The 109,458-nt window shown below is 44.7% G+C and overlaps 4 protein-coding genes and 1 long non-coding RNA gene across 6 annotated transcripts; 3 read left to right on the top strand and 2 right to left on the bottom strand.

Moving 5' to 3' along the window:
- The first annotated feature begins 2,171 nt into the window (after positions 1-2,171).
- Positions 2,172-20,733, top strand: P3H3 (prolyl 3-hydroxylase 3). Its single transcript, XM_075842338.1, has 15 exons — positions 2,172-2,575; positions 4,626-4,778; positions 4,873-5,050; positions 5,255-5,386; positions 9,421-9,554; positions 10,458-10,547; positions 12,613-12,665; positions 13,198-13,229; positions 13,515-13,639; positions 15,434-15,529; positions 15,864-16,011; positions 16,335-16,452; positions 17,125-17,200; positions 18,818-18,958; positions 19,785-20,733. The coding sequence occupies exons 1-15, from the start codon at positions 2,216-2,218 to the stop codon at positions 19,968-19,970; spliced, it is 2,022 nt and encodes a 673-aa protein (XP_075698453.1). The 5' UTR covers positions 2,172-2,215; the 3' UTR covers positions 19,971-20,733.
- Positions 20,734-28,556: 7,823 nt separating this feature from the next.
- On the bottom strand, positions 28,557-34,850 carry LOC142664103 (uncharacterized). The gene is made up of 3 exons (XR_012851192.1): positions 34,702-34,850; positions 31,815-31,990; positions 28,557-28,681 (listed from the first exon to the last, which is right to left on the bottom strand). It is a non-coding gene; the product is annotated as an uncharacterized LOC142664103 (long non-coding RNA).
- Positions 34,851-44,418: 9,568 nt separating this feature from the next.
- Positions 44,419-66,327, top strand: GNB3 (G protein subunit beta 3). Its single transcript, XM_075842337.1, has 10 exons — positions 44,419-44,772; positions 55,561-55,627; positions 57,015-57,053; positions 57,136-57,242; positions 57,752-57,815; positions 58,944-59,106; positions 60,923-60,989; positions 61,764-61,965; positions 62,046-62,262; positions 65,733-66,327. Exons 2-10 carry the CDS (start codon positions 55,571-55,573, stop codon positions 65,837-65,839), a joined length of 1,023 nt encoding a protein of 340 aa, XP_075698452.1. The 5' UTR covers positions 44,419-44,772; positions 55,561-55,570; the 3' UTR covers positions 65,840-66,327.
- Positions 66,328-74,636: 8,309 nt separating this feature from the next.
- Positions 74,637-80,207, bottom strand: CDCA3 (cell division cycle associated 3). Its single transcript, XM_075842336.1, has 6 exons — positions 80,082-80,207; positions 78,747-78,901; positions 78,529-78,658; positions 77,570-77,821; positions 77,315-77,433; positions 74,637-74,934 (listed from the first exon to the last, which is right to left on the bottom strand). The coding sequence occupies exons 2-6, from the start codon at positions 78,867-78,869 to the stop codon at positions 74,815-74,817; spliced, it is 744 nt and encodes a 247-aa protein (XP_075698451.1). The 5' UTR covers positions 78,870-78,901; positions 80,082-80,207; the 3' UTR covers positions 74,637-74,814.
- A 5,843-nt stretch (positions 80,208-86,050) lies between these two features.
- On the top strand, positions 86,051-107,430 carry USP5 (ubiquitin specific peptidase 5). 2 transcript variants are annotated; one of them, XM_075842951.1, is made up of 20 exons: positions 86,051-86,226; positions 88,018-88,143; positions 91,077-91,143; positions 91,299-91,432; positions 91,581-91,726; positions 92,902-93,086; positions 93,811-93,905; positions 93,986-94,179; positions 94,656-94,727; positions 94,969-95,044; positions 96,266-96,391; positions 96,479-96,632; positions 96,723-96,897; positions 97,542-97,630; positions 98,711-98,902; positions 99,995-100,138; positions 102,705-102,850; positions 103,033-103,189; positions 103,799-103,883; positions 106,956-107,430. In XM_075842951.1, exons 1-20 carry the CDS (start codon positions 86,119-86,121, stop codon positions 107,047-107,049), a joined length of 2,565 nt encoding a protein of 854 aa, XP_075699066.1. In that variant the 5' UTR covers positions 86,051-86,118; the 3' UTR covers positions 107,050-107,430. The 2 variants fall into 2 exon arrangements, with proteins under 2 accessions (XP_075699066.1, XP_075699067.1); XM_075842952.1 differs by having other exon boundaries at positions 86,052-86,226; positions 98,711-98,833.
- Positions 107,431-109,458: the final 2,028 nt, after the last annotated feature.

Genomic DNA, 109,458 nt, shown 5'->3' with positions numbered 1-109,458 from the left:
ACAGCAGTCTCCACATATTTGTTACATTGTATACAGCAGTCTCCCCATATTTGTTACATTGTATACAGCAGTCTCCTCATATTTGTTACATTGTATACAGCAGTCTCCTCATATTTGTTACATTGTATACAGCAGTCTCCACATATTTGTTACATTGTATACAGCAGTCTCCACATATTTGTTACATTGTATACAGCAGTCTCCCCATATTTGTTACATTGTATACAGCAGTCTCCTCATATTTGTTACATTGTATACAGCAGTCTCCTCATATTTGTTACATTGTATACAGCAGTCTCCACATATTTGTTACATTGTATACAGCAGTCTCCCCATATTTGTTACATTGTGTACAGCAGTCTCCCCATATTTGTTACATTGTGTACAGCAGTCTCCTCATATTTGTTACATTGTATACAGCAGTCTCCCCATATTTGTTACATTGTATACCGCAGTCTCCTCATATTTGTTACATTGTATACAGCAGTCTCCTCATATTTGTTACATTGTATACAGCAGTCTCCACATATTTGTTACATTGTATACAGCAGTCTCCACATATTTGTTACATTGTATACAGCAGTCTCCCCATATTTGTTACATTGTATACAGCAGTCTCCTCATATTTGTTACATTGTATACAGCAGTCGCCTCATATTTGTTACATTGTATACAGCAGTCTCCCCATATTTGTTACATTGTATACAGCAGTCTCCTCATATTTGTTACATTGTATACAGCAGTCTCCACATATTTGTTACATTGTATACAGCAGTCTCCTCATATTTGTTACATTGTATGCAGCAGTCTCCCCATATTTGTTACATTGTATACAGCAATCTCCACATATTTGTTACATTGTATACAGCAGTCTCCACATATTTGTTACATTGTATACAGCAGTCTCCCCATATTTGTTACATTGTATACAGCAGTCTCCTCATATTTGTTACATTGTATACAGCAGTCGCCTCATATTTGTTACATTGTATACAGCAGTCTCCCCATATTTGTTACATTGTATGCAGCAGTCTCCTCATATTTGTTACATTGTATACAGCAGTCTCCCCATATTTGTTACATTGTATACAGCAGTCTCCTCATATTTGTTACATTGTATACAGCAGTCTCCCCATATTTGTTACATTGTATGCAGCAGTCTCCCCATATTTGTTACATTGTATACAGCAGTCTCCTCATATTTGTTACATTGTATACAGCAGTCTCCTCATATTTGTTACATTGTATACAGCAGTCTCCCCATATTTGTTACATTGTATACAGCAGTCTCCTCATATTTGTTACATTGTATACAGCAGTCTCCCCATATTTGTTACATTGTATGCAGCAGTCTCCTCATATTTGTTACATTGTATACAGCAGTCTCCCCATATTTGTTACATTGTATACAGCAGTCTCCTCATATTTGTTACATTGTATACAGCAGTCTCCCCATATTTGTTACATTGTATGCAGCAGTCTCCCCATATTTGTTACATTGTATACAGCAGTCTCCTCATATTTGTTACATTGTATACAGCAGTCTCCTCATATTTGTTACATTGTATACAGCAGTCTCCCCATATTTGTTACATTGTATACAGCAGTCTCCTCATATTTGTTACATTGTATACAGCAGTCTCCCCATATTTGTTACATTGTATGCAGCAGTCTCCCCATATTTGTTACATTGTATACAGCAGTCTCCTCATATTTGTTACATTGTATACAGCAGTCTCCTCATATTTGTTACATTGTATGCAGCAGTCTCCCCATATTTGTTACATTGTATACAGCAGTCTCCTCATATTTGTTACATTGTATACAGCAGTCTCCTCATATTTGTTACATTGTATACAGCAGTCTCCCCATATTTGTTACATTGTATGCAGCAGTCTCCTCATATTTGTTACATTGTATACAGCAGTCTCCTCCATTGCTGTGATTTGTTACATTGTTTACTTCAGTCTCCTATGATTTGTTACATTGTTTACTTCAGTCTCCTATGATTTGTTACATTGTTTACTTCAGTCTCCTATGATTTGTTACATTGTTGCGGATTTCTTCTACACAGGAGCTCTGCCTGTTTCCCCAATAATCGTCCACGTTGACGGAGTTACCTGCCCCCCTCCCTCTCTCCTCCCCCTCCTCCTCTGGTTGGGAATGTCATATTTGGCAGGCCCTCTTCTCCCTGGTTCCCCGGCAGCCCCCCAGCATGCAGGCCCCTCTCCTGCTCCTGAGCCTGGGGTTGGTTTGGACTCTGCAGCCCCCCGATGAGCTGCTCTGGGATGGGGTGTCTCTCTTTTCCCAGGGAGAATGGTCGGATGCCCGGGATAAACTTTGGGGGGCGCTGCGGAGCCTCCAGGAGGTGCGGGGAGTCCGGCTGAGATGCGGAGAGGAGTGTGGGCTCCAGGGGGCCCGGCTGGAGGAGGCCGTGATGGAGAGAGCCGAGTGTCTGCTGAGCTGCGAGCGTCTGCAGCTGGGGGAACCCTCCCTGTACCGGCTGACCCAGGACACCGAGAAGACCTTCCACAAGGGGGCGCCCTACAACTACCTGCAAGTGGCACATTACAGGGTATGGCGGGCGATATGCTGCATACAGTTATAGGGGCAATAGTCTGCAGAACAGACGGGCTGTCATGGTATATTGGTCTAGGTGGAATGTTAGCGGTGCAATAGTCTGCAGGACAGGGCTTTACACTGTACTACAAGGTGTTGGGGGAGAGGGTAGTCTCCTTGGTGCAATAGTCTGCAGTCCAGAACTGGGTACTTTATATCTACCTACAAGTAGCACAAGATTGTTTTCCATGCAGTGCTGTGTAGATAGTTGTCAAAGATGCAGGGATAAGATGCAATGTTCTGCAGGTAACAAGAGATGTGATAGTCTGCAGAGTTGTACACCACATTAGCAGGGCTGTGTAGGGATGAGATGCAATGTTCTCCAGTGACTTCCAGACTTTCAAAGGTAACCGCTCAAGAGATGTGATAGTCTGCAGAATGTACACTAAAGGTGGGGGCAGATTACTTCGTATGTATGCGATGCTCTGCAGAGGGTCAGGGATGCTTGGTTTGCATCAAAGTGGTGGATTATGGGGTATGAAGGAGGATAGCTATTATAGCCTAGATGCCATTAAAGAGTCATGGATGATAGAATGTAATAGTCTGCAGCAAGATGAAGGGTACAGAACACAGTAATTCTTCAGTCTTCTTGGGGGGTGGGGGGGGGTGGTATTTGGGAAACTATACAGGAAAGAGTATCTAAGGGGTTAACTACCCAGGATGCATTGCTGTCACGTAGAGGATTGCACACGTGGATGTGTGTATATGGGGGGGATGGGGCTCCACTGTGTTTGGGGACATTGTAACTTTTTATTAGTAAACCGGAAATAAAATAGAAGTGCAAAATATTCAAAAATAAACTAAAGTGGGAAAAGCGCCCCCAAGGCTGTAGTGTCCCGGCACAGCTCAGCGTCTGGTGTCATCAGCTTTCCGGGTCTTCATTCGTGATTCTCTTCTGTAAAAATTTCAATCAGCCGTTTTGTCGTTATATCTGTTTCTGGGAAAGCTGGGTCATAACCAACATGGCTGTCATTCCAGCTCCCACAGGGGGGGGGGGGGTCACCCAACAGTCTGAGGACTGAGCGGCGAAATGTGGCAAAAGAAGATTGATCGCTGTTTAAGAAGTTTTACTTTTCTGGAGTTTGGGAAATCTGGGTGAAATGACGTGTGGGAGCTGCAGCGGAGAGATTTTTTTTTTTTTTTTGAATCATTTAGTTTTTTTTAACATTTTTAACAGACTTGTTGACCATCAAAATATACTGGTAGGTTTATTTGCCTCATTGATATTAGCCCTAGTGTATATGAGATAGGGATTTTAGAATGTAAGCTCCTGGGGACAAGGACTGATGTGAGTGATGACCATCTATATGCAAATAAATGAAGATTTGCTGTGAGGTTGAAAGAAAGGCATCAAATTATTAGTAGTGGGATTATGGGTCATACATAACCTGTTACCCCTCACCCAGGTTCCATGTAATTTTCTGTTGCTTAAGGCTCTAGTAGTTTGGAGATTACATTGGCTTCGGCCTCTGGTGGTTTGGAGGGATCGTTGGCTTCAGGTTCTGGTGGCAAGGAGGGATCGTTGGCTTTGGTGGCATGGAGGGATCGTTGGCTCTAGTGGCAAGGAGGGATCGTTGGCTCTAGTGGCAAGGAGGGATCGTTGGCTCTAGTGGCAAGGAGGGATCGTTGGCTCTAGTGGCAAGGATGGATCGTTGGCTCTAGTGGCAAGGAGGGATCGTTGGCTCTAGTGGCAAGGATGGATCGTTGGCTCTAGTGGCAAGGATGGATCGTTGGCTCTAGTGGCAAGGAGGGATCGTTGGCTCTAGTGGCAAGGATGGATCGTTGGCTCTAGTGGCAAGGAGGGATCGTTGGCTTCAGACTGGTGGGAAAGGAGGGATCATTGGCTCTAGTGGCATGGAGGGATCGTTGGCTTCAGGTTTTGGTGGCATGGAGGGATTGTTGGCTCTGGTGGCATGGAGGGATCGTTGGCTTTAGGCTCTGCTGGGATGGAGGTTTAGGTTTTGGTGGGATTGAAATGTCAGTCTTTTTTTAATTTCTTTTCCTAGCTTGATGAGTTGGATGAAGCCGCAGCAGCTGCGTACACTTTCTATGTGAGGAACCCCCATCATGAGCAGATTCAAGGTGATATGACCCGCTATCGCACCATGAAAGGGGTTCAAGAACAGAGCTTCCGAGACCTGGAGGAGCCCCCCTACAAGGTAACACCGCCAATAATACAATTCATAGAACATTACTCCTCTATATTGCTATTCATTGCTTCCTAGCTGATCACTATGGTGTCCTTTGTCCCAGGCTCTGTTTGCCCAGGCGGTGTCTCTACTACCCCAGGAGCGGCCTACCACCGCGGTCCTGAGGCTGGAGGAGTCGCTGAGCTCCTGTCTGTCTACAATCTATAATTGCCGGACCCTCTGTGAGGGAACACGAGAGCGTGAGAATGATACATACCGAGACTTCACCGAGGTCATTGCAGGTATCTGTAGACATCTCCTCTACTGGTCCACAACCTATAGTCTTGTAGTAAACCAATCCTCTCCTCGTCACTTGTAGTGATGTTCACTAGTCAGATGACCCTAAAATATGGTTGTTGGGGTCATCCTGTTCAAAGGTGAACCCCATGTAGCTCTCCCTTAAAGGACAACTCCAGTTTTTACAACATTTCATTGTCTTCTTTCAGAATATTACACGCAGGTTTTGCAATGTAAGCAGCGGTGCGTCCTAGAGGTATCATCAACGCCAGGACAAAAGCGCGCACCGCAGGATATCCTCATATCTCATCTACAGTTGCTTCAGCAAGGATATTCTCAACGTAAGTCCTCTTCCCCAAAATAATAAGTGATACATTATCTTAAGCGTAAAGAGTTGTCCATTAAGTACACTTTTTTTTTATTTGTTTTTGTTTTGTTCAATAAATTATTTCTTTTTTAAAGTAACAATTTTAAAACATCTAGAAAAAAAAACAGTAAGGCCCAGTTCACACAGAGTTTTTTGACGCCGAAACCACGTCGGAAAACACGGAAAAAAACCAGCCAAAAATGCTTCCCATTGAGTTCAATGGGAGGCAGAGGCATCCCCCCCCAGCAGAAAAATCGTCTCGCGGGAAAAAGAAGCGACATGCCCTATCTTCGGGTGTTTACGTCTCTTACCTCCCATTGACATCAATGGGAGGCAGAGAAGGCGTATTTTGCTGCGTTTTTGCCCATCGGCGCTCAATGGCCATGGGCGAAAAACGCGGCGTGCAGGCAGATCAAAATCTGCCTCAAAATTCCAAACGGTCTCCGTGTGAACATACCCTAAGAAATCCAATGGGTCTCCATGTGTACAATCCTACTGATGCCATACAGCTTTCCATCAGGGGAGCCATCAACGGAATCCAAACGGAAACCATAGGTTTTCTGTTTGCATCACTATTGATTTAAATGGCGACGGATCCGGTGCAAATGGTTTCCATTTGTCACCGTTGTGTAAGGGCTCCGTCGTTTCGACAGAATCAATACCGTAGTCGACTGCGCTATTCAGTCCGTCAAAACGACGGAAGCCTTACACAACGGTGACAAACGGAAACCATTTGCACCGGATCCGTCTCCATTAAAATCAACGGTGATGCAAACGGAAACCTATGGTTTCAGTCAGGATTCCGTTCATGGGTTTCCCTGGTGGAAAGCTCCGACGGAGCCCATGAACCGAGTCTCGACGCAGATGTGAACGAAGCCTAAGGCAGACTTGGGGAAGATATTAAAGCCCAAAATTTGTGAAATTAGTTGAAATACCTGGTTCCACAAAAGGACCACATAGGGACAGGAACACCACATGTGCAGCAAAGTCCCTATATGTCCACAGCCTCTCCAACAAGTGGGCTGATAGTTGGGAATTACACGGGATTATCTGGTAGGAGTCCAATACCGCCGTAGCTGTATCTTTCTGTTCTGTCCTGCGTGTTTTATGCAATGCGATAATTTAATCGACCAGTATAAAGCAGCTTCCCCTTCCTCTATAGAAAATGTAGACTGAAGTTCCTCTTCCCACTTAGGGTATGTTCACACGGCCTATTTTCGGGCAGTAAACGCCCAAAAAATCGGAAGCAGAACGCCTCCAAACATCTGCCCATTTCAATGGGAAAACGGCGTTCTGTTCTGACGGAGCGTTTTTCGCTGCGTTTTTTACACGTAAAAAAACGTCCGCGAAAAAGAAGTGCAGGACACTTCTTGGGTCGTTTTTGGAGCCGTTTTCCATAGACTATTGGAAAAAACTCCAAAAATCGCGAGTGGCACGAAAAACGGCTGAAAATCAGGAGCGGTTTTCTCTTGAAAACAGCTCCGTATTTTGAGACGTTTTCGAGTTTGTGTGTGAACATACTCTAACAATGTACTATGTCTGTCGATGATGAAAAATGTTGAATTTACAAAAACTGGTAAAACCTAGTTCGGTAGAGAGAAATTCTCATGCAAAGTATCGAACGTCACTAGGATATTATTATTATACAGTTGGGCTAGAGTGGTAATACCTCTTGTGATCCATTCTCCAAGGCGTAGGTCAGGTATATGGTATTCCATAGCAAGCAAGGGAATATGAGAAATCAATGGGTTGCCGATCTTCTTTTTCGGAATCGTGGCCCTCCATATAGAACTAGCAGCTTGCATAGCCGATAGCGGCAACTGGAAGCTAAATGGTTTTAAAAATCGAGCCGCTAAATAAGATTTAAGAGAGCGAACCCTTTAACAAAGGATTCTTCTATACTCCACCTTTTGTTGTTGGACAAGTCCTGTAGGGACTATCTGAGCACCGTGTATCACGCAGACATGTGGCTCAGCTGTTGAGTAATTCTGAATTTAGCTTTATGTGTGAATAGAGAAGAAGATGCCAAAGCTTACCCAGACACCCTGATGAGTTTGCTGGAGCTATGTAGCTATTAGGGTTACATCATTCAAAGTCTGATGTGTAGCCTTGGATTTAAAGTGAATTTCCACCCTTGAGCGCCATTTTCTTAATGTAAATAGATTCAATATTCTGTGCTGATTATATTATTAATATATCTTTATAGCGATCCAGATTTCTGATACAGAGCCCTAAATCTTCTGCAGAGGCAGAGTTAAAGAGGCTCTGTCACCAGATTTTGCAACCCCTATCTGCTATTGCAGCAGATCGGCGCTGCAATGTAGATTACAGTAACGTTTTTATTTTTAAAAAACGAGCATTTTTGGCCAAGTTATGACCATTTTTGTATTTATGCAAATGAGGCTTGCAAAAGTACAACTGGGCGTGTTTAAAGTAAAAGTCCAAGTGGGCGTGTATTATGTGCGTACATCGGGGCGTGTTTACTACTTTTACTAGCTGGGCGTTCTGACGAGAAGTATCATCCACTTCTCTTCAGAACGCCCAGCTTCTGCCAGATCACGCTGTGACGTCACTCACTTCCTGCACCAGGTCCTGCATCGTGTCGGCCACATCGGCACCAGAGGCTACAGTTCATTCTGCAGCAGCATCAGCGTTTGCAGGTAAGTCGATGTAGCTACTTACCTGCAAACGCCGATGCTGCTGCAGAATCATCTGTAGCCTCTGGTGCCGATGTGTCCTCGCTCGTCTGACACGATGCAGGACCTGTGAGTGACGTCACAGCGTGATCTGGCAGAAGCTGGGCGTTGTGAAGAGAAGTGGATGATACTTCTCGTCAGAACGCCCAGCTAGTAAAAGTAGTAAACACGCCCCGATGTACGCACATAATACACGCCCACTTGGACTTTTACTTTAAACACGCCCACTTGGACTTTTGCAAGCTTAATTTGCATAAATACAAAAATGGTCATAACTTGGCCAAAAATGCTCGTTTTTTAAAAATAAAAACGTTACTGTTATCTACATTGCAGCGCCGATCTGCTGCAATAGCAGATAGGGGTTGCAAAATCTGGTGACAGAGCCTCTTTAAATAACATTCTGACTACCTGCAGCCACCACTAGAGGGAGCTTAACTCTTCACTTTTTATTATTGAGTTCAATGTATACAGTAAGCTCCCTCTAGTGGTGAATTCTGGCAGCCAGAATTGCATCTAATTCTATGCAGAGGGTTTGGAGCGTTAACTGCTAGAAAACTATATTGTGAAATTAATCAGCACAAAATGTTGGACCCAAATAAGACGGAGTATTAAAGAGGTATTCCTGGACTTAAAATTGGCTAGTTTAAAAAAAAAATAATCTATTTTAAAACATCCTGTTAGGGAATTCTGAGATAATAGAGGGGGGTCCTCTGACCAAGAGATGAGGATCCTGAACAGAGTGGAGAGCGGTTATAAAGAGTGTCTTTCTCTCTGGAGGACCTGTCCTGTATTCCACAGACAACACATTGATATGAATGGGCACTGTGTAATTCTTCATTTTTCCTGTGGTGGTGCTGCAGGGAAAATGAACGCTTACTGCCCGGTTTATCCGCAGATTACAGCTGATCGCTGGGAGTCCCAACTGGGTGATCTGCTTATTCTCAAAGGGTTCTTCTAACAAGTCGTGATTGTCCAAAGCGGAGAGCCCCTTTAAATATTAATGAATTATTATCCGTATAGGTCATCAATATTTGATCAGTGGGGGTCTGACTTTCAGGACCTTCACCAATCCGTATGAAGGAGCCGTGACGACACATCCCCTTCACTGTTTACATAGGCACGGTATTAACAATGAAGGGGACGCGGCACTCATTCATTTTGAGTCTCTTCTGGGAGGGGGGTATTACATTGGTCATATTTAATTTTCAATGACCATATTGTAAACCTTTCCTGGTCATCTGATGCTCACACAGGTGCAGGGCTTGTTACAGTATCGTTATCCGCGCTCTCTCTTGTACTTCTGTCTTTGCAGTTGGAGACTGGGGGTCCGCTGCACAGATCGCACGGTCGTTACTACTTTTCCATCCACATAATGAGACTTTACTACAGAGTCTACGCGGATATGAGAAGAAACTGCAAAGCAGAAATGAGATCAGACCACGAGAGGTAAGAACTGTCCGCATTCAAGAGATTTGATTTGAGTTTACAGTGCTGTGAAAAAGTATGTGCCCCCTCCCAAAAGTCCCCCCCCCCCCTACTACTGCATGTTTGTCGCATTTATATGGTTTAGTGATAGGTTTTTAGTTGCTACTAGGTTTATTTAAAGGAACAGCGACACCCATGTGAAAAAGTAAGTGCCCCCTTAACATAACTGTTTGTGTCTCCAATCTGCAAGTCTCCAGCTGTTGCAAAACTACATCTCCCAGCATGCCCTGTGTTGCAACTTTGGGCCAACAGCACTTAGAGCTTCAAGTATCCAAACCATCTCCGAGAATAAATGACTATACTCATAGCAACCAATCAGATTGCAACTTCCACTTGCCAAATTGCACTGGAAAAATTAAATGTGTACCCTGATTGGTTGTTATAGAGTTTTCTAATTGGTATTAATTCAAGTTTATAAAGGCTCCTCCCTTTTTTAGGCCCCTCCCCTCGGTTTATTTACAGCAGCTACCTGATGATCTACTTTTTTCCTACTGATGGTTTAGTTGCTTCTATACTTGTGATGGAAATCCGCTCTCCATTCGCTGACTTCCTGAAGGGCCTTTGCTTATATACAGCAGCCAATTTAAAAAAGCAGAACTGCAGTGTAAAGAATGGGGGTCACTGATCACAGTTGTGCGTTGATGCTTTAACCATTAATTACTTATTTTAAATCAATTTCAAAATCTATTCTTCTATCAATGTATCCAGAATTGTATCTGCTATCTGTAAATAATGGAAAGTTCCATTCATTTTGTCAAGTTTTTATTCATTCACCCTTCTTTGGGGCTTATGATAATGTTCGGTAGTTATGGGGCATATGAAAAAAGAATGGGTAAATGGTAAAAATTATGATTTGTGTCGCAGAACATCGCTTCGTATGTGCGCCAGACACTGTCGGAGAAGAAGATCTTGTATTACGTCATGAAGAACCTGGGCATCGATTTTCAGGATCCGGTCAGTCACAATTCTGTATTGTCTGATCTACTCATGAGATTATTTTTTTAAAGGAACAACTGTCCATATACCCTACTAAAGCATTGGAGCGCTCTGACGAACCCGTCTCCTCCATGAATTAAATTTGAATGCCCAGGATGTAATGCTACATCTCCCCTGCAGTGGGCGCTGCAGTGAAAATCTATGCTTAGTCGCAGCTATCCCAGCGATAACAGCTGATCGCCACAATGTTTTTTTTAAATTTCTTTTAACAGGTGTTGTATTAGTGTACCCCTTTAAAGGGACACTTCCATCAGAAACAGGTAGGGTTAAAACTTCTGAATATCAGTTTACCACCTGTTGCAAAGGAAACGTTTATCTGCAATGTAATATTACTAGGTGGAGGATTAGAATGACATGACATTGTTCTCTTCATAGGCCTAGACAGACAGGGGCACTGAGCTATAACCCAGCTTTCCCAGACTCAGAACATATCATCACTGAGCTATAACCCAGCTTTCCCAGTCTCAGAACGTATCATCACTGAGCTATAACCCAGCTTTCCCAGTCTCAGAACGTATCATCACTGAGCTATAACCCAGCTTTCCCAGTCTCAGAACATATCATCACTGAGCTACAACCCAGCTTTCCCAGTCTCAGAACATATCATCACTGCGCTATAACCCAGCTTTCCCAGTCTCAGAACATATCATCACTGCGCTATAACCCAGCTTTCCCAGTCTCAGAACATATCATCACTGCGCTATAACCCAGCTTTCCCAGTCTCAGAACGTATCATCACTGAGCTATAACCCAGCTTTCCCAGTCTCAGAACGTATTATCACTGAGCTATAACCCAGCTTTCCCGGTCTCCACAGCAGTCTCCTTCAGGGCTTCTTACATAATGCTACAAGTTGGACAGTTCCTGGGGGCGGTGTGGTGCTCTTATGGAGTTCCCCACTCCCCTAACTTCTCCCCAGTTTAAAGGGGTATTCCCAGAATCAACAATTTTCACCCATCCACAAGTGTAGGGATCTGAGCAACTGACGAGGGCCAACCAAATTGTGATGATAGACGACTGGGAAAGATCTCTAAAACGTCCGTGGGGTGTTCCCGGTATGCAGTGGTTATTACCTAAAGTGTTCCAAGGAAGGACAACCGGTGTACCGGCGACTGGGTTACTGACGCCCAAGGCTCGTTGATGCGCGGGGAGTAAAGGCGAGCCCGTCTGGTCTGATCTTACAGAAGAGATACTGTAGCACAAATTGCTGATAAAGTTACTGCTGAATATGATACTCTGCGTGTTCGGACACCTTTCTATCGCAGCTTGCTGTATATGGGGCTGTGTGGCCGCAGACCGGTCAGACCGCCCATGCTGACCCCGTCCACCGTCTAAAGTGCCTACAATGGAAATGTGAGCATCAAAACTGGAGCATGGAGCAATAGAAGACGGCGCCTGGTCTGATGAATCACGTTTTCTTTTACATCGTGTGGACGGCCGGGTGCGTGTGCGTCACTTACCTGGGGAAGAGATGGCACCAGGATGCATTATGGGAAGAAGACAAGCCGGCTGGGAATCCATGTGTCCTGACATTCATGTGGATGTGACACGTACCACCGAACTAAACATTGCTGCAGACAAGTACCCCCGTCATGGCAGCGGTATTACCTAATGACAGTGCCCTCTTTCAGCAGGATAATGCCCCCGCCACACTGCAAAAATTATTCAGGAATGGACCAAGGTAATGACTTGTCTCCAAGTTCCCCAGATCTCAATCGGATCGATCATCTGTGGGATGTGCTGGAAAAACAAGTCTGATCCATGGAGGCCGCACCTCACAACAGGATCTGCCTCTAACATCTTGGTGGTAGAAACCACAGGAACCTTCAGAGGTCTTGTGAAGTCCATGCCTTGACTGGTTTAGAGCTGTTTTGGCGGCACGAGGGCGACCTACATAATATTAGGCCGGTGGTTTTAATGTTATGGCTAATCTGTATGAATATAGCGTGTATGCTGGCGCCATTTTCTACTCCAGATCTAATTGTCTAAAGCCGTTTTTATAAATATGCCTCTCTGTCTTTTAAGGATCTCTGGACTCCAGAGGAAATGATTCCAGCGAGTCTAAGAGAGAGAATCAGGTGAGTTCACCCCTATGGCTCATCAGCCAATACGTCCAATCGGATCATTTCTATCTATCTAGCTTAGGCCTTGTTCACACTGAGTTTTTTTGCAGGCAGAAAAAAATCATCTGTCTCAAAATTCCTTCAGGAATTTTTTACGCCATTTTTCGCCCACGGCCACCGAAGCTAATGCAACGACTGCAGGCAAAAAAACGCAATGAAAAATGCTCCGAAATGAGCACCGCCGTTTTTTTCTGCCTCCCATTGATTCAGAAGAGGTGAGAGGCGGAAACCGTGGGAAGAAAGGACATGTCGCTTTTTTCCCCCCTCGAGCAGCCAAAAGCCGCCTGGGGAAAAAAACACCCTTGCCTCACATTCAAATCAATGGGAGGCGATTTTGGCCGTTTTTTGGCGCTGATTCCCATGCGGTTTCAGCGCCAAAATCTGCGTTAAAAAAAATTCTGTGTGAACAGACCCTTATCATTTTTTATTTATTTATTTTCCTTTTTTACTAACCTGTGTCTGTTCCTTGTTTGCTTCTTGAAACTAGGGCTGAGAGAGCTGACGCGGAGGAGGCCGGCGGTGAGTATGTGCGCACGCGAGGTGTATTGTGCCTCAGTGTGATGTGGTGATAGGTCTCTGAGCGGAGGCGTACACAAATCTACGTCCGCGGGGGAGGATCACATCCATTAGGACCTGCGTCATGTGACTACATGGCTGTGTACGGATGCCGCACATTTAGCGGAGAAGTCTGCGGCCGTACTCCTATGTTATGGTTCTGAAGGACCCCTGAATCCCCTCCCCCCCTGGTGTCCTAATCTGATTACAGACTTCTACAATATTCCTATGTCACGTCATACTCTGCAGGACAACTTCCATACGAGGAGGTGATGGTCACACTGACCCCAAGACAAATGAATGGCACGTCCAGAGTCACCCTGGATGGGGTCCTTACCGACGAGGAGTGTGAGGCGATACTCGGGTTTGTGCAGGTGAGTGGAGCAGCTGAGATACATTAGATAGATAAGGCCAGATTACAGGAGGGCACATGTGCCATGGGGCCTCCGCCACCTTTGGGACCTAGGGGGCTTCCACCATTCAGACCCTTTGATGGCCGTTAGGCGATCCTATCCAGCCAGGGGAAACGCTGTCTTCATAACTCCCATTGACTATAGTAAAGAAGCCTATGTGGCTGCAATAGGGGGCCCCTACCAAGTTTTTTGCCCACTCATTTTAATTCGGCCCAATAAGCCTCTGCAGCTAGTCAGTAGGGACCTCGAGACTGTCCTCTTTAGGATGGCTGATTGAAAACAGCATCAAGTAAATATTGGGGTACAGCTCCCAAATAATTAGCCATGCAGCAGCCAGATGCACAGCTTCGTATAGCGTCCAGGTAAATTTAGACACTATAAAACTATTAATATTGAATACAGCATTTACATAAATCTGGGCAGTCTATAACGTTTCTAGGCCCCCTGACCATACAAAATGTTGTCTCCCTGGCGGCCTATCGGGAGGACGAGGCAATATTAACTTATTTGGTAACTTGGGGTACTGATGGAGTTAATACCAACATGCCTGGTGATCAAACATAGTGGAGGGGCTAATCCTAGCTTCCCTGGTGGTCTAAGGTGGTGAATGGTAACATCCCTGGTGGTCTAAGGTGGTGAATGGTAACATCCCTGATGGTCTAAGGTGGTGAATGGTAACATCCCTGGTGGTCTAAGGTGGTGAATGATAACATCCCTGATGGTCTAAGGTGGTGAATGGTAACATCCCTGATGGTCTAAGGTGGTGAATGGTAACATCCCTGGTGGTCTAAGGTGGTGAATGGTAACATCCCTGGTGGTCTACGGTGGTGAATGGTAACATCCCTGGTGGTCTAAGGTGGTGAATGGTAACATCCCTGGTGGTCTAAGGTGGTGAATGGTAAGATCCCTGATGGTCTAAGGTGGTGAATGGTAACATCCCTGATGGTCTAAGGTGGTGAATGGTAACATCCCTGGTGGTCTACGGTGGTGAATGGTAACATCCCTGGTGGTCTAAGGTGGTGAATGGTAACATCCCTGGTGGTCTAGGGTAGTGAAGGGGTTTATGGTAACATTCCTGGGGTTTAGGGCAGTGAAGGGGCTGCATACTTGGCTATTTAGGTCAGTGTTGTGGTTGACCCCTTCCCGGCGTAAACAATTTTCAGATTTTCATTTTCGTTTTTTCCTCCCCACCTTTCAAAAGTCATAACTTTTTTTCATTTTTCCGTCGATCTAGTCCTATGAGGGCTTGATTTTTGCAGGACGAGTTGTAGTTTTTCGTAGAGAAAATTATTGTGCCATATAATGTACCAGGATAAGGGAAAAAAAAATATTTGTGGGGTAGAAAATGGGGAAAAAAACTGCGATTCCTCCATTGTTTTTTGCGCTTCGTTTTTACAGAATTCACTGTTCAATTAAAACAACATGGCTGCCCAGGGAAGTGCGGGAAATCCCCATTCACAGAAGCCCAATCTCAGTCATTACCTTTCACGCGGTTCGTATTCTCCTGGTAAGGTAGTTGCAATTATCGCAGAGATGGTATAAGCTTCATGGGGGACTGGTCCTAGTACTTAGCTGCCAAAGTGGTAAATTAAAACCGCGATCTTAAAAATGTCTGCGATAATTGCAACTACCTTACCAGGAGAATACTAGCCTTGTGGAAGGTAATGTCTGAGAAACTGATTATAATGTATACCAAGGACACCCAACTGTATCTGGGGTTACACTACTATCTGCATATCTTTTGTATGCCCCCAGGAAGCCGAAGCCTCAGGTGAAGCGTTAAAAAGAAGACGATCGCCTCACACCCCTCATGAACGTATTCAAGGCCTGACCGTCCTGCAAGCTCTTCAGGTATTGCCTAAGTGACACATAAAGGGTCATCAAGATGGGGAGTAGGGAAGTAAGATGGAGTCTCTGTTATTAAGGCCGTAATCCAGCCTCCATACCATATAGGACTACAACAAAATGGCTGCCACAGCCAATCCGCTCAGACAGTAAACCTTGAATTGTGTCGTCTCTGGGCCGGTTTGGCCCTTGGCAGAGGTTGCTGGAGGCAATGCACTCCCTGGCACGTCGTCCGTTCTGACTTTTAACATACTGTAGATGGTGTGTGTAGTAATTTCTTCATTCATTTCTCTATCGGTATGGTTGATTGGTCTGATTTTATAATTTTTCCTTTTTACAGATGGCCTCATCTGGATTGGTGGACGGCATCCGCGCTCAGTTTCTGTATCATGCCACGGAGCGCGCTCGTGTTCTGACGCAGTCTTACTTTGAGATAGAGAGTCTACATTTCTCGTATTCTCAACTTGTGTGCCGGTCGGCCATTGAGGGTAACTGAGTGTCGATTTGTATTTTGATTTCTATATCTTCTTGTTGCTCTTCCTGTATTGTTCTATAGCCGGCTATACGAGGCCGATTTCCCGACAATTGGGTTACATGGTAAAAGGGAATACCCGATCCAGACCGCCAACAGTGCAGATGGGGTGTGAGGATAGATATATGTGCATTTTTTTTGTTTTTTTTTTAAGACCTCTGGTCTGAGTATCCATGGGTGCACTGGGAACTACATTGAGGCACGAGGTACAATCGCCTCTTTGAGACTCCTGGCTTATTTCTCCTTTAATTCTTCTCCTCTTTTCACTATGGGTATCAGGAGAACAGGAGGGGCGCTCCGATCTCAGTCATCACGTCCATGCAGATAATTGTATCTTGGACCCTGAGGAGAAGGAGTGCTGGCGAGAGCCCCCTGCATACATCCACCGAGACTATAGGTAGGTGGACGTTACATGCTGCCAGACTAAGAACATGTAGGCTCAGCTTGAGAGTGGCCGAGGCAGACTAAATTAATGAAAATACTTTTAGTGTATATTAAAAACATGAAAACCATTTTTTAATCTCTTATTTCTATGCTGAGATATGATCGATTGAAGTTACAGGCCCCAAAGCTTGAGGCTGCACAACTGAGAGATTAGAATAAAATACAATGTTCACACATATACACACATAACTTCTATTATTGCCAGGTAGACTGTAGATCTTGATATGAAATATAATTTAGATCTACACAAAGTTTCCATGACTATACTGCACCTCAATAGAAGGGACATGTTGTAGTCAGATTCTCAGTAGTGCAGTCTCAGGCTTTGGATGAAAACTGCACTGATACGATCATTTGAAGTTACAAGCCCAAAGCCTGAGGCTGCACTACTGAGAGATTCTGTTGACCTGTCCTCTGATTTGCCAGGCGCAATGTTGTCATGGAGACATTGTATAGATCCAAATCAACATCAAAATCCTCCTTGGCTTGGATCGGTGGAGGGCACAGACCCCCATTGATGACCTCTTTTGAGATGTCATTGATGTTTTATGGGGAACCTTCTCTTTAATGTTTTCGAATTCTACATGTGATGTATCCATAACCTGTCTGATTTATTCTGCCTTAGTGGGATGCTTTATCTGAATGATGACTTTCTAGGGGGCGAATTGTTCTTCACAGAAATGGATGGGACAACCGTCACGGTGAGTGTGACTTCCGACTCGTCGTTCATGGGATCCGGTATAGACTAATAACCAGAGTAATAATGACATGTCTAGAACATGTTGTGTATGAATGTTTTTATGCTTTGGAATATACTGACCTTTTGTAGGAAAAGCAGGGTGAAGGGTGCAGTACCTCTGATTGCCTGTAGGTGATGCTGCTGATTTATCTACTAAAGGATCGTAGATCACAATAACTTAAACCCAAATAAAGTGAATAATCCAAAAACTGCTAAATATATAAATCATGATAACATTTAATTTTATTGTAAATTGCAGAAAAATTGATTTGAAATAATAGATTCATCCGAATAGTGCATATCGTGTTATAATTGCGTTCAATGTACAATATAAACATGCCGATGGGCTACAGAAATATTGCTGTGTATTATATGAGAGATTTGCCAATATATATATACATATATATATATATACACCAATGAAAATTTCCACTCATTCCACGTAAAAACAAGCTCACATAACTACGGAATAAAATAAAGTTATGGCTCTCACAATATGGCTACAAAACTTTTTAATATGGTTTTATTGTTCAAAAGTAGTAAAACATAAAAAAAATATATATACATTTAATATCGCCGTAATCGCGCTAACCCAGAGAATAAAGTTAACGTGTCATTTATAATGCACGATGGACGCCATAAAAACAATGGGGAATGTAATAACGTTTCAACGCCGGTTTTCTGGCATCGAAATGTAGCAAATTACCTCACAAATTGCAACTTTTGGGCCGTTTCCCCAGCTCTTGCCGGTTTTCATAAAAAAGGGCAGAGCTTAACAAAAGGGGGTGTGGCCACCCTGACGCATTTCCTATAATTTGCACCAGAAACTGGCATAAATTGCAGCAGGAATCTGCGCCAGCTATCGGTTAGCGTAGATTTCATTCCGTGGCACACAGATGGCCCAAAATGCAGCATATTTATTAGGAGGCTCATGCCTCTTAATAAAGATCAAGCTCGAGTAAGATGCGACAAATTTATTAAGGCTGGGTTCACACGACCATGTTACGTCCGTAATGTACGCAACGTATTTCGGCCGGAAGACCCGGACCGAACACACTGCAGGGGGCCGGGCTCCTAGCATCATAGTTATGTACGACGCTAGGAGTCCCTGCCTCTGCGTGGAACTGCTGTCCAGTACTGAAAACATGATTACAGTACAGGACAGTTGTCCTGCAGAGAGGCAGGGACTCCTAGCGTCGTACATAACTATGATGCTAGGAGCCCGGCCCCCTGCATTGTGTTCGGTCCGGGTCTTCCGGCCGAAATACGTTCCGTACATTACGGACGTAATATGGTCGTGTGAACCCAGCCTAAGACTGGTGCCGTTTTATACAGCTCCCCATATGTGCTTTTGAAAAATACAACCCATCTCGCAAAAAACAAGCCCTCCTACAGCTAGGTGAACAGAAAATAAAAAAAATGTATGGCTCTCGGAACGCGGGAATAAAAAATAAAAAAATGTAAAAAAAAAAATCCACGTTCTGAATGCTTGAACTGGCTGTGACGCCATGGGGGTTAAGGAAAAATATAAAAAGTATGTAAATTATAGAAATTAAAAATGTCACTTGATTTTGAGCAGGCAGAGGTCCGCCCCCGCTGTGGCCGATTGGTTCTGTTCAGCTCCGGGGGTGAGAATGCCCACGGGGTTCGTGCGGTGACACAGGGCAGAAGATGTGCGATCGCATTGTGGTTCACGGGATCAGCGGAACATGCTGAACAGGTAACGCCAGTATTAAGTAAATGTCAGAGCCGGACCTGTATCCCTGCATTGTAAACACCCACGTGTCTTGTATTCAGACGATTATTTCTACATATTCAAGGAAGTTCTCTTCCCCCTGGGTTATGCTCCTATCATATTATACTACTTCTTATCATTTCCTTTTCTTGTGTCTTGTTTTGTCACCCAGCTTTTCTCGAGTCCGGAATGGTATCCATGGTTCTTGGGCCAATTATTGATGGTGCAGCGTCGACAAATATTAAGCATTCTAAAAATGAGAGCAGGGAAGACATTATTTGTGTCTTCTGTGCATTTCTCTATATACAGATTAGAGTGCACCTGACCATTAATATGATCAGTGATCCTTATGTAGAGGAAAGCAAGGAAGACACAAGTCTGTCTTCCGAGCCCTTCCATTCAACCCATGATGTCATACTCTCCTGATGACATCATGTTTCTATAGCAAACACAGAGACAATTGTTCACCGTTCAGCAACAACCCACTCATACTGTGATATGGGGGCTGAATTATTTCATTTTACCAGAATCGGGGGGGGGGGGTGACCTATATTCGAGTGTTGGGGGCAGGACCCTATACAGAGCTGTCTGCCATCGAATTTCTAGGAATATATTCATGTCCCTGCTATAAGGGAGATTGGACATGAAATTGGATGTGCCTATATGTCTTGTAGTTATGAAAGGGTTAATGGACTACAGGCTGCTTTGCAATGTCCACCATATGGCAAATATAAATGCCGCCACTAAATATGAGGTCCCTCTCAATATGGCGTTGTGTACAAATGTGTGTTTTTGGTTCCCCCCCTCAAAGGAAAGATTTCAAGCAAAGCACATAGTGACGGGCGAGGTCAGTAAAAAAGAGGAAACCGAAAAAAAGCCTGCCAGGACCGGGAGGGAGACCTCTAGGACCGAGACCTCCGGAAATGAAGGGATTGAGAAACCATCCGGACGACAGCAGAGGAGGAGGATCGCCAGGAAAATCAAAGATGAACTTTAGAGACTGTGGAGAAGACTGAGCATAATGCAGTCCTACTAGATGGAAAGGAAGGGGTTAATGAACTGACCCTGCAGATCACCCCCAACCATTTTGGATTATGCAGGTCTGGGGTAGAGGGTGTCTAAAGGTATCCAGCGCGGCAAGAGTAAGCTGGACTTGAGGCCTGGGAAGGACAAAGGGTTAACGGGTTGGTGGCTGTGAACATTACAGAGAACGTACGGCATAATAGGGCAGCGCTCCGCGTGTCACGTGACAGAACGTAAAAGGGTTTTTCCAGATTTATATAAATGAAGTTTAATAATTGCATATGTTCTGCAACTTTAAATTCCTCATCTTCAAGATTGCTGCTTGCTGTCAGTGAATGGGAACATTCAGGTTTACATCGGTCTATCCCGTACACGCCTAATAATTCTCACCGCTGAGGATTTGTTACGGTATCACGTCCAGATACATTTAATCTGTCCTGATACATTGTAACAAACAACCAGAAAATAGAAGCAATTTGTGCTTCGCTCCCAGGGGATTGTTTTATATTGGATACAATTGTAACAAATCCTCAGCTGTGGGATTTAGTATTAGGTCTGAACAGGGAAGACTAGCAAGTACCCTCTCAAATCTAACTTTTAGATGGAGGGGACCACACAGGGTGTATACCACCAATAATAACACATTAAATAATAGGAAGAGGGGATAGCGAGTGGTACCGTGAACAAAATAATAAACTTTGGACAATCAGAATTTTTAATTAAATTAAAGTGTCAATGTTGGTCTACGTAATTCTATGTGCAAAGGACCCCAATTACTGCACTGTATGGGGAACCAAATTAGCCCTAATAGGAAATGACCATCCAACGGTGCAAGCAAACAGTGGTAGTGAATATTGAAAACGCCGGACACAATTGTTGCAAAATATGGCAAATTCAATATTTTAAATAAGATGAGAAGTGCACGGAACGGCAAATATGATCGCCAGGAATAATGTCACCTATGACTAGATTACCCCAAAATAAATGCTCCAAGAGTATACCTGCACCTGATATAGGTGTCTGCCGCCTGGCCGCTATTTCAAGCGGAAGAATTAACAGGCTGCAAGACAGTTCAGCTGCAGAGCCGATCTCAACTCCGCAAGCTGCTCGCGGCAAAGCGATGCAAAGATAAATTATCACCAAGCGGCGAGCGCTATGTAGTCGCTATCACCGCATGCGATAAAGGCGGGGGAAGCGGAGGGAAGCTGAACCGCACTGCCGCTTGAGGTCTTAGAGCTGTGTGATTCTCCTGTCAGTACGTTCAACTTTAATAGCTCACGTCGCGGGAGGGGGCAGGACAGACCGCTGCTGTGTATTAGCGCTCTTTGAATGGTTGCACTGCTGGCTAATTGAGGAGATGAAGATTAGACACATTAAAATGATGAAGCACCCGACACGCGTTTCGCCGGCATTTCTGGCTTCTTCTAGGGGTGGCGACCGCCGATCTGACAGCCGTTTAAATAGGTCAATATTTGATTGACAGCCTCAAGGGCGAATAGAATCATTCTAAGATAAATATACTGTTTCAATGTGTAGAAACAAAGCTGTATTGCTACAATGCCTCGTAAGGGTGTGTTCACATGCACTGTTTTCAGACGTAATTCGGGTGTTTTACGCCTGAAAAAACGGCTCCATTACGCCTACAAACATCTGCCCAATGCTTTCAATGGGTTTTACGATGTTCTGTTCCCATGAGGTTTAATTTTACGGGTCGCTGTCAAAATACGGCGCGTAAATTGACGGCTCGTCAAAAGAAGTGCAGGGCACTTCTTGGGACGTTTTTGGAGGCGTTTTTCATTGACTCCATTGAAAAACGGCTCCAAAAACGGCCGTGAAAAACGCGAGTTGCTACAGAAACGTCTGAAAATCAGGAGCTGTTTTCGCCTGAAAAAGACGTTTTTGGTCACTTTCGTGTGAACATACCCGAACAAGCTTGATATTAGAAACACCAATAAAAAACAGTATGGCCCCATGCACGCAAACATATTTTTGCGCCCACAATTCACCCGCAAATCTGAGGGTGAATTGAGGCCCCATTCATTTCAATGGGCACATGCACACGACCATGGTTTCCACGGTCCGTGCATTGCCCAGGAGCCTGGACCGCAAAAAGATAGGACATGTCTTATTACGGCCGTGTTTTGTGGTCCAGGCTCATAGAAATTAATGCACACGGCCCGCGGGTGACACTCCACGGCCGTCCGAGCCGCAAATCACAGCACGTGCACACCACTACGGTCGCGTGCATGAGGCCTATGACTAAAGATTCCAATTGTAAAGGGATAAGGATGAGCGAGATTGTAGAGAAGTTACAAATAAAGAAGATCTGTCAATGCCATTCGATAGAATTACTGATATTAATATTGTACAGGGGTTCAGACCTATCAAAACCGGAATCATAGAATTATATCCGTTATAGAAATATTATTACATTGAACAAAAAAATCCAATGTCCGTTTAAGATTTAATCCGTTGTTATTAAGCAAACAGACGAAATCCTGAAGGCTGATTTTGCAACACTTGTGTCCGGCATTTTCAATATTCGCCACCACTGTTTGCTTGCGCCTTTGGATTGTCATTTCCTATTAGGGCTAATTTTGTTCCCTATACCGTTCAGTATTTGGGGTCCTTTGCACTTAGAATTATGTAGACCAACATTGACATTTTAATTACGTTAAAAATTATTTGTTTGTTTGTCCAATTAATAAAGCATTATTAGGGCTGTACAGGTTTTCATCCTCTGACTGTAAACAGAATGCTCTCGTTCACTGACCTCCAGCAGAGATTTTGAAAAGGGTGAGGAATTGGAACACAAAGGGGGAGATTTATGTAACCGTCCAACAAAAACTGGCCTTGCTGCCCATAGCAACCAATCAGAACGCTGCTTTCATTTCATGTCTGGTAAACCGAAAGCAGTGCTGTGATTGGTTGCTATAGGCAACAAGGCCAGTTTTCATATTGTTTACATAAATGAGGCTCTTGTATATTAGGAAGTTGCAAAAATTTCAGTTTTTATACAATAATGAAACTTTATTTACACAAAACAGGAATAAAAGGGACACTAAACCTATAGTCCACAGCCTATAATAGTACAGTAGCGTTATCAGCCACTCCTCTTATATCAGTCACATGGGTGGATGTAAATATTGCCGGAGGTTCGCCGCTTGTCAGTCACGTGACATAAACCAGAGGGCAGGGATTTTTCGGGATTTTCTATCCAGGATGCCATAAGTAAAGTCTGCATCTCCCCCAACTTGAAATGGCTGATAACAGGGAGCAATGAACTGCACAGAAAATACAGTATAGAGACTTTGTTTAGTGTCCCTTTAAGTGGGCTATAAGTTGTATTTCTCAAGCCAGATCATGACCTTTCCGCCATCGTGGATCTCCTATAGTTTTCTCGGAATGCTGCGCCGTTCCGTGGTGAGCGGTGGGTTAATGATGTGCAGTGTCATTCTGTATTTTTCTAATAAAGCCTCCAGTTTGCTCTATGTCCTGGGGGATGAAGTGCATTACTGTCTCTGCCAAAATCCCAAGATGTTTTGTGCACAATAAGGTGTTTGTGAGCAGGGCCTGGGGGGGAGACGGGGAGATTACTTTATATGGGGACGATCCCAGAGCGAGATGCATGGACAGAAAGAGTCACTCATGTAGAAAAGAACATAAGACCGAGTGATGACTTTATATGGGGATGACCTGAGAGAGAAAAATGGACAGAGAGAGGGACATGCAGCAAAAACGGAGAGACCCCATAGGACGAAAAGAGACATTTATGCCGAAATTACGAGACCCCCCCCCCTAACATTAGTAGATAGTCTGTAAGGGTATGTGCACACACACTAATTACGTCCGTAATGGACGGACGTATTTCGGCCGCAAGTAGTGGACCGAACACAGTGCAGGGAGCCGGGCTCCTAGCATCATAGTTATGTACGATGCTAGGAGTCCCTGCCTCTCTGCCGGACAACTGTCCCGTACTGTAATCATGTTTTCAGTACGGGACAGTAGTTCCACGGAGAGGCAGGGACTCCTAGCATCGTACATAAGTATGATGCTAGGAGCCCGGCTCCCTGCACTGTGTTCGGTCCGGGACTTGCGGCCGAAATACGTCCGTCAATTACGGACGTAATTAGTGTGTGTGCACATACCCTAAGGGTATGTTCACACGAGGGCGTCCGTTACGGCTGAAATTACGGGGATGTTTCAGCCTGAAAACATCCCCGTAATTTCAGCCGTACCGGCATGTGCAGGCGCTTGAACGCCGCGTCCATTACGGCCGTAATTAGCGCTGCTATTCATTGGAGTCAATGAATAACGGCTCCAATTACGGCCAAAGAAGTGACAGGTCACTTCTTTGACGCGGGCGTCTATTTACGCGCCATCATTTGACAGCGGCGCGTAAATATACGCCTCGTGTGAACAGACAAACGTCTGCCCATTGCTTTCAATGGGCAGATGTTTGTCAGCGCTATTGAAGCGCTATTTTCAGACGTAATTCGGGGCAAAAACGCCCGAATTACGTCCGTAAATAGGCCGTGTGAACATACCCTAAGAGGTGCAGCAAGAAACATGGACTCATCGTGACAGCAAGAGACACTCAGGCTGCAAAAATGAGACTACACAACATGAAACGTAGATAAATAGAGACAGAAGATGTAAAATTTGAGAGGTCATCTTTTATAGAGACCATGACAAAGACAAATAGGAAGAGACATGGCAAAAAAAGAGACATCAATAATGAGAGGGGAAGATGACATTACGTGGAGAGACAGGCGGCAGAGAAGGAGACAGTCTGATGACAAGATGGACGGAATCTACGTGATGTATGCAGAATAAAGAGACTGGTGCAAAAATGAGACCGCGCGATGTAAAGGACAGTACGTGTGTCGGAAGAGGCTCTCGTCATATGGGGTCTATTAGAGAGAGACGTGAACAGAAAGAGACGTGCAGCAAAAGAAACGTTTGCGCAGCCAAAAATTGGAAAGATGATATTATATAGGGACAATCCGAAAAAGACAGGCGCACAGAATGAGACCGTGAAAGGAAATATTGGATGTAAACTAAGTGACGCACGTAAAAGGAAGAGACACGTCTGCTTAAAAAAATGAGGAAACCTGACTGTCTCAGAGAGACATGCATGAGGAGAGACACGGAGTGAGTCCTGGGGGAAGAAAGAGACGTACATAATGTAGGCGAGACATCTAGATAGTCGTATAGTCAACTTTGTTTCAAATGAGCACTATTTTCAAAATCTCTGCTTGCTGTTATTGAATAGTAACATTATTTACAGCCATAGGCTGGAAAACTGACATTATTATGTCTGACTAACACAGGTGCAAGGCTCGTTACAGTGTATCAGAGCTCTTTTCAGCTGTGTCCGTTGGACATGATCAAAACGCCGACCTATTCTATGTATAATGAAAAGTTTTGTAACTTTGTAATATATAGTAGTTATATACTTTGTCAATATCTCTGCTGTCTGTTGGTGAATTGAAATGTGTTTGCTTTCAGAAGCTGAAAGCCCATTGTGAGCTAGTCCTTCACACACCACGGATGAACTTGTTACAATGTATCAGGCCATCCTCTGAAAGCTACACACAGCAGCACAAAGAACTCTCCTGCCCCAGAATCTAGGCTGATAGCTCTTACCTACACTGATACAATGTAACAAACTGCAGATGTTCAATCAGAACAAGGACGGAATATGTTTTTAGCTTGAATATAAAAAAAAAGAGTGTTACCATTCACTGACAGCGAGCAGAGATTTTGAAAAGAGTGAGGAATTGATACACAAAGTTGCAGAACTTGTTATTCTACGATGGTTTGACTTTAATTCTGTAACTAAAGAAACAATAGACCTACAATCCGCATCAGCGATCCATAACAATTTCTGGTTGCAATACCATACATGGCCTATAGATCAGAGTGGCGCTGTTTCTTGGGGAAAAAAAGCAGACCCTTTTTCTCTAACCTTATACAATAATAATTCGCGTTCCCATAGGAAAAAATATCAATGCGGGTGGGATTGGGGTATTCAGGGATTTAGAGGACCGAGACCAATATCCTGCATGTAACGCTTCATAGGGATTAAAATCCCTGAACGAAAAATATTTCTACATTCTCTACACTGTAAAACGCCGCCCGGGGTGATGCCTGACACAAGTCACAGTGTGTTGTTGCCCGTGGCCTGCAGAGCCTGAGAGACAGTCCTTGCCTGTTGTAAAATGTAAGAAGGAGAGATTGTAGACAATGTGGAGATAATATTCTACTAAAAATGAACAACAAATAAGCAAATTATCCTCTATACTGTATACGGGCTCCGGAGTCGTCCGGTATGTAACCTCGTAATATTCTATTCACTATTTCCAACATGTCTGCTCTGTTAAGTTGTCACCCGGCCGCTAAATCACTGACCTGCCCAATAATTGATATTCGGTCGGTACCGGTATCATAATAATAATTGCTCTGCTCGAACACAGTCGCAGAGTACTCTCTATCCTTACCTGTCGCTGGAGCCAGGGGTTGAGTAACCCACTAGGCACCAGTATGATTAACCCCTTCACCACACTAGACCACCAGGGACTCTGACATTTAGGCCTCATGCCCACTTCAGTTTTTTTCTTCAGGGTGCTATCCGTTTTTTTAACAGATAGCACCCTGGCACATTCATTTCAATGGGGCCATGCACACTTCCGTTGTTTTAACGGAACCGTGCGGCCGTTCCGTCAAAAATAGGACAGGTCCTACTCCTGTCCGTTTTTGACGGAACAGTCTCGGCTTTTTCATTGATTTGGTCCATGAAACAGCGGACTGCACACAGAAGCCATCCGTGTTTCACGGAACCGTCATTAGCGGCCGTACAACGGTCGACGGAAGTGTGCATGAGGCCTTACTGCCCTAGACCACCAGGGATGTTGTCATGAAAGCTGTCGATACACTTTATATAGATTGTATCCATTCTAGACAGTCCAGACTGTTACATTTAGGCTGGATTCACACGAGCATGTCTGGTCCGTAAAGGACGGAACGTATTTCGGCTGCAAGTCCCGGACCAAACACAGCGCAGGGAGCCGGGCTCCTAGCATCATAGTTACGTACGACGCTAGGAGTCCCTGCCTCTCCGTGGAACTACTGTCCCGTACTGAAAACATGATTACAGTACGGGACAGTTGTCCCGCAGCGAGGCAGGGACTCCTAGCGTCGTACATAACTATGATGCTAGGAGCCCGGCTCCCTGCACTGTGTTTGGTCCGGGACTTGCGGCCGAAATACGTTCCGTCCTTTACGTACCGGACATGTTCGTGTGAATCCAGCCTTAGGGCTCTGTTCACATCTCATTATGTGAACACGTTCGGCATATGTATCGGAAAAATTTCCAGCACATACGGCGAACATAGCCTTAGCCTCCGACAGGCTGGAATGCGTCGGTATACCTTTTTTTTTAACTGTATAGGAAAGCTCAGTAGACCGTACGGTATACGTTTTTTTGAACATAGGGGCAAATGGGCGACATCTGTCACTGTATGAGTATGTTCACACAGGGCGGATACACTGCGTAAGAATACAAAGCGTATCTGCCCTGGTCGCCGCAGGGAATTCTGGACAAAAAAACGCACCAAATTGTGGTGCAGTTTTTCGGCCGGAATGTCTGCTGCAGAAAACTGCACGTAAAAGAAAAAAAACGTTCTATACTTACCCGTAACCATGGCGACACGTCCCTCTGCCGTCCTGCAGTCTGGCCTCCTGGGATGACGTTTCATCCCATGTGACCACTGTAGCCCGTGATTGGCTGCAGCGGTCCATGGGATGAAACGTCATCCCAGTGGGCCGGCTTGGACGAAGAAGCACAGAATTCTGGTTAAGTATAAGATTTATTTATTTTCCGCGTTGCGATTTTTGCGGCAATATCGCAACATCTGCGATTTGTTGCGAGTTTTACATCCTCATTGAATTCAATGGGAAAACCCGCAAAACAAAAAAAAAAAAGCAGCGATTACGTCAATACAATTGACATGCTGCGGATTAAAAAACCGCAACGCAGGTCAATTTCTGAGCATTTTTTCCGCTTATCATTTACGCAGCGCGTGGAGGAGATTTGTTCCGCAGTATTTACGCTACGTGTGAACCCGGGCTATGGCTGTGCAGTTGCATAGGTCGGAGACTTCTGTTGGAGCTATACGTCAGATTATAACGTTCTAATGTGAACAGAGACTTACCTGCACTGATACATTGTAGCAAACATTAGGACAGGAGAGAGATTTGTGCTGCTGGTGTGTTTACCTCACAGAGGATTGTCTAGACTGGAGACAATTGTTACAAACCCTCAGCTGTTTTAGAGTATTTTGGCACAGAATATGATGGCTAAATACCAGATTGCCCAAAAAATAATCCTCTCCGTTTCAACTATGCTATTACTAGCGTCCGCCCATATGGCGCTACATCACACCAGATGTCCCACAACACAACAGTTACCACAATGTATAACAGCGGGTCACTTTTAGGCCTCAACAACAAATTAAAGTGAATGTCGTCGATTTCATTTTATTTTTAGATCCTTTCACGTAGGCGGCATTTCTCATTGGCTTCTTTTGGATGCCAACTGTTTCAATCCACATCAAACTGGCATACAGATGCAGTATCTGGTGCCGTCACCTTGTAGCTGTGGCAGCACTGAGTCACACATTTCTTGATTCCAGGGGAAAATATTTCAAAAATTATTTACCCCAGAAAGACAAATTATAAACACAAAAGCTTACTACGGCCCTGTTCGCACTGAGTTTTTTTGCAGGCGGAAAAATCTGCCTCAAAATTCCTGCAGGAATTTTGAGGGTATGAACAGACGCAGCGTAAACATTGTGGATTTTCCGCAACGGATTTATTGCGTTAGGGGGGATTCACACGAGCGTGTATGCGGTCCGTGCGGGCCGCGTGGTTTTCACCTATGGGGCAGTACAGACAGTCCGTGCTTTTTGCGCAGCGTTTGTTCACTGCGTACAAAACGCGACAGGTTCAATAACTCTGCATATTTCGCGCATCACGCACCCATTGAAGTCAATGGGTGCGTGAAAACCACGCAGGTCGCACGGAAGCACTTCCGTGCGAACCGACTGAAACAGCGCACCAGCTGTCAAAAGGATGAATGTAAACAGAAAAGCACCACGTGCTTTTCTGTTTCCGAACATCCAAACGGAGTGTCTTTGAGATGAGCGAACCCGGACAAGCGAACCGAACTTCACCGGGTTCGGCCGAACTCGTTTTGGCCGAACCCGGCAAAAAAATGTCCGGTACGCGACATCAGGACATAGTCACTGTCCAGGGTGCTGAAAGAGTTAAACTGTTTCAGCACCATGGACAGTGACTACCGATCCCAAAAAACATGAACCTGTAAAAAAAAACGAAGTTCTGACTTACCGATAACTCCCGGCTTCTTCCTCCAGTCTGACCTCCCGGGATGACAATTCAGTCCAAGTGACAGCTGCAGCCAATCACAGGCCAAGCACAGGCTGCAGCGGTCACATGGACTGCCGCGTCATCCAGGGAGGTGGGGCCCGATGTCAAGAGAGGCGCGTCACCAAGGACGCGTCACCAAGGCAACGGCCGGGAGGGCAGATCTCGGTAAGTACGAACTTTTTCTTTTTTTTTAACAGGTTGCTGTATATTGTGTTCGGCATTCACTGTCGAGGGTGCTGAAAGAGTTACTGCCGATCAGTTAGCTCTTTCAGCACCCTGGACAGTGACGGGCGTCAACTAGCCTCATCTCTATGATGGCGGCTGCGCGAAAATCACGCAGCCGCGCATCATACACGGATGACACACGCAGCTGTCAAATGGCTTTTGCGCGCGCAAAACGCTGCGTTGTTTGCGCGCACAAAAACGCAACGTCCGTCTGTATCTGCCCTTAAATCCGCCGCATTTTACAGGAGCAGCAGTGTGGGTGAGATTTCAACAAATCTCGTCCCCAAACTGCGGAAAAGTGCAGCCGAAAAAAACGCACATAAGTTGACTTGCGGTGCGGTCTCTTCAACCTCAGCTCCTCTGTTGCGTGTTTTTCCATTGAATTCAATGGGGTGCTTAAACTCGCAACATAGTGGTGTGTGTTGCGATATTTGCAGTGGAATCACAGCGATTACGCCGTAAAAATCGCTAGTAAGAATAAAAAAAGTTATATTTCCCAGAGTTCCCTGCTTCTTCTCCAGTCCGACCTCCATGGATGACGTTGCAGGCCATGTGACCGCTGCAGCCAATCACATGGCCTGCAACGTCATCCCAGGAGGACGGACTACGCGCCGAGAAGAGGAACGGGGTAAGTATGAACGTTTTTGTTTTTTTCCTTTTTTTAATATTTCCAGCGCCGCTTCACAGCGGAAATTCCACCGGAAAAACGCACCACATTTCCGTACGTCATTCCCTCCGGTGTTCAGGGCGGATACGCTGCGAGGCCTGACGCAGTGTATCTGCCCTGAATACACTGTGTTCCTATCCTGAGGCAGATTTTGACCAGTTTGCTGCAACTTTCGCAACGTTTATTTTCAGCAGCGGCCATTGAGTGGCGCTGGCAAAAAACGCAGCGAAAACCACTTTCTCTGCCTCCCATTGATGTCAATGGGAGGTCAGAGACGTAAACGCCAGAAGATAGGACGTCGCTTCTTTTTCCCGCGACGGTTTTTCACCGCTCGCGGGGGAAAAAATGCCTCTGCCTCCCATTGAAATCATCGGGAGGCGATTTCGAGCATTTTTTGTTTCCGACACGGTTTCCACATCAAAAACAGCGCCAAAATACTCAGTGTGAACAGGTCCTAGAGGTCAAATAGACCAAAAACCAAAGTATCCTAATTTAGAGGTAACATTTATTAGACTGCTAATCGTGTGTGAGAGAGAGTAAGAGCTGCCTACTGTGAGAGTGCTAATGGTGAGAGACAATTGACTAGTGTGAGAGTGCTAATAGTGAGACTACTGTGTACTGTGAGAGTGCTAATAGAGAGACAACTGTGAAAAAGGGAGAGGCAACTGCTTACTGTGAGAGTGCTACTCGAGAGAGACAACTGTGCATTTTGAGAGTGCTAAGTTTACTGTGAGAGTGTCAATAGGGAGAGACAATCACTTAGTGTAGAGTGCTAATAGAGAGACAACTTCCTGCGAGAGTACCAAAAGTGAGAGATAACTGCTTACTAATAGAGTGCTGATAGAGAGAGAAAATTGTGTATTGTGAGAGTGCTAAAAGACAGAGAACAGTTTACTGTGAGGGTGTCGATAGAAACAACTGCTAACCGCGAGAGTGCTTATAGTGAAAGGCAACTGCTTACTGTGAGAATGCTAATAGAGAGAGAGACAACTGCGTAGTGTGAGAGTGCTAAAAGTGAGATGCAACTGCGTAGTGAGAGTGCTAATGGAGAGACAACTGCGTAGTATGAGAGTGCTAAAACAGAGGTGCAACTGCGTAGTGTGAGAGTGCTAATAGAGAGACAACTGCGTAGTATGAGAGTGCTAAAAGAGAGATGCAACTGCGTAGTGTGAGAGTGCTAATAGAGAGACAACTGCGTAGTGTGAGAGTGCTAAAAGAGAGATGCAACTGCGTAGTGTGAGAGTGCTAATAGAGAGACAACTGCGTAGTGTGAGAGTGCTAATAGAGAGACAACTGCGTAGTGTGAGGGTGCTAAAAGAGAGATGCAACTGCGTAGTGTGAGAGTGCTAATGGAGAGACAACTGCTCTGTGAGAGTACTAATTAAGAGAGAAAACTATCGTGAGAGCGCTATTAGTGAGAGGCAACTGTGTACTGTGAGAGTGCTAATAGAGAGAGAAAAGGAAAGACCTGCTTACTTTGAGAGTGCTATTATAGACCGACCGGCTGGAGGGAGTTAACCATCTCCCTGGGCTAATTTGTTAATAAAAATTTTCAGGTTTGAGTAACCAAATGAGTTGCATGCTGTCTATTCTTCTGTCCCTCTCTGAAGTTTCACTGGTACAAACGTTCTCTTCTCTTGCAGTCTCGTGCGCTGTATGGATATACAGATTTTTTTTTTTTTCTGGGTAATTTATGAGAACAGTGAAAGGTGCTCAAGTCTCTAGAGTGGTATATATGAAAATACACACATGATATTTATAAAAGACGAGGAAAATGACAAATCGACCTCAATTATACTGCAAAGGTCCCCTGGTTAACAGTCAGATAGTGATCTGGTGGCACTAATAGTGGTTGTCACTTCCCTTCCTCCACCCACATAGTATGATAATGCTCTCCAGGCTAAAGACCCTCTCAGGCTAAGAGATTAAATGTGGTGCCTTGCCTCAAAGCTTCATGGTTCCAAATTTTAGGACGATAAAAAGCCCAACGTGAGAACTCTTCTTGTCCTATCATTGTGTTGTTTTTTTTCTTGTCAGCCAGTTATGCTCCTAACCTTTTTCTCCTCTTGTTAGATACAGTAGCCATTTGTAGCAACTTTTAGTCATAGAGTCACCCAGGCTTCATAGAATTGTCTAGCCCCTGCTCTTTCCTCCCCTCTCTTTGGCTCCGCCTATTATACACTGACTTCGATGCAATGCCTGATCTATCAACCTGGAAGTGAAAGACAAGAAGAATCAGGAGACACATTACTGTTTTAATGCCGTATCCTGAGTAACAATGCCACATGATGTTTTATGGCTATAACAATATAGACATGTTGGAAATGGCCCTTGTAGAGGAAATCTGGTTATTATGTGCCCCAAAATAATTTATCCAGGACCATTCTATTTGAAGCAGGCCTCAGGGCTTTCTAAAATGGGCCCGAATGCAAAACCAGTAACAAGGCCCCAACCTGCCAAGTGCCATTTGTATACCTGGTGTTTACTTATGTGGAAGATGAGCCCTTTGGTTCTCTTAGCACCATGGCCCGGGTTAGACTAATACCACTGCACCCTCTATAGCTATACCCAGGGGCGTAACTAGGAAAGACTAGGCCCCATAGCAAACTTTTGACTGGAGCCCCCTCCCCTGGGTATCACACAACCCCCCCCCCCTTGTAGATAGTGCCTCCCTATAGATTCTGCCACACAGCGCCCCCTATAGATAGCACCATACACAGCCCCCTGTAGATGACGCCATACAGCCCCCTGTAGATGACGCCATACAGTCCCCTGTAGATGACGCCATACAGCCCCCCTTGTAGATAACGCCATACAGCCCTCCCCCTGTAGATAATGCCATACATCCCCCTGTAGATAACACCATACAGCCCCCCCTGTAGATAACTCCATACAGCCCTCCCCTGTAGATAACGCCATACAGCCCCCCCTGTAGATAACACCATACAGCCCCCCTTCTAGATAACGCCATACAGCCCTCCCCCTGTAGATAATGCCACACAGCGCCCCTTGTAGATAACACCATACACAGCCCCCTGTAGATAACGCCATACAGCCCCCAACCCCCCCTGTAGGTAACGCCATACACCGAGTTTTGTCATGGAGAACTTCGAGGGACTTTCGGTCCCCCGTTCTCCTTATCGCTCGGCGTCCCATCGATCCCACATGTATCCCCTATCCTGTGGATATGGGATGCATGTTTTTTGTAGGAACAACCCCTTCAGTGGCATCGCGCTGTAGCAGCCATAGCGGCTGCTAGCGGAGCCTCCGGCCATGAAGGGGGACCCGTGCCGACGGGCGGTACGGGCCCCCTCATGCTGCGGGCCCCGGCTGCTACAGCGGTAGTTACACCACTGGCTACACCCCTTTTACAAGTTAAAGTGCACGTCCACTGGTCTTCGATAGATACATTTAATGTGGGCTGCCTATGGCACAACTATGATCAGTGACTCCAGCTTAGCTGCATTGTCTATTGGAGTCTGAGGTAGTCAGAAACCCGCCTCCTGTCTTAATAAAGGCTTGCTATTGATAGGACAGCTTCAAGATGGAGGGTAGACTACGTGTAAATATTAACCAGCCCACAAGACGCAGGATGATCTATACTTGTCAGACCCAGATGTATCTGACGTTCAGGGACCCTCCTATGACATCCGGCGTGCGGAGAGGTCGGAATATACCAATGGCTGGAAGGGAGTGCTATATTTTGCATCGGGCTCCCATATGGATGACTACCGGACTTTTTCTCGTGACGTTTCTTGTTCACCTGCCCTTTGACTGTATGAGCCGTCCTTCTCCTTGTGTGTCTGCTTGATAATCTCTTTAGAGTAATCTGGTGGCTTTTGCTGCTGTCATCCCATACCCCACCCCCCGTATACACGCCATGATGACGCACATCACTCAACATGTAAAGATCGAAATACGAACCAAGTGAAAAAGGATCACTCTGTTAACATCAATCAGATTTTCAAAAATAAACAAAATGTTTCTCAAAAATTAAAAAAAATGAAATAAAAAAAATTAAAAATTCACAAAAAAAAAAAAGTCTGTTCAGCTCCTTTGCAGTTCTATTTGTTTCTGGGACAGTTGGATGGCAACCAATATGGCCGCCAACTCACACAGGTGTAACAACAAACCCTATTGGCGGGCCCTTAGCTTTCCACAACTCTTTTTAAAACAAAAGGCTGATGGCTGCGGGTCTGGCTTCATTAACCCCCGATCAGTTATTATCACAGAGGAAAGCCGCATCTAGACATATAGGCCGCTGCAGGGGAAATGCGGCATCACATGCTGACCATTTTTAAATCAATGCGCGTCCATTTAATGCGTGGTTGAGTCGGGGCCACCGGTGCAGTACCACTCTTACCGCACTGCTTACTGACGTATGACTAGTACGCTCGTCATGAGTGGCAGGACGTTGCTACATCAGGACGAGCATATGTGCCCACGAGATCAGGAGCCTCTGAAACCTCTGGTCTCCGCCATTAGCCTTTTGAATGGCATGATCAATGCTGATTGCAGTATTCCAAGAGAAGGAGTGAGGGGGGGGACCCTCTTTGATGACGTCACAGGGAATCCCTGTGATGCGACCGAGGCCCATACCTTGTGTGAGAAGACAGTCCAGGGTCCATTGAAGGACCCCAGGGCTGTCTGGTTGTATTTCCTGTTGTTAGGGCATACTCAGGTATAAAGGAATTACAAAAAGTTGAATGTTAAAAAAATTCTGTAAAAAAAACAAATGCAAATTTTTTACAATAAATAAACGTTCCCATAAAATAATATACACATTTGGTATTGTCACAACCGTAACAACCAGCACAATAAGGCCGGATTTACACGAGCGTGTTCATTTTGCGCGCGCAAAAAACGCAGCGCTTTGCGCGCACAAAAGGTACATAACAGCTCCGTGTGTCAGCTGCGTATGATGCTTGGCTGCGTGCTTTTCGCGCAGCCGCCATCATTATGACACTCTGTTTGTATGTTTGTAAACAGAAAAGCACGTGGTGCTTTTCTGTTTTCATTCATACTTTTTACTGCGGGAATCACGCTTGTCACGCGGAAGGGCTTCCGTGTGCTGCGCGTGATTTTCACGCACCCATTGAATTCAATGGGTGCGTGATGCGCGAGAAACGCTAAAATATAGGATATGTCGTGCGTTTTACGCAGCGGACACCCGCTGCGTAAAAAACACTGACTGTCTTAACGGCCCCATAGACTAACATAGGTCCGTGCGACACGCGTGAAAATCACACGCGTTGCACGGACGTATTACATGTTCGTGTAAATAAGCCCTAAAAGTATAACATTGTTTATGATGAGTGGTGTATGCTGTAAAAAAAATTATAAGAATTATAAAATAAATAAATAAAACTGCAATGGGACATCTTTTTTTTTTTTTCATTTTTACCAAACTAAAAATTAACGTAAATGCTTAACATAGATGCTGTAAGTTAGTGGGGTCTTCATACATTACATTGTACTGATTCTCAGTTACATCCTGTATTATACTCCAGAGCTGCATTCACTATTCTGCTGGTGGAGTCACTGTGTACATACATTACATTACTTATCCTGTACTGATCCTGAGTTATATCCTGTATTATACTCCAGAGCTGCACTCACTATTCTGCTGGTGGAGTCACTGTGTACATACATTACCTTACTTATCCTGTACTGATCCGGAGTTACATTCTGTATTATTCCCCAGAGCTGCACTCACTATTCTGCTGGTGGAGTCACTGTGTACATATATTACATTACTTATCCTGTACTGATCCTGAGTTACATCCTGTATTATACTCCAGAGCTGCACTCACTATTCTGCTGGTGGAGTCACTGTGTACATATATTACATTACTTATCCTGTACTGATCCTGAGTTACATCCTGTAATATACTCCAGAGCTGCACTCACTATTCTGCTGGTGGAGTCACTGTGTACATACATTACATTACTTATTCCTGTACTGATCCTGAGTTATATCCTGTATTATACTCCAGAGCTGCACTCACTATTCTGCTGGTGGAGTCACTGTGTACATACACTACCGGTCAAAAGTTTAGGGTCACTTAGAAATTTCCTTATTTTTGAAAGAAAAGCACAGTTTTTTTCAATGAAGAGAACATTAAATTAATCAGAAATACACTCCATACATTGTTAATGTGCTAAATGACTATTCTAGCTGCAAACGTCTGGTTTTTAATGCAATATCTACATAGGTGTATAGAGGCCCATTTCCAGCAACCATCACTCCAGTGTTCTAATGGTACATTGTGTTTGATAACTGTGTTAGAAGGCTAATGGATGATTAGAAAACCCTTGTGCAATTATGTTAGCACCGCTGTAAACAGTTTTGCTGTTTAGAGGAGCTATAAAACTGACCTTCCTTTGAGCTAGTTGAGAATCTGGAGCATTACATTTGTGGGTTCGATTAAACTCTCCAAATGGCTAGAAAAAGAGAGCTTTCATGTGAAACTCGACAGTCTATTCTTGTTCTTAGAAATGAAGGCTATTCCATGCGAGAAATTGCCAAGAAACTGAAGATTTCCTACAACGGTGTGTACTACTCCCTTCAGAGGACAGCACAAACAGGCTCTAACCAGAGTATAAAGAGAAGTGAGAGGCCCCGCTGCACAACTGAGCAACAAGACAAGGACATTAGAGTCTCTAGTTTGAGAAATAGACGCCTCACAGGTCCTCAACTGGCAGCTTCATTAAATAGTACCCGCAAAACGCCAGTGTCAACGTCTACAGTGAAGAGGCGACTCCGGGATGCTGGCCTTCAGGACAGAGTGGCAAAGAAAAAGCCATATCTGAGACTGGCTAATAAAAGGAAAAGATTAATATGGGCAAAAGCACACAGACATTGGACAGAGGAAGATTGGAAAAAAGTGTTATGGACAATCGAAGTTTGAGGTGTTTGGATCACACAGAAGAACATTTGTGAGACGCAGAACAACTGAAAAGACGCTGGAAGAGTGCCTGACGCCATCTGTCAAGCATGGTGGAGGTAATGTGATGGTCTGGGGTTGCTTTGGTGCTGGTAAAGTGGGAGATTTGTACAAGGTAAAAGGGATTTTGAATAAGGAAGGCTATCACTCCATTTTGCAACGCCATGCCATACCCTGTGGGCAGCGCTTGATTGGAGCCAATTTCATCCTACAACAGGACAATGACCCAAAGCACACCTCCAAATGATGCAAGAACTATTTAGGGAAGAAGCCGGCAGCTGGTATTCTATCTGTAATGGAGTGGCCAGCGCAGTCACCAGATCTCAACCCCATAGAGCTGTTGTGGGAGCAGCTTGACCGTATGGTACGCAAGAAGTGCCCATCAAGCCAATCCAACTTGTGGGAGGGGCTTCTGGAAGCATGGGGTGAAATTTCTCCCGATTACCTCAGCAAATTAACAGCTCGAATGCCAAAGGTCTGCAATGCTGGAATTGCTGCAAATGGAGCATTCCAAGACCAAAGCAAAGTCTGAAGGAGAAAATTATTATTTCAAATAAAAATCATTATTTCTAACCTTGTCAATGTCTTGACTATATTTTCTAGTCATTTTGCAACTCATTTGATAAATATAAGTGTGAGTTTTCATGGAAAACACAAAATTGTCTGGGTGACCCCAAACTTTTGACCGGTAGTGTACATTACATTACTTATCCTGTACTGATCCTGAGTTACAGCCTGTATTATACTCCAGAGCTGCACTCACTATTCTGCTGGTGGAGTCACTGTGTACATATATTACATTACTTATCCTGTACTGATCCTGAGTTACATCCTGTATTATACTCCAGAGCTAAACTCACTATTCTGCTGATGGAGTCACTGTGTACATACATTACATTGCTTATCTTGTACTGATAATGAGTTACTGCCTGTAATATACTCGAGAGCTGCATTCCCAATTCTGCTGGTTGTCATTGCAAACAGTCAGCAACCTGATATCCTTTAATGTAGGGGGGCAGTTAGTTTGTCCTACACCAGACTACTGTACATTACCTTGTTTAATGATGATACTTCCCAGAATGCAAATCACTGAAGCAATCTCTGTGCTATCAATGAACAAGCAGAGAATACTACAGATTTCAGCTCCGAAGCCAGCAGAATTCGGAATGCAGCTCTGGACTATAATACAGAATCAGTCTTCATTCTACTAACAGTCCAGAAAAACTACAGGTAATAATTTTGTCCATAGCCCTGCAGGTTATTGTTACCTACAGGGAGTGATACTACTAATAATTACATTATGTTAGGGTGTTAATATTTAAGCAATGCCCTTATCTTTTCCTCAACTGTTCAGTAAAGGTGAAATTTCTCTTTTAAAAATCTTGGAGAACCCATTCCATTGAATAAACAGGTTTTCCTTCTTTTATCCCAAGACTTGCTAGGTCTGAATAACCTGTTTGTTAATGACTTTCTTTGGTCTCACAGACATTATATCTTGGGGAATTTTATATTGATGCCTAAGGGGAATTTGTGTGAGAATTGTGGGTTTTTACCTGAACTGTATATGGTGCTGCAAGCAATATCGAGCACATATAGGAACAGACTATATGGCATCCTAGTACATTACATGGTGACGTAAAGTGACACAACTGGGATGCAAGCAAATGTCACTTTGCATTTGCACTTGTTACCTATTTGATAGTTAAAAAAGGTGTTCGTGAGATTAGATTTAAAAACCAGCGCCCCTCTCGTCCATAGGCTGTGTCTGATATTGCAGATCAGCCCCATTCAAATGAAGAGTGCTGACCTGCAATACTAGACACAATCAATCGACAAGGGTGGCGCTGTTTCTGGAGGGGAAGAAGGCCCCTTTAAGGTCAAATTTTTTAACTCCTCTAATTATGAACTGCATTGTAGAAAAGCAGGGCAAGGACTTATTATTTCAGGTGGCACATCCTAGACTCTTAGACGTCCTAGAGAGTTGGGACAAGAAAACATTGTCAATAATGGAGACTTGGAACATGAGAAGTAGGATCGGACATGGTTGGCAGAAGAAATGCAAAGCCTGAAAAAGCTTGTAGAGAAGATCTAGGACAGACCACCAGAGGAAGAGAAGAAGGCAGGGTTGAGCAATAATTATAGAGAAGAGGAAGGACCGGTGTGGGTCGGAAGAGGACGGTGTGGTTGAGGAGAGGAAGGCACTGTGTGAAGCGAAAGATCGTAGAGGGCACCGATAAGGGAGATAAAAGACAGGGAACGTCAAGAGACACATAGTAGTGCAGGTAGAAAGGAGGCATGAGAGGTCAAGTAGGATGGGGCTGTACAAATAGAGGAGATGTAGCACCTGTAGACGAGATTAAGAACAAGGCAGTGTAGAAGAGAGGAGGGAAGGGCAGAACTGTAGAGTAGAGGTAGGACCAGGGCATAGATGAAGGGTTAATGTGCAAGACATGGGGTAAGTAAGGCCAGGAAGCATCTTTTGGGGAGAGGTAGGACAGGGAAGTGTTATCGGAAATAAGATAGGTCAGTCATGCATGGGCAGAGGAGTGGTAAGATGGGGCATTGTTGCCAGCGGAAATGTAGGTCCACCAGGAAGTAGAGAAGAACATAGACAGGGACGCATTGACAAAGGAGAGGGAGGAAAGGGTAGTGTTGGTAGGGAAGACGTAGTTCAAGCCAGTGTCCGGCCGGAAGAGGAGATAGAACCAGGCAGTGTTGACAGAACAGTGGTAGGTCCTGTCATACCTGATAAAGTAACGATAGGACAGTGTAACGTTGATGGTGGAAAGATGGGGCAGGCTATTATAGGAGACATAGCAATAGGTACTTATAGAGCGGTGGAAGGGCATGTCAGCCAAAGAGTGGTAGAGTGGTACAAATAATGGTAGGGTTGGGAAAAAAATTGTCAGGGTTGTATTATAAATTGGTAGTGTGGAATTGAGCTATTACAGGAGATGTGGCGCCAAGAAAATCTAGTAGAGGGGGGGGATAGGCCTGTGGCACAACATGGGGGGTAGTAGGACAGGGCAGAGTTGAAAGGGGATTGGTGGCATGGGGTTGTAGTATCGGAAGAGATCTAGTGCCAAGAGAAGCTTGTAGAGGAGAGGTAGGACAGGACAGTGCTTATAGGGGATTGATACTATAGGGCTGTACTATTATTGGGGGTTCTCGTAGACCTTGTAGTAGAGAGGTAGGACAGGGCAGTGTTTATAGGGGATTGGTGGTATAGGGCTGTACTATTTTTAGAGGTTGTAGACTTCATAGAAGAGAGGTAGGACAAGGCAGTGTTTATAGGGGATTGGTGGTATAGGGCTGTACTATTATTGGAGGTTGTAGACCTTGTAGAGAAGAGGTAGGACAGGGCAGTGTTTATAGGGGATTGATGGTATAGGACTGTACTATTATTGGAGGTTGTAGACCTTGTAGAGGAGAGGTAGGACAAGGCAGTGTTTATAGGGGATTGGTGGTATAGGGCTGTACTATTATTGGAGGTTCTCATAGATTTCGCAGAGGAGCGTTAGGAGGGGGCAGTGTTGGTAGAGATATAGGACAGGGCAGTGCTATTATTGGAGACGTAGGGCCAGGAAGCGCTTGTAGAGGAGAGGTAGGACAGGGCAGGCAATCCTGGGGTTATGGAGTATTATCTGCTTTGCTCAGGATAACAGCAGGTTCAACAGATGCAGCTCAAGAGGATTTACCAGAAGCTAAAATCAGAAAGCAGAAATCACAGAGGCGCAGACCTGTTCTACAAATCAGTCCAGTTGTAATAGCCGTATCTTCTATCACATCCCGGTTCAGACCCACATTAACAATCACATCCATGTGACCTGATGAATCCTTATTGATCCCTATGATTGATCTTAGTTCTGGGGTGGGATCGTTGCCTGCATTACTACATTATGATATACCAGGCAGGCACTCCAGGATAAATGCTTATGATGGGAATATAATCCTGGAAATTAATTTACTATTAATGGAGCGTTTCATTGTTTATTTTCTACTGGGTTATTTCTGATCAGCTCACAGATTGGTAGATCATATGACATCACATCATACAAACATAATGCATGTGCATGAGCCAAGGGGGGATGCTATAGGGGCTGTAGAGGTAGCAGGCGCACCTGGTCCCCGAGGGGGCTTATTGGTCCCTCCGACCACATAAAAATACAACAGTATTATATATGGCACATGGTTGGTGGGGCCCTCTTACAAATTCTGCATTAGGGCCCAGATGTGACTGCAAATTTGCACCCCCTATAGCTATGCCCTTGACTATCATTAACAATACCAGTGATTTTGTGATCGTTAACAATAATTATTATGTCTATGGTACGAAAAATCAGTCCTAACCAATGGAAAACAATAGAACAATCATCATTAAAGCTTCAAACTTGTCATGATTGGTAAATGGTACATTTACTTTACTTTGTTCTAAAAAATAATTATTGTAAGTGGGGCAATGCATAATATATGTATAACCCATCATATGAGTCATTATTAATGGGACATTTGTGTATACAGCTACTATGCAGACTTATGTGTCTCCATGTGCAGTCCGATCCTGTAGTCATGTGTGACTCTACTCCCTCTGACCCCTCCTCTGCTTTCTGCCATGTGTATGCCCCGACTGCAGTGTTAACATAAAGACTGTTAACACTGCAGTCGGGGCATACACATGGCAGAAAGCAGAAGAGGGGGGAGAGTGAGGAGCAACACGTGACTGTAGGATAAGTTAGCCATTTTGAATGCTATTGAGATCTGTCTTTAGTCACCCAGTCACCCATCCTTCATACATGTAGGCACAATCTCTTCTCCGCTCTCCCTATAGTCTCTCCTTTCTTAATGCCCGTGAGTATGTATGTTCTTTGCAGGGTCACACCCTTTTGCAGTATTAGATTTACATCTCAGGGGCCTGTAGGTACTTGGGAAAGATTCTGATCTGCCAATGTAAATGTAATGGAGATAGGACCAATATGCTATAGATAGTCAAGTGGACTGAGAACAGTACAACTGAGTATTCTTCCAACAGTGATTCCAACATACAGCTACATTACATGGAGACTACTGCACCAACTTGCAATGCAAGAACTATATCCCAGCCTTGACCCTAAGGTGCAGGGTCCCTTCCACTCAGAGCCACGCATAGGAACAGGCCTATGGGAAATCCAATCTTCTCCCGATGTCTTCTGTGCCTAGAACACAAGTGTAGTGTATACTGTATATAGCATTAAAGGGTTGTCCACTACCGGACAACTTATGACCTATCCACCGGATAGGTTATCGGTGTGGGTCCAACACCCGAACCCCGCAACGATCAGCTACTCCATTGGCCTGCAGGCACCGGATGTTATGACACATTATGCAATGTACAGAGCCGGAAGCAGATGGCTCTGTACATAGCATAGCAGCGGTGCTGCCAAACTGCAACTTTGCTCCTATTCACTTGAATACTGCTGCTCGGCCGCTATTCCATGGCCGGAGTCATCTGCTTCCGTCATGGACATCCAGTGTACGGAGGCAGCTGGAGCGGCTTAACGGTGCGGGGTCCGGATATCAGACCCCCACAGATCATGTACTGATTACCTATCCAGCAGATAGGTCATCAGTTGTCCGTTAATGGACAACCCCTTTAAAGAGATCTAATTGGTACCAAATTATCAGATATTCTGGATTAGCGGACCGTGTCCATATTGGTTCTCCCTGCTTAGTCGTCTGTTTTGGCTCTTTCGAAACTCTACCTCAATTGCAGTTCTGTGCTGGAAACAAGTGCCAGATAATCAGACTTTCTGGATTATCGGATGCCGGATTATAGGACTTTTGCTGTAAATAGATGTGTAAGTATGCAATAAATATAAAAAATAATAGAATAGAATATTCACTGACCATTTATATCAACATTATTTATAGGTTTTTATGTGACAATTTATGTAAATTTTTTTTATAAAGATTTAAAATTCATAAATTTGTATTTTTGTTAGTTGTATTTTCAGTCTGAATTGTTCCACTTAGGTGCACACATGCTGCACTACAGACTATGATGGTGACTTACAAAAATTTTTATTGTTAATTAATATGAAAACGGACATGCAGACGCAGCTTAATGCACACACACGCACACGCACACACACGCACACTACATACCAAGTGTTGGACACAGACAGCTGAGGGACCCTGTGCAAGAATGGGCCCCTTGCTCTCTAATATCCCATCATAGATCGCCTCTTTAACAATCCATCAGTAATTGTTAGCCAGAATATTCATCATCTCAGGCATTTACATGCAAACTAACAGACAGAAGACGGTTACTATAAGGTTGCTATAAGGTGACAGTGGCCCTTTACCTGGGCCCCTGTGCAGCTGCACAGGTTGCCCCAATAGTATGTCCGCCCCTTCTACATACACACATACTACACAAATACACACAAATACACACACACATACATACATATCTACATGTACACACAAACATGCACACATACATACACAAAAACACACACATATATATATACATACATACATATATACACACACACATACACGCGCACACAAACATACATATACATACACATACACACACACACATATATACATGCACACACATACATACATACATACACCCATACATACATACATACATACACACACACACCCATACATACATACATACATACATACATACATACACACACCCATACATACATACATACATACATACACATACATATATACATACACAGACATACATACATACATACATACATACTTATATATATATATACACATACATACATACATACATACATAAACAACTATATACATGCACACATGCATACATACAAACATACAAACATACATACACACACACACACATACATACATACATACATACATATATATATATATATATATATATATATATATATATATATACACACACATACACACACATACATACATACACACAGTCTTTGATTTCCTGGCTCCTGTTCTCCCATTTGCAAACTGCTTTGCATTTAAGCATTTAACTCCAAATCGGCTTTTAGCCTCATTCCTTCTCCTCCACCAGCCCCCTCCCATCTGTCTCCCCCTCCCCTGGAACGCTCTCATACCTCTGCAGTGCACAGGCAGTAGACACAGGGCAGGTGGGAGCACTAGATTACCAGGAGAAAGGGAAGGGAAAGCAAGTGTAAGGGAGTCATAGCACTGCTGCGCTGTAAGGGACCAACACATAGACTACAGGCGGGGAAGGGAAGGAAAAGAGAAGTGAGCAAGGGTCCAGGCAGGGAATCAAAAGGGGTACAGAGAAGAAAATACAAGAAGTGGGAGATAACACCTGAAAGAAAAGTGCGGAGTCTTAGGAGAAGGTCCACGAGAGACACCTGAAGAACAACCTGCAACGGGGACAGTTCCAAAAGTTTCATGATAGAAGAGTAGGAGAGAGGAGCAGAGTCATAGCCGCTGAGAGACGAGGGATCCTTCACCCACAGGTAAGACGTGCTGAAAATGTAGGGTAATAAGACGTATATCATATATGTACAGCTGGTGTGACGTATTTATGTACTTTTGTAGAGGTAATATTAATGGACAACATATATCAATGTAATAGGAGACAATCATAATACAAGTCTATTATACTCCATACATAGAACACTACAACCCCCAACATGAACCGACCACTAGACATGACCATAATACAATTCTATTATACTCTATACATAGAAAACTACAACCCCCAACATGACCCGACCACTGGACATGACCATAATACAATTCTATTACACTGTATACATGGAACACTACAACCCCCAACATGACCCGACCACTAGACATGACCATAATACAATTCTATTACACTCTATACATAGAAAACTACAAACCCCAACATGACCCGACCACTAGACATGACCATAATACAATTCTATTACACTCTATACATAGAAAACTACAAACCCCAACATGACCCGACCACTAGACATGACCATAATACAATTCTATTATACTTTATACATACAAAACTACAACCCCCAACATGACCCGACCACTGGACATGACCATAATACAATTCTATTACACTCTATACATGGAACACTACAGCCCCCAACATGGTCCAACCAATGGACATGACCATAATACAATTATTTTTACACTATACATAGAACACTACAACCCCCAACATGATCCGACCACTGGACATGACCATAATACAATATTCTTTTTAGTACATGAGGCCCTATATGTGATTGTTACAATCTGTGTACGCTGCGGAGTATGTTGGTGCTATATACATGATGGTAATAAATATTTGTGTTTCTTGCGCTCTTACATGGGATTTATTTGTAAAATGTTTAACCGTCTCAGGCAAAACCTCAATGTTTTTTGGACGAGCTTGTGCTTCTGTCATTTTCCTATGCATTGATCATAGGGATTATCCCTGTACCCCATGCCTCTGATTTGCATGCACAATGGGTTATGACGGAGCTGTTTACCTCTGTTCCTAGAGACTGCGCTGGATTTGTCAACTTTATACTTTTCGTGTCCGTTTTCAGCGCACCTAGACAACGTCAATGTGGGGATATGTATATCAATGGATGGACTTGTCCACCTGTACCGCTGATGTCAGCGATATATAGTCCATGACAATATGCGTAAATATTGCCTCCGCTTGTGTGGATAGAGCTCCATAGGTAAACACAAGCTGAAACGCAAATATTTGCTGGCGATCCCTGCCCTCCAGAGCTTACAGTCTAATGGAAAATAGCAGCATCCAACTAAGTGTCTATACTTACCTTTAAGAGCCAAGTAGAGTTTCTTAACCCTTGTACTATATACTTTTTTTTTTTTTTCAAACACTTAAAGGGTGATTCCACTTTTAACAATATTTCACAGTTTTTATCTACACATTGCACCGAGTCACTTTGTAAATACTTTGCTTTACTGTTTTTGCACAGATTTTGTGTTATTTTAGGTCTTTTGTAACCACTCATACATAGATGCTTTCATTTTCTGCTGGTAGCCTTTGACAATGGACAGCAGCTTAGCTCCACCCCCTTTGTTAGACATGTGACCTAACAGCTGAGTTCTATCTATGTAACTGTCACCTGAGCTCCCACAATGCACTGCTCTCTGGAAACCTGCAGAATTCTGAATTTAGTTTAAGACATGAATGGAGGAGACAACGAGATGTAACTCAGAAACAGCACAGGATGAATAAGCAAAGGGGTTTTAAGGGAAGACACCAATAAATTAGATCATTGAGGTGCAATAACACTTAAAGCCCCCCTCCCCCCCCCAAGGGAGAAGCAACAGTAGTCACCTGACAGGCAAAGAAAAAAAAACATGCATCCTTATTATGCATTATTAAAATTCTGTAAAAGCTGGGTGAACCAATATGGCCGCCATTGCTGTACCCATTTGCGTTGTCACCCAGTCACCCAATCTGTCTAGATAGAATTAGAGGAAAGCGGTGCGTTACTCTCTGTAATGGAGGCCATTTTGGTTGTCGACCTGTGATCCACTAGAGGTCTTATCCCTTAGTGATGTCACGGCCTGCTATCGAAATGATAGGCCATGCTTTCCAAAAATAAAATGGCTGCCCCCAGTGGGTGACACTGAAACATCTGTCATGTGATGGAGCTGTAAGAGGGGTGAATACTTGGAATTACCTTTTTTTAGTTTAGTTCATGCTGCCAGGAGGTTGTCACAGCCCCGCCCACATTACTAGCCTCATCTTTAAAGGGATTCTTAAAGGGATTCACTTCTTCTGATGTACATTTTCTTGTTTCTCTTGTCTGTACCTTCATCTATTGCGATGCAGAAAGTTTTACCCTATCGCTATATCCCAATATACAGATATATATATATATCTGTATATATCATTTAACTATACCATGCCGTCACAATAAAAGTATAGTCACTCAAGCCTATATCAACTCAAAACTCAGTTGTCTTGCTACTAAATCCCCATCTCCCCGTGAAATTTACAGGATGCTGAGATCTATGCTGCTGTTTGCGGGCTTGTATTAGTTCTCCCTGCAAAGCATCAATGGTGGTCAATGGTAAATTGCTCCAAAAAAATCTCTTGATCCTGTGATTGCCTCTAGGTCACACTCACAAGGGTGCAGGAAGGTGAGATATGAGGTGTTGTTTGCAGGGTCCAGCTCAATGGTAGAGCTATACCTGTGCTACATGAAGGGAACAAAGTGGTCACCGGTGATTTTTCCCCCCTGGGTCAAGAAATCAAAAATACATGTTAGGGGAGAAGCTCTCCGGTGACTACAGTGTTCCCTCCATGTGACCGGCACCACAGGGACAGCTACAGCAGGGCCCTACAAACAGCACCTCATAGCTCAGCTTCCTAGACCTGATTTTTTTTTTAGGATTTCAGTGACATATAGGACTCAAGAAACCTTGTGGCCATAAAAAAAAAACAAGGTTTACCGTCCCCTCAACCACAGACCCCCCCCCCCCCAAATTAAAAAATAGCACCGTCTACTTTTCTTTCACCAACTACTACATTTTGACACCATAATGCTCCTTAAACCCAAATATAGGCACAGAACGGTTATTAAATATATATACGTTTTACCAACAGGCGTAGAAGAGCTGACCTTTTCACATGTAGCAGAGCTAAGTATGTCATGGTGATGTCACAATCCATGGCTTTACATAGGACTGCAGGTAAACCTGCTGCATTATCCTAACTCACAAACGATGAAGCTTCAAAGAATTAAGTGACAAATTGAGCTCTGCTACATCCCTATTTGCCCCTGATCCTCCTTGTAGCTTCTTTCTCCGCTGCAGATTAGTCTTTGTCTCACTGTTACGTGACGTCTGGCATCGGATACACATCTTCATATCACACCAGTCCCTGCATTTGCAGCTTTAGGAAATTGCGAAATTCATTTATCTGCTTAAAGAGGCAGAGAGGCCGCCATCTGTCGAGTCTTCAGAGCGTCATAGTAAAAGTTTATACAGCAGACGTCGTTCTTTAAGCTGCAACCAAATGGCGAGAAGCGGCGGTGACGCGGGATGAGAGTGGCGGCGGCAGAAGCGTTAGATGAAAACATGAGTGATTGACAGGAGGGGGGATTTGGTAATTAATGAAGGATTTACGGAGAGTTATGCCGGAGAGACTGATGCCACCCGAACGGCCACTTCCAGGAAAAATTAAAAAGAGAAAATTAAGAGGCTCAGGAGCTAAAGACTAAAGGGGTTGTGTTTACTAGAGAGGTCAGCACGGCGCAGGTCTAGGGAGGACCAGCAGAATATCTCGGGGGAAGGTAAATTCTACACAAATAATAGAATTTTTCCATAACTATAGACTAACATTGTGTTTGTCAGATAAAAAAATTATATTTGAAGGGGTATGTAGACTTTTGAAACCAGTTTGTATTGCTCCAATGCATAAAAAAAGATGCAAATAGTTTTCATAAAAAAAACAAAAAACTCTTAGCAGTATGCAAATACAGCTCCTATGCCGACCTATGTGTCTCCATGGAAACAGACTACAAACAAACCCTGTGTGTAGTCTGAATCTTCAGTCATGTGTTAGGCCCCATACACACGTCCATAGGTTTTGTTCGCAAATGCGGATAAAATACTGACTCCTTCCCGTTTATTTACTAGTGTGTGTCCGGGCCGTAGAAATGAGTCACAAAAAAAAAGGACATGTCCTATTTTTCGCATTGACTGTGCTCCTATACTTATTACTGTGAGCGCGGTTCGCAAATGCGGATGACACTCCGTGGCCCGTCCGTGAAGTATTTACTGACCGTAAATACCACACGGACGTGTGCTTGGGGCCTTACTCTTTTCCATCTGCCTACGTGTTTACTGCCGGTAAGCTATCAAGCAGTAGAGGCAGAGGAGTTACATGTGACTACAGGATCAGACTACACAGGGTTTGTTTGTAGTCTGTAACCATGGAGACACATAGGACTGCATAGGAGCTGTAGATGCAATTCTGTAGGAGACTTTCTAAGACGAGCTGGAGACTCAGGTTCAGATGCGCCTAGAAACGATTCCGGGCCCGGCTATCAGGGTAAGGAAGAGATGTAGACAGAGGTCAGCGAATTAGAATATTTATATTTTGTTTGGGGGGAAAATTCCAGGTAACAACAGTGTTCCCTTTATGAGGACCCTGCAAACATCTCCTCGTATCTCAGCTTCCTCGACCCTGCGAGTTTTAAACGGAGGAAGTAGGATATTCTGGACAACTTCAGTCACACTTCAGTGGAGTTAGAAACTTTCTATCACTGCCAGGAATTTGACAATCTTGGGCACATATAGAAAAGAAAATTAAAAAAATGAAAGAGATAAATCGTATAATTTTGTAAATGGTTTTTCTGAGACTGTAATAGTCCTTACGATAAACCAACAATATGCGGTGAGTGGGGGGTCTGAATCCCGGCACCCCTGGCGATCAGAAAAATGAAGGGTCACCTTCATTTTTTTACCCATGCAGAGCGCCGTACATAGGGTTGTGGCTGTGCCTGGTACTGCAGCTAACACCCATTCAAGTAAATGAGATTGAACTGCAGTACTCGGATTAACTACGATAGTGGCTAGAATCTCCATTTCTAGTGCAGTTCAATGCAGTCTATTGTTTTCAGGTAAATATAATCTACTGTTCCCTGTAATCAGTCATTTCAGGCGGAGGTGCAGTTGACTGTAGTGTACTACAATAGGATGAGTGACAGGAGGTCCAGTAAACATCCTCACCCATAATCATAACTTCATGTCACCTATCTCCAGTTCTGAGAACCCCCAGAGACATTTACATTCATATTTTACAATTGTTTTTTTTGGTGTGGTCAATCTGACAAATTTTGGTGCACTGTCCCTTTAAGCTGTGAATTTTGCGCCATTTTGGATGACAGAAAACCGGTAAAATTACACTCTTTATAAATGTGCCCCGATATGTCTGCATCACATAAAAAGTTTACATGTGTGCCCAGGTGCATAACTTCAAGCTCTTGGGTCCCAACGTAAAATGTGTGACACTGCCACCCACCTGCTATTTATAATACTGGTGTTTTGTTATGTGGCAGAGGAACCTTTGTGCCCCCTGAAGCACAAGGGCCCAGGTCCAACTGCTACCCCTGCACCCCATTTAGCTACATGAAGTATTTCATGGGGTAAAAGTTTGAGCTTTTACTGAGTGAGCAAGATCAGACTACACAGAGTTTGTTTGTAGTCTGTAACCAGGGAGACACACAGATCTGCATAGGAGCTGTAGTCACAAAACAATAGGAGATTTTTCATCAAGACTATTTGCAAACTTGCTTCAGTTTTTATTTTAGATGCATCGCAGCAATAATAAAAAAAAATGGTTGCAAAAGTATACATACCCTTTAATTTGTGTATATCACAATAAATGACCATGAGTAAGTGTGCCAAAACAGGCTGCCCTATAATAATAGATAGATGAATAGAGATGAACAAAACGGGATCCGCAATACTCCACGACACAGTGTCAGCTGTCCTACAAGGGGTATAATGGAAAAGGAAGAATTTGTCAAAATATTAGGGCAGAAAAATAACACCCATATCCCCGGAAATCTGCAACCCCTTCTGGCCCTTATAGGACAGAAAGGTGATGTGACCCTTACCCCACTCCCTTAATATGGCATTACAGCTTCATACTACCCATTTGGAAGGGGCATGGGTGGCAAACCGGGCTCTCTCACTCTCAGAAGCCCAAAAGTAGCCACAGGTTGGCTGGTTCATATCTCTGTGAAACGAGTTGTACAATTGGACTGACATTTCTTGCACCACCTGTCTCTGCGGAGACAGAAAGTATTGTCTCCTGTGCCCTGTGCTCAATTTAAATGGGTTAACTAAGCAAATCCATAGGGTTTTAAAGTGCATAATTTGCATAGTATTAATGGAGCGGCCTGCCGTTGCGTGCATTCCTCTTCAGCTTATTTCACTGGTTTTGACTGAGATGAATGCAGGAAAAGACCAGGGCTGTTAGTCCATGAGTAAAACGGTCATAAAAATGGCCACTCAACCACAAGAACGGGCTAGCAAAACCATTTTCATTGTGACGCCATAGGCCGTCTACCATTTTACAACACTGGATTGTCCCTGCTATATGTCTAAGTTGCCTCTACTACTCTTTGGACTTTTCTTCACACTATTATCATGTATAGAACCATATATAGGTACAATATTAAAGGGACATGTCAGTAAGTCCTCGACCCTGTTTTATTTAGTCAATATGGAAAAAGGGTTCCCGTGGAACCACATTCTGCCAAGAGATCAAGCACCACGGCTCCTTTATTCTGCTGATCAGTGGGGGTCCCAAACTGATCGCACTGATCCTAACGATAGGTCATCAACATATATTCAAAAGTCATGAACCACCTATATATCTATAAAGCCGGCCAAATGTCTAGATTTCTCTCGAACGCTGGCCATAGCAGAAGATGTAATGTGTTCATCCTCAGTATTCATTAGCAGACCCTTACAGGATATCTGGGTCTTAAGTGAATTTAGAAGGCAGGCTCCACTAAAAGCATATGGTTGAGCAATCACCCAAAGGGTATGTGCGCCCATGCGATAGAGAATGATACATTTACTGATTCATCTGGTTTGAAAATATTCAATGTAAAAACTTTTCAGAACTGTAGATCTACAATGTAGGGTATATTGTCCGGTGTCCATGTAAAAATATTACATGGGAAAAGCCAAAAGGGCACATGTACACAGGTTCGAACAAATAGGTGACATTCGTAGAAATGATGACCAAAAACCACTGGCCTCTCACGTCATACATGTACACAAAAAATTGCATTTATGGGCATCTACCAACTATATACGGATAGGAGAGGTGGCGGCAGGACAGGCTCCTCCTACAAACAGAATCAATGTGGATTCATGTAATAAATACACCGACCCCCTTGGGTTTTAATAATGAAATCAAATTAAAGCCTTTCTATGAATTTATGACCCTTTGTATCCTTGAGACTACGTTAATTTCCTGCTTGTGACTTTGTGACGAAACGCGTTGGTGACGAAACGCGTTGGTGACAAAACGCGTTGGTGACGTCAGATGTCGTAGCCTTGTGTTGGGACCTCCGGGCTGAAACGGCTCATACTGAACAGAGAGGAGACCATTCAAAAAATTCTTGGATATGGTCGAATACTTTGGGCTTACCTAACTCTGGCCGACTTATGCAGAGCTACCCGGGATATACACCAAGCCACTTTATCAACCTTGCCGATGCACAAGCATTGAGGATCTGCCTGAACGCATGGTCCGTGAGTGACATCAGGATAAATCATCCATTATACAATACGTGGGCTCTGCGGTCTAGGCGGCCACCGCACCTGCGCTCAATTTGTTGGTGCTTGGATTTGGAGCTATTTTCCATTATGATCCATAAGCCTTTGGCTCCGCACATTGGTCCTTCATCCAATTCTAATGGTTTACAATACGTTCCGAGTAATTGAGTCCTTGGTGACTATAGGTTATTTATTACAATGATGACTGTAATTACTGGGTGCATTAGGTTGTTCCAGGACATATTTCGGCTAACTCTATGAAGAAGTTGCACACATTTATGAATTTTTCACAACGAATTTTAGATCTAAGAAATAAATAATATTTTTTAACTTGATATCGTTCCGATTGCAATCCCATTGTTCTGTGGATTTTTGTTATCGATTTGTAATTCTGGGTTCGGTGGGCCGCACATTCATTTATTGTGCAATGACCGATGTGCGTGGTTAATATCTATTTGGCAGCCCCCTATATAGTCTGGTTTTCCCACAGGCCTTAGGTGGACAACTTAAGACGCTTAATGTTCCATTGTTTTCTTTATTACAATTTTGTGAAAGAAAAACGTAACATTTGCATTATCCAGCATGGGAAGAAACATTGTAAATCATGGAAACTTGAATACAGATTATTGGTGCCAGCGCTGGTTAACGTCAGCCGAAATGTTGGTGCATCTATGCACGATTTCTTTGATGTTAGATATGGACCTCCCGCCCTCGATCTATCTTCTCTTCCAGGTACTGTTCTGTCCATGGCACACATTCCCACCCAGACTGGTGACTTTCTTGTTCTTGTTGAGTCAAGTTCTTGTTCTACACAAGCAATTCCTTGTTCTTCCAGGGAATACATATGAAAATGTCACATTTTCTTTGCAGCCTCACGTGCAGGTTATACGGGGGGGGGGGGGGGGGCGTTCCACAAATACTTTCATGTTTATAGTCAAGTGTTGTACTTGCCCATGGGAGGTTCTAATTCTCCAGTAGTCCAATGGTTTGACACTGGCTGACTAGTCATGCTCTAGTCATGTTCTAGGGACATTCTGGGGTAACAAACCACTGGACATTAGGGACTAGAGTACACCATGAACTATAGTATAAAAAAAAACAAAAAACACTGGGCCCATACTGGCGAACTTGGCACACCCATAAGTATCTGCTAGAGAGCCATGAAGGTAAAATCAGCTCCTTGAGGGCAGGGTCACATATCTTGTTCTTACTCAGGGGCAGGGTTGGACTGGCCTACAAGAGTACCAGATGCCTTCTACTGTCTTCCTCCTGGATATTCTCAAATTGTATTACCTGAAACAGGTGGAGCAATGTAAAGTCCACAGACACGGACCATCGTGCTTACCTGCTAACTGACGGTCGTGGCCATGGACAAGTGAGTGCAGGGTGGCATCTCCCTCCTGAGAGACGCCAGCACTCCCTTCCGCATCACTGCACTAGTTCCCGTAGGGTGCGCGCCAGGGCCAGTGCACACACATGAGGAAAATCTGTAATTAGCCCATGATCACCCTGGACTATAAAAAGGGCTCTGCCCTTTCATTCATTGCCTGAGCGTTGTTATGTTTATCCATGTTAGTCTTAGCAAATGGTCCCTTAGTGTTATCCTGTTCCCGTGCCCTGCTACCTGTATCCCGTGGTATATCTGTTCCTGTGCCTTAACCTGTTGGAGTCGTGTTGTGCCACCGGTCATGCCTGCTGATATACACCACGTCTGGTGTCTACAAGTTCATGTGTGCCGAGCCTCCATTACTGTCTGAACTATTAAGGGTACTATTGTACTAGGACTGTTGTTTGGCCAGCTGCTATGGCAGTGCGGCCTCGTGGGTGCACATACCCACGAATCGTGACAAGCAACACATAGAAGACCTAGCTAGAGCTGGCCATAGAGATAAATGATAGATCTAGGATACCAGAATGATCATTCAATGAACATGCTTCAAAAGGTTTCTTGGTTGGTAGTTTATGGACTCATGTACAAGTCGTCTTCACGGTAACGATGGAGAAGGTTCTTCATGAGGAATATTGTCCCCACCAGGGGCAGCCACAGACAGCAGAGGGCCCCCATGCAAGAACAGTACACGGGCCCCTTAATATTAAATAGTCCAGAATAAAGCACCCTCTTTATCTCTCTATCCAATATACAATCCACCAGTAATTATGAGACATGAGTTCAGTCCCTCACATGCCATCGAACAGACAGTAGAAAGCTACTTTTAGGATGGCAGTGGGCCCCCTAACCTACTGGGCCCCTGTGCAGCTACACAGGCTGAACATATGGTTTGTCCACACCTGGCCCCCACCTTAACAAAATTATGGACTTTCTGAAATTTCCACTTTCCAATAATTATTGGTGCATTCATCTGACTGGTTATTGAAATGGAGAAAAATTGGAACCATAGCCCAATATTACTGGTTTACTCGATAGGCGGAGCAGCTTCGAGATAGCTATCCACTTTATTGAAACCAAAAAAATGATTCTGTCTGCTCTGTGGTTTATGTAAATGTCAAGTTTCCAAAAATATTATTCCGGTTATTTTACCTAAGGGCGCCTTTACACGCTTCCATTATGTGTAGGATTCGCTAATGTCTAGCAACTATTTGCTGCTGGTCTAGAAATAAATGAATGCATTAAATAAATAGATCTTATATATGGCGACTCCTAGATATTTAATTTTAATTATAGTTAAATGGAACGGAGAAGGCGGAACCAAAGTCCACACGGCTGGTTTATCTGCCAGACCATCGAGCGATTGCATCTTACGATCCAAAGTTTTAGAATACCTGAAGATCTGCGGTTGTGATTTCGACTATCGAGGTCGCCTACAAGTATTTAGAAGTTGAGACGATCGCAAGCATTACCAAAGAATGTAAAGGCACCTTTACTGATCAGAGATAGATCTACTCACGCCTTCCTCGCGGTGGCCCCGTCACGAGATGTCTCTATCGCTGAATAATTTCCCATTCTCTTTCCCTCTTTGTCTCCACAGAGTTGTCAAAATGGGGGAGCTTGAGGAGCTACGTCAAGAAGCGGAAGCTCTGAAGAAGCAGATTGCGGTAAATAATCGGTTGATCTTGGTTGAGGTTTATACTTTTTCAATCGTACTATGTAACCGTTCCTGTGATAACTAGAGTGTTCCCCATCATGACTGGTCAGTGGCCCCTTCCCAACAATTCCTAAATAGTCCCAACCTTGTCTACTTAGCCACATCAGGAAGATTTAAAGAAAATCTTAAGTAGGAAGACATTGTCTCTCCAGATGGTCCCTGACAACTCTATAAGTTCCCACTAGCGAGCTTCGTCTTTGTAGAGAGTAAACATTTGAGTATCTTGGTGAAGCTGATTTGAACACACTGAGTGTTTGGGCGTCCAGTTGGCAAATGAAGTTTAATGTAGATAAATGTAAAGTTATGCATCTGGGTACCAACAACCTGCAAGCATCATATGTCCTAGGGGGAGCTACACTGGGGGAGTCACTTGTTGAGAAGGATCTGGATGTAATAATCTGCAGGCATCATATGTCCTAGGGGGAGCTATACTGGGGGAGTCACTTGTTGAGAAGGATCTGGGTGTACTTGTAAATCATAAACTAAATAACAGCATGCAATGTCAATCAGCTGCTTCAAAGGCCAGCAGGATATTGTCGTGTATTAAAAGAGGCATGGACTCGCGGGACAGGGATGTAATATTACCACTTTACAAAGCATTAGTGAGGCCTCATCTAGAATATGCAGTTCAGTTCTGGGCTCCAGTTCATAGGAAGGATGCCCTGGAGTTGGAAAAAATACAAAGAAGAGCAACGAAGCTAATTAGGGGCATGGAGAATCTAAGTTATGAGGAAAGACTAAAAGAACTAAACCTATTTAGCCTTGAAAAAAGACGACTAAGGGGGGACATGATTAACTTATATAAATATATTAATGGCACATACAAAAAATATGGTGAAATCCTGTTCCATGTAAAACCCCCTCAAAAAACAAGGGGGCGCTCCCTCCGTCTGGAGAAAAAAAGGTTCAACCTGCAGAGGCGACAAGTCTTCTTTACTGTGAGAACTGTGAATCTATGGAATAGTCACCGCGGGAGCCGTCACAGCAGGGACAGGAGACACCGCAGGGGCCGTCACAGCAGGGACAGGAGATGCTGCAAAAAAGGCTTAGATAATTTCCTAGAATGAAAAAATATCAGCTCCTATGTCAATGTGTAGACATATTTCCCTTTCCTTGGTTGAACTTGATGGACGTGTGTCTTTTTTCAACCGTACTAAATATGTAACTATAAGTAACTGTGTAAGGCCTGGACCAACTATAACGTCAAATGGTTGGCCAGATGACAACATAAAATTCGATATCATGAAAGGGTTACGTCTTCTACTTCCCGTTATGGTATCTGTAGAAGATCTCCCAGAAGTAAGGTGTCCTCATAGATTTTCTTTGTTTGTTTTCAGGATGCCAGGAAACAATGTGCAGATACAACCTTGGAACAGGTGAGTAGTTTTCTTACCAATATCCATTTTCATGATGTTGCCCTACTAAAAAGTATTGAGCACTTCCAACTTCTCCCTTCAGATCACAGCTGGGATGGAGGTGGTTGGACGTATACAGTTGCGCACTAGAAGAACACTGCGTGGTCACTTGGCTAAAATCTATGCAATGCATTGGTCAACTGACTCAAGGTACCAACTTATTTTTTACACTTTTTGGTTTATGTCTTATTGGGAGGTGTAGTCTTCTATATAGAGTTTAATAGACTTGTATTGTGGTCATGTTTAGTGGTTGGATCATGTTGGGGGTTGTAGTCTTCTATATAGAGTTTAATAGACTTGTATTGTGGTCATGTTTAGTGGTCGGATCATGTTGGGGGTTGTAGTGTTCTATGTATAGAGTATAATAGACTTGTATTGTGGTCATGTTTAGTGGTCGGATCATGTTGGGGGTTGTAGTGTTCTATGTATAGAGTATAATAGACTTGTATTGTGGTCATGTTTAGTGGTCGGATCATGTTGGGGTTGTAGCGTTCTATGTATAGTGTATAATAGAATTGTATTATGGACATGATAGGAATACTGCCCGTCTAGATGGGTCTCCAGTTAAGTAGGGTGTCTATAGATCATGGATAAAGTTCTGATATGTTAGGTGGGGTCCCAGCAAATTAAGTGACTATATGGTCTATTGTGTGATACAGGCTCCTGGTCAGCGCATCTCAAGATGGAAAACTTATTGTTTGGGACACATATACAACAAACAAGGTGAGTCTGGGATACCTCGCTCTCTACAATTAAATTTGCTTTAAAACAAGACCAGAATCACCACAATATAGCCTGGTGTGAAGAGCAGAGAGGATGGGCCAGCTGGGGATGTGCTGGCAGCATGCAGGGGGAGGAGGGGAATTTGTGATCCACCTCCTGTCCTTGTATGTCTGCAGATGAGCCCGGGGAGGGGTAATGTGAACTTTTGATCATGATATCACCCCCTTTAGGGTGTCTTTTTTTTCCTCGGAAATGGAGTAAGAAGATGGGCACTTGCTCATCTAATTACTCCTCTGCGCCTAATTAGTCAAATAAAGTGTTTTAAAATCCAAAGTAAAAAAAATAATAAAATAAATTCCTAACACAATGGTTTATTATAAAAAAAATAAAGACAATAATAAACAACACATAATTTGTATCGCCGCATCCGTAAAAAACAATGATAGAATAGTTGTTCTTTGTTCAAATGTCCTATTTACCGCAAAATGGTACCATGAATATCAGAAGTCGTCCCACAAAAAACAAGCCTTTATACATCTGTGCCGATGAAAAAATAAAAATTGGAAAGCAGCAACAGAAAAACAAATCATTTTGTAAAAAAAAAAAGTGTTTTTATCGTGGGAAAAGTAGAAAAACATAAAAAAAACGACATCAATTTGGTATCGTCATAAGGGGGGATTCACACGAGTGTGATTTTCGTGCGTGCAGGCCGCGTATTTTTCGTGCGCCACGCACAGCCCTATAGAAGTCAATGGGGCAGTTTAAACAGTGCGTGATTTGTGCGCAGCGTTTGTTCGCTGCGTACAAAACGCGACAGGTTCAATATCTCCGCGTATTTCGCGCATCACGCACCCATTGAAGTCAATGGGTGCGTGAAAACCACGCAGGTCGCACGTACTGAAAACATGATTACAGTACGGGACAGTTGTCCTGCAGCGAGGCAGGGACTCCTAGCATCGTACATAAGTATGATGCTAGGAGCCGGCTCCCTGCACTGTGTTCGGTCCGGGACTTGCGGCCGAAATACGTCCGTCAATTACGGACGTAATTAGTGTGTGTGCACATACCCTAACCTTCACCAACTCCATCATCATCGTCGTCATCATCGTGGCTTCTGTATTTTTGTAGGTTCATGCTATTCCCCTGCGATCCTCCTGGGTGATGACCTGTTCCTATGCGCCCTCCGGTAACTTTGTGGCATGCGGTGGTTTGGACAACATGTGCTCAATCTACAATTTAAAGACACGGGAGGGAAATGTTCGGGTGAGCAGGGAGCTGGCGGGTCACACAGGTCAGTTACCCCCTGCTATAGATGTGACATCAAAGATAATATATATCAGTATGAAGAAACATGCAGTCAGATTCTAAAGTTCTGAAAATAGAGGATAGTGGTTTTTAAAGGAAATTTTTAACCCAAAACCTTAAAATTCTGCTTTGGTTGAAAGTATTTTAGCAATTTCCTACCCACTACAAGCCTCCCCTGCTGCAAAGGTCTTCGGGGGTATTATCTCTTTAAGAGTCCTCTTCAGCTGCTATATTGGCCAGGCTCCAGGACAAGTCCGCACTATGTATAGGTATATTAAAAGAGGACCTGTCTCCTCCCCGACATGTTTTAATGTATAATTGTATTCCCCATGAAAAAATTCTAGAGCGTTTTTTCTTAGTATTCTACATCTTGCCGTTCCTCTGTTATTCCTCCTAAAATTGTATGGATAAATTGACAACTGGGTGATACCAGTTTGGGGTGTGTCCCTACACAGACTGACACTGACCAATCAGTGCGCAAAGTGTCAGACTGTATAGGGACACGCCCCTTGGACAAGGGGAATGGTAACACCCAGTTGTCAATTTATTCATAAATTTCTAGGAGGAATAACAGAGGAACAGCGCAATGCAAAGTTCTAAGGAAATCTATTCCAGAATTGTTATTTCATGGGGAATACAAGTATTTACTAAAATAGACATGGCAGAGGTGACAGGTCCACTTTAAGATGTGCAGTAAGTGGGGTCCCTGTATTTCCTCCTGCTTGATCCCATATTGCTTAAAGGTCAGACTTGGTGAAGACACAACTGAGTCAAAATCCCACCTGTCTCTGAAGGATACGCTATCAGTCCCAGAAAACCCCTCTGAAGGGTTTGTGTAATCTAAGGCTGCGTTCACATCTGCGTTGGGGCTCCGTTCATGGGTTCCGTCTGACCCTTCCGTCAGGGGAACCCATGGGCGGGAGCCTGACTGAAACAAACGGAAACCATAGGTTTCCGTTTGCATCACCATTGAATTCAATGGTGACGGATCCGGTGCAAATGGTTTCCGTTTGTCTCCGTTGCGTAAGGGTTCCGTCGCTTTGACGGAATGAACAGCGCAGTCGACTACGGTATTCATTCCATCAAAATCGACGGAACGCTTATGCAACGGAGACAAGCAGAAACCATTTGCACCGGATCCGTCACCATTGAAAACGGAAACCTATGGTTCCCCCAACAGAACGCCTGAACGGAGCCTCGACGCAGATGTGAACGAAGCCTTAATCATTTCACAAGGAGGAACGTTTGGTTATGTATGGGGAAGAGCGATCGTTACTACATACATTTCCATCATGTAGGCAGCACGTCTCCCTGTTTAGGCCCTGTTCACACACAGTTTTTTGGCGCTGATTTTGACGCGGAAACCGTGTCGGAATCAGCGGCAAAAGACGGCTGAAATCTTGATTTCAATGGGAGGCAAAAGAGGTCCTTCTTTCCGGGCGGCTATTGGCAGCGTGTCCTTTCTTGCCGTGGTTTTCGCCTCTGACCTCCCATTGAAATCAATGGGAGGCAGTAAAAACCTTTTTTGCCCGCTGTCCTTGCATTCGCTTAGATGGCCCCGGGCGGGAAGCGCGGCAAAAAAAGCACAGGCAGTTCAAAATCTGCCTCAAAATTAGTGAGGGAATTCTGAGGGAGATATTTTCTGCCTGCAAAAAAACTCTGTGTGAACAGGGCCTTGAACTGGGAGATGTGCTGCCGACATCAATAATATCAGTGCTGCATTAACTATACGATCAACCGATGAACGCTCGTTTACCCGGTAATTGGCTCGTGTAAAAGTATTTTCTCTTTATAATCCGCAGGTTATCTCTCCTGCTGCAGATTCCTGGATGACAACCAGATTGTAACCAGCTCAGGAGACACCACCTGGTAAGAGCGGCCGGAAGAGCTACAGAGGGTTGCTGTTATTTTTGCAGTGCAGGATTACCAATTACAGCCAAACAGAGCAAACCCCCCAACGCTGGGACAGGGGCTATATGAGGCATGCTACAGCAACATTTCAGATGCCACATTGCCTCCATCACTGAGCCAGCCAAATTCCCCCATAACAGGAATACAGTGCCCCTATAAAAGAGCTATTAATGGGGCTTTCATAGGAGAGATTCCCAGAGCACCTATAAAAGTGACATCCACGTTGCCCACATAGCAGTGGAAACCCCTCTGCCCTTATTAAAGAGCTAGCCATGCAGCCCCCATTAATGAATGAATCTCAGTGCCCCCATAACAGTAACAGAGAGAGCCACATTGTGCCCATAACAGTGACAGCTGCGGCGCCCCCATAACAATGTCATTCTCAGTGACCCATAACCGTGACAGCCACGGTGTCTGTATAATAGTGACAGCAATAGTGCCCCCAGAACAATTACATCCTTAGTGCCTCCATAACAAACAGTGCACCCAAAACAGTGACAGTCTAAGTGCTCCAATAACAGTGGCAGCTACAGTGCCCCCATAAAAGAGCCACCGCCCACTAGGGAATGTTCCCAGTACCCCCATAACAGAGGCAGTCATAGAGCTCCCATAAGAGAACTTGAGCATTTTGCCTCCTTCACAGTGACCCAATAAGGGTACCCCCATAACAGGGACACGGTGGCACCGCAAGGCCTCCATATTGTATAACTCACCAGCCCTGTTTTTCCTTAGTGCTTTGTGGGACATTGAAACTGGTCAGCAGAAGACGGTGTTCGTGGGCCACACGGGAGACTGCATGAGCCTGGCCGTGTCTCCCGACTTTAACCTCTTTGTTTCCGGGGCTTGTGACGCAACCGCCAAGCTGTGGGACGTGCGAGAGGGTGAATGTAGACAGACATTTACTGGACATGAGTCAGACATCAATGCCATCTGTGTGAGTAAACGTCATGTAAAAAATAAAATGGCGGTGCCCACGTCATCCACTGACTAACTCTAACTCCATCCCCCACGCAGTTCTTCCCCAGTGGTCAGGCGATATGCACGGGTTCCGATGATGCCACGTGTCGCTTGTTTGACCTGCGGGCTGACCAGGAGCTCAGCGTCTACTCTCAGGACAGCATCATCTGCGGCATCACGTCAGTGGCGTTCTCCCGCAGCGGCCGCCTCCTCCTGGCTGGATACGATGATTTCAACTGCAACATATGGGACTTACTAAAGTGTGAAAGAGTTGGTGAGTCGTCTCTTGACTTTACAATTTAAGTTTTAGTCCCTTGGCACCTAATAGTCCAGAACTACCAATAGTCCAACATGCACCAGACCGGTGGTAATAGACTATCTGGTGCCGGACAATTGTAATACTAAAATTACTGTTTCGGGGTGCCCAAAAAACCTGATAAGCCAAAGATGGAAAGACACGTGGACACTGATGGACAATATTGGGCCGACCAACATCTTATCAGGGTAAAATTACCCAAACAGGTTGTATTTATCCTGTCCGATTCTATGGTGTTCTCTGGAATAAGTGGCGGCAGTGGTGTCTGGCAGCCGCTCAACTCCGCGCCGCCACTGAATTAACATGACCAGTTCCCCCATAATAATAGAAGAGTCAGACATCTTAGGCCCCCCCTTCACATCACGTTTATTACACTGTTTGACGTATATGCCGGGAAATCTTCCAACATATACGTTAAACGTAGATTGTGACAGACGCCTAACGGCGGCAACCGTCCCCATAGACTAAAATGACATCGATTTAACGTATACGCCGTGAAAAGCTCATGACATTTAGGCCTTGTTCACACGGCGCTCTAAAAAAACAACGTGTAAACGCGTCAAAAACGCTAACGTGTTTGCAAATCGCTTTTTAAAGCACAGTTGTTTTTGACACTTTTTTTGCGTGCTTTCGGTGCGTTTTTTTTGGGCACGTAATTAGGACTCCCATTGACTATGGGAATTAGGCGCGTTTTTGGCGCATCTTACGCGCCAGGAATTGACCTGATGCTTTTTTTTTTTTACACAACGCGATTTTTAAACACGCGCGTAAAAAAAACCCTGTGTCTTACACACTACAATGTCTTTTCCCATTGAGGTCAATGAGAAGCTTAAAGCATGTGTTTTTGAAACGTTTTTCAGAGCGTAAAATGCGGCAAAAACGCGCCGTGTGGACAAGTCCTCACATGAAACGGATGCTTGTGACCTATGGCATACATCACCCATAAGATCCCATGTTAAAAACAGATAGAGCGGGGTATATGATTTTTTCACGGGGTCCCGTTGTATGCGCTGCGGCACCGACCACCTGATGTGGCAGCCTGAGAAGATCCGGGGCGGCCCACTTCCCCTGCAACCACGATCATTACGCCACCGCCTGTGCAGCCAGTCCTGTTTAGACTGGTACTATAAGCCGCCATGGGAAAGAAGATGGCGGATGGTGAACCCAGAGCAGCTGTAGTAAGCCTCATTGTTTTTTATTTTGAAGGGACCCCCGAAATGGATGAACGGGGACTTCAGGCCTCATGTATTAAAACTGTGACAGAGAAAAGATCAGCTTTCATTTCCAAAACTGCACCGGGAAAATGAACGTGGAACTCTGATTGGTTGCCATGGGCAACAAGGACACGTTTTCTGTCAGACAGCTTTGTTTCATGAGGCCCGTTGTGTAATATATCCCTCATCATGTTTCCCTGCCCCCTCTCATTTCATGGTGGGAAAGACCGAAGACTCCAATGTCTCCTATTGCTTCATAAACCTGTTTCCCAACTTCTCCCTCTAATTAATGTATCAGGATCGTTAGCAATTCGTGATGAGGTTTCTTTGTTCTTTGGAGACTGTTGGATGAAGAGGAGACGTCGGCCAAATATTGTCCCACCTGTTCTATTCCACCATTCCTAAAGGCCCGGATCTTTAATGCGGACATAAAAATGGCCGCCAGCACATCTCCCTGTGTAAACGGGATGTGCTGCCCGCATGACGCAGATGTTCGGGGACGAACGATCGCAATAACGAACGTTCCTCCCGACACTCCTGATCATTGCTCGGTTTGAATCGAGGAAACGTGCGCCGATCGACAAGCTGTATTGTAAAATATAAAATGCACAACACACAACTGCGTTTTGGTTTGTAGTGTTTTTGAGGCAATTTCGTGGTCAGTGTCGTTTGTTTTTTTTCCAAATGCAGCTTGTTCTGGGTATGGTGTTTTTTCAGGCGTTTTCCTATAGGGTGCCCAAAAAAACGTATGTACAAAATGACACCAAATGAACAGCGCCACAAAAATTGCCTTAAAATACACGTTAGATTATTATAACACTAGCGTTTTTAGAAGCGTTTTTAGCTGCAGTTCAGGCTTCGTTCACATCCGCGTCCGGGCTCCGTTCCGACGGAACGGAGCCCTGACGCAGATGTGAACGAAGCCTAAGGGTATGTACACACACAAAATAAAAAACGTCTGAAAATACAGAGACGTTTTCAAGGGAAAACAGCTCCTGATTTTCAGACGTGTTTTTAGCAACTCGTTTTTCGTGGTGTTTTTGGAGCTGTTTTTCTATAGAGTCAATGAAAAACGGCTCCAAAAACGGCTCAAGAAGTGACCTGCACTTTTTTGCGGGCGTTTTCTAAGTTTCCATTTTGAAAAACAGACGCTTAAAAAACGCTCCGTCGGAACAGAACGCCGTATTTCCCATTGAAATCAATGGGCAGATGTTTGGAGGCGTTCGGTTTCCGATTTTTTAGCCGTTTTTCGGGCTGTTTACGGCCTGAAAAACGTCCGAAAATAGGCCGTGTGAACATACCCTTAGACTGCCAGAAAATTTATGTGTGAAGGAGGCCTAGGTCCTGTTACACAGGCATTTCTATCCATACCGAGCGCCGATCGACAATATAACAAGTCTATCGGCGCTCGTTTATCGGCCCTTTCAAACAGGCCAATGCACTCCCTATGGGAACGAATAATCGTTAATACGATCGTTCGGTCTTTATACAGTTTGCATATCGTCGGCAGCACTTGCCCCGTTTACCCGGGAGATGTACTGCCAACTATTATTTTTAGGCTGTATAAAAGATACGGTCACCTGACAAACGAGCGTTATTACGATTACCGGCCATGTAAATGCGCCTTTATACCGCTGATCATAACGATAATTGTCCAGTCTGAATCCAGAAATAGATCAACAATAAAGGATAAAATTATCATGGATCTTAATCAGCCGAAACATTAACGGTAGCGCAGCGACATTTTCAATAGGCGTTGCTGCGAGCGCACAGCGGTCATGCAAGTCTTCGCTAGGCGGCAATGACGCTTCTTGGCACACTGCATGTTCGCCACCGTTAGTTAAATCTTGTTTCTAGAAAAGCTGGGTGACATCCAATATGGCTGCTAATACCACCCTATAATCACATACCCGCCTAGAAATACAGGACTGGACGGTTTTGCTGTTCAGGGGCCTGGGAAAGCTGGATGATAACCCCTATGGGAGCTTTAATGGTGTCATGATGGTGGTTCCCCCAAAAACAGACTTTGAAAATAACAGGTGCACGGGACGTTCCCCGCCATTCAGTGTTATGGCAGCGGTCATGGCAGCCATGTTGGCTGTCACCCAGCTTTCCCAGTAGCAGAGATAACGAAGACAGAATTTTTAATACCAGCAATGAAACTTTTTGGCCATTATCGGAAACTTTTTAAACACATTTTTTTTTCTGTAATAGGTGTGCTCTCTGGGCATGACAACCGTGTCAGCTGCCTCGGTGTCACCTCGGATGGGATGGCGGCTGCTACAGGATCGTGGGATAGTTTCCTCAAGATCTGGAACTGAATTTTTGCAAGGTCGCATGCAGCGGAGACAGGGGACCCTTAGCTCACCTCCCCCCACCGTCCATTTATGAATGCCCCTAAATATACCCTAATTAGTGTCTTATCCCACCATCGCAGAGCTGCACCAGCGCCCCCTTCAGGCCAGGCTTGGATTTGCTGTGTGACACTTATTAGCTTTGGCAGAACTGCAGAAGACTCTCCAAACAAAATACAAACATAACACTGCCACCTAGTGGCTGCTGTACACACTGCACCCAGTCATCAGCTGATCAGTGGAACTACTGTTGTCAATCCCTAGACCGCCCCCCCATACAGCAGCTGTTACCCCCAAATAAACCCTTCCTGTTCCAACCCCACACCCCACCCCACCCCCCACCCCACTTTTGTTCTTTACTCCTGCTGCAAACAACGTTGACATCTGTGTGCACATCAACTTAATTTATTTTACTGAAGCCTCTTCCCTTTTTTCGAACAGGTTTGTGTTTTATAGAAAGAGGAGAATAAAATCTATTTTAGGTCAAGGCAGCCAAAGATTTTTGCATCTTTCAGACTGGCGTGCTAGGTTACTCGTTTTATTAAACCTCAGGTTTGCCTCCGCTTTGGACTGTGATTGTGCAGATCTCTCCTCATCCCCGTCAGATCAGTACGGTACGATTTGTTTCCCACAATCACAACTGCAGGGTATATATAAAAAAATAAAATAAATAGTGGGAGAAGTCGGACTGAAAGTGAATATCGGCCCTTAAATGGCATATTGTTTTTTTAATCTGAATAAGTTAAGGATAATGCTGTGATTAAGCACGCCAGCTGTTGTAGAACTACAATTCCCAGCATACCCAGGCCACCTTTGAATTAAATAATAAAGCCTTTGACTGTCAGGGCATGCTGGGAATTGTAGTTTTACAACAGCTGGAGTTCCAATGGTTGATGACCCCTGCCATAGAGAGTTAAAGGGATTAACTGGGTTATTAAAATTGATGGCTTATCCTTAGGCCCCCTATGCTAGATTAGTGGGGGTCCGACTGTCGGCACCGATCTGCTGTTTGAAGGGGCTGTGGCGCTCCTACTAGCGCCATAGCCTCTCCATTGTTTACATGGTGGTTCTTCCCGTTCGCATCGTTACATTTGTAGCGGCCATGCAATGTATTGTACCACACATTTACAGAAATAAGACAGCAGCCCCTTAAAACAGCTGAACGGCGGGGGTTTCCCGATAGCCAGACCCCCACTGATCGAATATTGATGGCCTATCCTAAGGATAGGCCATCAATTTTAATAACCTGGATAACTCCTTTAACCCCTTAATGACCAGCCTATTTTGGACCTTAATGACCAAGCTATTTTTTAAGTTTTTCAATCGTCGCATTCCAAGAGCTATAACCTTTTTATTTATGCGTCGACATAGCCGTATAAGGTCTTGTTTCTTGCGGGACAAGTTGTATTTTTTAATAGCACCATTTTTAGGTACATATTATTTATTGATTAACTTTTATTAACTTTTTTGGGGGGGGAAATAGAAAAAAATCTGAAATTTCGCCACTCTTTTTGCGTCCTAAATCTACGCCGTTTACCGTGTGGTATAAATAACACAATAACTTTATTCAGCGGGTTGTTACGATTGCAACGATACCAAATGTGTATAGTTTTTGTATGTTTTACTACTTTTACACAGTAAAAACGCTTTTTTTTAAAAAGTATTTGTTTTTGTGTCTCCATATTTGAAGAGCCGTAACGTTTTCATTTTTTCGCCGATGCGGTTGTATAAGGGCTTTTTTTTGCGGGACGACTTGTAGTTTTTATTGGTACCATTTTGGAGTAGATGCGACTTTTTGATCACTTTTTATTCACATTTTTTTAAAGTCTGGATTCACAGAAAACAGCAATTTTTCCATCTTTTTTTATTTAATTTTTTACGGCGTTCACCGTGCGGGTTAAATAATGTTATCGATTTATAGTCGGGGTCGTTACGGACGCGGCGATACCAAATATGAGTAACTTTTAACTTTATTTTGGGTTTTTTAATACTAAAGCAGTTTGTAAGGGGAAAAAGTGGGTTTTTCATTTTTTTTTTATTAACTTTATTAAACTTTTTTTTTTACTTTTTTACTAGTCCCACTAGGGGACATTAATATGCGATTCTGCGATCGCTATTATAATACACTGAAATACTTTTGTATTGCAGTGTATTACTGCCTGTCCGTGTAAAACGGACAGGCATAGAAGACATAGACACTCGGCGATCGTATCGCCGGGTGTCGGTGGGATGAGAGGGAGCTCCCTCTCTCCAAAACCACTCAGATGCGGTGCATGCTATTGAGCGCCGCATCTGAGGGGTTAAACGGGTGAGATCGATACTAATATCGATCTCACCCGGCAGAGCAGGGACGCCCCCAGCCCTCAGCTGCCTCTAGCAGCTGAGAGCAGGGAGATCTGACAGCCCCCTGCTCTGTTTACTTATTCCGATGCCGCGACGTAAAACGTCTATGGCATCGAAATAAGGCCCGTTAGTGACCGACGTAGAAACACGATGGGCCGGTCACTAACGGGTTAATATATCTTTATAGTGTTTGAAACTCCATTTATCTGATACAGAGCTCCAAATCCCCAGCATAGACAGAGTTAAAGAAGCACTCTAGCAAAAAAAATAATCCGCCTATATAGCGCGGCATAGGCTGCTATTAAAGAATAATGTAGAGGTTCCGGTGTATACCTGTGCTTGTTGATGTGTAGTTTGAGTTGTCGGCAATCTTGGTTCCTTCTTCCCCTCTGATATGGTTCCCCTAATGCAGACTACATTTCCCATGATGCTTCTGGCTTTGCAGAGGTAGAGGGGGGCAGAGTCTCATCACACTGTACTTCCTCTGCTCTTAGCCTTAACTAAGTGATAGATCAGTAACACAGAACTTGTGTCCTCAGACTGCAGTCCAATCATATCCTATAGTGATGCAGCATCAGCCTGTCTCCTCTGCCTCCTGCTAGCGATAGGTTTCTCCGCATCAGTCCTTACAAGGAGGAGGCAGAGGAGCAGCATCTCATAGAAATACACTGGACTCTAGAATACCTGTGAGTGCTGTCTGCAGTTAGTGTTAATCAGGGGAGTTTTATAACTGCAGCTAAACATTGTATGGACTCACATATTATATCACGGCACTCCTGCTCCCTTATATAGGGAAACAATTACCTCTTTAGCCACATCATATACACGAGAGGACATACAGAGGAACAAGGAGGGTGGAGCTTGGTGGGGTCTCAGAGATTCCAAGAGGGATTTGATTGGCAGTGATGTAATCCTGCAGTCCACAGGAAGTCAGACATCCTGTCTACACGAGAGCATGGCCTATTCTGGTGGTCAGACTGAGATCACATGCCACAGCCGCCCATAATAAAAAAAAAGTTTCAAAATGTATAGATGCAATGGAGCTGGGGAGAAACAAATGACGCCGCAAGAATATTGCTGGCGCGATATGTGCAAAAAAAAACAAAAAACAATTTCCTGGAGAGCTTCTTTAAATGATAACATTCTGTCTGCCTGCAGCCACCAATAGGGGGAGCTCACTGCATACAGTTATACATTAATCTCAGTAATACAGTATGCAATAAACTCCCCCTACCAGTGGCTGCTTCTAGGGGAAAATAACCCAATAATACAGCACCACACCCATCCCTAACACTACAGACTTTTAAGCAAACCCTGTCTAATGGACACACCTTTTCTGTTACCAATTGTTGCCATGGGGGGGGGGGGGGCAGTATTACAGTACTTATGATTCACAGGAAGTATGCTATTTGCTATATTCTCGTGCATAGGAGCAGTACTACAGTAGTTATATTCTTGTATATAGGAGCAGTATTATATTAGTTATATTCTTGTATATAAGAGCAGTATTATAGTAGTTATATTCTAGTATATAGGGGCAGTATTATAGTAGTTATATTCTTGTATATAAGAGCAGTATTATAGTAGATATATTCTTGTATATAGGGGCAGTATTATAGTAGTTATATTCTTGTATATAGGAGCAGTATTATAGTAGTTATATTCTTGTATATAGGAGCAGTATTATAGTAGTTATATTCTTGTATATAGGAGCAGTATTATAGTAGTTACATTCTTGGATATAGGGGCAGTATTATAGTAGTTATATTCTTGTATATAGTAGGCAGTATTATAGTAGTTATATTCTTGTATATAGGGAGCAGTATTATAGTAGTTATATTCTTGTATATAGGAGGCAGTATTATAGTAGTTATATTCTTGTATATAGGGGGCAGTATTATAGTAGTTATATTCTTGTATATAGGGGCAGTATTATAGTAGTTATATTCTTGTATATATGGGCAGTATTATAGTAGTTATATTCTTGTATATAGGGGCAGTATTATAGTAGTTATATTCTTGTATATAGCAGCAGTATTATAGTAGTTATATTCTTGTATATAGGGGCTGTATTATAGTAGTTATATTCTTGGATATAGGGGCAGTATTATAGTAGTTATATTCTTGGATATAGGGGCAGTATTATAGTAGTTATATTCTTGTATATAGTAGGCAGTATTATAGTAGTTATATTCTTGTATATAGGGGCAGTATTATAGTAGTTATATTCTTGTATATAGGGTCAGTATTATAGTAGTTATATTCTTGTATATAGGGGGCAGTACTACAGTAGTTATATTCTTGTATATAGCAGCAGTATTATAGTAGTTATATTCTTGTATATAGGGGCTGTATTATAGTAGTTATATTCTTGGATATAGGGGCAGTATTATAGTAGTTATATTCTTGTATATAGTAGGCATTATTATAGTAGTTATATTCTTGTATATAGGGGCAGTATTATAGTAGTTATATTCTTGTATATAGGGGGCAGTACTACAGTAGTTATATTCTTGTATATAGGAGCAGTATTATAGTAGTTATATTCTTGTATATAAGAGCAGTATTATAGTAGTTATATTCTTGTATATAGGGGCAGTTTATAGTAGTTATATTCTTGTATATAGGGGGCTGTATTATAGTAGTTATATTCTTGTATATAGGGGCTGTATTATAGTCGTTCTATTCTTGTATATAGGAGCAGTATTATAGTAGTTATATTCTTGTATATAGTAAGCAGTATTATAGTAGTTATATTCTTGTATATAGGGGGCAGTATTATAGTAGTTATATTCTTGTATATAGGGGGCAGTATTATAGTAGTTATATTCTTGTATATAGGGGCAGTATTATAGTAGTTATATTCTTGTATATAGGGGGCAGTATTATAGTAGTTATATTCTTGTATATAGGGGCAGTATTATAGTAGTTATAGTCTTGTATATAGGAGCAGTATTATAGTAGTTATATTCTTGTATATAGGGAGCAGTATTATAGTAGTTATATGCTTGTATATAGTAAGCAGTATTATAGTAGTTATATTCTTGTATGTAGGAGCAGTATTATAGTAGTTATATTCTTGTATATAGGAGGCAGTATTATAGTAGTTATATGCTTGTATATAGTAAGCAGTATTATAGTAGTTATATTCTTGTATATAGGGGCAGTATTATAGTAGTTATATTCTTGTATATAGGAGGCAGTATTATAGTAGTTATAGTCTTGTATATAGGAGCAGTATTATAGTAGTTATATTCTTGTATATAGGAGGCAGTATTATAGTAATTATATTCTTGTATATAGGGGCAGTATTATAGTAGTTATATTCTTGTATATAGGATCAGTATTATAGTAGTTATATTCTCGTGCATAGGAGCAGTACTACAGTAGTTATATTCTTGTATATAGGGGCAGTATTATAGTAGTTATATTCTTGTATATAGGGGCAGTGTTAGGCTGGGTTCACACGTGGCGGAATTTCACTTAAATTCCGCTGCGGACACTCCGCAGCGTTAATCCGCAGCGGAGCCGTTTGTCCATTGACTTACACTTTAATTTAGCAGTGTTCGTTTAGACGAGGCGTAAAATTCCGCTGCGGAGCATAGGCTGCGGAGCGGAATTTGGTGTCCGCAGCATGCTCTGTCTGTTGCGGAGCAGTGGCGGACTCATGGCGGAATTTCTCCATTGACTTCAATGGAGATTCTAATTTCCGCAATGAAGTCCGCAGCTGTCATGCACATGTCATGTGTGCTGCGGATCCGTCTTGCTTTTTTGACATGACATTTCTTCATTCTGGCTGGACCTATGTATTTCTAGGTCTACAGCCAGACTGAGGAAGTCAATGGGGCTCCCGTAATGACGGGAGCGTTGCTAGGAGACGTCAGTAAATAGTCACTGTCCAGGGTGCTGAAAGAGTTAAGCGATCGGCAGTAACTGTTTCTGCACCCGGGACAGTGACTACCGATCACAATATACAGCAACCTGTAAAGAAATAGAAGTTCATACTTACCGAGAACTCCCTGCTTCTGTCTCCAGTCCGGCCTCCCAGGATGACGTTTCAGTCTAAGTGACGGCTGCAGCCAATCACAGGCTAATAACAGGCTGCAGCGGTCACATGGACTGCCGCGTCATCCAGGGAGATCGGGCTGGATGCCGAAGGAGGGACGCGTCACCAAGACAACGGGCGGTAAGTATGAATTTCTTTGACTTTCACAAGGGAAAGTGCTGTCCCTTCTCTCTATCCTGCACTGATAGGGAGAAGGGAAGTACTTTTACCGCAGTCCGCAGCAGCTAGTCCGCATCAATTTACTGCACATTTTGTGCAGATCCGCAGCAGAATCTGCAACGCAGATTCTGTGCGGCATTGATGCGGACAGTTGCGGAGGAAATCCGCCACGTGTGGTCATGCCCTTATAGTAGTTATATTCTTGTATATAGGAGCAGTATTATAGTAGTTATATTCTTGTATATAGGGGGCAGTATTATAGTAGTTATTCTTGTATATAGGGGGCAGTATTATAGTAGTTATATTCTTGTATATAGGGGGCAGTATTATAGTAGTTATATTCTTGTATATAGGGGGCAGTATTATAGTAGTTATATTCTTGTATGTAGGGGGCAGTATTATAGTAGTTATATTCTTGTATGTAGGGGGCAGTATTATAGTAGTTATATTCTTGTATATAGCAGCAGTATTATAGTAGTTATATTCTTGTATATAGGGGGCGGTATTATAGTAGTTATATTCTTGTATATAGGAGCACTATTATAGTAGTTATATTCTTGTATATAGAGCGCAGTATTATAGTAGTTATATTCTTGTATATAGGAGCAGTATTATAGTAGTTATATTCTTGTATATAGGGGGCGGTATTATAGTAGTTATATTCTTGTATATAGGGGGCAGTATTATAGTAGTTATATTCTTGTATATAGGGGGCAGTATTATAGTAGTTATATTCTTGTATATAGCGGCAGTATTATAGTAGTTATATTCTTGTATATAGGGGCAGTATTATAGTAGTTATATTCTTGTATATAGGGGCAGTATTATAGTAGTTATATTCTTGTATATAGGGGGCAGTATTATAGTAGTTATTCTTGTATATAGGAGCAGTATTATAGTAGTTATATTCTTGTACATAGGAGGCAGTATTATAGTAGTTATATTCTTGTATATGGGGGGCAGTATTATAGTAGTTATATTCTTGTATATAGGGGGCGGTATTATAGTAGTTATATTCTTGTATATAGGGGCAGTATTATAGTAGTTATATTCTTGTATATAGGGGGCAGTATTATAGTAGTTATTCTTGTATATAGGAGCAGTATTATAGTAGTTATATTCTTGTATATAGGGGGCAGCATTATAGTAGTTATATTCTTGTATATAGGGGGCAGTATTATAGTAGTTATATTCTTGTATATAGGGGGCGGTATTATAGTAGTTATATTCTTGTATATAGCAGTATTATAGTAGTTATATTCTTGTATATAGAGCGCAGTATTATAGTAGTTATATTCTTGTATATAGAGCGCAGTATTATAGTAGTTATATTCTTGTATATAGGAGGCGGTATTATAGTAGTTATATTCTTGTATATAGGGGGCGGTATTATAGTAGTTATATTCTTGTATATAGGGGGCGGTATTATAGTAGTTATATTCTTGTATATAGGGGGCAGTATTATAGTAGTTATATTCTTGTATATAGGGGGCGGTATTATAGTAGTTATATTCTTGTATATAGGAGCAGTATTATAGTAGTTATATTCTTGTATATAGAGCGCAGTATTATAGTAGTTATATTCTTGTATATAGAGCGCAGTATTATAGTAGTTATATTCTTGTATATAGGAACAGTATTATAGTAGTTATATTCTTGTATATAGGAGGCGGTATTATAGTAGTTATATTCTTGTATATAGGGGGCGGTATTATAGTAGTTATATTCTTGTATATAGGGGGCAGTATTATAGTAGTTATATTCTTGTATATAGGGGGCGGTATTATAGTAGTTATATTCTTGTATATAGGAGCAGTATTATGGTAGTTATATTCTTGTATATAGGAGGCAGTATTATAGTAGTTATATTCTTGTATATAGGAGCAGTATTATAGTAGTTATATTCTTGTATATAGGAGCAGTATTATAGTAGTTATATTCTTGTATATGGGGACAGTATTATAGTAGTTATATTCTTGTATATAGGGGGCAGTATTATAGTAGTTATATTCTTGTATATAGGGGGCAGTATTATAGTAGTTATTCTTGTATATAGGGGGCAGTATTATAGCAGTTTTGCTCCCATGATGTTCACATTAATAGTGACTGCAGGGCCTCTCCTTTCTACATCTCAGACACATTCAGCCATATTCGCAGTGTACTCACCACATTGAGCAGGGATCTTTGATACTCAGACATCACTAATAAAATCATGTTTATTTTGGTCCAACATTAAAATTCACAGACAGAGAATAAGAAGTATTTACACGAGTAGTGTATGAGAATAGAGGCGGCAGCAAGTACAGAGGTGTGCGGCGCACAATATACTTAGAGTACAGATATATACACACACAATCTATGATGGGGGAGGGGTTCAGCTTTCGCTTTGAGTGTACCGTGCGTTCTCCTTATTATGGGACATTTCCCAGCTGCATTGAGTTTTCTTCAGGTTTCGGAGAGACGAGGGCTGTTCAGACTGGAAGATGATCTTCACCTACAAAACAGTAAAGAGGAGTCAACATCAACAGATCATCCAGGATAGGGAATGGGAGAACCCTAGCTCCACTTTGCCCTGGTGCTCTCCTGGACCAAGGATAGTTTGGATCGATAGGGTCAGACCCTGGCTGTTTAGCACAATATTGACTGCTCCTGATTGAAGGCCTAGTTTTAGGATACTGCCCACCCAATATTAGAACCCCCTTTGGTGCTTCTGATCATGCTGAGATTTGCTGCTTTAGAGGAGGCAGACGGAGCTGCTGTGTTTAGTGTTTGGACACAGAGCGTGACTGCTGCTGACACCATAGAGAAGGATCATCAACCTTTGGCGCGCTAGCGGTTGTAAAACTAAATTCCCAGCATGCTCGGACCTTTGGATTAAATAATAAAGCCTTTGGCTGTCAGGGCATGCTGAAAGTTGTATTTTCAGAACAGCTGGAGGGCCGATCGTTGCTGACCCCTGCCATAGAGAATTAAAGGGGTTATCCAGTTAATTAAAATTAATGGCCTATCTTTAGCATAGGCTCTCAATATTAGATTGGTGGGGGTCTTTGCCCCCCAGTTTATCAGCTGTTTGAAGTGGCCGCAGCTTCGTGAACGGTATTGCAGTTCAGCCCAATTCACTTGATAGTTGTAGTGAGGTGCAATACAAAGCGCAGCTGCTAATAAATACACGGGACTATGCATTGTAATCAACCAAGGGGACGCGGCGCATGCTGGAGAGCCACGGTCCCTATAAATAGCCGATTGGCAGAGGTGCAGAGATTCCTACCCTCACCGATCTAGTATTAGGACAGACCATCAATTTTAAAGAACCGTAAAACCACATTAACCCTTTCCTGTCGCTACGTCGGGAAAGTGTTTTTAAAAATGGTGCCCACTCGGGTCGGGGGAAGTTACAGAGCAGGGACCCAGCAGCAACGCTTGCCATCAGAAACATCTCTGATCGCACACCATTTAACCCCTCAGATGCCGGTGTCAGATGTGAACCCCGGCATATGAGTTGTTTTTTTTTTTACTGCCCCTCTCACTTCGGGACCGGTCACCTGCTTGGCGAGATCGCGGGAGCCAGTGTGTTCCTCTAGAATTTGGGAGCCTTGTGAAAGCTCCCAGCGCTGCTATAGGAAGATTGCTATTGAGACCTGCCGTCTATAGCATAAGCGACCTAACTATCGCAGGTTTAAGACCCCCTATGAGGGCTAAAGACTAATAAAAAAACAAAAACGTTTTTCAAAATATAATATATATTTATTTATTTATTTTAAATCACCCCCCTTTCCCTAGATCACATATAAAAATAAACAAACACATTAGGTATCACCGCGTCCGAAAATGCCCGAGCTATAAAGATATTTTTGCAATACGGTGAACGCCGTAGCAGGGTGAAAGTTCAAAATGGCTGGACCCCGCAAAAAAAAATATAAAATAAAATATTTGAATAGAAGGTGATTTAAATTAAATGCCTGACATTCCCCCAAAATCGTATTAATAAAAATAACATCTTTCCACGTACAAAAAAGGACGCCTTTCACCGCTCTGTACGCAGAAATATATATTTTAAAAAAAAGTTACGGGGGACACAATATGACGATGCAAACATTTTTTGGGGTTTCTTTCAATCTATTTTAAAAAAAAAGTTAATATAACAAAAACAATACCAATTTGGTATCACCGTGGTCGTACTGACCCGCAGAATAAAGGTGAAAAAGTGAACACTGAAAACGAAACCCATAAAAAGATGGTGGAACTGCTGTTTTTTTCCCCAATTCCACCCCACTCAGAATTTTTTTCCAGCCTCCCAGTAGATCACACATAATATTAAATATCGGCATTACAGACTACAACTTGTCCGGTAAAGATTAATCCCTCGTATGTCTGTGTCAACAAAAAAAAAAAAAAGGGGGGGGTTAGGATTTTATGAAGGCGGGGAGGAAAAAAGCAAAAGCAAAAAAAAGGAGTCTGGTCCCGAAAGGGTTAACCTTTGGACAACCCCTTTAAGTGTGGAGACTGCAGCGTGCATGCTGACCAGAAGTGCCCGTGCTCCTCTCCTAATTTTGCCCAGCAATGGGAGACACCGGTCCCCCATTCTCTTGACTGTGGGGGCCCCCATAATATTTATAGCATATTTTATCTCTGGTTTTCTCCCAATGATTTTAAGAGGGAGACACAGGACCCGTAATAGTTCTAGGAGCCCTGCAGGTTAACACCTCCGAGCACCATCCTGGTTGTTCCCGCGTCATTGCGGCCCCAACGTGAGGTCATGCCGCCTAATGTGACCAGAGCAACAGACAAAACTAGGGGAAGCAAATCCCTCCAATGTGTCCCTCAGGGGGGTATCCTCCTCCTCACGTGGTTGGGATTCTTGATCGCACTCTTACCTGTCTGTTTTGTGCGGCTGTGCTGGGCGAGTTGTCCTCGTGCAGGACTTTCAATGGAGATCGACCTTGGGCAGTGGAGACTAATGTTTTCCTGGGCCGCTGACGGACGTTCTTCGCACCTACAACAGTGAGGACACGGCTCAGCGAGTGCAGTCACACAGCAGATATCCCCTCACTGACCCTTTACCAAGACCCCTACACAGTGTTCATGCACAAGGCAGACATTATAAATAAAGTTTTGTTTGGTTGCGTCACCTGTTGCAGCACGTGGAGATTTACCCCGCGGTTTCTGTTGGTGCGCGACGGGCGGAGGCGACTCTGCAGGAGGGAAGATCACAGGTTCTTCTGCAGCTTCCGGCCCTTCTTCCTCGGCGGGTGGCGGTGGCGCTTCACACACTGGTTGGTCCTCAGCAGCGGCTTCTTTATCGGCTTCAGGGCTGCCCTCAATCCCAGAATCCTCTGTGACAAACACCTCACTGAGCTGCTTAGCCAGAAGGTTCAAGGAAGCTGAAAACGAAAAGACGATTAGAGTCTTAATGTAGATAGGAGTCCTGAGCCGTCCTCTTCTGTTAAGTTCTACTCAGCGGTTTCTTAGTTATCCGTATCTGGGAAAGCTGGGTGGCAACCAATATGGCTGCCGTTGTCACCCAGCATTTCCAGTCTGCCTAGTAATACAGAGGTACAGGAGCAGGGGGATGGATCACTTCATAACTAGACAGATTTGTCATTCAGAAGTCTGGGAAAGCTGGGTGGCCACATAAGGGACCTCTGACGGTCGGCCTTATTGGTTGCAACGCGATTAGGAGATCACAGCGAGGATCCCATTATTCGTTACGACCTTCCATCGTACTTTCTGTTGACCAGTCACGTGATATCACTTCACGCTAACTGGATGATGTCATCATTACATCATGTGACCTTACTATACGTTTCGTGCCTTCTACCCGTAGCCATATTTGGGGGTCAATGTTGCTATATACATTAAATTTGTAAGTGCCCTTATCTACATTTGGGGTTTCACATCATCACCATTAACAAGATCTCTGCTTGCGGTTAGTGAATGGGACCAGTAACGGTTTCCATTCAGAGGCTGAAAACTCTTCCGGACACAGCTGCAGTTTGTTGCAATGTATTGGGGTAGGTTACGGGAGAGTGTGGTGCTGCTGTGGAGGAGGGGTAGATGTGATTAGTTTCGGGGAACACATGGCACTCACCATGTAAAGAAGGGCGCAAGGGGGTGCGCGTGATGCCTTCTGTGGGGGAGCGCGGGTCGTTTATTACGGTGGGCTCGGTAATTTCTTCCTCTTCTGCAACGAGGTGAGAACTTTGTGAAGACTCCCCGACCTGCACACACCAGAGGGAGAATTATAGATCGGAGACATGGAAGGCAAATAATCAGAGGTCACTTATATAGGACTCGCGCCGCACCAACCTCAATAGGCGTCCTGGGGATTCCCGCTGTAGGGGAGCGGGGGTCAATCACGTGTGACAGGTGGCGGTTCCGTAGAGGACGAGATGGAGTCACCTGCTGCACTCTGGAATCTGTTGCTCCCATTTTTGTAAAAACTACAAATCAGAATTAATGATCTGGGGAGAGAAAGAAAGAAAAGGGAGATCGTCACTAGAGACTCCCCAAATCTACAGCAATAGAGCACTATAAAACCCCCCCCCCCCCCCCCGGACCCCCTCAAATCTTCATACCCCCGCTGTAGTTCTCACATCACCCCAAATTCTATATCCCCATTTCGACTCTTTGCACCCCAAGTTAAACGTTCCCTGTCCGACACTGCTGGTGACCCATGACACCGACGTCTCATCCTGGGTCATGTGACCACGTTGGCCAATGGCTTTAGGGCACGGGTCACCATGGATGAAACGTTATGTTGCCCTAATTACGCGTCGGGTGTAGCGATGCCGCTATATCGAGTGGAACTGACTCACTGAGACGACACCTCATCACTCCGCAGTGTAAACAGACGCCGCCGGACACACAAAACGCAAAGAATTCTAAAGATTCTAATATTACTACGTTTTACTATCGGAGCATTTTGGAAAATTTATTATTTTTATCCCCGGAAAACCCTTTTAAAAGGACTCGTCCCATCTACACAATCTTATCTTATAGTGAAGCTGCGGGTGACGGGTCTGGCATCGTGAACCCTGGAAATGAGCGGCTGTCACCGGGAGAAGCGCCGAGGCCACTGCATAGGAAATGTAGCGTTTCATGGGAGGCCATCTTTCTTAGCGGCGCTCTGCTCTGGCGCACAGCGGGGGGGGGGGGGGGGGGATGGGACGGACCCAATGACTTCTGTATACCCTAATTAATAGGACATATAGAAACGGGATATCCAGATGGGACAATCAATGTATAGACCCCTTTACAGCACATCATTTGTCTGATTGGTGGAGACCTGGCTGCCAGGGCCCCCACCTAACCCGAGATCAGCGGTGCCTGGCGTCCCCTTCTCTGTGAAATTTAAGTATGAATAAATATGAAAACAGCCGTGTATGAAGCCAAGACCAGACACCCCCACGCTGCGGTTTGTGGGGGTCCCAGATGTCAGATAACCCATGTATCAGAACTGCCTGTAATGGAAAAATCCTTTAAGCTTTATTTACATTTGACCAAGAATCCCTTTAATTAACCCCTCATCACCCAATTAAAGAGCTCCAAAAAAACAGAGATCATATAACCTGCCCCCAACCCGTAACACTAAATACATCCCTCCTATATCGAGCACTAAGCCGATCCCTGGTCCACGCTCACCGCGCAGTTTCCCGTGATCGCCGTCCTCCCTGTCCCGGTAGCAGGCACTGCGCAGAATCCACAACATCTACTGAAGACAACTTCCGAAGCAACATTCAAACTGAGCGCTGCCACCAATCACAAACGCCAATAGGCGGCGAAGTGTCCCGCCCCTTACTTCTGCCAATAGCAATCAAACAGACTCTTATTCAAGAGACTTCCATATTATAAGCGATTGTGATTGGCTGCTGGGTTGTCATGGTAATAGTTCTGGCAGCTGATTAGTCAAATTTCGTGACGCGTCGCCCGTAGTGGACCGCCTCCTTTCATACCAAATAAAGGTGACCACTACCGGAGATGATGGGTAATGACGATAGTCAACAAAGCGGCTACTAATGACATTGTGTCAAATGATTGAGACCAGTAAAGCAGCGTGGTGTAAACTGTAGTCAATGGGGCAGTTCACACGGAGGTTATTGTCAGGCAGAGAAAAATCTGTTTCAAATTTCCTGCAGGAATTTTGAGGCAGATTTCGAACTGGCAACGTGCGCTTTTTTTCCTGCGTTTTTTGCACGCGGCCATTGACAAAAAAAAAAACACTCACAAATGAGCGCAGCAGATTTTTTCTGCCTACCATTGATGTCAATGGGAGGTTAAAAGCGGAAACCGAGGGAAGAAAGAACATGCAGCGCTTTCTATCCGCGAGCAGCCAAAAGCCGCACGGGGGGGGAAAAATGCCTCTGCCTCCTGTTAAAATCAATGGGGAGGTGATTTGGGCTGTTTTTGGCACTAACCCCAAGGCGGTTTCCACGTCACAATCAGCGCCAGTAAACTCTGTGTGAACTGACCCAAAGAGTGTCGTCCTGGCCTCGGTCCGGCTGCTATACTTTTTTTCTTTTTTGCTGCAGGATGGAATAACGTCGTGTACTCTACTATTCCATCCTGAGGGATCCCGCTAAACAACATGTACCGTGTGGTAGCGATATTTAACATGGCAGCTTATGTGTTAAAATGAATCAGGCCCAATATGTGTGATACAGTCTGCTGAGCTGTGTATCTAATCCTATTGCATGATACTGTGCTGAGCCGTGTATCTAATCCTATCATGTGTGATACTGTCTGCTGAGCCGTGTATCTAATCCTATTGTGTGATACTGTCTGCTGAGCCGTGTATCTAATCCTATTGCATGATACGGTCTGCTGAGCCGTGTATCTAATCCTATTGTGTGATACTGTCTGCTGAGCCGTGTATCTAATCCTATTGCATGATACTGTCTGCTGAGCCGTGTATCTAATCCTATTGTGTGATACGGTCTGTTGGTCGGTGGTCTCTGGTAACTAATGCCATGCTGACTGCAGATCATCCCACATTTCCTGGCAGGAGCGTGGGGGAGGCTCCATAGAGTGAACAAGATGATCGAGGTCCCACAGATTTTCAATTGGGTCCATGTCTGGGGAATTAGGGGGCCCGGGAAGTATTTGGAAGTCTTGGTCGGGCTCTTCCAACCCCTGTCGGACATTTCTAGCCGTGTGACATGTCGCATTGTCTTGCTGGAAGATTTTATCTGCCCCAGGGAAGACCATCAGCATGTATGGGGGGGGGGGGAGGTGATCTGCGACGATGGATTCACACCCAAATCGCTTCAGAGCCGTCCACATGGATGAGTGGCCCAGAGAATGGCACAAAAAACACCCCCAGACCATAACGCTGCCGCCACCGGCTCGTGTTCTTCCAGCAATGGTCGCCGGGTGTTTGTTCTGATGTTTCTCGCCTGACGCGCCAACGTCCATCCGTTCCATGAAGCAGAAAACGGGACTCATCGGAGAGACGACCCTTTACCAATCATCGGTGGCCCAATTCCGATACTGCCGGTCAAATTGAAGCTTTTTTTCACGCTGCACCTTTGTTACATAGGAGCAGTGACCGTCCGTCTGCCTCGGAGCCCCATACGCAGTAGGAGTCGCTGAACTGTAATATTACACGCACGTCTGGTCGCCTCCTGGTTGATATTCACGGTGAGCTGCTCCACTGTAGTGGGTCGTTCAGCCCTCGCGCACCTTCGTAGCCGACGTTCACCTCTCACATCAATGGCACGCGGTGCTCCGCAGTTTCCATGTTAGTTATTTCCAATGGCGCCATTTCTCCACTCACGATACACTGTCACCACAGCAGCACGCGAACAGTTCACGGACTGCGCAGTGTGAGAAATACCAACACCCTGGGCCCGAAAGCCGATAATCATCCCTTTTTGTAACTGATAAATCTCCCCTTTTACCCATGACAACAACGAGTGATATGTGATCAGACAGCCGACCGCACCCCTTATACACCCACCAGCCCCCGACACACCACGTCAGCAATCACGCCTTGGGTCTTGTGCCCCTGATCTTTTAAGACCCTAACAACACTCCTGGTTGGTGCCATTTTTGATTGCTGCTTGCCCCATCTCCAGCAGATAAGCCTGTACACCGCGGTCTTACAGTTTCTATTGTATCTGCCAAGTTGTTATTTTGACTGTTTTATTTCCAAACCTCTGCAGTCACGTGTTCAATACATTTCTATAAATGTGACGGTCACCGTGGGAAATCCTTTCAATTTGTTTTACGTGCGCTAACAGTCAACTTTCCTCAATTTCTCACTAATTACAATATTTCTGTTTGTTGTCAGTGAATGGAAACATTTTTGCTTACATTCAAGGGCTGAAAACTGCTCACACAGCTGATGGTTTGTTTGGGCTCATTCAAACCAGCGTGAATCTCATCCGTGTGCTGTGCGTTGAAACACGGATCCATCGATTTCAATGGGGCTATTCGCACATGACTGAGTTTTCACGCAGCGAGTATCCATTGCGTGAAACTCACTGCATGTCCTATATTGGTGCGTTTTTACGCAGCCAGTCGCCAACAATTCAATGGGTGCGGGAAAACCACGAACAGCACACGGAGGCACATCCGTGTGCTGTCCGTGGTTTTCCCGCATCAACTATATTGAAAAAAAAAAATGCTTGCAAGTGCGGGAAAAACACGTCACACGCAAAACACACTGATGCAAATCGCAACACACACGGACAGATTTAAGCGTGTTTTTTACGCACGTAAGGCCTTATTCACACAAACGTGTATTACGTCCATGGTACGCGCGTGAAAATCCCGCGTGTCGCATGTACTTATGTAAGTCAATGGGGCCGTTCTGACAGGTCGTGATTTTCACGCAGTGTATGTCCTATACATGCCCGTGTTTCGCGCAGCACGCACCCATTGAAGTCAATGGGTGCGTGCAAATCTCGCTCGGCACACGGAAGCACTTCCGGGTGCCGCGCGCTACAGTAGTAAAAGGAATGAATGAAAACAGAAAACCACCTCCTGCTTTAATGTTTGTAAACATAAAAACAGTGTCATAATGATGGCGGCTGCGTGAAAATCACTCAGCCACGCACCATATACAGATGACACACTGAACTTTTGCGCGCGCAAAACACTGCATTTTTTGCACACGCAAAACGGACACGTTCGTGTGAATAAGGCCTAAATCTGTCACTCTCGTGTGAATGTATCCTAACAATGTATGTAATCTCCATCCTGTCAGTTCCTATTTATGTTAATACATTGTAACAAACTGCACTCTGCAAACAGAAGTTAATTTACACTGGAAAGCCACGCCCACCATGTAAAACCACGCCCCCATAAGACACACCCACACTCGTGTGAATGTAGCCACTCGGATGCCGGGAAATACGGTCCGAGTGGCACCAGTACTGCTGCTGTGGATGAGAGTCGTCCGTCACGGCTGGAGGTGATGTAGGGACCGTCTTCTTGGAGTACCGCTGAGTCACTGTGGTGAAGGACCTTCGGCCGGAAGTGACAACACAGCGTGATCTCCCGATTAATGCTGAGATCACGCTGGGCTGTGAAGAGGAGACGCGTACAACGCTGATTGGACAGCGTCATACAGTTGTCTTTACACCGCCCAGAGTGAAAATAAAATGTAACCTCCTGTTGGCTATTAGAGCCAAATTAGCATATGTATAAAATGTGAACATAACTTTTAAAATAATAAACTTTTTTTTAAAACAAATCACACCGTAATTATCAGCATCAAAGCGCCTATTGAATTAGGAGATAGGGAATAAATAAACTGGTGACAGAGACTCTTTAACCCCTTAATGACCGCCGATACGTCTTTTTACGGCGGTCATTAGTGGGCTTTATTCTAGAGCGCCGCCAAACTACGTCGCTGCTGTAGAATAAAGTAAACAGAGCAGGGAGCCGTGAAATCTCCCTGCTCTCAGCTGCCAGAAGCAGCTGAGGGCTGGGGGCGTCCCTGCTCTGCTGGGTGAGATCGATATTAGTATCCATCTCACCTGTTTAACCCTTCAGATGCGGTGCACAATAGCGAGCACCGCATCTGAATGGTTTTGGAGAGAGGGAGGGAGCTCCCTCTCATCTCACTGACACCCGGCGATAAAATCGCCGAGTGTCTGTGTCTTCTATGGCAGCCGGGGGTCTAATAAAGACCCCCAGGTCTGCCTGGAGCGAATGCCTGCTAGATCATGCCGCAGGCATGACCTAGCAGATGCCTGTCCGTTTTAAACGGACAGGCAGTAATACACTGCAATACAAAAGTATTGCAGTGTATTATAATAGCGATCGGAGGATAGGGAAGTCCCCTAGTGGGACTAGTAAAAAAGAAAAAAAAGTTTAATAAAGTTAATAAAAAAAAAAAATGAAAAACCCAGCTTTTCCCCTTACAAAATGCTTTACTATTAAAAAAACTACAATAAAGCAAAAAAGTTACACATATTTGGTATCGCCGCGTCCGTAACGACCCCGACTATAAAGCTGTTACATTATTTAACCCGCACTGTGAACGCCGTAAAAAATAAAATAAAAAACAATGGAAAAATTGCTGTTTTGTGTTAATCCTGACTTAAAAAAAATTTGATAAAAAGTGATCAAAAAGTCGCATCTACTCTCAAATGGTACCAATAAAAACTGCAAGTCGTCCCGCAAAAAACAAGACCTTATACAGCTATGCCGACGCAAAAATAAAAAAGTTACAGCTCTTCGAATGTGACAATGGAAAAATCTAAAAAATGGCTTGGACATTAGGGCCCAGAATGCAAGCAGGGGGAAGGGGTTAAGGCGCCCGTTAAGAGAATAAACATCACGATCATTCACTTAATCAGCTCTACAAACGGATGGGAGGAAAACGTTTTTTCTGGAATTATTCTATAAATGATAACATTTCTCTCACCACTAGGGGGAGCTTACTGCATATAGAATTATTATTGGCAGTTGCATACATAAGAAGTGATCTCCCTCTAGTGGTGACTGCAGGCAAGCAGAATTTTATCATGTAACTCTAGGACTGCGTGGAGGGAAGCCTGGGATTTAAAGGGGTTGTGCCATCAATAGAAATGGAAAATGTTATTGTACTGTGCATGCACTTCTGACATTCTCTAGAATGACGTGCAGGGACCTATACATTTGAACACCAGGGGGTGCTATTGCAAGCAGATAACCGGCATATTTCTGCAAGGAAACTTTTTTAATAAAAAATACTTTACAAAGTTAAGCTAAAATGTATATTCAGTTTATATATTGCCATTTCTATTGATGGCACAACCACTTTAAAGCTCCGTATAAAAAAAAAACAAGGCTCAAACGCCTATAAAGAATTATCAACCTAATTAGAGTAAGTTGTCGTCTCCAATGTAGACCCGAATGCGCTTAGAAACTACATTACTCCAAATCCTGCGTTTGGCCGTGGGGCAATAAATTGTTTTTGCTTTAGGGGTTATAGAGCCTCCTCCCTCCAGTATCCCTTGCCCTCATCAACTATGGCCGCCAGATTAACGCCATGTGAATATTTGCCGCAGAATTGTACCTAATACGCATGCGTATTACCCAGTAGGGGCGCTGCTCAGTCATTGTTCATGGCGCATGCGTGATCTGTCTTCTCAGTCCTTCTCGGCACCACTGAGACTGTGAGGAAGAGGACAGATCGTCGCCGGAAGCGGAAACAAAGCCTTGTCACTATCCTCCAGGAACCGGAGTCATGGTGGACGTTAAGGATGCGCTGTTGTCTGTCTTGCCGACTATCCGGGTACCCAGGGCTGGTGACCGAGTACACAAGGATGAGTGTGCCTTCTCCTTCAATACACCGGTATTACATTGTCATCCCTGTTTAGTCCACCATGATAGTGAGCTGCCCTGTCATTACACCCGGTATCTATGGTTTCACCACATTGTACTCTGTCCGTCCAGATACTGCTAGAATTATTGTCCACTGGCACTTCTTAAAGGGCACCCGTCACCAGACATACCTTTTATATTACGTGGCTTCTATGGAAAGTCCTAGTAAGAAAAAGTCATTGGCTGCGGCTTTAACCTTTTTAAACATCCCTCCAATCTGGGGAATGCTAAAAAAATAAATGTGTGCGGTGTATGCAGATTAGGGTGGCGAGTCCCACCCAGACCAATGAGACGCAGCGAAAGAGGCCCATGTGACTGCTCATACAGGCTGCGCTGGTTCATTTGATATTTAAGGAGGAGGAGTTCTTACACCACTTTCTATTGGCTGAAGAGTGTCTTTAATTTGCATAATGCACGTCATCTTCTGACCCAGATCCCACCCTAGTCCGGTTCCGATCACGTCATTGTATTTCGTTGTATTTATTTGCAATGGTCGCCAGCGACTTATTTATTTTTCCCCCCTGTCGTAAAATATTGACATTGCATTTAGATAATTCCATGATTTATCCGCTACTGGCGGGCGTCGCCATTGACCCGTACACTTAAAAATGGTCGCAGCCTGATGATGATCCAACGACGATCCTGCAGCCGCAACACGGACTTTTAAATGCGGCTGTAATAATGCTCTGACACCCACTGAGCAGCCCCCGAACTGATTGGCCCAGAGGCACCGCGTGTTCACCGCCACGGCACTTATCCGTAAAGGAGTCGCAGCCGCGATCGTGTTTCCTCTCTGCCAATCAAAGCACTTTTGAATCTTGGATGTGCTGAAACACTATGAGCTTCTTCTAGATCCACTGTGCTAGTCGTCTGTCTCATGATAGATTCCTTTTAAAGGGCCATGACATTTTGGGCCTATTATTAGGTTGATAACAGAGAACAATACATTGTATAACCTGTATAGCAAATTGAGAGTAGATAGACTTCAGGTTTAGAGGGCCGGTCTATTCTAGTACTTAGTTGTATTTCTGCGTTGTGCCGTTCCTCTGTTATTCCTCCTAGAAATGTAAGAATAAATTGACAGCTGATGTGTTACCATTCTACTTGTCAAAGGGGCGTGTCCTTACAGTCAGCACTGATTGGACATTGTCAGTCTGTGTAGGGACACACCCCCAACTGGTAACACCCACTTGTCAATTTATTCATATATTTCTAGGAGGAGTAACAGAGGAACAGCAGAACGTAGATTTTTAAGACAAAAATGCTCCAGAATTGTTATTTCATGGGGTATACAATTATTTACTAAAACAGACATGTCAGGACAGGTGACCGTTCAGGGGTGGTCTCATCATAGATTAACCCCTTTCATATAGGGTGCGGCTCCCAATACCCCCCAGACAGCTGTTATCGCCTCTGCAGGGGAAATGTAGTATTACATGGTGGATGTAATATATGGAGGGCTCGTGTCCACCTCTTACGGAGCGTATCTCCATTCTGGCTCATAGAGCGGGATCCCGACCAGCCTGTATGACGTCCAATATAGGATTCAGCACGTGACTTCTTCTCTGTATATGGTATACCAGAGGGCATTCTGGGTAATGGTACGGCCTCTACACTACATGTACGGCTCATTATAGGTTTATATTTATTGCTCTAAATTCTGCTCCATCAGTGTAATGTAGCGACAAAGGACCCCAGCTGAATGAAATCCCCCCCATAATGTGCGGAAACTTTCTTATGTGGAATATGTCTTGTGTTACAGGAGTCCGATGGTGGATTATATATCTGCATGAATACCTTCCTGGGGTTTGGTAGACCATACGTAGAAAAGTACTGCAACAAGTCGGGCCAGAGAGCATTCCTGCACCTGAAGAGGATCCCCAAACCGGTACTGGAGCTGTCTGAGGGGGGGAGGGGGGAGTTTAAAGGGAAGCCGTCACAAGGGCAAGTTTTCTTTGCATTAGGTCATCTATTTTTTTCACTATGACATGTCAGAAGTTTGTTAAACTACACTTTAAGGCTGGATTCACACGAACGTGGCGTTTTTGCGGACGCAAAAATCACTTGCCAGCTCCGTGTGTCATCCGTGTATGATGCGCGGCTGCGTGATTTTCGCGCAGCCGCCATCATAGAGATGATTCTAGCCGACGTGAGTCACTGTCCAGGGTGCTGAAAGAGTTAACTGATCGGCAGTAACTCTTTCAGCACCCTCGACAGTGAATTCCGATCACCATATCTAGCAACCTGTTAAAAAAAAAAAAGAGGTTCGTACTTACCGAGAACTTCCCGGCCGTTGCCTTGGTGACGCGCCTCTCGACATCTGGCCCCACCTCCCTGGATGACGCGGCAGTCCATGTGACCGCTGCAGCCTGTGCTTGGCCTGTGATTGGCTGCAGCTGTCACTTGGACTGAATTGTTATCCCGGGAGGTCAGACTGGAGGAAGAAGCCGGGAGTTATCGGTAAGTTAGAACTTTTTTTTTTTAACACGTTCATGTATATTGTGATCGGAAGTCACTGTCCAGGGTGCTGAAACAGTTTAACTCTTTCAGCACCCTGGACAGTGACTATCTCCTGAGGTCGCGTATCGGATATTTTTTTGCCGAGTTCGGCCGAACCCGGTGAAGTTCGGTTCGGTTGTCCGGGTTCGCTCTTCTCAAAGACACTCCGTTTGGATGTTTGTAAACAGAAAAGCACGTGGTGCTTTTCTGTTTACATTCATCCTTTTGACAGCTCTTGCGCGAATCACGCAGTTCGCATGGAAGTGCTTCCGTGCGGCATGCGTGGTTTTCACGCACCCATTGACTTCAATGGGTGCGTGATGCGTGCAAAACGCCCAAAGAACGGACATGTCGTGACTTTTTTTCAGCGGACTCACGCTGAGCAAAAATCACGGACATGTCTGCACGGCCCCATAGACTAATATAGGTCTGTGCAACGCGCGTGCAAATCACGCGCGTTGCACGGACCTTTTTCACGTTCGTCTGAATAAAGCCTCAGGCTGGGTTCACACGACCTATTTTCAGGCGTAAACGAGGCGTTTTACACCTCGAATTACGCCTGAAAACACGGCTCAAATACGTCGGCAAACATCTGCCCATTCATTTCAATGGGTTTGCCGACGACCTGTCATTTTACACGTCGCGGTCAAAAGACGGCGCGTAAAATAACAGCCTCGTCAAAGATGTTAAGGACACTTCTTGGGACGTATTGGAGCCGTTTTTCATTGACTTCAATGAAGAACAGCTCCAAATTACAGCCGTAATTGACGCCTCGCAAAACGCGAGTACAAGCAATTACGTCTGAAATGCAGGAGCTGTTTTCTCCTGGAAACACCTCCGTAATTTCAGCCGTAATTGTCGTTATCGTGTGCACATACCCTAAAGGAACACTCAAGGTAAATCTGAAACATTATTATGCCTAGTGCAGGGCCTGAGGAGCGGAGCATGAGAGAATCAATTTGTCATTCTCCACCCCCTCAGGCCCTGCAGTTGGCATAACGTGGTGTATCAGTCAGGGCCGGAGTGTTCCTTTAAAAGGGTTTTCCACTTTCTGACAACTGATTACCTGGATAGGTCATCCGTATATGATCGGTGCGTGTCCGACCCCCGGGCTCCGGACGATGTTGCCGGAAGCAGATGGCTCCGGGCAAAGAATAGCGGCCGTTCGGCGGTATTGCAGCTCTGCTCCTGTTCAAGTGAATAGGAGCAGAGCTGCAGTTCTGCCGAATGGCTGCTATGCAGTGGTCGGAGCCATCTGCTTCCGGCTCCAATTACCTCATCCCTTTCCAAACATCCGGTGCACGGAGGCAGCCGAAGTTGCGGATCGGTGCGCGGTCCAGTGTATAGGTCCTCCGTTTCCAGAAAGTGGACAACCCCTTTAAAGTGTAGCTCCAGTTGTACTTTACTGCCTCAGCTGACATCAGATGTGGTGTTGTGGCACCGCATGACACCTGGAGAGTATCGTGCACGGGTGCAATTATATCGTGCAGGAGCGTCTCTCCGCGTCTCATGTTCAGGCAGGAGACGACAACTGGAGCTGCACTTTAAACTCCAGCGCCCGTAGCATCCAGTCAAACTTTATAAAATGAGAACAAGTTTCTGATTGGTTTCTATATAGACAACGCCATTGTTGTATTCATTGTGAGGTTTTTATTCCATACCCCATGTCTTTGTTTTGGTGCAGATATCAGTGTCAACCAGCGCTCCAATTCTATAATTATGTCTCCGTTATTAAACTTTAGAAATACATAAACCATTCCGTTTGGATTTTAGATTTTTTTTTTAGTCAAGTTGTGCAAAATGCGTCAGTCACTCAGTATGAGATTTAAAGATCTGGGGATCAGCTGATCATCAAAGGGTCCGGCTACTGTAACCCCAAGCAATTAGCTGCCATCTCTGGTGGAAGCTCTGTGCTGCCACTGCAGGCTAAATGTAGTATTACATGTAGTAGTATATCACACAGTCTGCTAGAATGCAGCGGAGTGGCAAATAGAGGTGGGGTTGAGCAGAGGACTTCCTCTCTCTGATGTCCATATTCCTTAATAGGCTTTAATAAACACTCCGGCTAATTCTCCCTCTCCCTTTTTTTTAAAATTTGATGCAGCGCAGGGTAGTTTGATGTATTGGCTTACCTGGTACTGTATTTCACGGGTAGCCGCTCTGTTCCTGGCCGCCGTTGGGTCACGAGATCTCCAGTTTGACCACCCAAAATCAGAGCTCCGTCTCTCAAAGCAAGTCTATGATACCTACATCAAAGCCTAGGACCGCAACTGGCTGAACCATGGAATCATTCGCTGACCAAGTAATATTTGTGTTCTACAGAAAACCGATGATTCCAGTTCAAATACAGGAGATCCCCCTCGCAAGAAGCCCACGCGTCTCGCTATAGGTAAGAACTTGTGGACCATTTACCTGCCTGAAATGAATGGCTGCACGGGATCTGTGCCTGATACTAATACTTTATAATGGGGAATGGGTTTCCCCCTCTCCTGCTTGTTCTCCTCCATCATTCTCTTATCCTCGGTGTCTCTCCCCTTTCTTTAGGGATGGAGGGCGGATTTGACATGTGTGATGAGCAGTGTGAGTATGAGGAAGAGGTGAAGATGATCATTCTGCCCGAGTTCCTGGAGATTCAGCGGGATGGACTGTTGGGACTCCCAGAGATGGTCAGGGACCGGGTGGGTAATCTGAGGTGTGTGTGTGGGGTGGGGGGGACATGTGAACATTAAATGATTACATTGGGGTGTTGAGAGGATTTGTCGTATTGCATTCTTTCTTGCTGCCCTTCTTCCTGTGCATCTCACTTCATTCTCCTGTGTCCCTCAGGTATCCACTGCCATTGACGGAATCCTGGCGGCTGACTCTGCTTCCCGTAAGCAAGAGATCCAGGCGTGGGACGGGGAGGTGAGACAAGTCTCTAAACATGCATTCAATCTCCAGCAGCTTGAGGGGGCTCCCCGCATCCCTCCTTGGTAAGTAAATGACACCTCTGTGTTTCCTAGCTGAAGCTTTATAGCTTGTCCTTCGTATCTCCTCTAGCATGGCTCTTAAAGGGGTACGGTGCTGTGATAAAATGCTGACCCCCTAGGCAAAAGTCAGTAATTTACACCCAGCCCTGATTCCTCCCTGCCGTCCCTGTTCTTGGGGCTACGGTGGAAATGCAGGAAATCGCTCCTCATGTGGCATGTGCCTGTTTTATAGAATTGCTTCATCTGCATGTAGGTTAGCTCTTACATCTGCACCGCTGTCCAGTCCCAATCTCAGGTGAAGGGTAGCAGAATGCAGACTGATTTCTATAAAGCCCTGTCCTGACTGCTGCCTGTTGAGCAGCTTTTTATGAGTGTGGGACTTACCACGTGTACTCCATTCCCTTGCTGGTTTTCTCCTCGGTCCCCCTGCCATTCGCTGCATCAGTACGCGTTTTGCATATTATAATAAGTCACATTGCCACAGCGGCCTATTGCTAGTAGTCACGTTGACGTCTCCTCCAACGTGACATCGTATCCCATATCCGCGATTACAACGCCGCGTGATGCCGTGGAGCCCAGCAGTGAGTTGGTAAGGCATGGAGATGAGGGAGTTAATTATTTGCCCTACATTACAATGAAACTTTCAAAAGTGCCCTGGACAAAGCAGCGCCCCCTATACTCTGAACCTCCCGACACAGGCGGCCGCAACCTTGGCACGCCTCACATTTTCTCCCGTTCGGGATATGTCGTCACTTCGGATGAGCCGCTGTGGCCGTGTGACATATGATAGCATACAAAACATCTCATGATGCAGCGAACGGTGGGGGGCCGTGGAGACCACCAGCAAGGGAATGAAGGAGAAATGAATGGGTCAGTGCTGTAGTTTTCTGAACAGCCGGGTGGCCTGGAGCACCGCTGTGCAGGGAAAACGTTGAAGGGGAGGCAGCGCTAAAGTAGCACTGCGCCACTTTTCACTCTCAGGATCGGTGAGGGTCCGAGCAGGCAGACCCCCACTAATCACAAACTGACGGCCTAGCTAAGCGCCATCACTTTCTGTGATAGGAAAAAAGCTTGTTTCATATCTTCGAGAACCTCCTTGAATACTGTCCCTCTTGTTATTTGCGATTTGACTTTACTGATTTTCTTTATAAACCTTCCTGTCTTAATGTCTCGTCCAGCGGCTGGAGGTGCAGCGTGTGCGACCTGCAGGAGAACCTGTGGCTCAATATGACAGATGGAGCGATCCTTTGTGGAAGACGATACTTTGATGGCAGTGGAGGGAATAACCACGCAGTGCAGCATTACAGGGAGACTGGATACCCACTGGCTGTCAAACTGGGAACCATCACCCCAGATGGAGGCGGTGAGTTATTTTATTCTTTTAGAGCTTAACCAATCACATCACAGCATTTAGGTCAGGTTCTCACATTATCGTTTTGGTGCAGTTGCTGAAGAGGTAGGTGGCAAGGGAAGGACTTTTTAGATGGTTTTGATGTAGCCGCAAGACCCGGACCCCCACTTGTTTTGAGTGAACTGAATTTGGATTACCATAAAACCAGGGGGTCATGGTGTTGCGGCCATAAAAATCAATCATCTTTGCATATATTCTTCATTCAATATCTCCTACCGTTTTTTACATACAGCACTAATGAAGACTTGTGCCTCCATGGTTACAGACTGCAAACAAACCCTGCGAGTGGTGTGATCTGGCAGTCGTGTTACTTCCCTCTTCTACTGTCTGTATGTCGTCAAGGAGTGCAGTAAGACAGCAGGATCAGACTACATGCAAGATTTTTATGTAGTCTGTAACCGTGGAGACACATAAGTGCATTAAGGCTGTATACACAAAACAGGAGATTATTTTTAAAGGAGGTGTCTGATGACTCATGGCCACTCTGAACGACTTATAACAGCCGATCGCCCCAGCAGCCACATTCACAAAGCGATTGTCTCTGATAAGACATCCCCTTTAATCTAGAATATATATTCATTGGAGATATAAAAATTGCAAAAGTGTACATACCCCTTTCAGATCTTTTTCTAGCATTGCCTTTCCTGTCCCTCATTGTTCCACTACTCTCTATCAGATGTCTATTCCTATGATGAAGATGACATGGTTCTTGACCCCAACCTGGCTGAACATCTAGGTCATTTTGGAATTGACATGATGAAGATGCAGAAGGTGAGAGAAGCCGTGCCGATATTCGTGCTGGGCCATAGTCTCTCCCATACACATACCCTAACCTCTCCTCCCATTGCTAGACGGACAAGACAATGACTGAGCTGGAAATTGATATGAACCAGAGGATTGGAGAATGGGAACTGATCCAAGAATCTGGGGTACAGCTTCAGCCCTTGTATGGACCAGGGTACACAGGGATTTGCAACCTGGGCAACAGCTGCTATCTCAACTCCACTATGCAGGTCCTGTTCAGTATACCTGCCTTCCAGCGCAAGTGAGTGTCTCAAGGGTCAGGGTTCACACTGGATACATCCTCAGAATGCCCGAGCAGACAGTCACCCCTGCTTTTTGGGAACACACATCCTGTCATGTGCTTTCTAAGCTGGGGGTGAGCATAGGGGTTAAGGTTGGGGCTGGGCTAAATGTGTATGCTATGGTTCTGCCATCTAATACATAGATTATATCAGTAGGGAGGATGTAGGATCCATCAGAAGATATCCTGACAACTTTTGCTATCAGGATTGTGCAGCATTCTCAGGCTGCGGCGGACAAAACCGCATCCATGTGCGCTAGCCAATGTCCTCGTGATTCTGCCGGCAAAATCGCGCGGCCATTGAACATCGCGTGTGGGTCGTGGTTTCTTCGGCATGCCTCAGCGTGAGGTTGTGGCCCTAAGACACCTGGGGGCTGTCCTATGTAAATATTAGCATTCAAACTTGGAATATAACTTCTAGTCTTGATCGCTTACAGGTATGTGGAACGAATGGAGCAAATATTCCATAAGGCACCGGCGGATCCCACACAGGATTTCAACACCCAAGTGTAAGTGAATGGGAATATGTTTTTTTTTTTCAATGGGATCTGTATGTAGGGTTGGAGGAGGGGCGCTAATATCCCTTTAGGGTTCAGTAAGGACGAGTTCTGGTGCTTTATTACGTGATATGATTTGTGTCGTACAGTGTAGGATTTGGCAGGAATGTTCATGGTTCTCTTCAGTAGTTGATGCGATTCACACCTGTCCATACTGGAATATATAACCTTGTCTTATTCTTGGTTTCCACAGAGCTAAGCTCGGTCACGGTTTGTCGTCTGGTGAAAACTCAAAGCCGGCTAGCGAGAAAGAAGGCGAGGATCTGAAGGTGAGACATTGTACCAGAAATAAAAACTGTAAGGGCAGGAGCCTATAGCCATGGTTGCTGTGTACCCCCTAATAAGACGAGCAAGAAAACAACTTTTCCACCCGAATTTCTTAGTGACCATCAACCTCAGCAGTTTTAAAGGGGTTGTTCAGAATTAGAAAAACATGGCTTCTCTCTTCCAAAAACCGTGCCACACCTGTCCATGGGTTAAGTCTGGAATTGCAGCTCAACTCCATTGAGATGAAACGGGATTAGCTGCAATACCACACTCAACCTGTGGACAGATGTGGCGCTGTTTTTGGAAGAAAGCAGCAATGTTTTTGTAATTTTGTCCATCCCCTTTAATTGCTCCTCCGCCTTAGATTTCCATTTTCTCCTCGTACCTTGGTTATGTTTGTGCACTGACACCCCCCCCCCCCCCACCACCACTCACCAAATAAAGCATATGGAAAGGGATTACCTTCGTCTTCACGAGACAACTCCTTTAATTCTGTGCTGCTTAGTTCTAAGCTATTTCTGGGTAAGTTACCATTTATTGCAGCCTGTGTCCTGTGGTGACGCTGCAGGGAAACTGAACACTTACTGCCAAGTTCACCCACAGATGACAGCTGATTACTGGGGGTCCCAGCAGGGGGACACTCTGTGATCTGCTTATTGTAAAGAGACACTTGTAATAAGTGGAGAAACCCCTTAATGCATAAATTCTGAGCCTGAGCCTCACGTGAAGTTTAGCCATCGATATTCTATAACTTTCTAATACCGTTTTGAATTTAAATTCTTCACCGTTTTCAAGATCTCTGCTTGCTGTCAGCTAATGCAAAAATTATTGTTTACATTTAAGTGCTGAAAATCCATCTTATCCCTTGCACTGCTCACACAGCTGAGAGTTTGTTACAATTGTTTTCAGCCCTCTGTAAACTAAATACAGTAGCGGCATATATATCCTGTTCTGGACTGTCTTACGAACAATGATACATTGTAACAAGCAGTGAGAGCAGGAATAAGTCCAGAACAGTTTTCAGCTTATGAATGTAAACAAGAAAGTGTCTGATCGCTGACAGCAAGCAGAGATCTTGAAAATGGTAAGGAACGTATATTAGAAAGTTTCAGAACTTTTCATTATATAATGGTTAAACTTTACCCCGATACCACATGCTGTTTATTTTTGGTAATTGCGTCTGAATTTATCTGCACCATGAACCCCTCTGTGTTTGTCTGCAGGGTTTGCAGGATGGCATTGCACCACGTATGTTTAAAGCACTTATTGGGAAAGGACACCCCGAGTTTTCCACCAACAGGCAGCAGGACGCCCAGGAGTTCTTCCTTCACTTCATAAACATGGTGGAGGTGAGTGGCGGCGGTGGCGCACGTGGCAGCCTCTCTGTATACAGCTGTATACATTCTCAATGCTAAACCTGCTTTATGTCTCCGCAGAGAAATTGCCGCAGCTCTTCCAATCCCAATGAAGTTTTCCGGTTTCTGGTGGAGGAGAAGATTAAATGTCTGGTGTCTCAGAAAGTGAAGTACACACAGAGAGTGGAGTATATCCTGCAGCTGCCTGTACCCATGGAGGCAGCATTGAACAAAGGTCAGAATGAGCCGGCCGCAGCCTGGGTTATATGGGCACCGATCATCTATTGAAATGTGTGGGCTCACCTGTCCTTCATATGTTACACAGAGGAGCTCACTGCCTATGAACAGGCCAGACAGCAAGCGGAGCAGGATCACCGGCCGCCTCCCGAACTAGTCCGAGCACGAATCCCATTTACATCCTGTCTAGAAGCCTTTGCAGCCCCTGAGCAGTTGGACGAGTTCTGGAGCGCCGCCCTGCAGGCCAAGTCCAATGCACTCAAGTAAGAACGGATGGTTTTGGTACAATATATTTACAAGCCTTATTTTCTGTGTTTTAAAGGGGTTTATCCTGTCCCCCGGGACCCCCTCAAATTCCGTCCGCCACATAGTAACGTGTTGCATTTGAAAAGTTTTGCAACTTTCTAATATTCTATTTGTCTACTTCTCACCGTTTTCAACATTTCTACTTCCCCCTAATTGAATAAAGCATTTTTGTAGATATTCGGCGATTTAATTCTGTTCTGAACTAGTCCTTCTCACGCAGCTGAGGGTTTGTTACAATAAAGCGGTCTAGACCATCCTCTTTAAGGTAAATACATCAGCAGCGCAAGTTTCCTCCTTGTCCTAGACCCCAGTTTGATAACCTACCACTTATAAAATGTAAAACTACTACTGCGTGCGCAGCACTAGGTCAAGACCGTTACCAGACTCTGAATGTTAACTGAGAGTTTCCATTCACTGACCGCAAGTACAGATTTTGAAAATGGTAAGAAATAGAATGGCAAAGTATATTCGAAAGTTGCAGAACTTTTTATGTGTCGCCGCTTCTCTTCCAGAAACCCCCGTTCTTGGGATTGGCGGGCGGTACAAGTGGTGAGACTCCCACCGATAACATCTCTGTTTCATTGTCTCATGTTTTGTCTAGGACCTCTCGCTTTGCCTCATTCCCTGATTACTTGGTCATCCAAATTAAGAAATTCACCTTTGGTCTGGACTGGGTTCCAAAGAAATTGGGTAAGGACACAAGGTTTCATCGTGATTGTGGAGGTTTCATCGTGATTGTGGTCAGTTCTACTGGGGAATATAATGACGGCTTCGTCCAGCTTCTGGCACCGTACAATGTGGGGATGACTCAAGCTAATAATGTTGGGTTCTCCTCCCTGGTCTCTTCTCCTTGTGCTGTTCGGTTTTCCTATTGACACGACCCTGATAGCAATAATGCATTTTAGGTGCTATGTGACTCGCAGAACATCTAGTATTACATGGCGGCCATTCAGATATCGAAATCCGCCAGAACGGGCTAATAAGGGTCCCAATCAGTGGAGCCTCCCCTATTCTATCCGTATGCTCTAATAGGGCATATGGACGGGTCGTCTTCATAAGACAGCCCATTGACCTATACACAAATCGTATGAACATATTCGGGCATATGGACATCATAGTGGAGTCTCCCCTGCTCAAGACCCCCCTCTATGAGCCTGTTCTGGCAGCATTGGATATCTGAATAGCCGCCATGTAATACTACATATTCTGTGAGTCACATAACACCTAAAATGCATTGTCCCCTGCAGCGGCCACTGGCCCCAACTACACCGGGCAAAATCAGCTGTTTGCTGGAAGCGGGACCTGTGACGATCACCCAGGGGCCGCATTCTGAAAAGGGTTGTCTGAGACAAGAAAACAGGTTTTTGTCTTTTATTTATTTTTCTAGAAACTGCGCCACTCATGTCCGTGGGCCATGTCTGGAATTGCATCTCCGCCCCGTTCACATAAATGCTGCAATACCAGACACAGCCATAGACCAGAGTGAAACTGTTACTGGAAGAATTTTTTTTTAATTCAGACGGTCCCTATTGGGGAAATCACTTTGAGCGTATATTCTGACATCTCATAGAGGCACAACCGTATTTGGGATATCCAGAAAAAGAAAGTCGTCCCCCCCCCCCCCGCACCCCCCAAAAAAAACCTCTAGTGACAGATTTCTATGTTAGTAGTTCCAGGCTCTCGTTGGGAGACTCCATAGTATTCCGTTGTGCTGAATTTCCTCTATTCTGTGCTTTGATTGCACCTTCTCCCGTTTTTTATTTTCTGCAGACGTCTCAATTGATGCCCCAGAGGAACTGGACCTGTCTCAGTTTCGGGGTGGGGGTCTGCAAGGGGATGAAGAAGAACTTCCGGATGTTGCTCCCCCATTGGTGACCCCAGATGAGCCCAAAGGTAGCCTTGGTTTCTATGGCATCGATGATGACGACTCGTACTGCTCCCCTCACTTCTCCTCTCCGACATGTTAGTGTTTCTGCCTCTTGTGGGACATGTGACTGTTGGGTGAACGGATGTGCGGGTCCCTGTTACTGTCTGAGGTCCTCCCCTAGTGTCCCTCGTAGGCCATATCCCATATTGTCCTTAACTGAGCAGTGTCCCTTCATTGTGTATCACAATAGCTATAATGCCAATTCCAGAGGATGTAAATAAAGCTCATAGGCTATGTACAACTTTGGAGGGCAATTTTTTTTTAAATAAAAAGGTCAGCCGGTGTGATTGGTGAAACTTTCTAAATAGTTTTTATTAAAAATGTTTTACTTTTTGAGATACAGCTGCTCTGTATTCTCTATACAGATCAGCTGTATCATTCGCTATGACCTGAATCAGTCAGTCCAGCGGACCTGACGGGTTCAGTGTCTCTGACACGCAGGATCCACCTGTAATATGGTGTGCTGTGTTTTTATATTTGTTCTGTGTATGCAGCGAACCATAGAGTCCTATACATACCTATATAGACTGCTAGGTGGATATATGTGTAAGTTACAAACACAGTCCGTCCCTCATCCCGCAGCCTGGGAGATTTATCAAAACGAGTGCAAGGGATAAGTACAGGAGCTATCCATAGCAACCAATCAGATTCTTCCTCTCGTAAGCCCTTTGGAGAATGAAAGCAGCGATTTGATTGGTTGCTACCACTTTTCACTTGCATTAGTTTTGATAAGTTTTCCCCCAGTGTTTATGATCAATCCGGAAGTGCTGACGGCAGCCAGTGATCTGCCTGAGTGGACTCTGTATATGACGCCCCTGTGACCACTGCCGGTGTAGAGCTCGTCACAGTGAGTCAGCGCAGCTCTCGTACCCTGTAGTCTATGACGTGACACTAGTGCTATAGTTCAGTGTATGTGTTACATGAGATGTGGATGACTGGGCATGACCTGTGTGTCTGTATTGGGGGAGGGGGGTCTGCCTGTGGGCTCCCTACTCCCTTTGTCCTGGGACTTGGTAATCTGTCTCTTTCTTTGCTCACACTTTTGGGGATGTCTCTGAACCCCACTAAATGCAGGACGCCACATCCTGTCTCTTTATTCACTTCTATAACTGTCCCTGTCGTCACAGCTCCCATGCTGGATGAGTCGGTGGTCACGCAGCTGGTGGAGATGGGGTTCCCGGCTGAAGCTTGTCGCAAGGCTGTTTATTACACAGGCAACAGTGGTGCCGAAGCTGCAATGACGTGGGTGATGTCACACATGGATGACCCAGGTAATGTATGGAGGAGTTTGTTGTAACCTGAGCGTAGCTGCTGTATTATGGAAATAAAGCTTAAAGGAACACTACAGGCAAAACTAATAGACTGTTATGCTTCACGCAGGGCCTACAGGAAGAAAACTCTCTAGCGCCACCTATAGGTAACTATCCTGTAAGTCAATGCTTGACCCCTTATAGAACTTTTTGAAGCATCACTCAGGTTATCAGCCAGACCAGAGTCACCCGTCTGTACACAGCGCTGTTTCTCAGTTGTTGCTCCTCATCAGTAACGGGTAGGGTTTTTGTTTGCGGAGTCAGATGCCTTTGAAGCAGTTCTTGAAAAATACTGATTTTTCCTTGCGGAGATCATGATGAGGAGCAGCCACTCCGAAATAGTGCTGCCTACAGATGGGTGTGTCTGGTTTGGCTATTAACCCGAGTCGTTTTGAGATTCTATAAAAGGTCAGACATTTACTTACAGGGTAGTCACCTATAGGTGGCAGTAGAGAGACCGTTTTCTTACTATTTTCCAAACTTTTTCCCAGGGAGCATTGCCCTTTAGACTCTCCCACTAGCTGGATCTCCGCAAGGAGAATCGGTACATCCCGAGAGCAGAGATTTGAAGAGCATCTAAGAGGGAATCCCAGTGTCATGATTCTTTAAGAAGTGTACATTGAAAAGTTTGGTTTTCAATTTCTTGCTGTTTTTAAGATCTCTGCTTTCTGTCAGTGAATTATTGCTTACACCCGGTAGCAGAAAATCTGTAAAGATCTAATAACTTCTCACTGCTTATGTTTTGTTACAAATGTATCCAGTCTAGACAATTTAATTGTGAAATAAACAGTCTGGATTCCAGGCTGATACAATATATCCGTGCAGGTAAAATGTAGCAAACATCAGAACAGGAGAGAAATTTGGGCTGTTGATGCGTTTAGCGTGATGCGTAAGTGGCCATGCGTTCAGATGAGACATTCACCAGACAGCGGTAGCGATACTTAATTCTAACGTGGCACTTGGTCATCACGTCTCGGAGCGTGGCGCTTGGTCATCACAACTCGGAGCGTGGCGCTTGGTCATCACGTCTCGGAGCGTGGCGCTTGGTCATCACGTCTCGGAGCGTGGCGCTTGGTCATCACGTCTCGGAGCGTGGCGCTTGGTCATCACGTCTCGGAGCGTGGCGCTTGGTCATCACGTCTCGGAGCGTGGCGCTTGGTCATCACAACTCGGAGCGTGGCGCTTGGTCATCACGTCTCGGAGCGTGGCGCTTGGTCATCACGTCTCGGAGCGTGGCGCTTGGTCATCACAACTCGGAGCGTGGCGCTTGGTCATCACAACTCGGAGCGTGGCGCTTGGTCATCACAACTCGGAGCGTGGCGCTTGGTCATCACAACTCGGAGCGTGGCGCTTGGTCATCACAACTCGGAGCGTGGCGCTTGGTCATCACAACTCGGAGCGTGGCGCTTGGTCATCACAACTCGGAGCGTGGCGCTTGGTCATCACAACTCGGAGCGTGGCGCTTGGTCATCACAACTCGGAGCGTGGCGCTTGGTCATCACAACTCGGAGCGTGGCGCTTGGTCATCACAACTCGGAGCGTGGCGCTTGGTCATCACAACTCGGAGCGTGGCGCTTGGTCATCACAACTCGGAGCGTGGCGCTTGGTCATCACAACTCGGAGCGTGGCGCTTGGTCATCACAACTCGGAGCGTGGCGCTTGGTCATCACAACTCGGAGCGTGGCGCTTGGTCATCACAACTCGGAGCGTGGCGCTTGGTCATCACAACTCGGAGCGTGGCGCTTGGTCATCACAACTCGGAGCGTGGCGCTTGGTCATCACAACTCGGAGCGTGGCGCTTGGTCATCACAACTCGGAGCGTGGCGCTTGGTCATCACAACTCGGAGCGTGGCGCTTGGTCATCACAACTCGGAGCGTGGCGCTTGGTCATCACAACTCGGAGCGTGGCGCTTGGTCATCACAACTCGGAGCGTGGCGCTTGGTCATCACAACTCGGAGCGTGGCGCTTGGTCATCACAACTCGGAGCGTGGCGCTTGGTCATCACGTCCCTGGGCATGGCGCTTGGTTTATCACGACTTAGAGCGTGGCGCTTGGTTATTACGTCTCTGGGCGTGGCGCTTGGTTATTACGTCTCTGGGCGTGGCGCTTGGTTATTACGTCTCTGGGCGTGGCGCTTGGTTATTACGTCTCTGGGCGTGGCGCTTGGTTATTACGTCTCTGGGCGTGGCGCTTGGTTATTACGTCTCTGGGCGTGGCGCTTGGTTATTACGTCTCTGGGCGTGGCGCTTGGTTATTACGTCTCTGGGCGTGGCGCTTGGTTATTACGTCTCTGGGCGTGGCGCTTGGTTATTACGTCTCTGGGCGTGGCGCTTGGTCATCACGTCTCTGGGCGTGGCGCTTGGTCATCACAACTCGGAGCGTGGCGCTTGGTTATCACGTCCCTGGGCGTGACGCTTGGTTATTACAACTTAGAGCGTGGCGCCTCGATTGTGCCCGGACACTCCGTATGTGATTCACTATGTGATAAAACTTCCGGTAACCTCACAATATTCCATCTCTCTGCAGATTTTGCTCATCCTTTAGTTTTATCTGGGGTCAGCGCTCCACCTTCAGTCCCCACAGGAGGAGACCCTCCATCTGAGGAGCACATAGCCACCATTATATCCATGGGCTTCTCCCACGAGCAAGCAGTGAGGGCCCTCCGGTCTACAGTAAGTACTCCGCTGCCTATATAACTGCTCCCATCCTGTCCTCTTACACTGAGCCTTTCTATCCACCTGCTCCTAAAGCTGCCTGTAAACGTGGCCTATAACCCTAACCCCATAAGACAATCGGGAGCGATCACCTCCTGTAAGGGAGAGAGAACCTTACACTCCTCCTCTAACCCCTATAGAGCAACAGTCTGGAGCGTGCCGTGGACTGGATCTTCTCTCACATCGATGACCTGGACGCTGAGGCTGCCATGGACCTGTCAGAAGGACGTTCCGCTGCAGAATCCGTGTCGGAGAGTCTCCCCGCTGCTGGACCTCGTGTCAAAGATGGAAATGGCCGTGAGTGACCGTCCGATAGCAGCTGCGGCTGCATTATATACATTAATGGCTAAAGCTGCGTCCAGTGTGGAAAACCATTAACAAAGGACATGTCACTAGGGTAACATTGTTTTATAGGATACAGCCCATTTAGGGGGCACCATTCTATGCAAATTACTGGGCTTCTTGGTCTCATTGGTAAAGAGGCCTCGCCCGATCACATACACCACTATTAAACATCAAAGTTTCTTTATTGTATATTGAAAAGTTATACCAATTCTCAGTATAACGTGTGTATCAATTTCTCACTGTTGTCAAGATCTCTGCTTGCTGCCATTCATTTTCGCTCCCAGGGGATTAAAAAAAATATATATCTGTCCTGGTCATTTGATGAGCACACAGGTGCAGGGCTTGTTACAGGACAGTTATCGGAGCGGTGTCTTGTAACGAGCTGTCCATCTGCGTGTTTGTCACAAGGCCAGAACAGATTAGTTTTATTCCTTGGGAACAAACAATGAAGGTGCCTATCAAATGCCAGCAAGCAGAGATCTTGAGGACTGCGAGGAATTGTCATGTGATATGTGTCAGGTTTGTCTTTAGCCTCACTTTTATATTCTTTTGCCCTAACAGGATACGAGCTGTTTGCATTCGTCAGTCATATGGGAACGTCCACCATGTGCGGTCACTACGTGTGTCATATAAAGAAAGACGGACGGTGAGATCTTCAGTGTGGTGGTCACTTTGGTCTGCGTGCCGCCACCACCTTCTTCTCTGCAGATCTATAACTAGTTCTTGTTTCTATATTTCGCTTTCCAAACCTCACGTCATCTGTTACAGGGTCTAATAACTCTGCTCCAGCATGCGAGACCCCCCCCCCCCCCCCTCCAATAAGCAAATTACCAGGGTCTCACTGCAGGAAACCCTTCCAATGTGCAGCAGTATGTATGCTTGCTTTCATATACAAGATGCCCATTACCTTCAGTGAACAAACGTGGAGCAGCTGAAGGTTGCAGGAGATTAGAAAAGGGTCTATCTTTTTTTTTCCAGAAGCAGCGCCACTCTAGACCACAGGCTGTGTCTGGTATTGCAGTTCAGTCTCCTTTTAAATGAATAGGGTTAAGAGGCAATAGAAGACACAGCCTATGGACAAGAGGTGGGCTCCATTCTGGGGGGAAGGAATCTATAAATTAAGATTTAGAAAATCCTGCAGGCCATTAATCTTTTTGCGGTCAGAGTTTTCAGAGCTTTATTTTATACTTTTGACATACAAAAATCAAACCTGAAAAATTAAATTAAAAAAATCATATTAGACCCATATATCTTCACATTGTGCAAATGTCACCCAGCGCTAAACATTGATGGCCACTTTTATGCAATTTTGCATCAAAAATTTATAAATATATTTGTGCATATATACAGTATATGGAGAAAAGTATTGCCCCCCCCCATAATCATTGAATTCAGGTCTTTCATTCATTTTCGTCCCCCCCCCGGTGTACAACGTCCGGCACTCGTCCTGCAGTCACTTTACAGACGTTAGTGATAGAACGGGTCTTTCTAAAGATCTCTCTGAATTCCAGCGCGGTCCTGTAATCGGACGTCACCGCCGTAACAAGTCAGTTCAGGAAATGTCGTCTTCCTAGATATTCCACCATCACCTGTCAGTGATATTATTGTAAAGTGGAAGAATCACAGCAACTCAGCCACGAAGTGCAGACCACGTAAAGTTACAGAGCGGGGGCGCCGAGTGCTGAGGAGCAAGTGCAGTAAAGTCGCCGACGCTCCGCTGACTCCATAACTGCGGAGTACAGACCTCTGGTGTTAACATCTGCACAAAAACGGCGCCGGGAGCTTCATGACCGGAGGGCTGAGCAGCTTAAAGTGTAACTAAACTTTTAGAAAATCCTTTGACTTGTCATAGTGACATGTCAAAAGTTTTGATCGGTTGGGTTAAGCACTGAGACCCCCACTGATCGCTAAAAGAAAGCGCTGAGGTAAGCGCTGTGTCTTTTCGTTTTTGATCAGCTCTGCTCGGCTTTGTTCGGGTACGGGCTCAATAAGGAGTCTGTACACCGCTCATTCGGCTTTCCGAGAAAACTAAGCGGCACTGCGCTCACTAGATCTCCGTGCTAGGACCCCCACTGACTTGTCACAAGTTTTTTTTAAAGTTTAGTTACCTTTTAATTCTTCAGCACGCAAGACCTTTTGGACAATTGGAGCTTCCAACTTTGTGGGAACAGTTTGGGGGTTCGGCCCTTTTCTGTTACTCATGACTGCGCCCCAGAGCACAAGGTCCATAAAGACATAATTGGTTGGTTGGGGGGAGTTTTTCTGTGGAAGAACTTGACTGGTCACACACAGCCCTGACCTCGGTCCCACCCAACACCTTTGGGGTGAACTAGAATGGAGATTGTGAGCCAGGCCCCCTCCCCCAACATCTGTCTCAGACGCCCCAAAATCTTGTAGAAAGCCCCCAGAAGAGTGGAAGCTGTTTGTTTAACTGCAAAGGGGAACCAACTGCATATTAATGACTATGGATTTTGAATGGGATGTCATAAAAGCTCCTGTAGGTGTAATGTAGAGGTGTCCCAATACTTTTGTCCATATAGTGTATTTTGATGGCTAAAATTCTGACCTAAGCAGAGCCCGAGACGCACGACACCTAAAAACATCACTTATATCTATGTCTATATACTCGGATCTTCATATAAGCCTCAAAACTGAAGAGACCCGAAAACCTCTGGGATCCGCCGGTAAACATGCGAGTCACCGAGTCCACAAATGTTCTGATTAGATGCAGGGGGATTAGATGGGAAACTGCTCCCCTTCTCACCCCTGTAGTACAAAAAAACATCTATATGAGAGCAGAGATCCCCCATGAGGGCTAAGAGGGGGTGATGAGATGAAGAGAAGTTCCTGTATCCCCCCCCACGCAGACTTAGGAAGTAAAACTTTTCTTCCTGCACCCCGACTTCAAATTATGCGAGCCAAATATTGCAGCTCTGCTTTATTTCTGTTACTTATATAGCACCAACATATTCCGCAGCGCTGTACAGAGGTCCACACTTAGTGTCCCCATTGGGGCTCACAATCTAAATTCCCTATCGGTATGTTATTGGGGTATGAGAAGAAACCCACGGAGAGAACATACAAATGCAGGTGTTGTCTTTGGGTTAGTTTATAAGGGGGAGGGGCAGAATGAGGGTCCACCTCCAGGGCTCTGCCATTTATATCACTACTGCCCTCCTGTGGCAAGAGGAATGTTGGCACCCCCAGAGCCAATGTGTGACTCCTGCACTCCCTATAACCACTCCACTGCTCTCTCCTATTACTTAAATGGGTTCTCTAGGGGTCTTTATTACTTAAATGGGTTCTCTAGGGGTCTTTATTACTTAAAGGGGTTCTCTAGGGGTCTTTATTACTTAAATGGGTTCTCTAGGGGTCTTTATTACTTAAAGGGGTTCTCTAGGGGTCTTCCACATTGAAGGTCTATCCTCAGGATAGGTCATCAATATCAGATTGGTGGTGGTCCGGCACTCCTATTAATCAGCTTCTCGCCGCGGCCATTTCAGTCAGCTGATTGTGGGGGTGCCAGAAGTCGGACCCCCACCGATCTTATATGAATGACCTATTCTCAGGATAGGCCACCAATGTAAAAGTTTCGGAGAACACTTTTAAATGTGACAGAAAAGCGGGTTCCTTATTCTGCTCCAGGGTCCCCTCCCCCACTGTCTTCTCCTCCAGCCTCCGCCGTTGCTCATCATTGTCCTCTCATTGTCTTCCTCAGGTGGGTGATCTACAATGACCAGAAGGTCTGCGCATCTGAGAAGCCTCCAAAAGACCTTGGTTACATTTACTTCTACCAGCGTGTGCAGAGTTAATCCCCCTCCTCTCCTCAGTTTGTGTTCTGTGTCCCTCCATGGCGAGGATTATGGGATAAGAGGGTTCACATCTTCAAGGCTTGGGGCGGCTTTATTCCTGGGTTATTGCTACAAGACGTTCCTGTCCTTGGATTCTCCCAACCCTCCAATCCCATCACTGCACACCCCCCCAATATCTTCAGCAGAGAATGGGTCTGGCACAGGGACGGTCCGGCTGTGGCGGCTTCTGCACCGGGGACAGGACTCCGCAAGGCTCTCGGGGTGGATATCTGATACAGGGATCGGTGTGCTCTGGCTTGGGGTACAGGGGTTCCTCTCGCAGTAGTTGGCTGGTTTGTGTTCCCAAAACCGTGTGAATAAAGTTTGTTTTTTTCCTCCCCATTCTGTCCGTTTCTGTGGTTTTGTGTTTTGTCTAGGACCCAAAAATCTAAGGACGAGAGTCATGTCATGTATAGCGGTCCTGAGTCCTCATCAGTGGCTTCTTATAGCCATGGCCCTGTAGTCCGTTTCTAAGAATACATTTAGAGAGTTTTAAAGGGACAGACCTCTTAAATGGGTTGTCTGGGATTAGAAAATAGCGCCACTCTTGTCCATGGGCTACTCTGTGATTGCAGTACAAGCCTATTCACGTGACTACTGCAATACCAGACACGATCTATGGACACGAGTGGCGCTGTTTTTTAATTAAAAAATTCTTATCCAGGACACCGCCTTTAATGTTCTGGCGCTGCAGCCACTAAGCAGCCTCCGTTATTCTGAAGCGATCTAAACACTACGTCAAAAGCGAAAAATAAGCCAAAAATCTGTAAGGCGCAAAATGTTTTTGTACCACCATCTTCAATATAAGGGAGGATCGCTAAGTATACAAAAGACAAAAAGGCGTCTTACAGATAATTGGATGGTTCGCGACTTATGACTCGCCCTCTTTCTATATGTCGATCACTAACATTTCATCTACAGCTCTATCGCCTTTATATGAAACCGTCCTGTGTAATTCTATGTTATTAAAGTGATTTTTAAGGACTGTAATATTGAAATCATTAGGATCGGCAATCATCTGGTCAGTGGGGGTCGACTCCCAACTTCTCTGCCGATCAGCTGCTTGGAGGCGCAGTGGTGATCGCTGGAGCTCTGTGGTACGCTTCATTGTTTATTCAGTTACAGTGCTGTACATTGGTTGTGGCTGTGTATGGTACTGCAGCTCACAGCAGCTGAGACTCATGGTAATTAGCTGCAGTACCAGGCACAACCACAACTGAATGTACAGCGCTGTGGCTGGTCTTGGCCAGAACCGTGACGATTCGGACACCTGACTAGTCGCATAATGATCAGAAACCGTAGCTCACAGCATAAAGATTCATACAGAGTTCAATACTAGCAGTATAAATACATATGCAGTGAGCTCCCCCTAGTGGTGGCTGCAGGCAGCCAGAATACTATAATTTACCAAGAAAGGAAAAACAAAGCTTCCCTACTGGTCAGCACAGAATTCTGACCTAAAAACAGCATGGTGGATGTTAATACAGGTGTTGTACATTGGGCGGAGCTCTCAGTGGGGCCCCGGACTGTCTTGATATGGGCTCCTATGATGTCTATGTACGCCACTGGACCAAAGATTTGGGATTTCGGGTATATTAAGGCCTCATGCACACGACTGCATTGGTTTTGCAGTCAGCAAATTCACAAGTCCGGAGCGGTCCATTGGACCTCAAAAAAATCTTGCTGTGTGTCATCAGGATCCGCAACAATTCACCAGTATTGGTGAATCCACAATTGCAGACAGTATAATGACTTGGCTGAGTTTTTTCGGTCCGCAATTGCGGTCCCCACACCGATCCCTGTAAAGTCTTTGCACTACAACTCCGCCAAACCACTACAACCTCCACTAAGGACATAGGAGGCCATATTTATGAGTCATGTTCCATCTACATTTTTTTTGTCCTCCAAAAATAATTGAATTACCAGCAGAGGAAAGTAAAAAATAAATGCCCTCCTTTTAGGATCTGTCTCATTTTTTGGCCTCAAATATGGAACATGGACTGAAAATACGACCCTGTAAATGCTCCATTATCTAATTAAACAAGTGTATAGAAATCTGGAGATCGGGGCGGACAGATCATACATGCTGCAGCACAGGGGCCCTATAGCTAAGGCCCCATGGACACGGCCGTGCCCGTAATCACAGCCCGCGATTTCGGGCACGGCCAGCCGCCGACTGCTACCCGCATTTTCGTGCCGGGCTCTCCTACAAAGTATGGGAGCACCGCCTGCAAAATGCAAAAGAACAGACATGTTCCATAATTTTTGGAACATTTCTACGGCACGGACACCCATCCGTAGCGATACGGAAAGGTGTCCGCGTTCAATGGAAGTGAATGGGTCCGTTTTGTTTTCTTACGGTCGTGTGCA

This window comes from Rhinoderma darwinii, chromosome 11 (assembly GCF_050947455.1).
Source record: "Rhinoderma darwinii isolate aRhiDar2 chromosome 11, aRhiDar2.hap1, whole genome shotgun sequence".
Taxonomy (NCBI): domain Eukaryota; kingdom Metazoa; phylum Chordata; class Amphibia; order Anura; family Rhinodermatidae; genus Rhinoderma; species Rhinoderma darwinii.
Note: the sequence above shows the minus strand (reverse complement) of the source record. Positions and strands in the feature narration are given on the sequence as shown.

Bases quoted from the DNA above. Each gene is read 5' to 3' on its own strand.
- GNB3 (XM_075842337.1), top strand. From the start codon at position 55,571: ATGGGGGAGCTTGAGGAGCTACGTCAAGAAGCGGAAGCTCTGAAGAAG. The intron at 57,243-57,751 runs GTACCAACTTAT...TGTGTGATACAG, and splicing joins CATTGGTCAACTGACTCAAG to GCTCCTGGTCAGCGCATCTC. The intron at 60,990-61,763 runs GTAAGAGCGGCC...GTTTTTCCTTAG, and splicing joins AGCTCAGGAGACACCACCTG to TGCTTTGTGGGACATTGAAA.
- CDCA3 (XM_075842336.1), bottom strand. From the start codon at position 78,869: ATGGGAGCAACAGATTCCAGAGTGCAGCAGGTGACTCCATCTCGTCCT. The intron at 78,659-78,746 runs GTTGGTGCGGCG...TGGTGTGTGCAG, and splicing joins TCCCCAGGACGCCTATTGAG to GTCGGGGAGTCTTCACAAAG. The intron at 77,434-77,569 runs GTGACGCAACCA...TCACTGTTGTAG, and splicing joins ATCTCCACGTGCTGCAACAG to GTGCGAAGAACGTCCGTCAG.
- P3H3 (XM_075842338.1), top strand. From the start codon at position 2,216: ATGCAGGCCCCTCTCCTGCTCCTGAGCCTGGGGTTGGTTTGGACTCTG. The intron at 9,555-10,457 runs GTAAGAACTGTC...TTTGTGTCGCAG, and splicing joins ATGAGATCAGACCACGAGAG to AACATCGCTTCGTATGTGCG. The intron at 18,959-19,784 runs GTAACGCCAGTA...CCCCCCTCAAAG, and splicing joins CAGCGGAACATGCTGAACAG to GAAAGATTTCAAGCAAAGCA.
- USP5 (XM_075842951.1), top strand. From the start codon at position 86,119: ATGGTGGACGTTAAGGATGCGCTGTTGTCTGTCTTGCCGACTATCCGG. The intron at 93,906-93,985 runs GTGAGAGAAGCC...TCCCATTGCTAG, and splicing joins ACATGATGAAGATGCAGAAG to ACGGACAAGACAATGACTGA. The intron at 96,898-97,541 runs GTAAGAACGGAT...TGTTTTGTCTAG, and splicing joins GCCAAGTCCAATGCACTCAA to GACCTCTCGCTTTGCCTCAT.